This window comes from Ursus maritimus, unplaced genomic scaffold (assembly GCF_017311325.1).
Source record: "Ursus maritimus isolate PB19 unplaced genomic scaffold, ASM1731132v1 scaffold_15, whole genome shotgun sequence".
NCBI lineage: Eukaryota > Metazoa > Chordata > Mammalia > Carnivora > Ursidae > Ursus > Ursus maritimus.
Window position 1 is genome coordinate 23,671,263 of NW_024423897.1, and position 144,179 is coordinate 23,815,441.

General features: G+C 46.4%; 1 protein-coding gene, 1 long non-coding RNA gene and 2 pseudogenes across 2 annotated transcripts; 3 read left to right on the forward strand and 1 right to left on the reverse strand.

The window, feature by feature from the left end:
• The first annotated feature begins 3,217 nt into the window (after positions 1 to 3,217).
• Positions 3,218 to 9,330, forward strand: LOC103664612. The gene is made up of 2 exons (XR_569091.2): positions 3,218 to 3,454; positions 9,116 to 9,330. It is a non-coding gene; the product is annotated as an uncharacterized LOC103664612 (long non-coding RNA).
• Positions 9,331 to 22,847: 13,517 nt separating this feature from the next.
• LOC121102760 lies at positions 22,848 to 24,207 on the forward strand (annotated as a pseudogene).
• A 13,450-nt stretch (positions 24,208 to 37,657) lies between these two features.
• LOC121102800 lies at positions 37,658 to 37,758 on the reverse strand (annotated as a pseudogene).
• Positions 37,759 to 40,844: 3,086 nt separating this feature from the next.
• Positions 40,845 to 93,709, forward strand: SH3TC2 (SH3 domain and tetratricopeptide repeats 2). The gene is made up of 17 exons (XM_008692532.2): positions 40,845 to 40,896; positions 50,502 to 50,600; positions 54,272 to 54,399; positions 57,514 to 57,619; positions 59,076 to 59,219; positions 60,272 to 60,473; positions 61,243 to 61,316; positions 63,681 to 63,876; positions 71,515 to 71,648; positions 74,124 to 74,165; positions 74,290 to 75,987; positions 76,093 to 76,273; positions 85,277 to 85,427; positions 87,704 to 87,826; positions 89,000 to 89,150; positions 90,940 to 91,136; positions 92,786 to 93,709. The coding sequence occupies exons 1-17, from the start codon at positions 40,845 to 40,847 to the stop codon at positions 92,975 to 92,977; spliced, it is 3,870 nt and encodes a 1,289-aa protein (XP_008690754.1). The 3' UTR covers positions 92,978 to 93,709.
• Positions 93,710 to 144,179: the final 50,470 nt, after the last annotated feature.

The following is a 144,179-nucleotide window of genomic DNA, read 5'->3' on the forward strand; positions in this document are numbered from 1 at the left end:
TGCCCTGTGAGATAGGAATCGTTATTACCTCCATTTTTCAAATGGAGAAACTGAGGCTTAGAGAGGGTAAATCAACTGTCTAAGCTCATGTAGGGGAGCTAAGATTTATACCCAGGCCGTCTGATGCTAGAGCCCTCCGTCTTTCCTACTGCCAGTACTATACAGCACAGTTGTACATATCTTGAAGTGCCAGTCTGGCTCTGCCAGGACAAGGTGCAGCTAATAATAGTAATCCCTAACAGTCAAGTCTCTCAACAAGATTTAAAAACTAGCAGTCAACATCAGAGTTCTAAAAACAGATTGTTATAAGCAAGTCAGGTATCATTCGTTGCTTCAAGAAATGCACAGGTGCTTCCTATATGCAAGGAGAATGTATATACTTTGCTGTCCCAAATAGAGATCCCTCTAGAGACCCCTGCCCTCATCGGTCTTTTAGTCACTTCACATCTGGAGTTAAAGCTGAGAGATTTTGTATAACTTGTCCATTCCATTCAGCTTGTCTGTGGCAGAATTATAATGCAAGCCAACCACTGGACCCCTCAGGCACTCAACTTCCACGTGTAATGGAAAGCAAGACCTCAAAGGTCCAATATGAAAGGCTGCCTGTGATCTTTTTCTTTCCCCGAATCTGTGGCGGTATTCAAATAGTCATTCACTGAGTTACCAAAGATACAGATCAGTATGAGTGGATTGAAGAGGGCTGGGTTCCTTGGCCCTGGTGCCATTGACATTTCGGGCTGCATAAGTCTTGGTTGTGGGGGGCTGTCCTGTGCACTGGACGGTGTTTAACAGTGCCTCTGACCTCTGCCCACCAGAATGTCGTAGCCAGCTGCTACAACTGGAAATGGCTCCTGGTATTATCAAACGTTACCAGGAGGCAAATTGCCCCTGGTTGAGAACCATGGGAACTGAGTGACAATAAAACAAAAATTCTTTCTTTGCTTTAAGTCAATGACAGTGTTGCATTCATGGGACTCACATCATATCAGAGGATTGGACCTCAAAATCTCATAATGGTTAAAATAATCCTTGGGATGATGCGGAAGCCTGGAGCTATGATATGATCAGGTGAAGTTGAGGTTAATTGATGGGCTTGGTTTAAGAGTCATGTATGAGCAAAACGTGTCTTTAAACACTAGAATTAAGCAAAGCAAAACAAAAAACACTGGAATTACTCTCAGTGAGGAGAGATGCTCACACAGTGAAAGGTAAGGAACTGAGAGGTCGGCAACTCCGTTGCTCCCATCTCATGCTAACTGGAGGGAAAGGAATGGCAGTGGGTGACATGGGCTATGGCCTTACTGCTTAAAGCGTGGTCCGCAGACCTGCAGCCATCGATCACCTGGGAGCTTGCTAGAAAATGCAGACACTTGGGCCCTCCTTCAGTCCTACAGGATCAGAATCTACATTTTATTAAGATTCCCAAGTAGCTTGTTTGCACTTCCATGTTTGAGAAATAGTAGTCGATGGTATTAAGATATACTTTAAGAACTGAGAAGAACTAGCCTCTATATTTAAATGATTCTCTCTCTCTCTCTCACTTCTGCTGACTGTGCATGAAAGTGTGTGGATGGTAAGTTTGTTCTGCTTGTTTGCTTAGCTACAATAGGAAAGTGGTTCTGTGTAGATTAGAAGCATCTAGACTTCATTATTCGGCAGAATTGCTGAAGACTGATGCGAGGTTTGTGCTGTGGGCGTGTGTGTGTGTTTCTGGTTTATGCTCCCTTGTAAGTTTTAAGTGATGAAGCTCCGGTATGTATATTCCCTGTCACACACGCCCCCACCCCCACATGTGAGAACACGTGTCTCTGCCAACTATTAGAAATCAGACCTCAGAGAAGTCCGCTGACATATTCCTCACTCACACAAAGGGCTGTTTCACAGGCACGGTGCAAGGATGCAAGGAGTCGGTGAGTTTGGATGAGCTTTATAAACAGGGACCTCCCGTACGGTCCCAGGTTGTTATTTGCGATCACTGTACCTGCAAAGAATGAAAGAGGTCTCCGCGGATGGTCTCCGCAGCTCAGACGCTCTGTCTGTGCTGCCCCCTGCTGGTTAAGGCACCTCGGACACACCGCACTGAGCCTTGAATTTCTCTTCTCCCTACACCTTCTTCTTTTGTTTATTTATGTATTTTCTCATTTATAATCACAAATTCACAAGTGAATTATTGTTGTTAAAAGCTTCAGATGACAGAGTAATGGAAAAAGGGACACTGCGCTTTCCCTCCCCCACCCCCTCATTATTGGGCTGTGCAGGAGGGCGGGCTGGGGTCCGCTAGGCTCCCTCACCCGGCCCGGGGCCCGCTGCACAGAGAGGGCGCTCACACGCGCCTGTGCAGTGAATAAAGGGACTGCCATTGTCAGGCTGATGTGGTCCTTTTTCTGTACATTTAAAGTCAGATAGATAGCCTACTATCGTACATAAATGAGTTCATACTGTAGGCACGTTTCTTTAGTTTTTGCTTCGCGGTAGACCTTGGGGGTCATTCCTTGACTGGTATCTGGACCTACTTTATTTTTTTCATCACTGGCTAAATATACCGTCATTGTGTGACGGCTCCCATATGGGTGGTGTTGAACTTCCTTCTATTTCACGCTATTTCCAGCCATGCTGCTTGTCCAGGCCCCTTGTTGCCCAGATGCAGGTGTCCCCAGGAAAGGATCTGACATGGACTTTGGGTGGCAGGACTCCTCCCTCCCATGCCCTTCACTGGGTCTGATGACTGAAAACCTGAATCTCCCTGAAAGACAAGCTGGACAGAGAGAAATTCCTTTCCCTGGGAGTGGTGGGGAGTGTCAGTCCTGGGCTCACGCCCTGCATTTGGCCAACACGCTCACACACGTGTGCACACACACGTACACACACGTACACACACGGCACACACACACCATCCTATCCCAGCCTGCTTGCTAGGGAACCTAACTTTAAAACCTGAGCTGATTAGTGTTGGCATGTCCCGTGGAAGCACACTGAACTGAGAGTCCTGCGGTTTGAGTTCTAACATAGGCTTTGCCACAAAATTGCCTAAAAATGTTGAAGAAATGATTCTGTCTTTCTGGGCCTCAGTTTCTTTCTCTTGAAAGTGGTCTGGGAGGAGAACGAGTAGGAGTAGACACTTGCACTGCCAGCCTTCCAGGGTGAGGCTTCAGTTGACCGCCCTTGACCCCAGGTTGGCTGCAGGAGCCAAGAAATAGGAAACTGACACGTTGAAAGAACATCAGCTGTTCGCGGGCGAGCCGGTCAGCAGGTCAGAGGCCCCACCTCCCCTGGAGCTGCCTCAGCCAGTTCCTCCCCTGCCCCTTGGCAAGGGCACGATTCGCATCTGTGCAGAGGACAGCCTGGAGGACACCTCCCCCACTCGTGGCTTGGTAATCGGCTACCTTCTGAGGTCTCCCTGGCCGCAGACGCTGCTTGGCTCTTCCTGCCAGAGTGACAGGCACTGACCAGAGCGGTAAGGACAGAGCCTCGGAGTCCTACTGCCTGGGCTCGAACCCCGACCCTGCTGGGCCCTGGCAGCTGAGAGAGCTGGGGCCAATGACTCACACTCCCATTTCCTTGTCTTTAAACTGGGGATAATGTTAATACAGCTTTGCTGGAATGTTGTAAGGATTCAGTGAAAGTTCTTTTTTTTTTTTTCCCTTTGCTTTTTACTTTGTTGACAGAAAATTTATTCCATCGATCCAATTAACATAAAAAGAGTTCTCATCATGAAAATAAAAAACTTGAAATAAAGCCTTAGTTATAGGGGCGCCTGAGTGGCTCAGTCGTTAAGCGTCTGCCTTCGGCTCAGGGCGTGATCCCTGCATTCTAGGTTCGAGCCCCACATCAGGCTCCTCCGCTGGAAGCCAGTTTCTTCCTCTCCCACTCCCCCTGCTTGTGTTCCCTCTCTCTCTGGCTGTCTCTATCTCTGTCAAATAAATAAATAAAATCTTAAAAAAAAAAAGGCCTTAGTTATAAAAATCAAAGTGCTGGCATCTGGGAGACTTGATGTAGAGGGTGGAGTAGAAAGTGTTTGGGAGGTGAGAAGCTCTTGGACTTGGACGAGGGCTGTAGGTGAGGGACTCCAGGAGGGACTTACTGGCCAAGTGGGTCTTTGCTAAAGCTGGGCAAACTTTACTCTAAAATTTCCCCAGGAGCGCAGATCTTGGTCTATTTCATTCATTGCTCTATTCCTAATACCTTAAGGGTGTCTATAGTGCAAAGCAGGTGTTCTATAAATATATTTGTTCGTTTAAAAAGTTTTTATGGTTCTTATATTCTTCTATCTTTTGTTTATTGCTTTTGTTTCCATCTTTATTGAGATATAATTGGCATATAACATTGTATTAGTTCTAGGAGCACAACATAACGATTTGTTATATGTATATGTCGCAAAATGATTACCCTAATAAGCTTGGTTAACATCCATCGCCTCAGGTAGTTAAATACGTTTTTTTCTTGTGATGAGAAGTTTTAAGATCTATTCTCTTGCCAACTTTTGAATGTACAATACGGTATTGTTAATTATAATCACCATGCTGTGGGTCATATCCTTAGGACTTATTTATCTCGTAACTGGAAGTTCGTACTGTTTGATTACCTTCGCCCGCTTTGCCCACACCCCACCTCCTGCCTCTGGCAACCACCAATCTGTTCTCTGTTTCTATGAGTTTGATTTTTTTAGATTCCACATATAGGTGACATCATACAGTATTTGTCTTTCTTGGGGTGAGTTATTTCACTTAGCATAATGCCCTCAAGTTCCATCCATGTTGTTGCAAATGGCAAGATATCCTTCTTTTTTAATGGCTGAATATTATTCCATTAAAATAGATATTTAAATATTTACATTTGCTAGTATATATATTTATATGTATCTCACATATATGTATTTGTATCTCATATTTTCTTGATATATATTTATGTCTCACATTTTCTTTATCCATTCATGTGTCCATGGACACTGAAGTCGTTTCCATGTTTTTGCTCTTGTAAATAATGCTGCAATGAACATGGGGTGCAGATATCTCTCTAAGGAGTGATTTCATTTACTTCAGGTAAATATCCAGAAGCGGAATTGCTGGATCATATTGCTGGTAGTTCTATTTTTAATTTGTTGAGAAACTGTCATACTATTTTCCATAGTGGCTGCACCAATTTACATTCCCACCAGCCGTGCACAAGAGCTTCCTTTTCTATACTTCCTTGCTAACACGTGTTCTCTCTTGTCTTTTCGCTCACAGCCATTCTAACGGGTGTGAGGTGATATCTCATTGTGGTTTTGATTTGCATTAATCTGACGATCAGTGATGATGAGCACCTTTTCATGTGCCTATTGGCCAAATGTCTTTGGAAAAAATGTCTATTCTGTGCCTTTGGTGATTTTTTAATGGGAATGTTTGTTTTTTTGCTATTGAGTTGCATGAGGTTTTTAAAATATATATTTTGGATAATAACTCCTTATCAGATGTATGATTCACAAATATTTTCTCCCAATTCCATCGGTTGTCTTTTCATTTTATTGATGGTGACTTTTTTTCCTTCGAGTGCATAATTACTGCTCGATATGTGTTTTTATTATTAATATTCAGAACAGAGCATAGTACCTAGACCAAGGAGGTGGTCCAGAAATGTTGGATGAGTATATGACAACCGCATGAGTCAGCTGGAAATGAGGAGCCACGTTCTAGCTCCATTTCTCTGTTTGACTTCCTTTATCACCAAGCTTACAGCACCTCCTGACTCTACCAGCCTTCCCCAAGCCTGCCTCCAATTTCCTATCCTAGCATTTATCCGAGGAGCTTTTCCACTATCTGGAATGCTCTTCTCATTTACTTCTGCTGTCAAAATTCCACCCTTCAAGATGCAAGTGACACACCACCAACTCTGGGAAGCTTTCTCTGTTTCTCCATTTGGTAGGTAGTGCCTCTTCCTTCTCATATTTCCAATATATTTTGCCATAGATGATTCCCGAATTCATATTTTCAGTCCAAATCTTTCTTATGAGCTCCAAACTAGTGTCTTCAAGTGTCTACTCAGTATCTTCATTCGGATGTCTAATAGACTCAAATTTCATATGTCCACCACCCACCCTCCCACCCACGCAGCTGTGTTAGCTCTACCCGCAGGCTCTCCCATCTCAGTTAAAGGCAACTCGATCTTTCTAGGTGCCCAGGCCAAAACATTAGTCATCCTGATGCATGCCTTTCTCTTCCATCCTACTCTTAGTCCATCTGGAAATCTTTTTAGATCTTCTTGGAAATATCCAGAATTAGAACTCTTCTCACCACCTCCACTGTTACCACCACGGTCTAAGTCAGGGCCAGTGGACTCCACTCCTGCCCTTCCCTCACACACAGTCTATTTCTACAGAGCAGCCAGAGTGATTCTTTGTAAAATACAGATCAAACCATCAGTATCCCGCTAAAAATCCCACAGTGGCTCCTCATTTCACTGAGAGCAAAAGCCAATATTCTTGAAATAGCCTATCAGACTTTACAAAACCACACATCTCTCTGACCTCATCTCCCACTGCTCTCTCTGTCCTGGACATTCTCCTCTCATCCCCCCAGATTCACTCTCCAGCCTTTTCCATCCTGCTCTCTTCTCCAGGACACCGGTCCCAGGAATCTTTAAACTTTCTCCATAGTCTTTGGCTTGTAGTTGGATCAGTCAATGGCAGGTGCTGGTTTGGGATAGGGATATGGGAGCTGAGAGAGCTTGGGGTATTTATCTCTCTGTTTCCTTCCCTGCTAAGCCTGGTCCTGTCCATGACTCTGTTCCTCTACCAAAGACCCCATCTGTCAGCCTTCTCCTAGAGCCTGCCTTTTCCAGGCTCCAGGAATCCTGCTCTCTGCTGGCCCCTTCTGGCCTAGGAGTGCTTCAGGGCCTGACCTTGCTGGTTTACCTTACCTCTGTCCACAGCTTCATCAACAGTTTTTATACTTAACACTCTACGGTTACTCCTTTTAAGGTGCTCTCTGATCTCGATCAGTCCCTTACCCGGCCTCACGTTGTTCAGGCAACAATTTTGTGATATTATGGTTTATAAGAAAATATGTATTTGTCATTTGGATGATCAAAATGTATTTCTCATGTATATTTGGACTTCATCCGGGGCTCACAGCTCTCCAAACCCTTGAAACTTCTTAAGTGATGAAAGTGATAAAGGTGTCTCTTTTATGTTAATGAGGTGACTTTTGAAACTAACCTAAGAATGGGTTGTCAGGAGAACCAACCATGTGATTAGACTATTGGAACTTTTTTTTAAAGATTTTATTTATTTATTTGACACAGAGAGAGAGAGAGAGAGCACAAGCAGGGGAGCAGCAGGTAGAGGGAGAATCTTGCTCCCCAGGGAGCCGGTGCAGGACTTGATCCCAGGACCTTGGGATCATGACCTGAGCTGAAGGCAGATTCTTAACAGACTGAGCCACCCAGGTGCCCCTAGAGGATTGGAACTTTCAGTCCCACCTCTGACCTCTGGGGAGGGAAGAGGGCCTGGAGGTTGAATCAGTTGCCAATGGCCAATGATTTAATCAATCATGACTATGTAATGAAGCTTCCATACAAATACAAGAGAACAGGGTTTTGAGAGCTTCCAATTTGGTGGACACCTGGAGATTTGGGAGAATGGTGCACCTGGAGAAGTCATGGAAGCTCTGTGCCTTCCCCATACCTTGCCCTACGCATCTCTTCTGTCTGGCTGTCCCTAAGTTATATCCTTTTATGATAAACTAGCAATCTAGTAAGTAAAATTTTTTCTGAGTTCTACGAGCCATTCTAGCAAATTAGTCAAATGCAAGGAGGAAGTTTTGGGAACCTCTGATTTATAACCAGTTGGTCAAAGCACAGGTAATAACCTGGGTTTGCAACTGGCATCTGAAGTTGGTGTGTGTGGGGTGCAGTCTTGCAGAACTGAAACCTTAACCTATAGAATCTGATGCTGTTTCTGAGTAAACAGTATCTGAATTGAGTTGAATTCTTGGACACCCTGATGTGTCTGCGAATTGCTACCCCCCCCCCCCGACAGTGGAATTTAACTCCCCCCCCCGGTCTTCCTCAGGCATGGTAGGCACACTCCTTTCCCAGGGTCTTTGTATTGGCTTTTCCCTCTTCTTGGCATACTTTTCTCCTGGATGTCCATGGATCCCTTCCTCCTGTCTTTAAATCTTTGCTCAGTTGCCACCTTCTCAGTGATCATGTTTCTTTGTCCTACTAAAATTGTAGCTCTTCTACCCTGGCAATTAGTCTTTTTTAAAAATAGCGCTTATCATATAACTCATAATGTTATTTATTTATTTGTGATTTTCACTATCTTTATCCTCTCACTAGATTATAAGATCCTCGAGGGCAAGGATTTCATCTGTTTTCACTGATCAATCTCCACTGTTAGAATAATGCCTGGCATATAGTAGGTGATAAGTGAATGTTTGTTGAATGAGTAAATGTTTGAATATATCCCACTTTGTTTTCAATGGGTCCCACCATGAAATGTATAACCCAAGTGCTTATCTCATTACTCCAACTAAATAGTGAGTTCTCCAAGAGGAATAACTAGCATTTATACCTGAGGTTGCAAGACAGAAGACCATAGGCTGGATTTAGCCTACAGACAAGTTTGCTTAAAGTATTGACCCACACAATGTTTCAAATACTATTTTGATTTATCTTTCCAATATTAAGAAATGGGAGATATTTCACTTGAAGATGTGAATTTCTGGTTTCTATGTGAAAACAGAAGTTCTGGTCATATTTTACATCATGTTTCTCATTCTTTAATAGCTGAACAGAGCCTTTCCCCTTAGACTAGGCATATCCTTTCCTGTGCATCAAGGCTGTACCTCTTCCTGTTGTCTCCCTGACCCCCTCTAAAGCTGGGTGTCAGTCAGCCAACTCTACTTATTTACTCACCGCTTGGCTCTTACAAACAAAAAAGTCTGCAACCCCTAGTGGTCAAATATATGGGAGCAATAAATGTTTGATAATGATGTGCTAATGATGATGTAGAAATATGAGTCAAATTTCCATTTCTTCTACTCTTTTCTCTGGCAACTTTTCTTCATTTACTTTTCTATCAATTAGTGTTGATGCCTCCAAATATAATTATGGATATGTCTTTTTCTTTTTTTAGTTACATCATTTTGCTTTATGTATTCTCCAATTCTATTATTAAGTGCATACATATTTGTGATTGTGTGACTCCTGAAGAAGACCTGAAACATACCAGAGGAACTGAAGGACACGATCAACCAGCTTGTGGTTGATGACCTGAAAGACACTATCTGCCAACCTGACTTAAGTAACGTGTATAGAACCTGATGGCAAAATAAAACAATAGCAAAATAAGCATTCTTTTCAGAATACATGGGAACATTCGCCAAGGTAATTCATATTCTGTGCCACAAAACTAATCTCTATGAATTTATAAGAACTTAAATAATACAAAACATGTTTTTTGATGATAATAGGATTAAGCCAGAAGTGAATAAAAGAAAGAGCAAAAAGATCTAAATAATTAGAAATTAAAAAATACAATTCTAAATAACCCATGGATCAAAGAAGGAATCATGAAGGAAATTCTAATGTGTCTTAAGTTAAACAAATGGAAACACAACATATAAAAAAAAATGTGATGTAGTTAAAGAAGTGCTCAGAGAAAAATGTATAGAATTAGTTACTTATGAAGAAGGAAATTGTCACGACAATGATCTTAGCTACTACCTAAAGAAATTATAAAAGGAAAGCAGGTTAAACACAAAGGAAGCCAAAGGAAGGAAATAGAGAGCAGAAATCAATGAAGTAGAAAACAGAAAAACAATAGAGAAAAGTCAATGGAACCATAATTCATAAATTTCTAGTCAGTCTCATCAAAGAAAAAGAAGAGAGAAGATACCAATTATCAATATGAGAAATGAAAGAAAAGACTTTATTATAGAGCCTACAGAAATTAAAATGTTAGTGATGGAATATTATGAACAACTTTATATTAATAAACTTGAGAACTTACATGAAGTGGAAAAATTGCCTGAAAGACTGAAACGTCCAAAGATTACTCAAGAGAAAATAAATAGGGGTGCATGAGTGGTACAGTCAGTTAAGCGGCCAACTCTTGATTTCAGCTCGGGTCATGGTCTCAGGGTTCTGGGATCCAGCCCTGCATCAGACTCTGTGTTCAGCAGGGAGTCTGCTTGAGGATTCTGTCTCTCCCTCTGCCCCTCCCCTACTTGCATGCACACACAATGCTCTCTTTTTCCTCTTTTAAACAAACAAACAAACAAACAAACAAACAAATCTATCCTCAAAAAAAGAAGAAATATAGGCTGAGTAGTGCTATATGTTATTAAAAAAAACCTAAATCTGTAGCTACAAACTTTCCAAAAAAGAAAACTCTTAGCCCATGTAAGTTTGGTGGTGATTTTGCCAACACCAAAGGAAGAAATAATACCAGTTCTAGAGGAATTTTTCCAAAAAATGGAAAAGAGGGTAGAACATTTTCCAATTTATTTTATGAGGCCAATATTAACCTGATACCAAAATCAGACAAATATTACATGAAAAAAAAATCTAAAGCCCAAATATACCTCATGGGCAGAGATGCAAAATCCTTGGCAACATGTTAGCAAATCAAATCCAGCAATATATTAAAAGGCTAACACATAATGAACAAGTAGGGGAATGCAAGGTTGGTTCAACATCTGAAGATCAATCAATGTAATTTACCATATCAGCAGATAAGAAAAGAAAAATAATTATTTCAATGATGCAAATAATGTATTTTAACAAAATTCAACATCCATTCTAATAAAATCTCTAAAGAAACAAGAAGCTATGAAACTGAGAATTTTGTTCACAACGTCCCTTTGCCTAAAAATCCTATACCATTTCTATTGTTCGGGTCCCCTATAACTCTCGTACTCTGCCAGCTTCCTACACCAGCATTCGCTCATTCATTCAATATCTCTCAGTATCTACCGTGTGGAAGGCACACAGTTGTAGGTGCTGGGGGACACAGCTGTGAGCAAAATAATAAAAATTCTCTGCATTCATGGAGCTTACATTCTAGCTGGTGGCTCCTTGTACACTCTGCCAGTGTCCTTTCATTCCCTCACACTAGTCATTTCTCTCCTGGTACAGGACCTCTGAGGGACATGCTGATGGTCCCTCTGGAATTCTTTTCCCTTCCTCCCCCCCCCTTTTTAAAAAAAGATTTAAAATCTTTTAAAGAGATTTTATGTATTTATTTTGAGAGAGAGAGTGTGTGCACGAGTGAGGGGGATAGACAGAGGGACAGAGAGAAGCAGGCTAGCAGGCTCTCTGCTGAGCAGGGAGCACAGTGGACGTGGGGCTCGATCCCAGGACCCCAGGATCATGACCTGAGCTAAAGGCAGATGCTTAACCGACTGAGCCACCCAGATGCCCCTTCCTCCCATGTTTGTCTATGTAACTCTTACTTATTTTCCAGATGTTAGCTGGAGCCACTTCTGTAGGGAAATCTTTCTTGATTTCCCTGCCTAGATGCCTCCTCTTTTATATGCTCTTATTGTGCTTACCTTCCTCCTCGATATAGCCCTTATTGTATAATTATTTATGTGACACTTTGATTGACTTCTGAATCTCCAATGGATAATGGGCTCTCTGAAGGCAGGGGCTCTGTTAGCGCCCAGTACGGAGTAGATGCTCATTCAATATTGTTTAAAAGAGTGGATTCGTGCCTTCCTCCAAAACTTTATTTATTTATTTATTTTTTTAAAAGATTTTATTTATTTATTTGACAGAGATAGAGACAGCCAGTGAGAGAGGGAACACAGCAGGGGAGTGGGAGAGGAAGAAGCAGGCTCATAGCGGAGGAGCCCGATGTGGGACTCGATCCCGGTACACCGAGATCACGCCCTGAGCCGAAGGCAGACGCTTTAACGACTGCGCTACCCAGGCGCCCCTCCAAAACTTTATTAAATTTTGGGCTGGAATGGAATAAGAACTGGACTCAGAACCTGCTCAGAAAATAGCATCCAGGATGTGGAGAAAAGGGAATCCTCGTGCATGGTTGGTGGGAATGTAAATTGGTGCAGCCACTGTGGGAAACTGTGGAGGTGCCTCAAAATATTAAAACTAGAAACTGGTCTAGAAATTCCACTGCTGGGTATTTACCCCAAGAAAATGAAAACAAAACACTAATTTAAAAAGATATGCACCCCTATGTGTATGGCAGCATTATTTATAGCAGCCAAGATATGGGAGCAGCCTGTGTCCACTGTAGATAAATGGATAAAGAAGTGGCGTATATATGCATATATATGTATATGTGTATATGTACGTATGTATGTATATATACACACACACACAATGGAATATTACTCAGCATAAAAAGAATGAAATCTTGTCATTCCTGATGGATGAACTTAGGGAGTATCATGCTAAGGAAATAAGACAGAGAAAGACAAATGCCATATGATTTCATTGATATGTGGAATCTAAAAAATAAAACAAATGGACACATACATACACACACACAATAGAAACAGTCTTATAAACACAGAGCACAAACTGGTGGTTACGAGAGGGGGGCGTGGGGGATGGGCAAAATAGATGAAGTGGATTAAGAGGTATAAACTTACAGTTGCAAAATAAAGAAGTCACAAGGATGAAAAGTACAGCATAGGAAACATAGTCCGTAATATTGTGATAACCTTGTATGGTGACAGATGGTAACCACACTTACCCTGGTGAGCACTGCATAATGTATAAAATTGTTGAATCCCTACGTTGTATACCTGAAACAAACATAACATTGTATGTCAACTACACATCAGTTGAAAAAAAAAAAAAAGAAAACAGCATCCAAAGAAGCATTAAGTGATTTATTAGTGGTCTTTAAATTAGTCATCAACCTGTGTAACCTTATTTGGATTCAGCCTATAGTTTTTCCACTTCCTTTGTGAGATCTCACGGGAGGCTTTTGAAGTTCAGCTCACAACGTCAGCTGTATTCCTCTGCTCTGCTGACTTATCCACAAGGCAAATGAGGTTTGATTTGTGGAACTAGATTTTGTGTATACTCGTAGCCTTCCCAGACTTGGTCTCCATCCTCTCATCCCTAAGGTGCTGGGCTCCATCAGGCGAATTCCCACACTCCTTCTGACCAAAGCTTTAGGACCAGGGGCTGGGGCTCTGCACACTCAGCAGCGAGGACTTGGCTCGTGGTGCTGCTGGGGCCCAGGTGAGATGCTGCGTCCACAGCTCCAGCTTCAGCCCCAGAGCTGAGGGAGGGGTTGGCAGAGGGAGGCTGGGTGGGGTTGGCTTTGTCATTGGCAGGCAAGTCAGTGTGGGCCAAGTCAGTCCGGGGAAAACAAGAACAGCAGCCTTGGTTCCTGGGATGCTCTCTGCCTTCCTCCCCCACCCAGGCCTCCCCCACAGGAACCTAACTGTGTATCTCAGTCCTAGAATGTGAGGAACGTGCCACAGCCTGATAGGCCTGCAGCAATCTGCAGGCAGGCAGGGAGGAGCGCGCTCCCCAGGCAGAGGCCTGACAGTGAAAGGACTCTGGGTCCTGAGGGCTGGGCTGCCCCTCCCCTCCTCCCTGGGCCTCCTGCTGCAGCGGATCTCAAAGGCTTCCTTGTGCATTGAGCCAGCTTTCGGTCCCTCCCATGTCTGCTAGGAGGTTGGAGAAGGGACACTGTTAGAAAGGTGCCCCCACCAGCCTGTTCAGGCTCATGTCCCTTGGTAGCTCAGCCCTGGAAGGATGGTGCAGACATGGGCAGGTGTTTCTTCGTCCCAGGAAGCCGACTGTCCTCTGTCTGTTGGCTTTCACTTTTTTTTTTTCTCAAAGAAACAGCTGTTTAGTTTCATTGATATTCTCTGTTTCCCCAGCTGTATTGAGATATAAGTGACACATGGCACTGTCGAAGATCAAGGCACACACATAATGGTTTGTCTGATGGTCAAATCACAATAAATTTAAATTAAATGTCTCTGTGTTTGCGCAGTGTCTATTTATTCCTGCTCTTCCTTATCTTTACTATTGTCTTTCCTCCTTCGCCTTGCTTGTTTCGTTTGCTCTGCTTAGACAACTGATGGGAGACTGTCTTCTTTCCACGCATAAGCACGTAATGTGCTGAAGTTCCCTTTAAGCACTGCTTTTGCTGCATCCCCCAAATTTTGATAGGTTGACTTCACTGCAAACTATTTTTTAATTTCCCCTGTGATTTCTCCCTCATCCCTTGAGTTATTTAGGAGTGTTTTGTTTAATTTGCACATATCTGGGGATTTTCCAGATAGTTCTCTTTTATTGATTTCTAATTCAATTCCTTTGTGTTCAGAGAACATTCTTGGATGATTTCAATGTTTTGAATTTCTTGAGATTTGTTTTTTGTCTCGGAATATGTTCTTCTTGGTGAATGTTCCATATGCGCTTGAAAAGACTGTCTATTCTGATGTTTTTTTGGTGCATTGTTATATAAGTGTTAATTGGGTCAAGTTGATTGAAAGTGTTCAAGTCTTCTGTATCCTTACTGATTTTTTGGTGATGGTTGGTTATTTTTTGTTTTTTGGTTTTTTTGGTCTACATGTTCTATTAATTACTGAGAGAGAAATGTTGCAACATCCCGCTTAAATAGATTTTATTAAGTCTTTCAGTTTTGCTACTTATTGCTTCATGCACTTTAAGCTGTATTGTTAGGTACATACACTTTAAAAAAAAAGATTTTATTTTTAAGTAATCTCTACACCCAACATGGGGCTCAAACTCACAACCCAGAGATCAAGAGTCACATGCTTTACTGACCGAGCCAGCCGCGTGTCCCAGTACATGTACTTTTTCTTTTTTTTTTTTTAAAGCCCGCCTCATGCCCAGCATAGAACCCAGTGCAGGGCCTGAACTCACACCGCTGAGACCAAGGCCTGAGCTAAGACCAAGAGTCAGATGCTTAATCAACTGAGCCACCTAACCGCCCCAACTTTTAAGATTGTTATATCTTTTTAATACATTAGCCCATGTTTCTTGTTTTGAAATTCACTTTAATTGATTTAAGGCATTTGCTTTGATTGGTGTTTGAATGGCATTTCTATTTTTATCCTTTTACATTTAACCTAGTTGTGTCTCTATATTTATATTTATATATTTGGTTCCCTTTATCTAATCTGGCAATCTCTGAATTTTAAACGGAGAGTTTAGGCCATTTTCATTTAATGTAATTATTATTTGGTTGGCTCTAAGGTTGCCATCTTGTTGTTGTTGTTGTTATTATTATTATTATTTAGAGAGAGAGAGCACATGTACATGCGCACAAGAGCATGGGGGGAGGGGCAGAGGGAAAGAGAGACTCTTAAGCAGGCTCCACACTCAGTGCAGAGCCCAATGTGAAGTTTGATCTCAAGACCCTGAGATCATGACCTGAGCCGAAATCAAGAGTTGATGCTTACCTGACTGAGCCACCCAGGTGCCCCAATTATTATTATTACTTTTTTTGTTCCATTTGTTCCTTGCTCCTTTTTCCTCTCTTCCTGCCTTCTTTCAGTTTGACTATTTTTAAATGATTATGTATAATATTAAGTATGCTTTAAAAAATTTCAAGGCATACCTTAACAAATTTAAAAGAATAGAATCATACAATTTCTGCTATCACACTACCATGGAATCAAGCTAGAAGTCAATAATAGGAAGATAACTGGAAAATCCCAAAATATGTGGAGATTAAAGAACACATTTTAGATAACACATGTATTCTAGAAGAAATCTCAAGAGAAATTTAAAAAATATTTTGAACTCAATGAATTGAAATCATAACTTATCAAAGTTTGTGGGATGCAGTGAAAGCACTGCTTAGAGGGAAATTTATAACATTGAATGTATCAAAAAAAAGGAAAGTTCTAAAATTGATAATCTAAGTTTCTACCTTAGGAAACTAGAAAAAGAAGAGCAAATGAAATCCAAATTAAGTAGTAGAAAAGAAATAATAATAATTAAAGCAGAGACCAATTAAACTGAAAACAGGAAATCAATAGAGAAAAATCAATGAAACCAAAAACTGGTCTTTGAAAAGATCACTAAAACAGATAAAAAATAAAATAGATGAAAAAAGGAGGGAGGAGGATGCAAATTGCTAATATCAGAAATGAAAAGGGGAAATTATTACAGATCCCATGGAAATTAAAGAATAGTAAAGGAATACTATGAACATCTCTATGTCCACAAATCTGATAATGTAGACAAAATGGACTAATTCCTTGAAATGAACAATCTGTCCAAAGTCACACAAGAAGAAATAGATGATCTGAATAGGCCCGTATCTATTAAAGAAATTGAACCAATAATTTAAAACCTTCCAAAACAGAAAGAACCAGACTCAGATGGGTTCATGGGTGAATTCTACCAGATGTTTAAGTTAGAAATTATACCAAAGCTCTAAAATCTCTTTTAGGGGATAGAAGTAGAGGAAATACTTCCTAATTCATCCTACGAGGCCAGCATTATCTTAATACCCAAACCAGACAAAAACATTACAAGAATAGAAAACTGCACACCAATATCTTCCATGAGCGTAGATGCAAAAATTCTCAACAAAATGTTAGCAAATTGAATCCAGAAAAGTATAAAAAGACTTTTATATAGCATGGCTAACTGGGATTTATCCCAGATACGCAGGCAGTTTTAACATTCAAAATCAATTAATGTAATGCATCCCATAGAAAAATCACTGATCATGTGAATAGATGCAGAAAAAGCATTTAATAAAATCTAACACTCATTCATCATAAAAACTAGTAAGCTACGAATAGAGAGGAACTGTCTCAACTTGATAAAAACTATCTACAAAAACCCCACAGCTAGCATCATGCTTAATTGTGAGACGCTCACGACTTTCCCTCTAAGATCAGGTACAAGGCAAGCAAGTCCCTACTCACGACTCTGTTTCAACATTGTACAGGAAGTCCTTGCTAATGAGTAAGGCAAGAAAAGGAAACCAAGGATATACAGGTTGGGAAGGAAGACTTAAAACTGTCATTGTTCAGAGATGACATGATCATCTATACATAATAAGTAATTATAGCAAGGTTGCAAGATACAAGGTTAACATATAAAAGTCAATTGCTTTTCTAAATACTAACAGTAAACAAGTGGAATTTGAAATTAAAAACACAATACCATTACATTAGCACCCACCAACAGGAAATACTTGAGTATAAATTTAATATGTACAAGCTCTATATGAGGAAATCTACAAAACTTTGATAAATGAAATCAAAGAACTACATAAATGGAGATATATTCCATGTTCATGAATAGGAAGACTCAATATCGTTAAGCTGTTCTATTCTTCCTAGCCTGATGTATAGATTCCATGCAATCTCAACCAAAATCCCAGCAAGTTATTTTATAGATATTGACAAACTGATTCAAAGGGGCAAAGGCCAAAGGATGGAGCAAAGGTAGTCTTCTCAACAAATGGTGCTGGAATAACTGGACATCTAGACCTGGTCTAGACACAGACCTTACACCCTTCCCAATAATTAATCAAAATAGATCACAGACCTAAATGTAAAATATGAAACTATAAAACTCCTAGAAGATAACATAGGAGAAAACCTAGATGACCTTGGGTATAGTAGTGCCTTTTTAGATACAACACCAAAGACATGATCCATGGAAGAAATAATTGATAAACTGGACTTCATTAAAATTAAAAGCAAAATAAAACAACTGTTTCTGGGAAAGACAATGTCAAGAGAATGAGAAGACAAGCCACAGACTGGGAGAAAACATTTGCAAAGAACACATCTGATAAAGGACTGGTGTCCAATATGTAAAGAACTTTTAAAATTCAACAATAAGAAAACAGTCCAATTAAAGAACAGGCCAGAGACCTTAACAGACACCTCACTGAAGAAGACATGCAGAAGGAAATAAGCATATGAAAAGATGTTCCTCATCATTTGTCATTAGGGAAATGCGAACTAATACCACTACATACCTGTTAGAATGAACGAAATCTAGAACACTAACCACCAAATGCTGGTGAGGATGAGGAGCAACAGGAATTCTCATTCATTGTTAGTGGAAATGCAAATGGTACAGACACTTTGGAATACAGTTTGGTGGTTTCTTACAAAACTAAATATACTCTTATCATAAGATCCAGTGATGGCACTTCTTCGTGTTTACTCTAAGAAGTTGAAAATTTATGTTCACATAAAAAATTATAGACATGGATGTTTAGAACAGGTTTATTCATAATTACCAAAAGTTGGAAGCAACCAAGATGTCATTCAGTAGGTAAAAGGATAAACCGTGGCACATCTGGACAACAGAATATTATTCAAGGCTGAAAAGAAACAAGTTATCAAGCCGTAGGAAAACATGGCAGAAACTTAAATGCATAGGACTAAGTGAAAGAAGCCACTCTGAAAAAGCTATGTACTGTATGATTCTGGCTATATGACACTCTGGAAAAGGCAAACTATGGAGACAGTGAAAAGATCTGTGATTATGGGGGTTGTGATGAATAAGCAGAGCACAGAGGATTTTTAAAGCAGTGAAAATATTCTGTATGATATTATAATGATGGCTCTATGTCATTATGCATTGCCCAAAGCCATAGCATATCCAACACCAAGAATGAATCCTAAAAGGATAGTCTTAGGGTGATTATGCTATGTCAATGTGGGTTCATCCTTGGTAAATATTCTACCATTCTGGTGAGTCATGTTAATGGGGGAGGCCGTGCATATGGGGGTGGGTAGTGGGTATATAGGAAATCTCTGTATCATCTTCTCAATTTTGTTGTAAACCTAAAACTGTTCCAAAAAAGTTTAAAAAATTCAACAGAGCCTCAGGGATATGGGAGACAATATCAAAAGGTCTAATATTATAGACTCCCCACATAATTGGACTCCTCAAATAAGAGGGGAGATAGAATGGGACAGACATCTTCTCAAAGGTACAAATTCAAGAAGCTCCCTAAGATATATTAGAAGAAAACTATATCTAGTCACATCATAGTCAAAGTGTTGAAAACCAAAGGTAAAGAGAAAATATTGAAAGAGCTAGGGGAAAAGATCCATGACATACGGTGGAATATGACAGACTTTCTATTTTGACCAAACTTGAATCAAGTTCCTCTGTCTTCTTTCTGACTAGGTCCTAACCTTAGGCTCTGTCCTTGGTCCACCTAGTCTGGGGTTAGGAAGAATTCTGCTGATTCAGTTTAGCAAAATTTCCTTACTTAGTTTCTGATCACCCATGATGTCTGATCAAATTCATCATCTGCCCTCAATATCTTATCATCCTGGCTTGTCTTCAGCAAGAATTCTGTTGAGCAAGCTTAGCAAGAATCCTCCTATTCCTGATGTTTTGCCTTAGTAATTTTCCATTTACTTCCCCACCCTACTACGTGGCTATAAATTTTCACTTTTCTTTGTTGTGTTTGGAGTTGAGCCTGATCTCTGTCCCCTACTGCAAAACCCCATTGTGATAGGCCCTTCTCGAACAGACTCTTTCTTATCATCTCTAACAACTGTCATGAATACTTTTTCTTTACAAAATATCAATTCCAAAGACATCTGATTCCTCATCACAAACCATGGGGGACAGAAGACTGTAAAACAACACTCAAATTAATAGGGAGTGATTGTCAGAACTGACTAAAAAAAGGTGAGACCTAATGAATGCTATTCATAAGATACACATTTTAAACATAAAGACAGATTAAAAGCAAATGGATTGGAAAAGATATCATGTAAACTAAAGCACAGAAGGCTGCAGCGGCTGTAGTACACAAAAATATATACAGTCATTAATGTGAGGCCTCAATAATAGATCCTTAAATTATACAAAGAAGCAATTGAGAAAATTAAAGGGAGAAATAGAAATTCTACAATCACAGCTGGGGGTCTTCATGCCCTCAGTAATGAAAAGAACAAAAAAATCACACACAATTGAAAGAACACAAAAAGTCAGTAAAAGGAAAGGTCATCTGAAAACAATCATCTCGACATAATCAATATTTAGAGAACACTATATCCTATCACCATAGAATAGGTATATATATTTTTTTCTCATGCACATGGTACCTTTATTGAGACAGACCAAATTTGGGGAAGACTATGACCCATGCTCAAAGTCATACTTCATCTGCATATGGTCTAGACACCACAACCAAATACATCATTGAAAGGACATTAATTTTGGCTATGACATTTACTTGTTTATAAATCTTCCATCACTCCCGACTGCCTACAGGGTTAATTTAAATCTCTTTACGCTGACATACAAAATGCAGCACAATCTGCCTGCCATGTTTCACCCCCTATCATCGTGACTCATAATGCTCCATTCCGTAGAATTTTTTTCTTGGCCATAGTTCACACGGACTCTGTATTATCTGCCAAACATACATTGCACGTTTGACTGCCAAGTCTTCATCCATTTCTTTCCCACTACTTTTTACACCCACCCTCACATTTTCTCCTAGGATCACCTACATCCTCCAAGGTTCAGACTGCCTCAAAGGTATTTGGGGCCATGTGAGAACATCATGTGTCTCCATCAGTTCACCAGCTGTATGACTTAGGACACATTAATTTCTCTGCCTCTGCCTCAGTTTTCTCATCTGTAAAATGTGTATAATATTAGTACTTGCCCAATAGGATAGTGATAAATTTCAATGAGCTAATGCATGTGAGACACTTAGGATGGTGCCTGGCACAATGTGTGTATATGATCAATATGGGCTAGTTCTTATTTTGTGGTTATTATTGGTGGTAACTTTTGAAAGACCATTTTAATTGGATGGTGGGACAGGTGTCAGATTTTATAATTTTCTTATGGGTTTGTGCATCTCAGCCAGCCTCTCCTTAGCATAATCTCCAAGCTGGCTGTTGCTAGAGAATTTAGAAACATACCCACAGCTTTGTTTGCAGAAATGAGGTGAATCTAACCAGGTCTAATTTCATCAGGGCCTTTTTGTGATGAAATGCATTGTCTACGCTGGCACTCCGATATCTTATATCCTCTCCCTGAATTTCAGCAAGTCAGTACCACTAAATTAATTTATCACATTTTAGCCGACTAAGCTGTAGGGGATACACTCTCGCCATGAAGAACATCACCGCCTGTATCGCAGGGGTGGCCTGAGAACTTCTTATTTCCACAATGTCTTCTGTTGGCCTCTCCACCTGGTCACCTGCGGGACAGACACCATCACCAGAGCCTGCACATTGCGTAGGGAAGGGGAAAGTGAGCCAGGAGATGTTGGGAGAGGGGAATTGTTTCATTGCACCCCCCTAAAACACGGTCTAGATGACAGACCTCCCCAAAACACAGCAATGAGAGAAAAAGCCCGCAAACGACCTGGCCACAAAGCCATAGCCAGGGTGTGGAGTCCTGGGAATCATCCTGTGTGGTATGCAGGTGGTCTGGCCACTGGGTGTCACTCTTAGTCTGAGTTCCTTTGGTTTGGTATCGGGTTTTTGGCATTTGCTGGGCTCCTTCCTCTTCCCACAGGCTCCCTCCCTGTGGTGGTCTATTTCCCTTGGAAGCCTTTACTGACTGCATAGACAGTACACTGAGAGTGAAATGACCCCAGAAGTGGATTTCTGATCTGCACACGGGAAAGTAGCCTAGTTGTCACAGAAGCAAGCAGTAATAGTTCTACAGCAATAGCATCCAGGAAACGACTCTTAAAACACAGAAATATTTCATTACTTTTATCATTTACTACTGTTATTTACTCCTTTATAGATTATTTGTTTTTTATTTTGTCAATCTGAATTCTTATAATTTTATTTACTTCTTTCATTCTATAAAACTGAATATTTAGATGAAATGGAAATTAAACCCAGAAAGAAGGATTGGGAGGAAAGATCTGAACACATAAAATCTTTAAAGAAATAGAAATCCTATTTAACAAAACCTATTGGTTTTACTTACCCTCTTTAGAACTTGGTGTGCGTTTTCAATCTGAAGATTCATGTCTTCAATTCTGGAATATTCTCTATCATTTTCCTTGTGAGGACTGACTCTGTGAGTCTTTCCTGTGGAAGTTTTAATAGATTATGCTGGGCATCTCATTCTATCTTCCATCTTTCTTGGTTAATTATTCCATTTTCTTGTTTCTCCATGCTACATTCTGAGTGATTTCTGCAGATGTATGCTCAGGCGCATTAATTTTTTCCTCCACCGTGCTCAATCTTTTGTTTGACTTATCCACAGAGTCCTTAATTGCGGTGCCTTTTTTATTTTCAAGAGTTGAATTTTGTTATTTATCATATCTGTCTGTTCCTCTTCTCATAATAGTCTATTCTTTCATTATGGTTTCTAAGTTTAAAAATCTTTTTTTTTTTTTTTTAAGTAGGCCATGCCCAGAGTGGAGCCCAATGTGAGGCATGAACTCACAACTCTGAGATTGAGATCTGAGCCAAGATCAAGAGTCAGACATTTAACCAACTGAGTTACTTGGGTGCCCCAGTTTAAAAATCTTTTAAATTACTTTGACCTGCTTATTCTCTTATTTCCAGCTCTTATTTCCCCTTCTTGCAATGCTGATTTACAGGCTGGCTGCATCTGCTGGTTTTCTCTCTTAGTAGTTAATTTCCTCGTGTGATTTGTATCTCTCTATGATCTGCTAACCCTTGAACAATGCAGGGGTTAAGAATGCTGAGCCCCTGCACAGTTGAAAATCTGTGTGTAACTTTTGATTCCCCCCAAACTTAACTATTAATGCCTACTGTTGACCAGAACCTTTACTGATAACATACATAGTCGATTATAACATAATAAATAATTATTTTTAAAAAAAGACGTATTTTGTATGTTCTATGTATTATATATTGTATTCTTACAATAAAGTAAGCTACAGAAAAGAAAATGTCGTTAAGAAAATCATCAGGAAGGAGAAATGGTGATCCCAGGAAAGAGTGGGGCTCCGGCTGGCAGAGGGAGCCCTGAGGAAGCATTTATGACCTTCTACAATGGGGTGAAACAAATAAAGAAGAGAGATTCAGTTCTAACATCCAAAGATCATATTGAAAGATTGACCTGTCCTGGTTCCTCCGATTTCCCTTTGAACCAATTTGAGGTGCTTCAGATGGATCCTGAAGTGCCAGATGAAGGAATAAAAAGGAAGTTTCGACAGTGATCCATATTGGTGCATCCTGACCCAAATCAGGATGATGCTGACAGCACAAAAGACTTTTGAAGCTGTGGGCAAAGCTTACAAGTTGCTCCTAGATCAGGAACAAAAGAAGAGGGCTCTGGATATCATTCAAGAAGGAAAAGAATACATAGAACACACTGTGAGGGTGAAAAAAGCAATTAAGGAGGAAGGAAGACCTACAATGTGGGGGAGGATGATCCCGAGCCGTTCAAACCAGCAGTATAAAAGAACAGAGCAAGAGCGCCTGCCTTCAGCTCAGGTCATGATCTCAGAGTCCTGGGATCGAACCCCCATCACTTCCTGCTCAGCTGGGAGTCCGCTTCTCCCTCTCCCTCTGCCCCTCCCGCCTTTGTGCTCACGCTCTCTTTCTGTGTCTCAGATAAATGAATAAAATCTTTAAAAAAAAAACCAAAAAACAAAAAACAGACCATAAAACGCTTTGCTGACCTGGAAATTAAAAGGGAAGAGAGAGAAGTCAAAGAGATGCGTGAAAGGAAGCAACAAGGGAAGAAGAGATAGAAGCTGGAGAAAAATCCAAATGAGAAAGGGAGTGGCAGGAAAACTTTGAGGAAAGTCGAGAAGGTCACGTGGACACCTGGAGAACCTTCGAAGCATATCCAAAGGCGCAGAAAGAGAAGAAAAACCGGACCTTCTTGAGACCACAGAAAGTAAAAATGGAGCAGCGCGAACCACAGAACCTTCCCCCAGTTGTCTCCCTCCTGCTTTGAAGGACTCATTCTTTCCTCGAATTTCCACCACAACATAGAGTAGTATTTGCTTTTTAGGCCACTTTGTTTTCAATATAATTTAATAGCGGTCAGAGTAAGTCTTTTGCACGTTGAAATGACGGGTTAGGTTTAAAAAGAAACCTTCCCCCACTCCTACCCTTAGACCAGCCGAGATTGGCAGCCTCAACCCCTAGTGCTGCCTTCCCTTCCCACAGCCTGTAATGGATCATTTTGTACTTCACTGAATTGTGATGGTTAGAAACTTCATGTCGAGTTTGTGGAAATGAACCAATTAAATGTTTTGGGTTAAAAAAAGAGAAAATCGGGGCGCCTGGGTGGCTCAGTCATTAAGCGTCTGCCTTCGGCTCAGGGCGTGATCAGGGTCCTGGGATCAAGCCCCGCATCAGGCTCCCTCCTCCGCTGGGAGCCTGCTTCTTCCTCTCCCACTCCCCTGCTTGTGTTCCCTCCCTTGCTGGCTGTCTCTCTGTCAAGTAAATAAATAAAATCTTAAAAGAAAAAGAGAGAAAATCATAAAGAAGAGAAAATACATTTACAGTGCTGTATTTATCAAAAAAATACACGTAAGTGGACCCATGTAGTTCAAACCTGTGTTATTCAAGGGTCAACCATACTCTGAGCTGCCCTTTAACATTAAAAAATTGGGTTTCTCATGAACCCTACATTGTGGAAGAGTAGTTTTTGTGATTGTTTGTTGTCTCTCTAGAGAATTACCATCCAGGGGCTAGTTGTTGTCCCTTGAGTGGGGTACCTACAGCCTTTAGGGTAAATTCAGATCCTGTACCTTCCCAAGGAGCAGGACTGGGTGTTTGATTTTTCTACGCAAGTCCTCAGACAGACACATAGCTTCTCCAGGGTATCCTTGGAAGGTGGAAGGAAGTCTTCAAATCCCTTTTTGATGGAATAGCAACACCTCCAGACTTCAAGCTTCATGCAGGGAGCAACCTTCCAGCCGCCCTGCTTGACCTAAACCCAAAGTCATCTCTGGGAAGGAGGAAGGGGAGTTAGAAGGCCGGCCCCAGCTCTGACTCATCTTCTGGCTGAGAACCCCCAGGGTCCCCATGGCATCTGCTCCCATTTATTCATAGGGCTTTGATGTCTGTGCTTGTTTCTGGATCCTAAGGATTTCCCTTTCTTTCCTTAAAAGTAAGGATGTATTCAAATAGCTATCTTTGTCGTATTTTTATACTACCTTGACCTTTAGTGATTCAGTTTATCTTCTGGTTTTCTTTCCTTCTTCTTTTATTTTTTTTCCTTGGTGGGACAGTCTAGGTGATTTATTTTAGCCATGTCCTGCCATGAGCAAAGGGATGGAAAATCAGTATACTGGTCATCGTTTGATACAAGTAAGGAAGGTGAGCTTAAGGTCCCATAGACTTTTCTGGTCCATGTGCAGCGTGATGGTCCAAACCACTGCTGTGGTCCCCTCTGACTAGTGGCCTGGGTTCTCTTTATTCATCTCTTCATAGCCAGTTCGATTACCACCTCCCCAGGGGAAAGGGCTTGACCCTCATGCAGAGATGGGATAGGTGACACACTGGGGTCTCTCCTGCTCTCTAGGATGTGACTTCAGGGAGACATTCAGCATGCTCGCCCCCATGCTGGGGAGCGCTATCCACCTGCGAGCTGACCCCTCCTTGCCATGGGTGCTAGGTGACGCGGGTGGCCCCAGCTGTGTCCCGGACCAACCTAGCAGCCCAAAAACTCGGGACCTAGTTGCTGCTGCCACTTTCGACTTCCATCTTCTGGTTTTCTTTTCAGAGATCTTCAAACAGTGTCCTGTGAACTGTGGGGAGAGAAGGATGGACTGCAGGGATGCTGACAGCGTCCTCACTCTGAGCCCTGCCCTCTACCCTGCTTTCAACAGGGAAGCTCTTCTTGTGTCCTGCTCCACAGCAGCCTAGCTGTGTGATCCTGGCAAGTACTTCATCCTCGGGTACCTCTGTTTCTTCATCTGTAAAAAGGGAACAATAATAGTGCCGCCTCACTGGACTGTTAGGAGGACAAATGAGATATACACAAAGCACTGTTTTGAACCGGTCAGAGCCTGGTTCAAAATAAGCATGCAGTAAGTGACCTTTCTTGTTAATTATTGAGCTCCAAGTTATAGTTCTTCTAAAGAAATGATTCTAAACTAAAAAAAAAAAAAGTCTTTTCAGATGTAGATGAGGCTTTAAAAGCTATATAGATATGTTCTAGACTGGGTCTTTTCTAAAAGAACTTCTAGTTTGAAAACTCTTTATTTCTATGCTAATTCTACCAGCAGGAAAGTTCAGTGGAGCCAAGCTTGGCTGGCAAAGTTAGTTTTAGCCAAGCGTGGCTTGTGCCTAGCAGGGCAGGCATAAAGATCTCTATTGTTTATGATAATTTTCTTCCAGCCCCTGACATTCCTTCAACCCCACTTCCCATCCCATAGCAATTCTTTTCTTTCCTTAATGCTTCACAATGAACTTGTTGTAACAGTTGTACAAGCTTCATTCTGACTTGAGTCAGCCTTGCTTCATCGTTTGTCAATGTTGTGTCATCTGTCCCTAGATTTTTTGCTGAAATGGCCTAACTATAAAGAAATTGCATCTGATGGATACTCTCTAGGCTTTACATTTATGGTAACCTCTTCTACATTTCCTATGAAAGTGGGGACCATGTAGTCTCAAAAAGGTTAGGGTTAGGGACAGGGCTTTGCTCTGTTTTCTAAGAGAAAGTGCTATTGGGACAGGCATTTTCATTCTCACTTCAACCTATTCAGCAATTGTTCAGTCCAGGTCCACACTGATGAGCTGGGGACAGCGCTACTCACTTGCGAGCATGATTATGTTACGAATCAATGAGATGATGAGTCAGGATTCAGCCATGAAGAGTGAGGGTTGACAGTCTCCTACCACCTCCCAATGTCAAGTGCAAAAAATGGCAGGTCTGAGGCCTTGCACTGACTCCCCTTTCCTCCTCACCCTTCTTGGGCCTTAATTCATGTGTAAGAATGCTACCATTTTCAGTGATGAGGTGAGATGTTCTCTTTAGGGTTAGGAAAGTGACAGAAGATTGGAGTGGGCCTGCTTCTCCGTGGGTTGCTCATATTGATACACCATCTGCCTACCTGTTAATTGTGTGTTCCTAGTATCTTCTGAAGGCCCAAGCTCCTCAAGATCAATAGGGTCTTTTTAACTGTCAATAGGGTTGTTCCAGTCCTATCCATGAATTTGGAGCTATGGTCATAATTGAGTTGATGATGTGGATAATAGTTGATTGGTACAATTGGTGTAAAAAATCCAGGGTTACATAGAGCATGTTGTTTTACACTTAGTGGAAGCAGGGAGAATAGTAAGCTAGGCCTGTCCCACCTCGTAACTCTACTGAGGTTTGAGGATATAATGTGGTTGAGGGGTCCCTCGGTAAAGGAAGGCTTTGATTACTTTGACTCAGCCAGGGAGGTTAGTGACCACCTTAGCTTACCCTGGAGCTCACAGCACAGTCTCAGTGGCAAGGTTGGCATTCTAGTACTTGAGAGAAGGTGGTCAGAACTGGTTGTGGGATGTTATATATATCACGTTTAAGACAGGGTAGCAGGGGAAAGTGTCAGCTCTTTTTTCCCAGTCCTTTTGAGGGTCAAAATTTGACACTTTCTTCAGAGGCCAACAGCTGCCCCATTATCAAAATGAACCAAAGTCTCATTAGTTAAAGGCAATGTGATATTTCCATTACTGTGAGTTAATTTATATACATAGTGTGAGGTAAGGATCCAACTTCATTCTTTTGCATGTGGCCATGCAATTCTCCCAGCACCATTTGTTGAAAGACTGTTTTTTCCTTCATTGATTTGGTACCCTTGTGGAAAATCAGTTGACATGGGCTTATTTCTGGACTCTCAATTCTATTACAATGATCTATCCTTCTGTTAGTACCTCACTGTCTTGATTACCATTGTTTTACCGTAACTTTTGAAATTGAGAAGTGTAAAATTGAGAACTTTACCCTTTGTCTTCAAGACTGTTTTGGCTGTTCTGGGTTCCTAAGTCTCCAATGAATTTTAGTGTCGCCTTCTCAATTTCTAGAAAACCAAGCTGCTGGGATATTGATAGAGATTACTTTGACTCTGTAGGTTAATTTCCGGAGTCTTGCCATCTTAACAAAATTAAGTCTTCCAAATTCCTGAACATGAGATGTTTTTCTTTCATTGAGATCTTTAATTTCTTTCAATGTTTTTTGTAGCTCCCAGAGTACAAGTTTTGCACTTCTTTTGTTAAATAGATTTTTAAGTACCTTATTATTTTTGATGCTATTGCGAACTGAATTGTTCTCTTGATTTCATTTTTGGATTGTTCATTGCTAATGCAAGAAAAAAATTGATTTTTTGTTTTATTTTGTTTTGTTTTGTTTTAGTAGGCTCCATGCCCAATGGGGGCTCAAACTCATGACTGTACTCACCACCGTACTCACAATGGTGAGATCAGGACCTGAGCCAAGATCAAGAGTCAGACACTTAACTGACTGAAACACCTAGGCGCCCCCCAATTGATTTTTTTTTGTGTGTATTGTTCTCATATCTTACAACCTTGCTAAATTCCTCTATTAGTTCTAATGGTTTTAAAAAATTGGATTCCTTATGATTTTCTACATGTAAGATCCTATCAGCTGAGAGTAGAGATAGTTTTAATTCTTCTTTTCCAACCTGAATGCTTTTCATTTCATTTTTTTGCCCCAGTTGCCTTTAAATCTTCTGATCTTCCAACCTCACTCATCACTTGGGAGGTGAAAAGGCAGTCCTGTGCCAGTTCTGTATCCTCAGGTGCTCTCTCTCCCTCTGCTGTCCCCTCACAGTCTGGGCTGTAAACACTGGCCTTAAAGGCGAATGGACTAATAGGGGCAGGTGAGAGCAGGGAGGAAGAGGAGGTAGTGGGGAGGAGGGTGGGACATGGGTGCCCCAAATGTCTGGTAGAAGCAGGGCTGGTAGGGCCTGCTTGCACGTGCATCTCTGACTATGCCCAGGGCCCGGGAGCCTAAAGAGGGTTCGGACCACAGAGAAGGCAAGGTGCCAGGCTCCACAGGGTAGTGTGTCCTGGCCAGGCCAGTCTCAGGGAGCACTGACACGGCCCAGGATCCACCTTTTGGCCAGCATTAGGAGCCAAAAGCCCTGCCTGGGCCCCTGCGACTGGTTCATGAATCCTGGTCCTCGTCCACAGTCTTGAATTCCAGGATGAGCAAAACGAAATAGGAGAGTTTGACATGGTGATGGGTGATCACGGGGTAGTTAGGCGGGATGAGGGAGCCTGGTGGCATGGCCACTTGCTGCTGCCACATGCTGGACATGCCAGGGCTTGTCCAGGTTCTGCTGTGCCTGGGCTACTTCCTGATTCTTGGGGTGTGATGCAGGGATGGAAGGATCCTTTGTGTCTTGGGGCCAAGAAGGGGGTGCTTGAGCATTTGTTGCCCTTCCTTCAGTGCTGAGGTCTATGGGCTAACAATGATAGGGAAATAAACCCATCATTGGGAGGGGCTTGGTGTGGTCTCGTCCTGAGCAGTGTCTCTGCCTTCCTCAAATGTAAAAGATGGGGGCTGGACAAGTGGATGGAGATATTAGGGGTTAACCAAGCCTATTATCTTATGTGCTGGCATTTTCTATCACTTTACCTATTCCCCTTCCACTTCCATTGCTAATTAATTTGTTGTTTATTTGTTATCTTTCTCCTCCACTGGGATGTTAGATCCATGAAAGAAAATACCCTGTCTGTTGACTCTACCACTGTGCTATTCTCCCCATCCCAACCTAGATCCCAATCTCATGCTAGCCCATAGCTGGTGCTTAATCAAGATCTTTTGAATGAAATCCTCAGGTCATCTTCAGGATTTCTTCCACTTTCCATACTCTGGGATTCTATAAATGTAGATGGCATTATTCTTTTTTTTTTTTTTTTAAAGATTTTTTATTTATTTATTCGACAGAGAGAGAGACAGCCAGCGAGAGAGGGAACACAAGCAGGGGGAGTGGGAGAGGAAGAAGCAGTCTCTTAGTGGAGGAGCCTGATGTGGGGCTCGATCCCATAACGCCGGGATCACGCCCTGAGCCGAAGGCAGATGCTTAACCACTGTGCTACCCAGGCGCCCCTAGATTGCATTATTCTTTGCCAAATGAAAAATTAGGCTGGCTCAGGCGTGCCCCAGTCAAGAGCCCAGCTCTGGATCAAGTCTGCTGAGTTCTGAATCCCGACTCTCCCACTTGTCAGCTATGCGACCTTTGGAAATTTGCTAGGCTTCCCAGACCCCCAAATTCTTCATCTTTAGATGGAGATAATGACAGGACCTGTCTCTCTGGGTGGCTGTGTGTAAATCCGCTGAAGTGCTAGTTGGTACACCCGTAAGAAGCTGCCTGTGTATAACTGGCATCATCATTATTCACTTACGCCTGCCCATGTGATAAGCCCGTCATCTCTCCTCTCATGCAGGCCTGCTGGACCTTCCCACAGTTTGTTCCTGTCAGCCTTTCCTTGCCTGGGAATGTGCGGGGAGCTCCGTTGCTATGGGGATTGCGGGGTGTGGTCCTTCCTCTGGGTCAAATACAATGATACTAAATGAAGCTGGTCTGCTTCCCGGTTTCCATCTCCTTGCAGAGAAGTACTCAGGTAGGGACCTGGCCGAGGGCAGCAGGCCACCTTCTCAGTCTCCATCCCTTCTCTTGCAAATGCAATAAGCATTCCATCCTGCCTCTTCCTTTCACAGGCTGGTGAGGATCTGAAGAAAAGGCTTTCAAAGCAGCATAACTTCATAAAGGAAGGTGATTTGGTCCTGAATTCTTTCTCTTTATTCTAGGCTGAGATGAATTTCCCTCTCTTTGACCAAATATTTCCCCCAGTTGTGTGGTCTCAGTCTAAAGAAACACACGAGGTGCTTCCCAGCACTTTGAATTAACAAAATGCTGTCGGGGATCTTTCTACTTTTCTCTTCACAGCCACTTTGTAAAGCCCTTAAGTCAGGAGTTCCATTCCCATTTGGTAGCTGATGAACCCCACCCTCGATCCAGCAGCTCAGCCACTCAGCCTCATGCTGAGGCAGACACAGCCTCAGGCTTGAATGTGGGGCCCCTCACCTCGGTCTAGACTCTCACCCCTGCTCAGCTGGATGCTGGTGGATTAGGCTTTTAGGAGAGACCATCGAACCCGGACTATATAAAAGCACCAAATAATTCTGTTGGGAAAACAATCTTCTCCCTGCATCATTATGAGGATGTGAAGAAAGGGGTTAATATAAATAAAAGTCTACCCCCATGAGGATGTTCACAACAATTGGCCACCAGGAAGGGGCAGGAGGAAGGTGTGGGGCTCTGCTGGGAAAGTCGTCAGAAGAGGAGTATCTTGGCTCACTGCTCTCAGGAATGGAATCGAGATCTGGGGAAGCGGGAGATCCCTTTGTTTAGAAGTTTGTTTTGAACTTTGTTTAGATTCCAGGAAGGGAGACGAACAGCTCGCACCCAGAAACAGGAAAATGTTAGCCATCCACGTGGCTAACCCATCGGGACTCACTTGTTCTGACTTTGTCCAGGGGAAAGAGGAATCCTTTCTGGGCCAGCTTTACCCATGCCTGTTGCTGGGGCTGCCCTCACGAAGCCTCCCTTTCCCACAAGAGTTCCCATCTTTGTAACTTGAGGTTCCAGCCATGAGTCAAGTGAGACAGGCCAAGACAGAATTGTCATTCTCACAATGAGGGCTAAGTCCAGGACCGAGAGTGAGGCAGGGGGCCAATGAAGAGATATGCTAATACATATAATATGATCCTCTAGAGGAATACATATATTATATATAAAACCCATGTATATAGACTCTATGTATATGTAACCTTCCTTGCAGAAATGGGATCACACATGCGTGTGTCTAGAATGCAGAGCTGGAGTTCAGAAGGACACTGCAAATTGCCTGTGGTTGCCTTCAGGGAGGGGACTGGGCTTTGGTTAGGAGCCAAGTGGTTTGAGTGTGCACTCGCCTTTTTATTCAGTATGCAGCCTGAACTTTTGCACACATATGTGTCCGCAGCTGGGATGACACCGTTTGAAAACATAATTCCTGGCCTTCGTGCAGGACAGTCCTCCTCGCCACGCTCTGCACAGGCTCCTCCTCACCCTCCGCCACTACAGATGTGATCTCCGAAATTCCCCTTGCAGCCCCCACCTTTTGGCTCACCCACTCCCTGAAATCTCCCCAAGCTGCTGGACAGTCCTTAGGACCTTGTGACGTGGTCTGATCTCCTCTCTCTGTCCGTCCCCCTGGGCCTCCTCATTGAGCCCACTTCAGTCACAATATCACCAGCGCCCCCCCCCCCGATTCTCACACCCTTGTGCCCCCTGACACCCCTGCTTTGCCAGCTCTGGACTGCTGTGTGCTGTCTCTGCTCCATTTTGAGGCTCCTGGAAGGGAGACATAAACCCCCACGACTGGGCCCCTGCAAACTTTTAGTGGCCAGCCATGCCTGTCACTGGGACCAGCAACCTACCCATTCCTTTCCGATCAGCTTCTTTTTTTTTTTTTTTTAAAGATTTTATTTATTTATTTGACAGAGAGACAGTCAGCGAGAAAGGGAACACAAGCAGGGGGAGTGGGAGAGGAAGAAGCAGGCTCCCAGCGGAGGAGCCCGATGTGGGACTCGATCCCGGACCGCCGGGATCACGCCCTGAGCCGAAGGCAGACGCTTAACGACTGCGCCACCCAGGCGCCCCCTGATCAGCTTCTTATTATGCTACCCCCACGGACCCCCTTGTTCTCCTCCTCCCTGGTTATACTGTGGCCTTCACCCATGAGCTGCTCCAAACACACACCTCATTCCTCGTACTCTCGACGCCTTCACACGTCCCATCTCAGAGGAAGAAGCCTGTCTCCAAGACAGGCTCTGTGCTCACCCTCACGGCCATCCCAGTTCTCCTCCTTCTGGAGGAGTGTTCTTCTCTCTGCATCTTTAGTCTACTCCTGTCTAGTTCATGTTGGTGTGACACAGAGCTCTATTCTGGGCTTCGCTTGATTTAATAGTTTCTTTTCCCCCAGTGCCTGAGGAAACAGAAGGCATGAGTGAGTGTTGGGGAGTCTGCCTGGAGCCCCACCTATCACGACTGGCCCACTCCTTCCCCCAGTTGCTGGAAGGTTTCAAGGTCGACAGCTCTCAGTTGATCCCTCCCTGGGGCTTGCCTGGAACAGAAGAGTGCCATCTCCAGTCCGTGCTCCCTTCCAGGGCAGCCTGCCCTCCATGACTGGCCATTACAAGGATGTAGCCGGTCCAGGGACTGGTTGCTATCAGATGCCCTTGGCCCAGGATGACTCTGCGGGACCCTCCAACCTCTGAGCTCCCTGTGGGAACCAGCTGAGGACCTTCTTGAGTCCGAGCTGCAGGCCACCCCGTCCTCTGCCCGGTCCTGTTTTCCACACCCCCACCCCTAGGGATCCTGCGAGCACAACCCTATAAGCTTCCTGCCTGCCAGTCTTCCTTCTTCTTGGGAACTGACCGGCTGCAGCAGCCTTTCCAGAGTTGGGGAGGAATCTTGAACAGTGATGGGAAAGATCAGTTTCCAGGTTGATTTCATCTGCTTGGAACATAGAGGCCAGTCGGAGAAAATTAAGCTTCTTGGATCACTGTAAACTTTTGAATTAGGTAGTTTAAAACAAATTCATTTGTACAAATACAAGTTGTGAGAGATTTGGTCAGGCATCTATTTGAAAAAGAACTAAGAGCTTCCTTAATTTTTCAATTTGTTCGTTCCTTCCTTCCTTCCTTCCTTCCTTCCTTCCTTCCTTCCTTCCTTTCTTCACAAAACCCTGTCTATTCTATGTCAGGCACTGTGTTGCATGGTGGGAATGGGGCAGCAGAAATGTGAGGGGGGGGATGATAAATAAACACGCAGACTTAGGACTATAATCACTGAAGTAAATAAGTAGGGACAGAAATAATAAAAGGAAGTGCCTCTCAGGGTAGGTGATACTGAAAATAAGGCTGACCAGAGGTCCACACCGTGTGCAGTGGGACAGACGCTGGGACAGTCAGAGGTGAGAAACTGAGGACTCTGAGGGGTCATGCTCCCCTCCCGTGCTAACTGAAGGCTCCAGACACTGAAGGAACAGCTGCGGGGGAGTTCTGATGGCTTCGACTCTCAAAGCGGGGTCCAAGCACCAGTGCGCGGTCACCGCCTACAAGCTCCCAGTAGAACTTCTCACCCCCTCGGAGACCCGGGATTAGGATCTTCATTTTCCCCATTCCCAGGTCTATTCGTTTCCTGTGGCTACTGCAACAAATGCAAACTTAGTGGCTTCAAAGAACACAACTTTATCATCTCGTAGTTCCGGATGTCAGAAGTCCGAAGTGGGACTCACTGGGCTAACATCAAGGTGTTGGTGGGGCTGTGGTCCCCTTGGAAGTTCTAGAGGAGAATCCATTCTGTGCTTTTTCCAGCTGTTAGAGGCATCCCACGTTTCTTGCCTTGTGGCCCCCTTTTCCAACTAAAACCAGCATTTACAGCATCTTCAGGTTGCTTTCTCTGATCCTGACTTCTGGCTTCTAGTTTTCTTATCTTGTTTTCTTCTCACTCTGACCTTCCCAACTCCCTTGTGGTTACATCTTGATGATCCAAACAATGTCCCTTCTCAAATTCCTTCACTTGGTCCTACCAGCAAAGTCCCTTTAGCTGAATAAGGTAACATATTCCAGGCTCTGGGAGTACGGACATCTTTGGGGGGTGTTATTCTGCCTATCATGACAGATAACTCATAACCATATTAAAGTTTGAGAAGCACTGGCCCACTGTATTTAAATGGTTTTCTTTTCCTACTTTCCCTGGATGTTCACATATTGTTGAAACCTTTTAAATTAAGTGCATGTATGATAAACTTGTTTTACTCGTTTGCTTGACCTCTATACATATGTGTGGTTCTGTGGAGGTTGAGATAATTCTGATCTTTATTACTAGACAGATGTTGCTTGAGGGAGGGGTTGGGGGTTGGGATGCTGTGTATATGTGTCTGGTTTATATCCTCTTGGCTCTCTTAAGTGGTGAAGCCTACTGTATGCGCTGGCTGGAATGTTTGAGAAAGCTATTTCTGTCAATTACTAGCAGTAAGACCTTGGAGAAGTCACGTGATTGCTCTCACACAACCCTTTCATCGCTTACAAAATGGCGGGTCCAACTGCTATGTTACCAATAGAACTGTGAGGATATAGTAAGATGGAGGATTTCATCAATAGGGAACTCTTGATTAATTACATCATTTTTTGGTTATTTGTGGATGCTGAACCTTGAGGATGAGAGGGACCCTCTAACATTCTTTTCTTTTTTTCTTTTTTCTGTTTTTTAAAGATCTACTTATTCATCTGAGAGAGAGAGAGAGAGAGAACACAGCAGGGAGGGGCAGAGGGAGAGGGAGAGAGAGAATCTCAACCACACTCCACACTGAGGATGGAGCCCAACTTGGGGCTTGATCCCAGGACCCTGAGATCCTGACCTGAGCTGAAACCAAGAGTCCATGGCCCAACCAACTGGGCCATCTCACATTCTTTTCATTGAGAGAGCCAGAGTCCCTGATGTGGTCCCCCCCTTGTGGTTAAGGCTTTTAATGAACTTTGGTGTAGATCAGGGACACCTGGGTGGCTCAGTCGGTTAAGCCTCTGCCTTCAGCTCAGGTCATGATTCTAGGGTCTTGGGATCAACCGCCACATCAGGCTCTTTGCTCAGCAGGGAGCCTGCTTCTCCCTCTGCCTGCTGCTCACCCAGCTTGTGCATTCTCTCTCTCTCTGATAAATAAATAAATAAAATCTTAAAAAAAAAAAAACAAACTTTGGCATAGATCAAAAGATTAAGAAAAGGAGAGCTGAAATCTATACCTAGGCCTATCTCTCATCTCTGCAAAAGAAACCCCTGGGGCATTATTTGCTGAAATCTGGATGCATATCAGAATTACATGGAATGGGTCTCATCAGAGATTCTGTTTCCCTGGGGCTGGGTAAGATCTAGGCATCTGACTCTTGATAAATCTCTCCAGGTGGGTAGAATGTGAACTATGTCCTGACTCCTGTAGCCTGATGTAAGCTGGCAATCCATTAGCAGCAGAACACTGCATGAATCAGAGGAGGGGAGAGTGCCTCAGAGCTGTGTACAGAACACACAGCCCTGCTGGGCGGTTGGATGGAGATCTGGGGACCCCACTTCCAGAGGAATTTGGACAAAGTCATCACGGGAACAAGACCTGAATGGGTAGGGACACAAAATGACTTTACATAAGGAGAGCACCGAAGGGGAAATGGTTGACTTTCCCAAGGTCACCCAATGAAATTGATCAATGAAAACACCTAGAAAAGAAAAGAGACACACTCTTCCTTTTGCTTGAAACTGATTTGCTAAATCACAAAAGCCAAATACCATAGTGATGAAAATAGTTAAGCTTGAAATTTCATTTTTCTTTCTTAAGTAAACTGCTTGCAAAACTCATGTCTGTCGAAAACATTGGCCAGTCGAGAAGTAAGGAGAGAAATGCCGCCCGGGTGGCTAGGCTGGATGTCTTTGCCTGAGGTAATGAAAGGAATCTTCCTGATTATCTGAGGACAGGCAGACCTAGTTTTACTTGGATGCATTTCCTTGTAAGCTTTCTGATTGGAATGGAGATTTTGTCTCTGTCATGGTCGATAGTCACATTCTGCTCACCAGGGATGTCCCTTCTCCCTCAGCGTCTGGACACATGGACAATATGCCAAAGACTAGTATAACAGTGATCACACACACACACAACGTGCGAGATTTGCACAAGTAAAAAACCAACACCTATAAACACCTTTTAAATCCTCACAATCATTTTGTGAGGTAGAACTTTTTTTGTGATTTCGATGTGACTATTATTATCATTGTTATTTGCAAAGGAGACTATACCATAAACAGCATACAACTTGGAAATGGCAGAGCCAGGATTTGAACTTTGGTCTTTTGACCACAAATCTCATGCCCAAACTGACCTCTGAGAGGTAAAAACACAGCAGGGTGGAGTTTCCTGGGGCTGTCCTAACAAACTGCCCAAACTGGGGGGCTTCAAACAATAGAAATATATTGTCTCATAGTTCTGGGAGCTGGAAGTCCCAAATGAAGGTGTCTGCATGACTCCGCACCCTCTGGAACCTGCAGGGAGAAGCGTCCCTTGCCTCTTCCTGAGTTCTGGTGGTTTGCTGGCAATCCCGGGCAATTCTTGGCTTGTGGATGCATAACGCGACTCCCCTCATTGTTGCCGGGGCTTCTGCTTCTGTGTTTATGTCTTCATAGGGTGTTCTTTTTATAAGGACACCAGTCATTGGATTAGGGGCCCTCCCTACTCCAGTATGAACCCAACTTAAATAACTATATCTACAACAATCCTATTTTCAAATAAGGTCACATTCTGAGGTACTGGGGGTTAAGTCTTCAAAACATCATTTTTGGAGGGGACAGAATTCCACCCATGACATAGTCTTGCAGTTTTTCCCTTGAATTATCATTTCCCAACTAGATATCTCCAACTTGGGATATCTTATTATCCCAACTAGATTGTGAATTTCCCAAGACAAAAAATTCAGTTTCACATCTGAAGGGTCCAGCTGGTTGCTCTTGGGCTGGATTGGGCCTACAGGCACGTTGGTCTGCTCTGAAGTATTGGCCTACACAGTGCTTTGGAAGATTTTCTGAATTAGTCTGTCGAGCATTAATTTTTTAATTCTTATTTTTCTTATTGAAGTATAATTAACATACAGCATTATATTAGTTTTCAGTGAACAACATAACGATTCAGTTCTATACGATGCTCAAAATGGCGGATGCTTCACGAATTTGCACATCATCCTTGCGCAGAGGCTATGCTAATCTCTGTATCGTTCCAATTTTATTTTATTTTATTTTATTTTTTATTCTTTTCCTATTATTATGATATGTTAGTCACCATACAGTACATCATTAGCTTTTGACGTAGTGTTCCATGATTCATTGTTTGCATATAACAATTTTACAATATGTGCTGCTGAAGCGAGCCTAGTTTGTGACCATTAAAAAGTTTGGGAACTTGATGTGAAAATCTTGATGTGTGGTTTCCATGACAAACCAGGATATCTGGCTATTTACCACAGGAACATGGCTCCCTAGTCCTCGTTGCCTGAAGCCTAGCAGGGGCTTCTTAGGTGGGGCAGTGCCGTCCTTGTGGCACAGATATATTTATACCCTATTGATTCTGCTCCTCTGGAGAACCTTGATTAATATACTCTTCATTCAGAAATATTTCTAACACCTAAGCCCCTCTGACGACCTCCATTGCCGTCACCTTGTTGCAGGCCATCATTATCTTTTTTCTGGATATTACAGTTTCTGCATACCTGGAATCCCAGCTACAGCCTATTTTTCTTTCGTCTTTTTTTTTTTTTTAAGAATTATTTATCTTAGAGAGAGAGAGAGCATGCACGAGTGAGCAGCGGGGGGAGGGGCAGAGGGAAAGAGAGAGAGAGAGAATCTCCAGCAGATTCCCCGCTGAGCATGGAGCCCAGCACATGGTGGCTCGATCCCAGGACCCTGATATCACGACTGGAGCTGAAATCAAGAGTTGGCCACTCAATCACTGAGCCACCCAGTCGCCTCCAGCCTATTTTTCAAGGAGCAGCCAGGGTGACCCTTTAAAGTCCTAAGTCCATCATGAGACTCCTCTGTTTAGTATCCTCCGTTGTCTCCCATCCCACTCACAGTAGAAGCCGAAGTCCTTAGATGGCCTTCAAGGTCCTATGCAATCTTGCCTCCAGCAGCGTGCTCTAACCTCATCTCTATACGCTGCCCTGCCTCATGGACTCCAGCCACACATGCTTTTCCTTCCACTTGCCACTCATGGTCCAGCCTCAAGGCCTTTGCACCTTCTGCTCTCCTTGCCTGGAAAGCTCTTTGTTCAGGCTAATTCATCTGAGTTACCCATATGTAAGATAGATTCTTGCATCTCAAGAGAAGCAACGCCTTTATCCAGAATGGACTTGCCAAAATGTATGTCTCAGCCAACTGCTGAGACATCAGCAGGGTGTCATCTGGGACAGGCGGGCTTCCTTTGGTTGGTCTCAGTCATTTGCAGTTTCGGATCTCTGTCTCTGAACCTCTGTAAGAAGGGTGTGCGGGCTAGTCAAGGAGAAGGGGTAACTCTAAGCATTTGTCATCATGTGCAAGTTAAACATGGTTTTTCTTCACTGTCTGATTCTCACATATCTCCCAAAATTTTGAGTGACTACTTTCTAAAGAAACTCTTGCTCTTTTATCTTAAGTCCAAGAAAACATCCTAAAACAGAGGCGAGGCACACTTTGGTGAGGGAAAAGTCATGGGACATTATGGGAGTGGATTCTTTAGACAGATGTGCACAGAGGAAACATCCGCCATGGGATCGGAGAGACCCTATCCCGCCTGTCCCCCTACCCTGCCCTAGCCCTCCTCTCCTGGGCCTTCCAGAGTGGTCAGCAAGCTCTGAGGGTTCATATCAGATGATCTCATTGTTTTTCACTGTGGTCATGGAAAGAGCTCGTAGATCGGAAGCTGGAAGCTCCTGAGCTGTGGAATCAAGTAGACCCGGCCCTAGTCCTGAATCTGACATTCGTAGCTAGTGGGGCTTTGGACAAGTTATACGGCCCTCTTCACGCATTTTCTCACTTACACAGTAGAGCTGATAGGGCCTCCATCATGGGGCTGTTACGGGATTTAAAGGAAGTCGTGTATGGTGAGTGCCTGGCCCGTGGCAAACGCTTGGTGACTGAGAGTCAAGATGAGTCAGCATTGAAACTGAAGCCAGACTCTGTCACCTGAAGCTGAGCTGGTGTGTGCAGGGGACACTCGTGACCACTCCAGGGACACTGACCCCTGGGCTATCCTTCACATTGTCACCCCAGTGCTCCTCCCAGAATATATACATGGCCAGGCCACCTCCGTCCCTAAAATGCTTGTGAGCCTGACGTCCCGCCCAGCCTGCACGTAGCCTGCAAGACAGCGGTTAGGACTCTGCCTGCTCTCGGCTGCCCCTCCTCCCTCTTCGGTTCACTCACCACTGAACTTTGCTCTAGGCATTAAGAAAATCATAAGTAATTAGTGATCCTTAAGCTTGGTTGTTAAATCACAGTCCTGTCTCTGCCCAATCTTGTGGACATTAACCATATTTTCTCTGCCTCCTTTGGAAGATGTCACCGGGAGGCTTCCTCTACGGTGTCCACTGCATTCTCTGGCTCCGCTCCTTGTCCAAAACGGAAAAAGAAGGCTGGTCTGGGGAGACCAGGTTTTTGTGCATACTCGTAGCCTTCCCAGACTTGGTCTCCATCCTCTCATCCCTAAGGTGCTGGGCTCCATCAGGCGAATTCTCACACTCCTTCTGACCAAAGCTTTAGGACCAGGGGCTGGGGCTCTGCACACTCAGCAGCGAGGACTTGGCTCGCGGTGCTGCTGGGGCCCAGGTGAGATGCTGCGTCCACAGCTCCAGCTTCAGCCCCAGAGCTGAGGGAGGGGTTGGCAGAGGGAGGCTGGGTGGGGTTGGCTTTCTCATTGGCAGGCAAGTCAGTGTGGGCCAAGTCAGTCCGGGGAAAACAAGAACAGCAGCCTTGATTCCTGGGATGCTCTCTGCCCTCCTCCCCCACCCAGGCCTCCCCCACAGGAACCTAACTGTGTATCTCAGTCCTAGAATGTGAGGAATGTGCCACAGCCTGATAGGCCTGCAGCAATCTGCAGACAGGCAGGGAGGAGCGCTGCTCCCCAGGCAGGGCCTGACAGTGTAAGGACTCTGGGTCCTGAGGGCTGGGCTGCCCCTCCCCTCCTCCCTGGGCCTCCTGCTGCAGCGGATCTCAAAGGCTGCATTGTGCGTTGAGCTGGGTTTTGGTCCCTAGTGTGCCAGGGAGGAGGCGGGAGGAGGGACACCGTCAGAAGGCTGTACCCTCCCAGTGCTCTTCTGGCTGGTGTTCCTAGGGGCCTTGGCCTGGGGAGAATAATGCACACATGGGTGGCTGCTTCTGCATTCCTGGGGAGCCGAGTCTGTCCTGGGGCCCAGGTGAGTCTCCTGCGGGGCCTTGGCCTGTGGCTTCACTGAGGTAGTCGGTCCAGTGAAGACTCCGGGATCTGCTGGGTTGGGAATGCCGCTTTTCTAAAGACGGGGAGATGGCTGTACTTTCTGGCCCCCTCTCCTCCTTCCCTCATTCAGTATTTGTCATTCTGGCTTTGTGAAAAGGGAGTAGACCCTGGGAAACTTCTACTTTTCCAGAGGAGAGAGACTTTGAGCTCACTCTGTGAGGAGCCAGCGCTGCTCTTGGCTGCCACTCACAGGGTGTGACGGGCCCCTTCCGTCTTTTCTTCCCAGGATTCCCTAGGTCAGGAAAGAACCTCAGGCAGTGAGTGCCTCTGGGGCCCATGGGTGGTCATAAATTTGGCCTCAGTCACTCAACCCTATTTTTATCAGGGTTGCTGTCACTAGAGAAAAACAAACAATTTCCTGCCTCCTACCTATTACGGTGTGATTGTGTGTGTGTGTGTGTGTGTGTACGTCAACTTGAGGCCACGGAGAGTTGTTGCCCTTAGAAATTGTCAAGTCATCTGAGACTTGATATCAGGTGACCCATCATCCCAGTTTGCCCGGGCCCGAAGACTTTCTCAGGATACAGTCAGTGCTAAAACCAGAAGAGTCCCAGGCAACCAGGGTGGTTAGTCTCCCTAATGCAAGCTCCTTGCTTCTTTTCAGAGCAGGACCAAGGTGGGGCCCCACCATCTTGAGTAGGGCATTTATCAGGGTGTGTGGCAGCTTTGTGGGAAGGTGGCAGAGTCAGGGAGGACTTGCTTGGGAGATAGAGCACCATGCCAAGGAATCATTCCCAACCCTCGTTAGGATTCCATGCCTGGAGTTCCATGCGGTTCCTTGGAAGGGGAACCCAGGAGAACCCCTAGCCAAGGGAAACAGGTTCACAAATGATGCCCTTGGCACAAAAGGCACAACCTTTAGCCATGAAAACATTTTGCATCTCCAGATTTCTAAGATTTAGAAACTTTTCAGACCCTTTCCCTAAATTCTGTTGCCATTGTATGCCACGGGAGCAGCCACTGAATGGAGTGTGGGGGAACATGAGGGATCCCTGGTCTGCCAGCCAGGGACCTGGGTTCTAGGTCCAGCTCAGTCTACCCTCACTTGGGCAGGCATCATCCTGGTGAATTATCTGGTCTTTGAGGCCAAAGCGTCTGGTTTGATCTTGGTTCTCTGACTTGACTTGGGCAATTTACTTAACCTCTGTTTCAGTTCCGTCATCCGTAGATTTGTGATATAATTATGCATTCCTCATAGAGTTGTGGTAGGGATTAAGTTTAAGTGTGAAACACTTAAAACGACCTGGCACACAGTGAATTAAGCACGAGAAATGTCAGCCATATTAATTACATTTCTATGACCCTAGCATATCAAGCTCTCTCTTTAGGCCTTTGTTTGCTCATCTGTAAGATGAGGGACTGTAGGCTTGGCCTGCAGACGTGCCTTAGGGAGCTCTGCTCCTGCTCTTTGACCCCTAGCTTCAGCTGGAGCAGCTCGGCTTCTGTCTGAAATCCTGCCCTCAGCCCACGATTTCATGTACAAGAGTTCTGCGGCTCCAAACCAACCAGCCAACCAACCAACACTGAAGAAATCATCCTCAGAGTTCTTATGACATTATCATCCAATGATTTTATTGTTTCACCTCATTTGGGGCATCGATAAGTGGCTGGCATCCTGAATCCACTATTTCTCTGAGTCAACTTGCCATTTCCATTATAGAGGCTTTTCATTCCATTTCCCCAAACTGTTTTCTGTGCTTGTCGGGGGCCTTTCCCTAGGGAGGATGATACGGGTGTTGAAGGTCTGAGGATTGCTGATATAAACATCCCCTGTTAGGCTCCCCTATTTATCCTAGAGAAATGGAACAAAGTATGAGACATATCCTGGAGTGACTCCATAGTTCCGTGACTTTGGGCAAATCTCTTATATTCTTCGAACCTCAGTTTTCCTGCCTGTAAACTGCAGCCAGCGGTACTATCTATCACATGGCGTTTGGGAGAGGATGACATCAGATAACTCATCTCATGGATTTAGCACAGGGTCTGGCTTCTGCTAACCCCTCAGTAATTGCGGGCTGTTTTGTTGTTCACTAGTAAAGACTATTCCCACAACCCTTCTCCCTAATTCCTGGCTCCACTGTGCTCCTGTTTCTGGCTGCTTCTGCCATTACAACTGTTTCAGGGGGAGTCAACAGGGAGGACCAGCAGTCCTCAGGGGTAAGGGAGGCAGGAAAGGAGAAGGCTCTCGGTAGCACTGAGCCCTGGACAGATGCCTAGCTGGCTTGCCGCAGTGTCACACAATGATGAATGTTGGCTCTGGCCACCGCAGGTCACCTGCATTCTCACACACGGGCTCTGCCTGGAGCATCTGTCCCCTGAAATGTTTCTCATTTGCTCACATAAATCTCCCCATTGAGCATGGTGAGAGGTGCTGGTTCTGGTCAATTGCTGTCATGTCTGTCTTCCTAGACCCTTGGAGATTCTTGCCACTGTTTAATAAATTATAGTTGCTCTCGGAGGATTGGAGAGTAAGTCATGTCAACGGTCATCGACCTAAAAGCTTCTAGCACTGCCCTGTTATCATCAACACTTTCGTAAAGAAATTTGGCAGACTTACACTCTTAAATAGGGGATATGAGAAAGAACATTTGCCTATATTGATTGCTGGTGTTTTTAACTTTCAACATTTTTGGTAAATGTGAATCATGAGTATAATAATAGGAAATTGAGGGAGAATCCTGGCAATAGTGAGTGATGCCTCACATTTGAACTTTAGAAAGTTTGTGAGGCATTTTGAACTTACTGATAATAGAGAATTTCAGAACAATAAACCCACCATCCAGCTCTAGCATATTTCTACATTATACCATATTTGCTTCAGAATATCTTTATGTCATTCCCTTACTTAAAAAAAAAATAAAACATTGCAGATGCAAGGAGGGTCCCCTGGTCGTTCTCCCCAGTCTCATTTCTCTCCCTCCCTTCCTCCCCAGCATTAATCACTTTCATGGATTCAGTGATTTTGTACTTTTATGACATGTCCGTGTGCTCATAATCATTGCAAAGAATTTTTTCTGAAGATTTTGATACTGAAGCAAAATGGTATTGTTATGCAGCTTGCTTTTTTCCTTTCCTTCTACATGACGATCAGAGATACGTCCGAGCAGGTAGATGGAGCTGTGGCTGTGATTTAACATCTGTCCTAACAAGGACAGTGTATGTTCACATCTTAAAACCTGCTGGTGGTGTGACTATCAGGTCAAAGAAGGAGAAAAAACACGTAGACGGAGAAAAGAAGTACGCAGGGAAACACCTCTTCAAGTTTTCTTCTTAAAGTTGGGCTGGAAGGTAGGAGCAAGGAGAGACTGAGAGCAGAGAGCTCCCGTCCAGCAAGTTTCTGCAAGAGAGATGTTTCCAGATTAGAGACTTCAGACCTCAGAGTTCTGAGGTCGGGTTAATGTTGCGGTGGCAGCACGGTCTGCCCCCCGGGGATCTGGATGCCCTCTGACTCTGTTGCAAACTTGCTATGTGACCTTGGTAGAATCGCTACTCCTTTGTTTCTTCGCAGTAAAATGAGAGCAGAACGAAATGATCTCTTAAATCACTTCTATCTATTCATTTTCTATAATTATTGCCTCTTCCTTATTTTTATCCCTCATATTCAATACGTCAAGATGCTTTCTCTTTTCCAACTTTGAAATACCACGTCATTCACGATACTTCCTCACTTCTCATGTGCCAGAATCACAGTGCACAGTCTCACACTTACACTGCTGGATTACCATACAGCTTTTTAGCTGGCCGCCCTGCCTCTTGTCTTTTCTTCTCCCTTGTCCTTCTTGTCCCAGCCCAGGGAGAATTTCCATTTTATTATGCCATTCCCATGCTCGAGCATGCTTCATGGCTCCCTATTGCTTGCTGTATCTATTCTTAATTCCTCTGCTTGCCTTGAAATGCTGTCCTTATCCTGACTCTACCATATTTATCAATTTTAGCCCCATGATCACCGACCTCTCTGGTACATACACACTGGCTTCTGCCGTCTTATGTGTATGCAAAGTTCACTCCCCCTTATCTTGCTGATCTCTGCCAGTAATTTTGCTCCCCTCCCCCACCGCCCCATATACGTCTACCAAGAAAGTGAAGGAAGCCACAGACTCAGGGATAATACCTGAAAACCACATATCTGATACTTGTATCTAGAACATTAAAACTAACAAACAAACAACAAAAACATCCTGGGACACCTGGGTGGCTCAGTTGGTTAAACGTCTGCCTTCGGCTCAGATCATGATCCCAGAGTCCTGGGATCGAGTCCGGCATTGGGCTCCTTGCTCAGTGGGGAGCCTGCTTCTCCCTCTGCCTGCTGCTCCCCCTGCTTGTGCTCTCTGACAAATAACTAAATGAACAAAATCTTAGTATAACTCAATAATGAGAAGGTAAATAAGCTACTTAAACGGAGCAAAATGTTTGTAAAGACACTTTCATTCAGAAAATATACGTATGGCAAATAAGCACATGCAAAATATGCTGGACATCATTAGTTACTAAGGGAATGTCAGTTGACTCAAGGGGATGAAACTGCACACCTATAGAATGGCTAAAATTAGAAAGCCTGATACTGTCCAAGGTTGGTGAGGATGTGGAGCAAGCAGAGCTCTCTTACATTGCTGATGGGAATGCAAAACAGGATAGCCGCTTTGGAAAGTAGTTTGGCAGTTTTTAAATAAATCTCAATGTTTTTTTGATTAGTAGCTTTTTGTCACCCATAATAATAATAACAAAAATGAAACTTGCTTATACCAAAAGTAATTTATTGATTCATAAATGAAAAGTCCAGGGATTGTTTGCTTTCGCTATGGCTGGATCAAGATATTCAAATGATGTCATCAGAAAGTTGTCTTTCCTAAACCCCTGACCTTTTATTGGGTTGGCCTCACCCTCAGGCAAGCCTTCAGCCTGCGGTAGTCCCCACAGTTCCAGGCTCTCATAGTCACGGCTCCAAGTGCAATGGAAAGAAATCTCTTCCTGCGGAGTGCTGATGAGGGTCCTAAGACTGATTCTCATGGGCTTACCTTGGTTCTGTGGCCGTGGCATGACATAACAAGACTGGTTTATGCTTGAGTCAGTGCCCACTTTTGGAGCTAGGGATGGAGTCAGCCCCATCTGAACCACCTGGTTTATACGGCTCATCTGGCCAATGAAGCAGCTCAGGGTTGAGTCTGGGACTAACTACAGTCTTTGTTATTAGCCACTTCTCCGCCTGCCTTCAATGTTAGAAAACAAATGTATGTCTATTACAGAATATTTGGAAAGTAGACAAAAGTAGACAAGAAGATGATGGAAAATGACCCAGCACTTAGCTACTATGGCCCTTCTGGTCTATTTCCTTTCAGTCATTAAAAAAATCATACGTCTTTTTTTTAAAACATACTTCATCCTATATAATAGCTTTTCATTGCCTTGATTTGTCTCTCTGGTCCTTTTTTTTTTTTTTTTTAAGGCCCAGGTAAGTCTTCATATTCCTTCAGTCGAAATACAATCCATGTGCAAAAGAGTTCTGTAAACTATGAATCCCTGTGCAACCATTAACTGTCCTTCTGATTAGACGGCTCACCCAAATTTTCCAGATTCCTTATTGGGTCTCTAGTGGCTGCCCTCTGGCTCATGGTGCCCAGATAGCTGGTGCATTGGTTCTCTCTACGGCGGAGATTCTCACACTTTAGAGTACGAGAGAAAGCCTCAAGACGCTAACTGAAAATGCACATCTGCAGACTTAACCCCCAGATATTCAGAAGTGAAGTATGCAGAGAAAGTAGAGAATATGCGGAAATGCTGTAGGTACCGCTTGGTGAATTGTCACAGGGCGCATGGATCCATGTCTACAGCTTTCTGGGGGTGTCATTCATTTATTCTCATCGCTGTATTGTACCTAGTTATATATACTACCACTTACTTGTCCATTCTTGTGTAGATGGCCATTCGGGTTGTTGCCAGTTTTTGGGTGTTATATATACTGCTGCTGTGAATATTTTAGTAGATGTATTTTGGTGAACACATATATGTTTTCTTTTGAGTACATGCCTAGGGCTGGAATTGCAGAGTCTTACTGCAGGCATATATTCAGCTTGAACTGCTATGTCAAACAGTTTTTCCAAAGTAAAAATTTTCCAGGCTTATTCTCATACTCGTCGTATATATGATGGGAGTTCCAGTTGCATTGTAACATTAGGAACACTTGGCTTTATCTGTCTTTTTATTTTAGCCAGTCTGTGTAGTGGTGTTCCACGGTGGCTTTCATTTTCATGTCCCTGATAAGCTTAGAAACTTTTCATTAATTTATTGGCCATTTGGATATTGCCTTTGGTTAAGTGCTTATTCACACCTTTTGTCCATTTTTCTAGTGGTTGCCTACCTGTCCCTGAAAGACGCATGACATTCTTTATGTATTCCGGTTTGAATTCTTTGCATTCTGTACATGCTTTATATTCTAGTCCATCATTTACCTTTCAGTCTCTTAATTGCATCTTTTTTTTTTTTTAAAGATTTTATTTATTTATTCGACAGAGATAGAGACAGCCAGCGAGAGAGGGAACACAAGCAGGGGGAGTGGGAGAGGAAGAAGCAGGCTCATAGCGGAGGAGCCTGATGTGGGGCTCGACCCCATAACGCCGGGATCACGCCCTGAGCCGAAGGCAGACACTTAATCGCTGTGCCACCCAGGTGCCCCTCTTAATTGCATCTTTTGGTTAACAAAGGTTCCTAGTTTTATCGGTTATTTTTTTTTTTGTGGGTAGTACTTTCTCATCCTGTTTAGGAAATAACTGGCTACTTAAGTCATGCAGATATTCTTCTTAATTTTTCTTTTTTTTTTTTAAAGATTTTATTTATTTATTTGTCAGAGAGAGAGCGCGAGAGAGCGAGCACAAGCAGGCAGAGGGGCAGAGGCAGAGGGAGAAGCAGACTCCCCATTGAGTAGGGAACCCAGTGCGGGACTTGATCCCAGGACCCTGGGACCATGACCTGAGCTGAAGGCAGACGCTTCATGCACTGAGCCACCCAGGCACCCCTCTTCTCTATTTTTCTACACGTTGGTTTGGACAGACAACTTTATAAAAACCAGCACCTAGGTGACTCTGATGCAGACAGTCTACAAATTACATCCTGTAAAACATTACAATTTTCTGCTCTAAACCTCACACATCTTTTCAGAGCTTTGGGCCTTGCCTTCTCTCCCAAAGCAGGGTGGCCATGAACTGCCTTCTGCAAGCTGGGCTTACCTGGTGGGCACTCATCATCCTTAGGCTGTTGTATCTTTCCATGCAGTGTTGCGATAGGGACACACTCTCAAAGCTTGCGGGGGCTAGATGTGGATGAGTAAGTCTGACCGTGTGCAGACCGAACAAATGCCCGCAGAGGGGCAGCAAACGCTTGGCTCCAGCCGACTGTGGCCACATGAGAATGAGGACCCCGAACTACAGATCTTCCCATTTTCAAAGTGAAGCCAAGCATCTGGGTTATGTAAAATATCCCAATTTCTGAGTGATGTCAAGCAATTCAAATTCGAACTTTAAAAATTCACTGTGTGGGGAAAAGAAAAAAGAATAACAAAAAAGAACAAAAAGAAAAAAAGAAAAAGAAAAATGATGTTTGTGGGTTTGTGATGGCCTCTGGTCCCTAGCCTATACGTTTTCAAACGGTTGCAGAGTAGGAAAGCAGGCGGCCACTCCAAGTGTGATCCTGGGACCAGCAGGAGCATCCTCTAGGAGCACATAAGACACGCAGAACCCTAGGCTTTCAACCTATGGAGGCAGAATCTAAATTTTACCAATATCCTCCGCCCTTTTATACACACATGAAAGTTTGAGAAGCACCGTTCTAGATGGATGGTTCCCAACACTGGCTCAGATTAGAATCATTTAGGGAACTTAAAAGAATTTCTAAGGCTGGGTTCCACTATGAACCACGTAAATCAGCATTTCTGGAGATGTGGCCTAGGCACTGCTATTTTTAAAAAGCAATCTGAGTGATTCAAATAGGCATTCAGAGTTGAGAACCACTAACGTAGATCAATCTGCCATTTGTGAGTGGGAAGAGTGAAACCTCAGAAAACGGAGGGATGAAAGGTCTTACCCAAGGTCATTAACTAATGCATGGGAGAATCTGATTTGTGCTCAACCTCTTATCTCATGATTCCCAAGCCAGTGACTTTTTGCTACAGTTACCTTTGGCTCCTGGGGGCAGAACTACAAAACGATCCCATTCAACTATAGCTCATTACTGCCGGCTTTCCAGCTAAGCTGCTTTCAACACCGAACCCCTAACAAGACTGACTGGATGAGGAGCTGTGAGCTGATGGGCCCCCCTTCTGCCTTTTCAAACCCAAATCCATTTCATTCTCCCTATACATCACCCCGAAAAGTGCTAAGCACTCCTGCTCTGGAGAAATGGCAAGTCCTCCACGTGGATGTCAAAATCTCGCTGTGTAGGCATGGAGCAGGAAGTGGAGGCACGAACCCCTGGCAGCCATGTGAGGATTTGGGGTCCGCACTCATCAGCAATGAGTCGATGGCATGTGAGGGCTGGTCCCTTAGCCCTCTTGAGCTGTATCAGTAGAAGAACTGGTCCACGGTACAAAATGGTCTGCTTGACTCTGATCTAGCACAATTTTACAATCAAAGAAACTGGGAGACATGAGGGACTTGCACATAGTGTTTGAGCCAAGATTCCTAACCCCTCTTTCCAGGCCCAGGCAGTGCTTATAATATTCTGATCCCAGGCGTAGTCCTTGAACAGTCTCATGGTCAAAGCAACAGAGTAGCCAAAAGTAACGTGTTATGGACTTGAGTTCTCTTGTATTTTGGGGATACCACGAAGGAGGCCCACATTTCAGAGTGCTGCTTGTGAAATTTCCTTCTCTTCTTTTATATCCACTGCCTTGTGCTTTACAGCTGTACTCTCTTCTCTTTTCAACTCTCTGCCATCAAAATAACCTCCTCCCTCACCCTAGCCTGTGCCGTGATCCTCTTTCTTCTCCTTTTCATTATAATTCTACAGTGGCAAAGACAGGAACATTTTGGAGATCTGAGGAGACACTCCGTACAGGACTCTAGTGGGGAAACTGGGGACCATCGATATATTTCAAGTCCATTACAAGCATGCCCTGCCACCTCCCTAATGATGCCGCCCTCCCTGGCTCTGCTCCAGCGCTTCCGTCACCCACCATTGACCTTAAACCTTGTTGCAGTCAGATCTGTCATGACCTTGCAGGTTCAACATATACTGAGCCTTTTCAGTGTCCTCAGCCGTGGGACTCAATCTGACCTGTAGGTGGGAATCTGTTTTATTTATTTATTTTAAATAAAACAGGGACACTCGGGCTACTACAGGATTGAAATAGCAGGTATGATAGGTCTTTAATAACAGTTGAGCACTAAAAAATTATAAGGCAATGGTGATAGCAGGAGGCATTCTTCCATGCCACCTGCCCTGGAGAAAAGCTGTCACTTGACGAAGACTTGCAGCCCATGCTTATAACTTGCTTCCACTCACATAAAAAATGATCTTTCATTTGATCTCCTCCAGGTAAAGAAACTCCTTCCCAGGATCCAGCCATATCGAGTGAGTTTATAGCCTCATCTGAAGACAAGGAAAAATGTTTCCTGACGCAGAATATGATTCCAGGTATCTAAACCCCAAAGAGAAGCCCTATTCTTTAAAAAAATATTTTCCATGTGGAATAACACAGTAACCTCCTTATCTCTCCCATCTGCAGGATCCCTTCCTTTTATTCTTTCTAGGTGCCACCACCAAATGCATCTTTTTTTAAAAAAGATTTTATTTATTTATTTGACACGGTGTAGAGGGCGGGGAAGAGAGCGCACAAGCAGGGGGAGCAGCAAGCAGAGAGAGAAGCAGGGTCCCCGCTGAGCAAGGAGCCTGAGGTGGGGCTCGATCCCAGAGTCCTGGAATCACTACCCGAGCCGAAGGCAGCTGCTTAACCGACTGAGTCACCCAGGTGCCCCCCAAATGCATCTCTGTAGGCATGACCTTGACTGTGGTATTCACTTGCTCACAAATCTTACAAAGCTCTCCATTGCTTGCAAGAGTAAGTGAAGGCTTCTCAGAAAGATACTCAAAGCTCTTCACAAGCGGCACATATTAGGAGCTCCGCACATATTTGCTCTACTAAAGAAGGCATATCATCAATGAAATTTTAAGGTGCTGGAGGACAGGGGTAATTTATTGGAAGACTTATGTATTTATTCTACATGGTATCTAAAAGAGTTATTTACACATAGCTGGTGCTCAGAAAATGTTTGGTAAGTAAATACACAAATCGTTGAATAAATATGTGGAGGTCATGTTCGCGTTCTATATACAGTACCTTACACATGGCAGGTTCTCAGTACACACTTGTTAAATAAATGCCTAAGTGAATAAAGGGTTGAATATGTGGGGCGAGATGGCCTGAGCAGAAGAGTACCTGTGTGAATCTTCCAGAAGCAGAACAAGATTTTGAAATTAACGTGAAGGAAACGTTATTCTCAAGACGCATCTGTCCTAAGGGTCCCGGTAAGAGATCTCAGTGGAGCTGGCGGGGAGCTGGCCACAGAGGGGGCTATACCTGGACTGAACCTTGTGCCAGGAGCTCTGAGCATCAACCCGCACAAGACGCAACGTCTGTTGTGTAGTAACAGGGCCCATTTTGGGGGACAAATAGTGTGCCAAGCAGGTGCTAAGTGATCGCCTTTTGTTCTCATGTGCTCACCTCCAGGAGGTGCTACCAAACTCCCCATTTCAAGGGTGGCAGAGTCTCAGAGAGAAAGGCAACCTCCCCACTGCCACATAGCTAGTCTGTGATGAGACAGGGGTTCAAACCCCCGTCCTTGTTCACAGCCATGATGCTTCGTTGTCGCTCCAATCACGGACCTCTCTCGGGCAGACAGACGATAGACTTGTGAAAAAGATTTACCTAAAGAATGTTTCGAAGGACATAAACCAGGTAAATGGATGGTGTTTTCATGTCATACCAGGTTCTTCCTTTTTTTCCCATTTTCAAATTCGGTCACACTGCTGGGTTGGCCATGAGAAGAACCTTGCCCTTTCTTGTTCTTGAGTCAATCCACTTCTTTGTTAGCTTGGGCTGTCCTTGACAAAAGGTGACTCGCCACCGTTGTACGCGGAAGGCAGTGTAGTCAGCATTTTGCCTTATCAGAGCACAAAGGCCAGTGAACAAAGGAGGGGCTGAACTTGTCTGTTAGCGTGTTCCACCGTGATGCTGTTTCTAGGAAAGTCACTGAGTGAGAAGGGGACATTCCACCCCAGCCTCCAATCTCTCTCCTTTATGCGGAAGAGTTGCGGACAGAATCAATCAGATACATTAGCATGATTAAACAACCGGTTTTCAGAAGGACTTAAAAAAAAATGACAAAGTGTAGTTCGCACTAACGCTGGAGTGAACTTGATTTATTCCCCTGTCGGTCATGCTGAGGGCACCATAGGATCCCACGGTGGGCCGAGACAGGAGGCTCTCAGGGGCAGCTCTTACCTGCTGAGATCTCAAAGGCAGTTTGCTTTTTAAACCCAGATCTTTTGAGTGACAGATCCATGGATTCATATGCCGGGCAAGGAGATCCACACTGAAGGGGCTGTCATTCACTGGGGGCTATTGTGAGAGATTCCAGAAGGGAGTTTGGATCAGGCTTTGGAAGGACAGGAGAGATGGCTTTGGTGAAAAGGAGTCACAGCATCAGTCAGAGTCAAGGTTGATTACAGGTGTGACAAGATGAGGGTAGAGGGAGCAGTAATTGATGCAGCGTGGGGGTGGGGAGCTTGTGAGAGTCAACAGCTAATGCTTAATGTGTTAATTGAATATTTATTATGTAGGAGGCACTGAACAAAAAGCTTTATATGCATAATCTAATTTGTAAGCCTCTTCAAAGCCCTGTGAAATAGGTACTTGGCCAGTCTTTTTGCTAATGAGAAAAGTCAAGTGTAGAGAGGTAATTAACTGTTCAGCATGGCACAAGCGAGCGAGGGCAGAGCCAAGCCTTGAGCCCAGGTCCGTGTGACTCCGCCTCCCCGGGCTTCGCCTCCTCATAGAGGTCAGGGTGCTGATCGGTGAGGCTACCAGACAGAAGGCTGGATCGGACTGCTGAAGATGGAGGGCTTGGATGAGGTTAGATCACAGGCCAGGGAGGAACAGAGTGGAGCAAACATCCACCCGCAGCTCACACCCATGCCAGGTCAGTTGGGTATGTCCTGTTGGAGCTGGTCGGCAGCCACAGCATTTTCAGGACTTCTAGGTTAAAGATGGGCCTTTTAAATGTAGGAATCCAGGCTGCCTTGTGTTACCCGGGGCCAGCATGAGAGGGGTTGTCTTTAATGGGCTCAGGATTTGCAAAGTCCCTGGCAAGTTAGGGCTAGAAGAGAGACCTCCATGATTATCCAGTCCAATGCCTTTTTGGTTCATTGTGTTTGATAATTATTAACGAGGTTGCTACTTATTGTCTAAAGAAGATGTGGCAAAGTGCAGTTATAAGATGAACCTCCTCAAGGTGACCTTTTCTAACAACATTATCCAAAAGCATAGCCCTGCCCCTTGCAAGTGCTCCGTCACACTGGCTGTTAACCTGATTACATTGCTTTCCTAGCACTTTTCTCCATCCGAAATTATTATGTTCATAGAATTGGTTACTTGCAGAGAATACAAGCTCCATGAGAATAGAGACCAAGTCTATTTTGTTTCCTGCTGTATTCCAGCCACTGAAACAGCTTCTGCTCACAGTATTCGTTGAATAAATATGCATTTCAAAGAAATTAAAGATAGACTTTAATACATTAAGCAACTACCCTGGCAAACATTAATAAACCCATTATTAGAAACAGTTTAGAGAAAATGTATGGTGTATACATAATGCATACAGTATAGAATATCCATTACATATCATAAATTTGACATATAAATGATTTCCATATATATGGATGAATTAGAATTTGTTCAAAACTTTCACAAATCATCCACGGGAAGGATTATATGTCTAGCTGTTCTTGTTGGTACCATCACTTCAGTGCCAGGCAGCCTAGGACATACCTTGTTCAAAGCAGAAATAACAACAGCAACTGCTGGGATTCTGGAACACTCCCTGGCTTCAGCCTTTTCTTTCTTTCTTTTTTTTCCCTTGGGGGCATTTTAAAAGAAGTGCTCTGGGGATTACTTGTAATTCCTAGTTAATAAGGACACCAATTTAAGGTTTAGGTGTGGGAAACACTGGGGTTCATCTAGTTCTTTCTTCCCTTTTATTGCGTTTCCAGCCTGACCTGACTGCATTTCTCTCTCTGTTCTCTTTAAGATCTGACGCTCTCTTTCAGTGTGAAGAGCCGCTCCCGGAGGTGTGTAAATGGCCTCCTGCAGGAAGCAGCCAGGAGGCGGCTGTGGGCGCTGGAGAATTTGGACCAGGAGGTGCGTGCCCTGTTTCAGGTGAGCTGGGGTGGCCAGGTGCAATTCTGAGCCCACCTTGTGTATGGGCCGCTTCAAGGCTCGCCAGCACCTAGGACAGCGCCGGGAACAAAGTAGGCCCTCAAAAAAACAGCTGATCAAGGAAAGAATGAATGAAAACGTACACATTTGCTGCTCAGCAAAAATAGGCACAACTCAGAAGGGGGCAATCTCTGGGGTTGCAGAGTCAGAGACACCGGTTTCAAATCAGCTGTTTGACCTTCTACAAGTGACTCTCCTGGGTAGGATGGGAATTATTATGGTATCTACCTCATGAAATATACCTTTTAAAAAAATGTGGTAAATCAGAATTTTGTTGCTTTTTCATTGTGATAAAATACATGTAACATAAATTTTCAAGGTTAATTATTTTCAGTGTACAACTCAGTGGCATCAGTTGAACTCACATTGTTATGCACCCATCACCACTATCCGTTCCAGAACTTTTTCATCATCCCAAACTGAAACTCTGTATTGACTGAACCATAACCCCCCTCTTTCCCCTTCCCTCACCACTGGTAACCATTAAGTATACTTCTTTTTTTGAAGTACCAAAATTGCCAATCAAAAATTAATAACTATAAATTTTAGAATGAGAGGAGAAAAGGCAATAAAGTAAACATACCAGTTCCTTCTCTTTCGTGGTGGGTAGCTAGTATCTTTGGTTGTTAAACCATGGAAGAAGGGTATGACCAAATTATTTACAGTTTAGGAGGGACTTTAAAAAAAAATAACTCATCCACTTATTTGACAGAGAGAGAGAGAGAGCACAAGCAGGAGGAGTGGTAGGCAGAGGGAGCGGGAGAAGCAGGCTCCCTGCTGTTCCGGGAGCCTGCCGTGGGACTTGATCCCAGGACCCAGGCTGAAGGCAGATGCCTAACCTCCTGAGCCACCCAGGGGTCCCCTAGGAGGGACTTACAAAGAGAACCAAAGTTGGAAATGGTTAAAAGTTGTTGCAACTAGAGGCAGGAGAAAAAGAATATTACTTCATGTAACAAACTAGTATGTTCTAGTTATTTTTATGGTCTCTGAATTAATTCGATACAAATTAAAAAGGGAAACATGTTCTATTAATCTGTCATGTAAAAAAAAAAAAAAGACTGGTTTGTTGGGAGGGGCCCCTGAGTCAGTATCTGTAGAGAGCTTGGCACTTTGCTTGGGTGGTGGCATGAGCTCCCTAAATAGCAGATAAATTATAAATAGTAGGGTTTTTTTGTTTTTTTGTTTTTAATTTCCAGAATTCAGAAACTTGCAGGCATGAGCTGCTAACTGGCACCATAGTTTTTTAAAATTTGAGTCAATTTTGGCGTGGGCAAGAGCTGGGTTTGTTTGAGCCAGGTGGTCTGTTAGGCTGAGGTTGAGCCGGGCCAGCTTGTGTGCCCGAGCGGAGACCAGGAGTCGGCTGGATCTAGGCTCCAGTCAGGGGAGGCCACTGCCTACGCACAGGTGACCTGGGGCAAATTGTTTAACCCGTCCGTGCCTGGGCCTCCTTGGCTATAACACATGGATCATGTGATTTTCTATTAAAGCTGAGATGCCATTTGATTATAAAATGCAGCAATATTTTATAGACCTCGAAGAAAGAGAAGTAGATGCTGCCAGTTAAGTATGATGCCATGCCTCCTTATCTTTAATTTCAGAAATGATTGAATGTGATAAAAGTGCATCTTAGAATGGATTAAGTAGTGTAATTGTATTCTTTGCATAAGGTTCTTGTGAGTCAAATGAGGCCTTGTTCACAGATTGGTGAAGGGCCTGACAATTGATGAACCTCCTAGAAATCGGTTTTTATCTGAAACCCCTTCCCTGATCCACAGGATCTGGGGACTCCTGGGGCCTAGTAGGAGAGAAGCCCAGAGTTCTGGCTTTGCTCACCTGGGGGCTCTTCCTCTCTTCCTTCCTCTCTGTCTACCCTCTTCTTTCCACAGGCTTCCCCCAGAACAGCGTTCCAGGGGTTGGTCTTTGATGGCAGGACCTGGCCTGGGGGAGGAAGGATGTTTTGACCGTCACTCACTATAGTCAACTCTAGAAGCTTGGACAAGCAACAGAGAAAAATTTTAGGGGAAAACCAAGTCTGTACAGTAGGTCAGGCCTATTTTCTCAGGTATTAAAAAAAAGGGAGTGGGGGAGCGTGCAAATTGACAGAGCCCAACCTTTCTGGAGGGCAGCTTGGCTCCTGCATTTTAGGATTGAAAATGTGAATATCTGCATTCCCAGCTGCACTTCTCAGAATCACTTGGGTCAAAACAAAGATGTGTACGAAGATTTAGCTATAGGATGTTTATCACAGCACTGTTCAGGGTGGTAAAAAAAATGCAAACAACTTAATCATTTAACCATAAGGAAATGCTAAGAATTTTGTTAATGTAACAATGGCATATGTAACCATTAAAGATAATGTAAGTTGTTTAATGATGTGGGAGATGGTTCACAAAATATTGTTTTGTTTCAAAAGATTACAGTACAATTTGTGTAATGTGATTCTATTTATATAAAAATAGATACATCGAAACCCGTGATGGGAAAAAGGATTCAAAGTAAAGACATTGAAATGTTAACACGCATGAGCTCTAGGAGGAGGGATTGTGGATGATTTTTGTTTTTGAGTAATTTGCTTTTTCTGTTTGTCAGCTTTATAAAAATAATCATTAGACATAGATTCACAATCAAACTTGCTTCCAATGTGCCTTCTCTTTTTTATCCTTCACCTTCCCCCATACTCCTTTTTTTTTTTTTTAACACAAAAGGTAGCATTCTTTGCACACAGTCCTGCGTCCTGGCTCCTTTCTGTTGCGGCTGGTTCGCCGTCTAGCAGTATATATTCGGAGGCTGCATCAGTGCACAAAGAATTTCCTCATTCTGTTTTATGGCCGCATAATATCGTAATAGTCCCTCGCATGGATGAATCAGAATTCACTTTAACCAGCCTCCTATCGATGGACATTTAGGTTATTTCCTTTTTTTTCTTTTTCTTTTTTTGGGATGTAAAAAACACAGCTCCACAATCAAGAAATTCATACGAAGCATTTTGCACTTCTCCGAGGTTGTTAACGGGATGCGGTCATCCCAGACTGACTCCCTGTCCTCTTTACCCAGGACCTCTCAGCCAGGTTGGTGGGTATCCAGTCCCAGAAGGCTCAGTTCCTCATCACCTTCAAGACCATGGAGGAAATCTGGAAGTTTTCTACTTACTTGAACTTAGGTAGGACGTGAAGCAGGCGGGTAGAGGACAACTTACGTCTTGGTTCAGCCTATTTGTGGGGCTTGATATTAGGGAATTGGTCTGGGTCTGATAATTAAAAAGAGGTAGAGTCCTGACATGGATGGTTAACTTTTGAAATACCACAACCTGCCTGGAACTAAATCTAAAGCAAACATTTACTATTACTCTCAAATGCTATGCGCACCATTACTTTGTCTTCAGGGAGAGACTACTTTCTTAGATCATCAATCCGCTGGTAATGTTCTTGATGATCACTAAATTTGAAGGACTGGGAGAGATGCAGGTTGACGGTTAAAAAAGAAAAAGGAACCAGTCTTGAGTCAGACCAAAGTAGTTGCTCAAAATAGTAGAGTTGTGCATATTTTAGCCTATGTTTTTGGAAAAGAGTCAAAGAAAGAGAAGGGGGAGTTATCTGCTAAAAGGGACTCAGATTGCAGCGTTTTCTAGGAAGTGACCTTGTGTAGGGGTGGAGGGTCAAGATGGCTCTTGGCCAGAAGGTAGAACTTCTCGCGTGGTTATGTTGATTTTCTGCCCGCCACGCTGCCTCTCCTTCCACGATCAGTTAGAGACCCATCTTTAATTCTAAGTGTGCTCCATGGACCGGCAGCAGCGGCATCGGGTGGAGCTTGTTAGAAAAGTAGAATCCCAGGCCCCATCCCAGATCTACTGAACCAGCATCTGTATTTTAATAAGATCCCCAGGTGATTGTGTGCACCTTAAAGTGCAAGAAGCACGATGATAGAGAACACACAAGGCCTAAGTAGGCACAACAAAGCCAGAATGGAAAGAACCAGGTTTTTGCATCTTAGGAAAGAGAAAGTCTCAAAAGAAGCAAAATTTTAACACAAATAATTCACATTTGTAGGCACGTTTGAAATACTACCCATCACTGCAACTTGCTTAGTCTCTAGTCTGGTTTTAACAAGGGAGAGCATGCTGGGCATGAATGATGGAGAGAGTCCGAGAAGGGATGGTGAAGTAAATCCAGACTCCTTTGTGGGTCATGGACAACCCCCCAGCCACTGCATCATCAGGGGTATAGGAATTTGAACCTCAAGTCAGGAAAACTTTAAGGGGGGGACCAGGACCCCCCAGAGTCCAAATTAGAATCTTGGAAATTCCTCTATGGACGTATGAGAAAAAGGTAACTGGGTTTGGTCATTTCATTATGCATTTATGGAGACCCACAATGTGTTGAACATAGTAAATATCATTTACAAATGACTTGTATTTCCCAACGATGCTGAGAAGAATCAGTTCACTCTAGAAATTTTCTAGCTACCTCTCTATGCTCTTCTGATTCCAGTTAAATGGGGTCAGGTTGGGGATGAAGGTCTGGGAAGGAAGTTCAGAAAGAAGCTTTCTCACCCTTTTCTGTGCTCAGCTAATGGTGGAAATCATGTTGTTCAGGAATCATGTTGACTTGACCTCTTAGGCTATGTATCTGCATGTCTGGAACATCTCCTCTTTGACCACAAGTACTGGCTCAACTGCAGATTGGTGGAAGATACAGAGATCCAAGTGTCAGTGGATGAGAAACACCTGGAAACAATATACCTGGGACTCCTCATACAGGAAGGTGAGCGTGGAAGCAGGGTGGGATGGGTTTTTATCTGGATATTTATTATCAGAGTCCCTGAAATAATTAGGATACAAAGGGAGGCAAAAAAAATTTTTTTGAAGGTGAGAATATTCATAAATGAACCCACCTGTTACAATATTACTCCAAACATCTCTCTCAGTTCTACGCTGGTATCACATGAACAGCTATGCTTGTCAGTCTCACGGATTGTCTGATGCGAGAACCCTTGGGGAGTTTTTAGAAGATGCCCATTCCAGGGCTCCACCCGGGCCAATTAAATCTCCAGAGGTAGGGGCCACGTTTTGGTATTTTTTGAAAGTTGCCCAGGCAATTCTAACATGCATCCAAGAGTAAGAAGCACTTTTTAAAATATATGATATAATTTGATTGTGAAATAAAATTGCAAATCTTGCAAAACCTGCAAGATTTCCTGAGATGGAAGAAGATGGTGTTGGGGAACTTCTTGGAGCACAAGCCAATCTGTTTACAAGGAAGGGTCCGATCAGGGCTATAACCAAGGGGTAACAACCAATGACATCACAGGCACCTTGAAAGAGCCAGATTTGCACAGAATATTTAACAAAAGGATTCTGCTTATGATTGTGTTGCACAGATCACAATTGAAGGAAAGAATTTCCTACTGTGCTACTATAAAATCTAGTTGGAGAAATTATATTCACCCACATCAACTTAATTTAGTCTTTGTTTGGTTCTAAGATTAAGCAGAAGGTTCCAATTGTAACCGAAGTTCCGTTAAATAAATTTTTGTTTCATTTTTTTTTCAAGGTCAAGTCCCAATTAAACCTTATTCTCACAAACTATTCTGAGCTTATGGTGTCTAATTTAAGTGAATTCCCTCCCAGTGGCTTTTTTCTTCTGGTATAGTTTTTCTGGGATCACAAAGACTTTCTGTGGGCCCTCTCCCTTGGCCGTGTCCTTTCCTCCCAGGAAGAAAAGTAGCTGGGCTTCTGGTTAGAAATGTTACATTGTGTGATAATCCCTTTTCACTTACTGCTACTCCTTGGAGGGGCTTTTCTCATTCTCTACAGGCCACTTCTTCTGCAGAGCCCTGTGCTCCGTGGCTCAGCCAGCTGAGAAGGAAGGGGAATATTTGACGCTTTGTAAGAAGGAGTTAGTCTCCGTGAAGACAGTTGAAGGCGAATCCGAGTGGGAGGGCGTGTCCTTGGTGACGGGTCAGCGGGGCCTGGTGCCCCTGTCAGCTCTAGAACCTCTGCCACTCCCTTTCCACCAGTGAGTAGCCAACTGCATCTTGGGAGTGGGTCCCAGAGCAGACTGAGGTCTCTTCCAAACAGAGTAGACAGGCTTGCAATATGGGACAGCCCAGGGAAGGAACAAAATCTTGGTGTTTTTGTTTTTTGTTTTTGTCTTTGTTATTATTGTTTTAAAGTCAAAATTTGCACAATTTGGTGAAATCAGAGACAACTCCAAATTTCAGATGTACATTGTACCTAAGAGGAAAACTGCCTGGTCTTCAAATGCAGCGTTTCCCCATATGGGGACTGGGGACCATTTGTATCAGAATCACCCTGGGATTTACTACAAGTTCAGCCCGCCTGGCCATCCTCTGACTCTTTTGGGATTCAATTCAAGAACTGGCATTTTCTATAAGCTCCCCTTGAATATAAGGAGATGTATTCCATACTTAAGTTTGAGAACGTGGGCCTGAAGGTTTTGTCAACTGAAACTTCCAGAGTGACAATACACGTGATCCCAGGCTGTGGCTGGCTCTGGCAGAGAATCTGACAGCGAGAATGGAAAGTTAGTTATTTAACTGGCAAACTAATTTAGAGCCAGAAAACATCCTAGGCTTGTTGAACTCTCCTTTTCACAGCAGCTGATACTAATAAGTTCTCAATAAATGTTTGCCATCATTATAATAGGAGTCCTAACCATGATACTTAACGACCATTGCCACTGTTGTTATTTTAATGAACTCTTCTGCTGGCTGGTGTCATTTTTTTGAAATCTGTGTTTGCAAACGCTGTGTTTCCATTGGCAGATGGTTCCTAAAGAATTATCCAGGAAGCTGTGGCCTTTGCAGGAAGAGGGATTGGACAGGCTCCTATCAGATCGGTATGGCTGAGTTGAAGACAGTTTTGTCAGGAGGATAATACTGCCCTGCCTCCTAATTTTATCTGCAAGTTTGGAGTCAGTTGATGTGAATTCTTGCCTAACCTCTGTTGCTGGCTGGCCGTGGAGAAGCCAGTTGCTGTCTAGAACATGGGTTTCTTGCCTGTGAGATGAGAGGTCTCAATCCAGGGCTGTTGGTACAAATGCTCACAGTGACAGAACGCACAGATGCATGCGGGCCTGGGTGGAAGATGTTAGCAAATGGAAATGGTGGGGACCATGGGGATTTCATGATATATCAGGTGAATAAAAAACCCAGTGTGGGCCACATGTGGCCTGCAGGCTGCCTGTTTTCAATCTCGGGTCAAAACATTTTCAATTTCCCTTAAACTTTTGTGAAATTGGCTTTGAATTTAGGAAAAGTAAGAATGCCTGGCACATGGTGGATATACTCAGTAAATATTTGTTGAATAAATAAATGAAATATATATACATATAATAGAGTGTATTATATAACCATGCATGTATTTTAGAGAATCTGTGTACACACACACATACATATACGCATGTCTCTGTAAGTACATATGTATCTCCTGGAAATGACCTTTAATGTTTTCTAGTATCTAGAGCATATATTCCTTTCATCTTCATCCTTAGAGCCCCTCCCACCACCAACCCGCCTAGCCCAAGTGCAATTTTGTAAGCTGTGAGCCCAAATAACACTTTCTGAAAAAGAAATAGAGGGAGGGGCACCTCAGTGGTTCAGTCGGTTGAGCGTCTGACTCTTGATTTTGGCTTAGGTCATGGTCTCAGGGTCCTGAGATCGAGGCTTGTGTTGGGCTCTGCGCTCAGCCAGGAGCCTGCTTGAGATTCTCTCTCCCTCTGCCTCTGTCCCTCCCCCTGCTCACACCCTGTCTGTCTGTCTCTCTGTCTCACTAAAATAAATAAATAAATCTTAAAAAAAAAAAAAAGAAATGGAGGGAATTATGGAACCCAGACATTAGATCTAATCAGTTAACTGACCGTAAACAAGATTTTTGGCTATCCGAGGCAGTGTAAGCTTTCCTTGGACTAAAGACCACAGGGCTATGAAGTTTGTTCTTGGTTCGAATTCTGGCTCCACACCTTAAAACCAGCGTGACCTTGGCCAATTCGTGAGCTCTCACTGTGCTACAAGTTTCTCATGAGTAAAATGTTACCGTAAAACTGACTTCGAATGCCACGAAAAATCCATTAAATGACATCTGAAAATCACTCAGTACAGTTTTTTCACACTGCAAGTGTTTAACACACTATAGATCCTATTAGCCCACAAAGTGGTGGGAATTTCTACTCTTGAGGACACGATCAATAGAAACTTGATCAGAAATGTCAGGGGAAAGAAGAAAGCCAGTAGCTGTAGCAGAAAAGCTAAAGCGAACATGGAAACCAAGACACATAAAAGCCATTATCTCCAGCAAAGCAGCAGTAGTGGAGAGAAGGGTTAGCCAGCAGTTGGTTAACCCAGCTCCCTGGACAAATCACAGACCTTCTCTGTACTTCCGCCCTTTAACCTATAAGAAGGGCAGTGTGATGGTTGCTCTACCTACCCCTTAGGACTCTTGGAAAGATCTGAGAAAACAGGCTTACATGTACTTTGCGAACCGGACAGGGCAGAGCTCATAAATATGTCATTACTAGATCTTAGCTGGGCAACTCATCAAGCTGAGCCATGACCATAGGCAGAAGGGGAGTCTTCCAAGTCCCTCTGGGGCCTGAGCGGTTTTCTGTTTACCAGTAATAGGAGGCTAACGTTTATTGAAGGTTGATGAGGTCCCAGGCCTGGTGCACTTAATCTCTTTGACTTTTCCTAAAGTCTATGAGACAAGTATTCTTACTATGTCCCTTTTACAGTTGGGCAGACTGAGGGTCACAGTTAGCCAAAGGAGTTGGAGGGGAATGGAGAGATCCCACAATGTTTCTCACCCTGGTCTGTGGATTTGGGCTAGCCACGAGGAAGTGTTTACATAATAATGGCAATCAGACACAGTAAGGCAATACAGTAAGCTTTCCAGTTTTTCATGAGGGAACTTTATTCAGTTTTCGGGTATATCCAGCATTCTGAAGTGATCTTTCCTCCATTTATGAAAACATCCTTTCTTTTGTAAAGTGATGGTGAAAGTGGATGGTAGTTCCTTTCTTTGAATGTCTTAGTTCGGCAAAATTAAAAGCCAGTTACTCTGTGTCATTCCTGCCGATTTCTTTTTTTGGGGGTGGGGATGATGTTACCGGTCCTCGAAATTCTAAATTCTGGGGACTTTTCATTTCATATTAGACCAGGAGCAGTTTCTGCCTTATTTGGTTGACGTGGATGTTATTTCTCCACAGGCCGAGGAAAATGTAAGGCCTGGAAGGAATATGAGAGGGAAGAAAAGGATGAGCTGAGTTTTCGCCGGGGAGAAAGCATCGAGATCATCGGCTTTGTCATACCTGGGCTTCAGTGGTTCATTGGGAAGTCGACACGCTCAGGGGAAGTGGGCTTTGTTCCCACCAGGAACATAGATCCCGAGTCGTATTCCCCAATGTGAGTATGGCAGAGGGGGCCTCTGGGGTGTCCTGGAGCGGGCTGCCTTCCCCAGTGGCCCTGCCCCATGCCGAGCAGGGTTGCAGATGAGCTTCAGGGCTCCCTGGCAAGATGGAGTCAGACGAGCACATCCTGACAACCAAGCCTGCTGCAAAGGGTGATGGGAAGGAGAGGATGAGGGATCAAGGAATGAGCCAGTTCAGTTCTGTTCAGCAATGGTCACTGAGGCCTTCCTGTGTGTGAGGAGGGAGGCACACCCCCAAGCCGAAGGGCCTGCTGTTATCCCTGCAAGGGGGTATTGGAACTTGTATTCTGCCACTCACCCTGTGCAACCAAGGGGCCCCATTAAGGGAAGGGCACACACAGGGACCCGCGGATTGCAGCTTAGTGAAAGGAGAGACCCTCCCACTGGAGGTTTGCTGAAAGCTCAATGTGTGGTGACAGTGTGGGCCAGGATGGTAGAGGGCGTCTTTTCCTCTTTTCTGCCTCGGGTCCTGAAGGGCTGGTTCTGAGGACCAATGAGCAGCAGACAGCCAGCTTGTGCCTCCCACCCTTCAGGGAACAGCAGAGCTCGGGAATGTTGACCAGTCTGTCTGGGGTGGGCTTCCTGCATGGGGAGAGGAAACGGGAGGAAGCCTGGGCCCAGCAAGTACCAGAGGGAACAGAGTTGGCTGCTAGCATGGGGACTCTGGGAGAATGTGGCCCCAGGGTGTCCAAGGCCCTGCACACCCAGACCAGAATGTCTTCCCTTGTACGAAAGAGCCACCAAGGAGAGTGGACCAAGGGCAGTCTGCCCTTTGCAGAGGGAGGAGACAGAAGGTCATCTTCCCTACACAGAAATGTGGGAACTCAAGTACTCTAAGGGAGGAAGATCGCTCGACGAGCCCCTAGAGGATTACGGACTGAATGGGAGTTTATAAGCAGAAGGGTGTCAGGAGAACTTTCATGAAATAGGCAATATTTGAGTTCAACCTTGCAGGATGCAAGGTATTTCAACAGAGAGAAATGGCGAAAAGCGATCACAGGTAGGAAAGTGAGGGGCTGTGTAAGGAATGACTAGCGCTGGTTGAGAGGCAGGTTTTACCAGGAGGTCATCGGTGTGGCAAAGGTCGGGGGGGCGCAACATGGCAGAGATGCCCGTTCAGGGCCTGTGTCCTTCACCTGGCAGAGAATGGGGAGCCACTGAGTATCTCTGAGCAAGAGTGATGGATGATGAGACTGGAACCCTGGCTTTGAGTGAGGTGTGCCAGGGCAGGGGAGAACCTGGAAGCAGGAGACCGAGGCTGGCACTTGGGAAGGGGCGGGGGACCGGGGAGAGAGGACACAGCTGAGGACCAATCAACAGAAATTTAGAGATTCCAGGAGCTTCACGAATACAGATGTCCCTGTTCTACCCCTGAGGTTCTATCTCATTGGTGTGGGTGGGACCTGGTAGCCCCTCCCCAGGTGGGGCTAGTGGGCACCCAAGGTGGGAACCACTGCTCAAACAACCCACTCATCTACTGCAGGGCAAGTGAGGACCCCAGGAGTGAAAAGGCTAAACCCAAGGCCTTGGGTGTGAAACTCCAGATCCCTGACATTAAATCTAGGGTTCTTTTTCCGCCATACAGTTCTGCAGCTGAGGTCCTGCTCAGAGGGGGAAAGAATAAAGAGACAGAGATTTGGTGAGGAAGAACAGCTTACAGAGCAGAGGAAGAAAGAATGTAGCAAAGGAGACAAAAGAACAAAGGAGCTGCAGAAGAGGATGGAAGGGAGTGGAGGGGACAGTTAACACTGTTGCAGACTGCAGAGAGGTAAAGCAGGGCTTCCTGCTAAAAGGTCTTTGGGATTGGCCACTGGGAGGTCACCAGTCATTGAGAGGTCAGTGGCCATTGGGAGGTACCTGGGCATTGGGAGGCAGAGTAGCTTAGGAATCAGACTTCCAGAGCCAGACTCCCTGAAAGGCATTTATGGCCATGTAAGCACATTGTGTGTCTCCATTAGCTTACCAGCTCGGTTACTTTGGACGTGTTAATTAGTCTCTCTGTGCCTCAGGTTTCTCATCTGTACAACGCATACGATATTAGTATCTGCTCATAGGATTGTCAGGAGTTGACACGAGCTAACACGTGGAAAGCACTTAGAATGGCGTCTGGCACAGTGTGTGTGTGGTCAACATGCATTAACTCCTACTACGGCTGTTCCTGGTGTGGGCGGTGATCTTTGAGAGGCAGTTTTAATAGGTGTCAGATTTCATAAACTATATTTGGACTTCTGTACCTCATACCTTGGCCCAAATCACAATAACTTACACCACTAAATTAATTTGATGATCATATTTTAACTGGCTTAGCTGTAGGGAATACACTCGTGCCATGAAGAACATCACCGCCTGTATCGCAGGGGTGGCATGAGAACTTCTCCTTATTTCTACAGTGTCTTCTGTTGGCCTCTCCACCTGGTCACATGTGGGACCCCATCAACAGAGCCTGCACATTGCGTAGGGAAGGGGAAAGTGAGCCAGGAGACAGGGAGAGGTGGAAGGAGGAGGGGAGAGGGGAACGGGCTCATCGGCATCCCCCACAGCACTCTCTAGATCACAGACCTCCCCAAAACACAGCAATAAGAGAAAAAGCCCACAAACAAACTGGCTACAAGCAGCAGCCAGGGTGTGGAGTCCTGGGAATCATCCTGTGTGCTATGCAGGGGGTCTGGCCACTGGGTGTCACTGTTAGTCTGTGTTCACTTTGGTATAAGGTTTCTAAAGAAGGTCCTGCATTTATTTGCTGGTCTCCATCCTCTTCCCACAGGCTCCCTCCCTGTGCTAGTTAGTATATTTCTCCTTAAAGTGCATTCATTCATTCATTCATTCATTCATTCTTTCATTCTTTCATTCTTTCATTCTTTCATTCTTTCATTCATTCTTTCATCCATCCAGCTATCCTCCCTCCTGTTCATGCATGCATGCATCCATCCATCCATCTAACCATCCTTCCATCCATCCATCCATCCACCCACCCATGCATCCATGCATCCATCTGTATTTATTTAACCAAATCAGCAGTATATTGAGAGTGAAATGTCTCAGAAGTTGTTCTGTGAGTCAGATTTAGTCTGTGCCTCTGACACATGGGAAAGGGATCCTGCTTTTCCACAGCAGCCAAGTTGTGGGTTTCCTTTTATTTACAGCCCATATTTCAACACCAGCTACCTGGTTTCACAGCAAGAGCAGCTGGAAAACCAGTTCTTAAAACTTGGGGCAGGCAGTCTGTCTGAATAGACATGGTGTTTGTTTTGGCCAGAGCGCCTTTAGGGATTTAAGAGCTGCCGATAGTGACAGAATGCACCCCTTTCTTTTCCTTTGGCTTTATGCTTTTAAAAAGTATTTGATATGTGTGTATTTGTGTGTGTGTGTGTGTGTGTGTGTGTGTGTGTGTGTGTTGAGGGAAAAATGTCTTTAGGTTTAGCTGAAGACCCCTGTTACTCCTTCCTACTTCCATCCTGTGATCCTGATTCTTACCCCAGGGCAGACTCTATGTGAAGTTGGTATGTATCTTCCCAGTCATCACTCTGATACATTTTAGAAACGGATATTTGTAAAAAAGCATACTAGAGTTTTGTGTATTTAAAAATGGATATACATGTTTGTTTTTTTCTGTAACTGGCCCCTTTTTTCAGCCGATATGGTAAATTTAGGATTTAGTCACATTGTAGTAGATATAGTTCATTTTCATGAAGTGTTATTTAAAGGAAATTTGTATACTTAAATGTGTAAATTAAAAAATAAGCAAGGTTGAAAAATTAATGCATTCAATACGAGAAAAAAGAATACAGGAGATAAGCCAGTATTTCATAGTATTAGAAGTTTGAAAAATTCTATTTCTTATAGCCCCTCTTTTCTTCTTCACATTGTTTTCTCTTCTTGATAATTCCATTTCCTGTGGCATCTATTTTTGCTGATGAGAAGTTTGCTGTTAGTCTCATAGCCGTTTCTTTGCAGGTAGGCAGCTTTCTCTCTCTCTCTTTTTGTTTTAGGTTTTTCTTACTGATGTTTTGTACTATGACATATCTAGATGAGATCTATTCTGTTACATATTTATCACAAGGCATCTACCCTGTTATATTTTAGTAGTTATTTCAGTGGAGATCTGTGAGTTGTAACTACTCTCAGTCGTTAGTCCTTTTTTGTCTTAAATATACTTAAAATATAATTCTGAATGATAATTTAGCTAAGTGTAGAATGATCTTCCAAGTGGAGGGGAAAATAACTATTTGTATAAAATTTCAAATCTGTTTTGCCAGGGTTTTGTCCATTTCATTAATCCTTAGAGAAAAACAAAATTTCTTATGTTGACCATCTTTATTGTTTCTTTGTTTTCTGTGTCACTAATTTCATATTTATCTTTATTATTTTCTTCTACTTTGTTTTTATTCCATTGATTTATGCCCTATCCTTTCTATTTAACTCTTTCATCCTGCAAATGGAACTGTCAAGTGATAGATCATTAAACCCCGAAAGAAGGAAGGATCGGGAGAAATAGAAAACACAAAAAGAAGGATAACCCTAAAGAAATGGAAGTCATGTGAAAATGATATTATTTTTATTTATTTATCTTAGGACGTGGTGTACTTCTCCAGTGTGAAGACTCATGTCTTTCTTCAATTCTGGAAAATTCTCAGTCATTCTCCCTTTGAGTATTTGCCTCTCTCTCATTCTTTTTAGTCTGTCTTCTGGAATTCCTAACAGAGGTATGTTGGACTTGCCATTCTAGCCTCAGTCTTGCTTAATCAGTTCTTTTATATTTTTCATCTTTTTGTCCCTACAGGTGCATTCTGGGTGATTCCTTCCCATCTTGAGTTTCACTAATTCTCTCCTCTGCTGTGACTAAACGTGCTGCTGAACTCACTCCTGTAGTCCTAAGTGTGCATGCCTTTATCTTCATTTCTAGAATTTGTATTTTGCTGTTTTCCACGTATACTTATTTCTGCTCACCAGGTTCCATCTTTTCCCTGTAGCTTCTAGTCAGTCTTTCATTTCATCATTTTAACCATGCATATTATAAATTAATCTTTAGATTCTTGTTATTTCTGGTTTTTGTAGTGTGAATTTACCTATTTGTGCACTTGCTGGCATGCATTGTCAGGAGTTCCTTTTCTTGTGTTTGTATTTTTGGTTATGTGAATGAATTTTCAACATTTTATTTTATTTTATTTTAATTTTTAAAAAAAGACTTCTGTATTTATATGAGAAAGAGAGCGAGTGCACACGTGCAAGTGTGCGAGCTCGTTCTTAGGGGCAGGGCAGAGGGAGAGAAACTCAAGCAGATTCCCCACGGAGCATGAGCCCGATGCGGGGCTCAATCCCATGACCCATGAGATCAGGACCTGAGCTGAAATCACCAGTCAGACGCTTAACCAACTGAGCCACCCGGGCGCCCTGGATTTTCAACAAAGACGCCCTGAATTTCAAAGATGGTCTTTGCAGGAAGCCTCGACTGAAGAAAACATCCCAGTAGAGCAGTTTTGGCACTACTTTCCCTGAAAATTTAGGAGCTCAATGGTCCAGGGCTGGCTTTTTAATGTAAAGTTGTTTGATTGTACTTACACTGTACAATGTAATTCCGAGCCCACGTCTTCTAATGGTGTAAGTCCAGGTGTTTGACTTTTTTTCCCGGGGACTCAGACAGATGGAAGTGTGTCGTTGGCGGGTGAGTTTTCCCATCTCCTCGTCACAGAAGCTGCAGTTCTTGCTGAGGTCGGGCTGTAGGGAGCTCAGTTCAGCTTCCCTGCTTCACACGGACCCAAAGTCCCATGTCCTGTCCCTGGGTGGCATTACAGGGTGAGCCCCAGCTCTGAGAACCAGGGTCCCAGCGGAGAACCCCCCCAGGGCCTCTGGGCCATCTGCTGTCGTTTACCAACTTGGCTTTAGTTTCTCCTTTGTCTCTGGCTCTCAGGCATTTCCTTTTCTTTCTTTCTTTCAAGTCAAAGAATATATTAAAATATTTATCCTTATCACATTTTATCTCTGATTTGTCTGTGTGTGTGGGTGAGAGTAGCCCCCAGTGGAGCATGCCAGCCTGCCATAGTTCTAGAAGTCTTACCGTTCTAACCCCATTTCCATGGTAGGAACACCCTAATGTAATCTGTCAGGCTTCTTGGACTCTTTCTAAATACGTGGGACTCAGGACATTAGCTGATCAGCTGTGAGGCAATGGGCCACAGAGGCAGAAGATCACAGTTTCTGTCTCAGCTTTACACTTGCTAGCTGTGTCATTCTGACATGCTACTAAATGAAATAGTAAATTCAGGAATGCTTTATAAAGTTCAAGGTTCTATAGAAAATTGAAATCATATAATAATTTCTTTTGATGTCAGAGGAGTTTAGTTGTAGATTTCAACTAGATGTTGTTTTGAGGATGACTGCTCTCATGGTGTAGGAAGAATCTGGAAGTCAGGCCAGAGAGATGCGGGCTCAGTAAGTGTCCTGGGAAGAGTGCTGGGCCAGACATCAGGACACAGCTTTAGTGCTGTTTCTGTCCTAATTAGTGGTGTGACCTTGCAATTTATATTAGCTCCTGGTTTCCTCATCACTGGCTTTACCTGAGTTCTGAGAATAAAATGCAGGTGGCAGACCATGGCACTCCCATCCCCGCCCCTCCTTTTTTTTTTTTTTTTTTTTTTTTTTTTTACCACTTCCTAGCTACCGACTTTATTTTTCTGTGCCTCAATTACATCCTTTGTAGAGAGGAGTAAGAACAGTACCTGCCTCATCGGGCGACTGTGCAGATTACATGAGATAAGGGTGTCTAATTCATTATAGGCTCCCCCCACCCTTCCAAGTATTAGCTGTTACTACCTCTTAGGCTTCCGAGTTATTTTTGTTTAAAAAATGGATTCTGAGTTTAGACCCCCCCCCCCCCGAAAGAGATCTTAAAAATTCTGGATTGAATGTTTTCTGAGGCATGTCTACTTTTCACATTCTTTGATTCTATGACAAGTTTCTAGTAAGCAAATTAGTTTTAAAAGTGAGTTTATACAGTACAGTGAGTATAAGGATCTCTCTTATTTGCAGCCCCTGGCCTTCCTTCTACCCCCTTCCCATCCCCTCTCTGAATGCCACATAAGGCTCTCGTTCTGTGCCGTGGAATCAGATGCCAACAATTGTGAAAAGCTCTTCTGACCATAGTCAAACTCTCTTCATCACTTCTCTAGATTGTGCTGCCTGTCCCTAGTGTTTTTGAAATAACCTGACAGAGAAACATCTTTTCACGGTCCCTTTTCAACCCTTACCTTTGGGGCAGCCAATTTGTATTTCTCTATTAAAAGTGGGCACCAGCTGGTCTCAAAGAAAGGTAGGGGTCAAGAGAAGGGGCTTTGTTTTCTTCGGGAGATAGAGTTTTCACAGGAGGGGTCATTCCATCCCCACGTTGGCCTGCTCAGCAGCCGTGCAGCTCGTTTCTTCATGAATGGGGGCCTCAGAGCTCTTCTGGGTAGCAGGGATACAGACATTACACAACAGTGAGATGAGTCTGGCTGCAGCTGTGGCAAGCGGGTCAATGGCTTCTCTCTCTGTCCTTCACTGGATCCTGGGCTGGAGAGAGAATGGTTATGTCCGGAGACTTGCGCTCATCTGTACCCATGTCTTTTGTCTCAATGCAGGAACAAGAGCTCCGCCTTTTTCAGTGACGAGGAAAGATGCTCTCTGTGGGTCCTGGGAAGTGACAGGAAAGCTGAGTGTGCCAGCTTCCTCCACACGCTTGCTCATACCGACATAGCGTCTGTCTACCGGCTTAGTGAGTGTTTGCTCCTCGGACCCCTTTGGAAGCTCAGCTCAGTGAGAGCATGAAAGGCCAGCCCTATTGAGCCTTCCATTCTAATCTGGGAGAAGAAGACCTCCTGAACTGTGACTGAGGTCGCTTCTTCTAGGGCTGAAGGAGGTCTAGGTCCCTGATGATAAAGGCAGGACCATAGAATGTTACAGCTTCTAAGAAGTGATTTCTCCTCTCATTTTACAAACTGGGGAACTGAGGCTCTGGTGAATTAGTGCCTTCCCCGTTTTCTAGTCAGGACAGTCCCTACTCCACCACACTGCCCCCAACACAAACTGATGCTGGACTGTGGCGGGGCGCGGGGGGCGGGGCGCAGGAGTGTTGGCTTGGACTGTGGGAGGGGCCTCAGTGCTGCCAGTTCTCATCAGTGTCTGAATGACTGATTGAGGAAATGAATGCCTCTCCTTTCCCTCACTTTGGAAGGGCCCACTGCTCTGTGTCAGGAAGCACATTCACCTTGTGGTTTGAGGAAGGATTCGTGTTTCCCCCATCTCGTCAGCGATGGTGGTGTTGTGTCTACCCCCGTGGGGCCAGATTAGATGCGGCACAGTTGGTGGCAGAGAAGAGGGATTCTGCAGAAGGAGCTCTCGGGCCCGCTCCCTGGGGCAGAAGTGGGCCTCAGAGTCTCTCACCGTGCACAAGAGGTATTTGCAAGGAGCACCTAGCCACGAACTTTCTTGCCATGAACAGACCACACCACCCACCCACCAGGCTGAACCAGGAAGCTGAAGCTATGTGCACCACCCGGGAGGGGGTGTTGAGGTCTGAAAATCCAGGACGACTTTAGGCGCGCCCTGGGCAGGGGCGGGCCACAGGCTTGGACCTACGGGGTCCACCAGCTGTTGATGCAATGGTGGGGAGAGCTCTAGGGGCAGGTCCCAGGCAGCGCTTTGCCTCCTGTGTAAGCACCGGGAGTGCAGCGCTGCTGGATGCAGGGCAGAGCCCGATGATGGTGCAGGGGCCTCCCGGCACCACGGCAGCCAGCAGACAGGCGTCCTATTGGTGAATTCCAGCTCCTCCAAGGCTTCTGCCCTGGGGAAGGGGTGCTCTCTGCAATTGCTCCTCCCAGAGAGAGCATCTTTTTGTAACTCCTGCACCATTTGTGTTCTCGGTGGCCCTGCCTGGAGGGAGACTGGCACGTGCTCTCAGTGTCAGCGAGGGCCGGGACACCAGGGCAGCTCGCCAGAGCCTGGCTCCCTAGCTCTCCCACGTTCGGGGGCGGGGAGCCTTCTGCCTTTGCAGGTTACCGATCTCACGTAGCTACGACGACACTCACGGAGAATAGTAGGCAGAGGCTTGACTCCGTGCGGGGCCGCTGGCCACAAATTCCCCGGAGAGCCCAGAGTGAGGGCACAGGGTGCTATTGCTTCTCTGCCAGGAAGAGGTGGCATCTTATTTCCAGCAGCCCCTGTCCTGGGGGGCCATGAATCTGGCCTTCACCTCCACAGTTATACCCAAGAGGGTTCGGTTCTTTGCTGCCAAACCCAAGGTGTCTCCCTGGTTCTCACCTAGCCTTCTTCCACTTTTGTGACGTTAGGAGGCTGTCCCAGAGGCACCTTGGTCTCTGTGTCTCCTCTTTTCTCTCGCACGGTGCCATTCCAGTCCCCTTTGCTGCCTCCCACTTGCTGGGAAATGCTGGTGTTTCTCTGGCTCCTTCGTAAACTCCCCTCCCCCAGCTGCTCTGCGTTCTTGTCCGAAGGCTTCTCCTAGGACTGGGACCCATTCCTTGTGACCCACTGTGGGTCCTGAGTCTGTATTTGCAAGTCTTGGCTTTTTTGTTTGGCTACAGATCTACTTCCTGCTCAGCCTAGAGCTCCTGTGAGGCCCTCAGACGCAGACTGTCTGAAGCTCTGCTCCAGACTGGCCCTTCTTCCACCTCATCCCACGAAGTCACTGCAGGGAACAAAACCAGGACCCTCAGATGCCTCTTCACTCTTTCCTTCATTAGTCATCTTTGGTCACCTAGTCCTGTGTCGCATTGTACGGTTGAGTCAGTGACAGTTGAGAGGATGGATATGCGCGAATGGAGGAAGGAAGAGGGAAGGACGTACGCACAGAAATGGGAGGCGATGCCACATGCTTTGTTCATGGACCTGCTCTCAGCTAGTGGGGAGGTTTGGGCCTTCAGATTCTGTCTTCATCCCCGTCCCCACACCTCCTGGAAAAGAGCTCGTGTTTCTAGCTTCTCCACTTTTCTTTTCTGGCTCTGGGTCTTATTTCTACCTCAGTTCCCAACGCCAAGTGAGTGGCCCACACAACATTCTCTGCAGTCCGTGCAGCTCTTACGCTGATGACGAAGGACAGAATTGTGCCCAGTTTCTCAGAGAAATTTAAGCACAACGTGTGCTCAGGGACCATGGGTTTGGGGTGCTCCTGCAGGCATAGGCAATGGTGGCCCATTCTGACCTAACACCAGGTCTGTCCTTCATCTCTATCCAGGTGGGTTTGAATCCATCCAGAATCTTCCAAACGATCTAAGTGGTGAGTAGAGATCATGCTGAACCTGACCTCCAGTCCTTCAGAACAGCATCCTGTCCTCTTGCCGGGAGCTGGCCGCCACAGTGGCAGGTGCTCACGGTTGCTCAACTCTGCCTGTCCCTTACAGCGTCCCAGCCTGAAGGCTTCAAGGAGGCCAGGCCTGGCAGAGTCTGGGAGGAGCATCAGGCCACGGGCTCCAGACAGTCCAGCAGCTCTGAGGACTCCAGCCTGGAGGAGGAGCTCCTCTCAGCCGCCTCGGACAGCTATCACTTGCCAGAGCCCGATGACCTCGATGACCCGGAACTCCTCGTGGACTTAAACACTGGTCAGGAAGAGGAGGAGGCTGAGAACTTTGCCCCCATATTGTCTTTTCTGGATCATGAGGGTTACGCTGACCACTTTAAGAGCCTCTATGATTTCTCCTTCTCTTTCCTCACATCTTCCTTTTATAGCTTCTCTGAGGAGGATGAACTCGTGGCCTATCTGGAGGCCTCAAGGAAGTGGGCCAAGCGGAGCTGCAGGACCTGGGCCCACGCCAGGCTCTGCTTCCTCCTGGGCCGGCTGAGCGTCAGGAAGGTCAAACTCTCTCAGGCCAGGGTGTACTTTGAGGAGGCTATGTACATCCTCGATGGAACATTTGAAGACCTATCCTTGGTGGCTGCTCTGTATATCAATCTGGCTGCCATCTACCTGAGGCAGAGGCTAAGGCATAAAGGCTCGTCTCTGCTGGAAAAAGCAGGGGCGCTGTTGGCCTGCCTGCCTGACCATGAGTCTAGTACCAAGAACGAGCTCGACGTGGTGGCCTACATACTACGCCAGGGCATTGTGGCAGGCAGCTGTCCCTTGGAGGCCAGGGCCTGCTTCCTGGCCATCCGATTGCTCCTGAGCCTAGGCCGGCATGAGGAGGTCCTGCCCTTTGCCGAGCGCCTGCAGGTCCTCTCCGGACACCCTCCTGACTTGGAGGCTACAGCAACCATCTTGAGTTTTCTGTATGATAAGAAATATCTCCCACACCTTGTAGTGGCCTCTGTCCAGGAACGTGGTATCCAGAGTGGCCAAGGGATGTCCCTTCCGATTTGGCAGGTCTACCTGGTTCTCCAGAACACCACCAAACTCCTTGGAGTCCCCTCTTCAAGCTGGGGTGAAGTTTCTGCCCTTGCCTGCCCAGCACTCAGGCGGGCACTGGCTGCCTGTGAGGAACAGGCCAATCGGAGCGCCCAGAGGGCCCTGTGTCTCATCCTGTCCAAAGTGTACCTCCAACACAGGTCTCCCGATGGTGCCATCCACTACCTGAGCCAGGCCTTGGTGCTAGGGCAGCTGCTGAGTGAGCAGGAAGCCTTTGAGTCTTCTCTCTGCCTGGCGTGGGCGTATCTCTTAGCCAGCCAAGCAAAGAAGGCTTTGGACATCCTCGAGCCACTCCTATACTCCCAGAAGGAGACAGAGAGTATCACCCAAAAGGGGGTGGTCCATAACCTCCTGGGACTTGCACTTCAAGGTGAAGGCCGGGTGAACAGGGCAGCCAAGAGCTATCTCCGGGCCTTGAACAGAGCTCAGGAAATGGGGAATGTGCGTAATCAGGCGGTGACTTTGGCCAATCTTGGCCACCTGACCCTTAAGTCCTGGGCTCAGCAGCCAGCCAAGGACTATCTCCTGCAGGCTGTCCGACTCTATTCTGAGCTCCAGACCAGCATGGAGACAGACATGGAATTGGTACAGGTCCTTCTCTGGTTGGCCCCAGTGCTGGTGCAAGGACGCCAGCTGGCCAGCGGCCGCCTTTGTTATGAGATGGCATTGCTGTTCGGCTTAAGGCATCGACACCTAAAGAGTGAGTATGTCCTGTGCTACAGAAGCTTTAGAGCAAAGCATGAGAGCGTGTGTTGCCCTCGTCCTTTCTCAGGCGATCTCATTCATGTCCCCGCTTTATGTTCAGGTCAGCTTCAGGTCACCAAATCCCTCTGCCATTTCTACAGCTCTGTATCCCCAAGCCCCAAGGCATGCATCACCTACCACGAGCACTGGCTGAGCCTGGCTCAGCAACTCAGGGACCGAGAGATGGAGGGGAGGCTGCTGGAGTCCCTCGGGCAGCTCTACCGGAACCTGAACACGGCCAGGTGAGTCGGGGCTTGGGGATGGGCCTAGAAACAGCGTGTCTTCCTTCAAGAGGGACAGTATTCTTTTCCTCCAGATGTAAACTTCACGGGCTCGTGGTGTGTTTGTGGCGTCATGGAAAAAGCGTGGGCCCTGCGGCTGCCACACAGTGTCCTCTCTCACCTATTAGCTCTGTGACTTTGAGCAAGCTACTGAATTTCGCCCTACCTCAGCTTCCTCATCAAAGACAATAATGATGGCGTCTACACTATAGTATTCATGTGGGGAGTAAATGAGTCAACACCCATGGAACCCTTGGAACGGTGCCCGATCCGTAGAGGGGGCTCGGTGATGTTGGCCGGGTTACAGTTACTTGTACGTCCGTGACAAGCCTCCCGTGACCCTGGCTGAGGGTCCCTAATTCTGAGAGCTGGCGGTTGTACTCAGGCTGGTCCCTTCAGGAGGCCTTGGTTACCTGAGTGCGGGGGGGCATTAGAGAAATGGCACAAAGTAAATTGAGCCACGGGCAGGCAGGTAAAATTGCATCGTAAAGAAGTTTGATTTGGAACCTTCCCTTTAAAATGAAACCAGAAACGACAGAACTGTGTAGTGAAGAGACTTAGGCAAGAATTGCAGCTGTGAGGGAAGTCAGAGGGCCAACCACAGAAGAAGTGTTGACTTTTAGCTGAATTGCATTGACAGAATTGCGTAACAGCACCGTGAAAGATCCCTGTGTTGTGATCAGCTTTTCAGCCCTCTCTTCAAAAGGCTCCTTTGTGCCAAAATATACCAAAACGTACCTGTTTTACCCCAAAGCTTCTTTTAACTCCTTGGTCTTTAAATTATTCCCACGTGAAGTATCCCGCCACGTCCTGCAGCCTTTCTCTTCTCTCCTCTGCTCCCCTCGCTGGGTGGTATCTGCTTACCCCTCCTTCAGTTCTGCTTCCCAACAGGCCTGTAATTGATTCCATTACATTCTGCATGGTTTGCGAGATGTCTGATGTCGTTTTGCATCGGGGCATTGTGTTCATAATTATGAATGACTTCTAAAATAAAGCCAGGATCGTTGCTTGCGTTGAGCAGAGAGAGGTGGTTGAGGAGAAGCTAATTGAATGACAAGTGTTGCTTTTCTAGGCAACGTGGCAACCTTGAGCCCTCAGAAAACCAGATCACTAATAATCAGATAACAAATTCTCTCTCTGTCTCCCTCTCCCTCATGCTTTCCCTCTCTCGCAAGAATCAGGTGTCCTCCAAACGTTCCTCTAGCTCTGCCTTCCGTTCTAGGAAGGGAGTTTCGGATCCTTGCGGCATGGGAGGGACAGGACGTGTGGCCGCACAGCGACACTGCTTTCATTCCAGGACACTACGGATGTCCTCTTATGGGCGAGTGGGTTTTTGGCCGTCCTTATTCCATCGTCCCGGAAGTTAATACAGATGAGGATCTTCTAACCGTAATCTTCCATAAATCTAATCTCTGAGATTCCGACTTGTATAACTGGAAGGAAATAAACGTCCCCTGCTCCTGCTTTACCATCAAGGTGAGGGATACGAAGCAGTGGACCGAGAGGCGCCTCAGGTGTCAGAGGAAAGCCTGCAAACACAAGGAAGGTCATCATCCTTTGCAGAATGCTCGGTTCATCAAGGAGAACGTGCTATCATGCTGCATGTATTTAGCATGCCTACACCCCCCCCCCCCCCCCGAGCGCCCAGCAGACCGAGGTAAACAGGTACTTGCACGCACCTGCAGGTGGTTACTGTAACTTCACTCTAAGCTTCCTGGTAGCTGAGGGAAGAAGGGGAAAACCGCAAGAGTTCTCGTTGTCTGATTAACAACAACAACAACGTAAACAAATATGTCTGTTGGAGCAAATGTTTTTCTGGGACTGATTTCTAGGAGGTATTTATTAAGTGGGTCTTGATGTGTGGACAGATTTCTTCGACTAAACTCTCCCCACGAGATTTCCATCCTCACGGAGCTCAAAGGCAGGAAAGGCTCCTGGGCAAGATGGCAGGCAGCTGCAGGGGCGGGTGTGGAGGGAAAGAACAGGACACTCTCAGCTGAGGGTTGGGGATCTGTCACAGAAGGCTTCGTGGAGGCGGGAGCATTTGAGGAGGGCCTTCAGGGATGAGTAAGATTTTGGAAAGTGGAGGAGGGTAAGAGAATAAGCAGTTTGGGCTGAGGGACTGGCAGGAGCCATGGGAAGGTGTGGACACATTTGGAAGGCATTCTGTAAGTTTGAGGAAGGTGGGTGCTCAAATGGGTGTGGGGAGTAGAGGAGAGAGAGACCTCCAGCCTGTGCCCTAGGAGGGGTGTGGGGGTGGGGAGCAATGGGCCTCTGGACTGGCAGAGCGAGCAGCCCTAGTGAAAATGGTGGTCGTAATGGTAACTGACGGCATTCAGTGAGCACGTGGTGTTTCCCAAGCACGTGTAATCTCAGGATAAATGCGTGTGGCACAAAGAGCTGTAGAAACAGAATGAAAGAAGCCAAGTAATTTGGGCAAAGCTCACAGTGGGGATCGATAGCCAGGCTGAGCCTGGCATAGGGGTCTGCCAACTTTTTGGTAAAAGGTCAGATAGTAAATGTTTTAGGTTCTGTGGCCACGTGGTCTCTGTCACAAGTATACTGCAGGTGCGGTGTGCAAACAGCCATCGACTATGTAAATGAATGAGTGTGGCTGTGTGCCACTGAGACTTTGTTTACAAAAGCAGGAGGAAGGCTGTGTTGGTTCATGGGCCATGGTTCCACAACCCCTGGTCTAGAGTCCATATTCTTACCTACTCTGTAGGTCTTCTGCCTGGTCAGCCAGTACTTTTCACCCTCAATAAACCAGAAGTGTGGATGGTGATATGCTGGTTTCTGAGCCCGAATCCTCTGGGAGTTGTATGGATGAGAAGGGCCTCATTTTGCACCTGCTCTGACCCCTGCCTGCTCCAGAGCATCCAGACTGCTGACCCGCTTGGTCGCGCTGGGAGCAGATCCCTGCCTCCTCCATTTAAGAGGGTTTCACTACTCCACACCACCTTGCTACTCATGTTAATTCTTCGTCTTTGAAAGATTTTCTCTAGGGTTTAGAGGTGGAGGATGGTAGGGGAGGGCAAGCAGACGATGAAAGCTATGGCCCAGCCTTTGGGTTTTTGCCTTGGAACACTCTGCTGTCCCTTTGTCCAGTACCTTCAGAGTCTTGCTCTCTCTGCCTCCAGGGTGACAATGATAGGATTTGGTGTTTTCAATCTCTCAATGCATGGGGTCCTTGGATATCTTATTTTCTGTCTCCAGGTGACACAAAGCAAGGTACCTTGCTCTAGAGCTGAACCAGGCGGGATCCATGGGAATTTTAAGGCTCGATTGAATCCATGCAACAAATATTTACCGAGCGTTTACGATAGCCCGAACACCTGACAGAGGGATATGGTCCCTGAGCTCACAATGTTTATAGACTAGTTCAAGAAATTGACAATGTTTATACACATATTCACCAAAGGTGTCCTGTAAATTGTGGTAAGTGCCATGAAGGTCGTACATACTATCTTTGAAAAGAAGAAATGCCTTGTGTGCAATAAGTCCTCACAAAATAACAGTTCTTTGCGTATGGGCATAATAGTAGCCTAGAAGTCATTACTCCTGGCTTTTATTCTTATTCTCATGCTTCTTATTCCTGTGGAACATAAAAAGAAACGCCTCAGCATTCGGTGTTCAATATAACGAATGCGACCAATAGTGAATGTTTCTGTAATCCCGGACTAGGAAAGAACTGCTTCCACTCGCTGAGGTCACTAGGCTAACATGTACTTCACCACCCACTTCTGCAGGTGAGGAAATTTTGTTCAAGGTTTGAAGTCGCTTATGTTCTTCAAAACTTCTAGGTTGTTAGAGGGGTAAAAGAAGCGGAAACCTTCCCATATGCTGGTTTCTGAGCCCGAGACTGAGCGCTGCTTGAGGGTGTGTGGGGGTCCTGGAGTCAGATTCTCAGGGTTACACTTTGGTATAGACAGCGTTTATTACCTGGTCCCTGTCACTTAGCTTGTCTGAGCCTTATTTTCCCCACTCGTAGAATGGATGTAATAATGTTACTGCTTGCTTAGTGCTGTTGTGATGGTTATAGCGGGTAATGCCTGCCACGTGCTCAACAAATGTCAGGGAGCAATTACTCTCACGTATTACAAGACAAAACCACAGAGGGCTCCACATAAAACTTTAGACATGAACAGTGCAAACTTGGACAAGATAAAAAGGCCCCTGTTAGTTTTCTTTATTTGCATAATGGGCTAAGATCCCTGGTGGTTTAGTGTTTCTGAGGTTTAAATGGGAGAATGTATACTGGAAATTCATATCCCAACACCTGGCATGGGGTCAGCCCCTGGGGAGTAGCAGTTCTTATTATTGCAACGGGGCAGGACCAGTTAGTGGAGGCTGGGCTCATTCGTCAGGGCAGGGATCTGGAAAGCCCCGCTAGGGGAGGGAGAGAGGAAGTCTGGGAAAGCGGTGCATCAGAGTCCCTTGGCCGCAAGTTCACGGCTGAGGGCCAGGTGGGAAGGAAGGAATAAGGACTCAGCTGTAAAGACCAAACCTTAGAGGCAGGAAAATGGGAAACCGAGGACTCAGGGTTGGAGAAAAAGAGAGATACCCTGACAGGGCATAAGTGGCCCAGGAGTGCATGACCCTTGGGATGAAGGCTGTCCCCCCCCCCCCCAGGCTCCTCACTTCCTATGATTTGGGAGCTAAGCCACACCCAGAGCCTGCCTGCACGTGGGGCTGAAGGAACTGGGGTGTTGAGACAGGCCAGGCCAAGCCGGTAGCTCACCCGGGGGGGGGGGCGGGGGGAAGGAGACACAGCCCTGGCACTGGCATATGCAAACGAATGGGGGTGGTGATTGCTGACATGACAAGACCAAGGAGGCTGGAAACCACCTCCCAGGCTCAGACCTTCTTGCGCATGGTTTTACTGGACATAATGGATCAGGTGTACGTGCTGATGGGAGGCAGGGGTCTCTGGAAAACCCTGCACACACAAGGAGTCTTGATGGTGCCGTGTGAGTAGCTAGGCCTGCCTGCCCTTGTGGGGTGTTTCTTGGCAATACTGGTCTCTCCTCCGCAGGCATAGTGAGCTGGGAGAGAAAAGGTCTAAGCAACGAAGTTCCTCTCCTCTGTAATTGGCTTCTTTGTAATAACCCTAATCTTGTTCCCTGGGGGTCTGGAGAAAAAACCATAGCCTAAGGGTCTCCCAGGACAGCAAATGGTAATAAAGAAAAACAGAGCAGGAAATAGGAGGATGAAATGTGTGAGTCTTGTCTTCATCAACTGTTCTGGTGGGAGTGGGGAGAGCTGCGCTTGGGAACTGTGCTCGAGATGGGGGGGCGGTGCGAAGGGGGGGAGAGAAGGACAAGGCTTCTATGGTCAGAGAGGCCCGTGTTTATCCTAGCTCAACCAGGGAGGCTGGCGACCAGCCCAGCTTCGGGTGCAGCTTCTCAGCTCGCGGCACGGTCTCAGCAGCAAGTCTGCCATTCTAATACTTGCGAGATGGTGGCCTGTGCCCATCCTGGATGTCATATCAGGCGCTGAGCAGTGGGGAAAACCTCAGTTCTTTCTTCTCAAGGTTCCCAAGGGCCAAACGCCTGGCACTTTCTCTAGAAGGCCGATAGCTGCCTCATTGCCAAGATGAATCAGGGCGTCATTAGTGGAAGGCGGTGCTTGTTTCCATCACTGTGCACAAGGGGTCTGGGGCTGAGCTGCCCATCATGAGGTTTGATGAGGACCTCCTAAGTGCTCATACACTCGGTTGATGATGATCAGTGTTTCTAGAAGGATCTGTATAGTTTGGAATAGTGGTTCTCGGGCTTTGGTGTGTGTGAACAATAACCTCGGTGCATTAGAAATCCAGATTCAGGGCTTGCATCTATAATGATTTGGACTTAGTGAGTTTGGGATAGCTCTAGGAGTCTGTGTTTTTAATAAACTCCCAGACAATGCTGCTGCAGGAGTGCCACGAGTCTCAGAGGAAGGTAGGCACTGTGGCATGAGCTCGGGCTGGGACTCGGGAGAAGGGAGTTCTGGCCCCGGATCTTCCCCTGATGTGTTGTGCAAGCTTGTGCAAATTACTCCCACTCCTGGGCCTGTTTCCTCTATGACATAAGGGGTTGGGTTGGATCTGCAAGTCTCAACCCACGTTTGCAGTCAAGTTGCTACTGAGCTTTGGTAAAATGTTCCCAGAGTGCCCCAGGCTCCTGGCGTGTCAACACGTTGGGGTCACGAGAAAATGCTCCCAGAGTGCCCCAGGCTCCTGGCGTGCCAACACGTTGGGGTCACTTTGCCTGTGTGTGTGCTTAAAAAGCTTCTGGGCGATTCTAATTGCTGCTGGAACACAGAACTACTAGATAATGCCCGGTGTTCCTTCTTGTTCTAGAATTCCGAATCTGTGCCACACTACATTACCAATGCCTCATTTCTTCATTAATCCCTGTCACGGGGGAAGAGTTTTCTACATAAGACAATTTTCCAGATAATTTGAGCCCTCCATTAAGCAACAACCTTTTAAAACTTCTGCCCTTCTTTGATTTTTCTTCTTAAACAAAACATCACCATCTTTTTGATGATTTAAAGTCACTACCACGGTCATTCATTCGTGCATTTATTCAATAAATATGCATTTGGCATCCCCTGTGTGTTAAGTGCTTATGGGAAAAAAAATGTTATAATGATGAGGGAGTAGAAAGCTGGTTGAAGACAAAGCATAAGCTGACACCCTACAACCTCCCCCAGACCCCACTCTTGGGTGGGACCTGTGTGACATTCTTCCAAGAAGCCCTCAACCATCTTAATGTTAATGCCTTGCTAGAGGGAAAAACAACCTTAACTTGACAATGGCAAGGCCTCTGGTATCCTGTGAGTCTTCTTTAACATATGAAAGTACTATCTCAACCTCCCTTTTTCCTTACCTCCCCCAGCCCCATGGTAGATAATCAGCCACCCCTCACAACCGGGGCAGCAGCTCTTTCTGCCCACGGGTCCCTTCCCCGTGCTTTAGTAAACCACCATTTTGCACCAAAGATGTCTCAAGAATTCTTTCTTGGTCGTCGGCTCCGGACTCCACCCCACTGAACTTCACCTATATTCCAAAACCCCATTAATAGTGCAGTCGAAAGATGGATGGGCCAAGGGCCACAATAACGAAAGTGACCTCTAATGTGAGCCTTCATCATTGTTGGCGTGGATTTTTTAAGACCATCTTCTATTTTCATTTTTTCCTCTATTAACCCATCCTCCAATTCACTAACCCGTTCCTCTGCTTCTGCGACCCTGGCCGTCAGAGCCTCTAGTTTTGCCTGCATTTGGCTCATAGAATTTTTAATTTCTGTCAGATTCGCTCTCATTTCTGTCCTTAGGGATTCTATATTCTCAGTAACCTTTTCGTTAATAGTTTTTTCAATTCTACTCATCATTTTGACCATCGTTACTCTGAATTCCATTTCTGATAATTTGGTTACATCCATATCCATTATTTCTGTGGCAGAGGCCACAGACTCACTGTCTTTTCTTTGCTGGGGGGGGCTTCTCCTTCTTGTCATTCTGATGAGGAGAGGTTGCGGGGTTGTCCAGAGCCCAAATTATTGACTGGGTCCCAGGCCGTGCCCCTTGTTTTATAGGGATCTTAGGGATGTGGGCTTCTTCTTTAAAGATTTTATTTATTTACTTATGTGGCAGCCAACCAGCGAGAGAGGAAACAGAAGCAGGGGAGTGGGAGAGGAAGAAGCAGGCTCCCAGCGGAAGAGCCCGATGAGGGACTCCTTTCCAGAACGCCGGGATCACGCCCTAAGCCAAAGACAGGCGCTCAATGACTGCGCCACCCGGGCGCCTCGGGTTTGTGGGCTTCTTGATTTTCAGCCTGCCTTCTGTTTTCTGGGGAGGGAGCCTGCCGCGTCAGGCAACCCTGTTTGGGTGAGATCGTCCCCCTCTCTCACGGAAGGATGGGGATGCCAGGCACGCTGTGAGCGGTATTTCCAGGCTTTTGTTCTCTGGCGGCTTTCCCTGAGCGGTTTGCTGTGCCTCTTCTGCGAGTCAGAGCAGCAGCGGCAAATTTCAGCCTCTGTCACAGAACAGAGGGATTGCGGCCCGTTCTCTACTAATGTTCTGGCCGCTGCTCTGTTTCTGTTGGTGCTGCTCAACCCTACGCGTCCCGGGATGTGCGCCCCACACCCGAGGCGTCCCAGCCCTCACTTCCAGGGCCGTCTCTGTCCTTTTTGTGTGTTTCCTACGCCGCCAACCGCCCAGCCGCCCCTTTAGCTCGAACTCCGGTCTCAGTCTGGATCCCAGTGAGCGCACGAGGATTCGGGGTTCAGCGAGGTGTCCACAGGTGGCGCGCGCACCAGCTCACAGTCTCTGGTGCTGTTTTCGGTGCCGACCGACCACGCCAGCTCTCCCGTGCAAGTGGCTACGCTTCCCGGCCGCCCCGAGCAGCGGCGACTCCCTCCCCCTTCGTTTATCTTCCGATATCTGTGCACGGTTTCATGGCTCCCCGCTTCGTACCTCAATACTCAGCGCTGGAGATGTTCATTTGTAGAGATCCAGATGCGTCTTCCTGAGTCTCAGGCTGGTTCCGTGGTTGTTTAGGCTGGTCTGGTACCTATCCAGCTCGACTCGGAGGACCGGCTGAAAACGGTGTCTCCTACTCCTCCGCCATCTTAACTCCGAGCCTTCATCATTGTTATTTACTCTTTGGGGGACACTGTTCTGGGCACTCCAATTTCTCCATCTCATTCAATTCTTCCAACAACCCTCTGAGGCAGATACAATGATACCCCCATTCTACAGATGGGGAAACTAAGGCACAGAAAGGTTTTATACGTTCTCAAGGTCGCCCAGATGTTTGAGGCAGAGCCGGGATTCAAATCAGGCCCCAGCGTCTCTGTGTGACCGGGGTCAATGTCGCTCCCTCCCAGAGCCTCAATTTTGTCTGGTGCTGAGTGAGTCCGCGGCCCCTTGGAGGGGTCCCTTGACTCATACCTAACAGGCGTGTGTCTGTCCCCCCAGGTCTCTCAGGAAGTCTCTCACCTGCATCAAGGAGAGCCTGCGTATCTTCATCGACCTTGGGGAGAAGGACAAGGCTGCTGAGGCCTGGCTCGGAGCTGGGCGGCTTCACTACCTCATGCAGGAAGATGAGCTGGTGGAGCTGTACCTGCAGGTGAGCCTCCCGCGGTGCTCGTCTGCCTCCTCGGCCACCGGGGGGACAGCTGTAGCTAGAGTGGTGACATCCGTGCTGGGCCCACGGAGGGAGGGTCGACCCTGGGATGTTCCCCAGGCACAAGGTGGAACCCAGGGTGGGTCTGGTGACCAGCAGTCCCTGAGTCCCAGGTACACGTGGTAGGAGACTCGCTCATCTGTCATGTCAAGGAGATCTGGTTTTGCTAAGCTAACCACGCACCTTGACTTTGGGTCTCGCTGCAATGTGAGGCAAGGTTGATGTGTGCAGGACGTCAACATTGTTGTCCTCTTCTAGTCTTTTTGCTTGTGTCCCTTTAATAGCCGAGATATGGTAGAGTGTCGTGATTAAAGGCCTGGGTTTGGAGAGAGACGGGCCTGGAACCCAATCACAGGGCCATTGATTACGGACTGTGTGACCTTGGGCTTGCTGCATCAGCTGCTTCTGCTGTCATGGGGCCTCGTGTCGTCACGGGTAAACCCAGTCTCTTGGGGTAAGGGTCAGCTGTGTCACTTGCATAGTAAATGCATATGCAAACAAGAATTTACTAAATGCTTAGGACTTAGTAAATTCTTTTTTTTTTTTTAAAGGTTTTATTTATTTATTTGACAGAGATAGAGACAGCCAGCGAGAGAGGGAACACAAGCAGGGGGAGTGGAAGAGGAAGAAGCAGGCTCATAGCGGAGGAGCCTGATGTGGGACTCGATCCCATAACGCCGGGATCACGCCCTGAGCCGAAGGCAGGCGCTTAACCGCTATGCCACCCAGGCGCCCCAGGACTTAGTAAATTCTTAATGAATGGCATTTTTTTATTATTATTATTAAAAATCTATTATTATTAAAAATCCCTTGGATTTTTTCTTTTTAATCATCATTTCTGTTATCGGCACAATGCTGACGTTATGATGGTATATATCATTTGTTCCATTGAAAATATGCCAGTTATTTTTTCCTCCTTCCCATTCCTTATTTTCTCCCTTATTATTCCCCTTATTACTTAAACTCGCACGAACCTACTTCCCCTGAGACCTCATTAGCGCTGTGTGACACTGAGTGCGTGCTCACCAGGCTCGGGAGACTTTGCAAACACATCACATACCTGCTGTAGTTGAACCCTCTTCCAAACGCAGTGGGGGTTTCTGCTCAAACTCCCATTTTTTGGATGTGGCTCCACGGGCCTGAGTAACCTACACTAGGTGATATGGGCACACGGACGGTGTGACACAATGCCTTCGCTCTTAGCCTCTCCGCTCTTCTGCTGTGGGGTGTTAGAGCTGGAAGGGCTTTTGGAGAGCGGATACCTAGGTCTGGCCTTTCGCTCTGCAGGAGGTGAGGCCCAGGCGGAGCCGTGGGCTTGGGCATTGCATGCCTGCAGAACCTCCGGAGGACAGGAGCCCGGCTCCCCGCTGCGTCTCTGTGCAGCCGGGCAATTACAGTTACGGTGGGGTCCTGCCCCAGAGACTCACCGGCCAGCCCTGGTCCCAGGCCCACACAACCGCAGACTGCTGCTTGCTGTTCTGCAGGGCCATTCCCAGCCTCGGGCTCTCGGAGGTCCCGTAGCGGTGCTACAGATGCTGGGGGGCCCTTCCTCCTCTTCGGCTTCCTCTCCGGGTTCTGTTGAGATGCGATATGGAAGCTCGTACGAGAGATCAAGAGGTCCTGGGTGCCAGGAGAAGGGTATGGGGCTGGAAGGTGCGAGCATTTCTTTGAAACCAACTATTATATAAACGCAGAATTTCCTTCTCCTTTCTGAGCCTCAGTTTCTCCATCTTCGAAGTGCCGGTGTTGGTTGAGATCACTGTTTTCCAAACTGCAGTCGTTTATGGATGAAGTTCATGGTTTTGCCACGTTTGTGTATCTTCTGTACCATTACTATTTTCTTTGACTCAACTTCAAATCAACTTAGTTTTTTATACTAAATAACACTATTTGAAATCACAGGGGTGGATGTATTATTAATCTTTTTCTCTAAAACACATTAAAATAAGTACTGAACTATTAAAACATAAGATGTTTGTCTATGTGCTGCTCAAAATCGTCTCTAGGGCTACCGAAGTAATCTCTCGGACCATGATGGGGAAATGCCCGACTAGGGAGTCGCGAAGTCTTCCTACCGGCCCTGTGAGCGTGGAGGACAATTCCGTGTTCAGAGGATGTGAGGAGAGGGTTAAACCAGGTCGTTAGGGTCTCACTCCTGCTGCTTCTGTGGCTATTTGGAAGGCCTCTCTGCCTTCCACACCTGTCTCTGTCCCATCCAGGCAGCCATCCAGAAAGCCCTGAAGTCTGAGGAGCCCTCTCTGGCTCTCAAACTCTATGAAGAAGCAGGTGACGTGTTCTTCAACGGGACCCGCCACAGACACCGTGCGGTGGAGTATTACCGAGTAAGTCCCAGGCGGCACCGTGCGCCCGGCTGGGCCCTGGCACAAACGTGGGCAGGGCCATGTGGCCTGGGGGCCCCTTCCCCTCTCATGCTGGTATTCCTTTTTCTTTCCTTCCTCAGCCAGTGCCCACGGGCTCTCCCTTTTTTCAATCAACAGGCTCTCAAAGAAGGGGTCGATAACCTCTCTCATTCCGAGGCTTGATACATTATTCTTTCTGGGAAAACACACCAAAATAATTACACCTCTTGGGGGCATGGTACTTAACCGTTTCTAGCCTATGCTGTGTTTACCAGAATGTTCCCGTGTACCACTGGCGGCATGGTGGGAGATGAACACTTCGGTTTTCCTATGTTTTTATCAAGTGTGCATTCAAATATATTTTAGAAATTAAACATGTGTAACACCAGCTCATCAAACCCATGACTTCCCAGATATTACTGCAAAGGATGAGGCAAAGTAACAAAAGAGAGTGGATTTAAGAATAATAGTAATTAAATAATTGTGCAGATGTTAAGCAGATATGTCAAAATCGTAATTGTTCATCACTGACTGGAGGTTGGAAACCTCATTATCTTACTTGACCCTAAAATTTCATTTCTTCATTCATTTGCTTGTTCAGCTCTGTATCAGTCATCAGACATTTAGCAAGCACCCAGCACGTACCAGGCACTGAGCTGGGGGTGGGGGGAGCAAGAAGCATGTCCCTGACGATTGAGCTACTCATTATCATATGCACTCTATAGATGAGAAAATTAAGTCTAGAGAGATGAAATGAACCTGCCTAAAATTCTATCATAATAAAAAGCATAGAAATGACCACTCGTTGGGCGCTCTCCGGCACCATGGGCATAGTCCACAGATGGCGCTGTGGGTGCTAACGGATCCTGTGGCTGGGAGGGGAATGCGTTCCTATGTGGCCTCGAGAAATGTCACCTGCCTTTTCCTCATCTCCGTTTTTCCAGTCTTAGGAGGTCTGATGATCTTTAGTTCTCCTACCTCTAAAATCTTGGCAGACCAACCAAGAGCAAGGACGAGGAGAGCGAGCTGTGAAATGCCATGCATGGAAACACGGCCATCCCCCCAACCCCTACCAGCAGAATGCGAGCCTCCTAGAGTACGGTCTGTACCGAGCATTCTTAGCTGAACTAAGCTTCCATGTGCTTCTGTTGTCAGGCTGGGGCTGTTCCTTTAGCGAGGAGGATGAAGGCCATGAGAACGGAGCTCCGGGTTTTCAACAAGCTGACGGAGCTGCAGATCAGCCTGGAAGGCTATGAGAAGGCTTTGGAGTTTGCCACCCTGGCGGCCAGACTCAGCATGGTCATAGGTAGGTGGTCCTGATGGTTGGCCATATTGAATGGGGGGCTAACTGCTCTTCTAAGTGTGTGTGGGGGGAGACAACAAAGCAGTCACAGAGAGGCTCTGGAGTTGGGCTGTGTGGGTTCAAATCCCAGGTCCAACTGAGATCTTAGTTCTAAGCAAGCTGCTTACTGTCTATAAGCCAGAAGTGTGTCATTGGCAAATGGGGATTAAAAATAGCCCCCACCTCATGCAGTTGTTCTGAAGACCAGTGATGATCCGTGTAGAGCCCGCAGCTCAGCGCTTGGCGCACCAGTCCTTGCTGAGTGTTACCTGCAGCGCACTAATGATCATTCCACTGTTGGTACTGTGCCCCAGTGCAGGGGAAATGGTGTTTTATCCAGCGGCCTCTGCCCTAAAGTTTTAGTGGGTTGGTTGTTAGTCAAAAGCACATTTTCCATGCGGAATCGAAAAGTAAATGAAGATCAAATTCCCATGAACTTAACTCACTGTGTAGCTGAAAAAGCGGGCAATGACCACAGAAGCCAGCGGGGAACAATGTGTGCCATTAAAACCGGAAACAGGCAGAATTAAAAAAAAAAAAGACACACACAAAAAAACCACCCTCCTTTTGAATGTTGGTCTTGAGGAAAAGCAGGTTTGATTAGAGAAGGCTTGATTCGATGTCGGGACAAATGGAGTCTTCTGAGAGGATTCTAGAAGGGACTTCTGGGCATTCTCAAGGGCCTGAGATGTGGATGGCACTGGACTTTATTGTGTCTAATTGCACTTCAGAGCTCTCTCTATCCTTTTCCTACCTTTTTCTTTACTGCAGAAAATCTTATCTGAGTGCAGTCTGCTATCTCAGGAAAGGCTCTGAGCACTCCTTATCCTTCCCTGGACAGAAGCTGAAAGGAGGCTATATCCACCCTTTTATGCACTTGCCTGGTGACTGGATTTTTCCATATCAGAGAATTTTCTCTCCCTTGGATTTTTTTCTTTTATTTTTGGCTTTTGTCTCTTTGAAGCTTAAAAGTGATGTTTTTTAGATTGCATCAAACAGCCACCTTGCAAATATTCCAAAAACACAATGGGAAGCCTTTGTTCTCTTTAAAAGGCCGCTTTGTATTAAAGGAGTTGGTTATTAAAACAACAGACCCACCAAAAACCAAAACAACAAATCATGGACCCATTAGAAACCAAGGTTCTAAAGCATGAGTTAAAAGGGAGGGGGGTTCTCTGTAGTCATCTGAGACTTCGAGCTGGTGAAGGAGCCAGAGGGTGACTGCTACTGGGGGCAGCCCCAGGGGAGCTCTCTGAAGAGGGAGGCTTTCATGTGGAGAGGACGTTTGTACTACAGAGTTATTCATTACAAAGAATCCTTAGCTACCCCATCAAGCTAGTCTTGTCACCATGTCTCATTACGGGGATTTGGGAATAATTATTTCCCAGAATCGTGAGTTACAGAGACATCTGTAATAAAGAGAAAAGTTTTTTTTCAGGAAATCGTCCTAGGAAATCTTGAGGAACACACAGGCTCTAATCTAAGCAGTCAGTCCCAGAACCTGGCGTTTTCTTTTGCATCACTTATCACAGGTGTCCTTTGGCCTTTGTATGGGAGATTGTTTAAGGAAAGTCTGTGTCCGAGGAGACAATGAACCTCGCATGAGGGCAGGGACCTCTTCTGCTTTGTTCCGTGTATCCCAAGCACAGTCCCAATCCCTAGAAGACCCTCAAAAAATCTCAGAGAATGGGGGAGCGATCAGTGCCACGAGGCGGTGGGTGCGAGACCTCTCCCTCAGTCTTCCAATTCCTAGGAGATCCGAAGCAGGAGCTGGTGGCCTTCCACCGTCTGGCTACAGTCTACTATTCCCTACGCATGTACGAGATGGCTGAGGACTGCTACCTGAAGACTCTGTCCCTCTGTCCCCCCTGGCTGCAGAGTCCTAGGGAGGCCCTATACTATGCGAAGGTGTATTATCGCCTGGGCCGCCTCACCTTCTGCCAGCTGAAGGTAAGAGCCAGGCTTGCGAGGCTGCGTGAGAGCTGCGTCCCCACCCCATTCTTCCCTAACCCTCATCCTTCAGGGTACAGGTGAGTGGCCCGAGATGGGGAGCCACATCTCAAAGGGTGGGGAGTGCCTTCTCTGGGGACACGATGGCTCTTTTCACTCAGCCCTGTGGGAGACCTCAAAGATGCCCCTGTCTGCTGGGGAGAGGGACCCTAGCTCTCCTTTCTCCTCGCCCCGCTGTGATTTCCACAGCCACTTGATCTATCAGGTACTATGGGGACGTTGCCCAGGGCCCCTGAGCTCCTCGGGGGCCTATGGAAATATGGGAGAAGCAAAACGAAAGAACTGTAAGCTCCAACATTAAAATAAAATTAATCCTTAACTGTGCGTCTTCAAAATATTATAGGTTAACTAGTCAGTTGCGACGTACTTCTTCAAAGTTACATAAAACTCTGGGAGAAATCTGGGTCTGTGTGAGCATGTTTGAGAGAGCGAGGCGGGGCCTACGAATGCAGGCACGGCTCTGTCCTAACGAGGCCTTAGCCCTGACCCTCCTGTTGGCTCTGTGGGAGTCAGATTCAGAGCTTCTAATTTTTCCAGCCACTTCTAGAACTGTGTTGGTGGTCTGAAAGTCTCTGCTACAATTCTGGCCCTCGAACTCTGTCCCCGGCATTGGCTTCCCCTTTCCAGAGGTCCCTGTCTGCACCAGCCGGGCCCTTAATCTCTGAATATCCTTCTGAGTCACGCCTGTGTTTGGCCCCCAGGGGAACCTCAGGGCAACTCTGTTGTCCTTTTCTTATTTGCCAGACGTTTTTCTGGCCTGAATTAATTATTGACTTACGAGGGTTAATGGGAACCAGACATCCCTTTTTGAGTCTCACCCAAAGAAGCATCTGTTCCTCATTCCTACCATGTGGGGAGGGACGACGGGGTAGTGAAGGACTCCGCAGCCATCTTTCCTCTGTCGCCTCGCTCCCCAGAAGTGGTTCAGGGACAAAGGGATTTTGACTGGATTGACTCAACCAGGGGACCTAGGGAGTGGCAGGTGGAAGAATTCAACTCAAATTAGCTTAAGCAAAAAAGGCAATTTTTTGGCTCAAGTAACTGGGAAGTTCAAGTGTAGATTCGGGAGTTTTAGGTCACTCTGGATGCTGGTACTCAAATGTCATCACGGATTTCCTCACCTTTTCCTGTTTCTCTTCGCTCTGTATGTTTCTACTTCTCTCTGTTTCTTGGTGTCCTTTGCGTCCAGCTCTTGGCAGGCTCAAGCCCATGGTTAAAAGGTGAGGGACCATTTGCTCTGTGAGGTTACACTGAGAGGTCCCGGGGAGGGACTGGGCCAGGCTGGCCTGAGTCGTTTAGGGATCCCTGAAGCACTGGGCCCAGGACGATGCCGCTTCATGACTGGCTGAGCCCGGGTGAGGTGACACCACCCCGGTGCCTGAGGTAGAGGGCCACTGCTGGGAGTGACATCACCGGTCCGGGTCCACAGTAAAGTGGGGCAGGAGCTCCCCTAGGAGCCAGGAGGAGGGGGTGGGAAAGTGTGTGGGGCCGACCAAAGCTCGAGTTCTGAGCTCCCGGCACTGCCTCTTGGCCTCTCCCAGAAATGTTTGCTCACTGCTGTCTCTTCTCTGCCCCTGCCATGGGGTTAGGACGCCCACGATGCCACCGAGTACTTCCGGCTGGCCCTGGCAGCGGCGGTCCTGCTGGGTGACGAGGCGCTGCAGGACAGCATCAGGAGCAGGCTGGACAGCATCTGCCGGAGCCCCCTGTGGCACAGCAGCCCCTCCGGCCGCTCCTCAGAGAGGGCGCGGTGGCTGAGCGGAGGGGGGCTGGCCCTCTGAGGACAGCCGTCCCGTACCTGACCGGTGGCCGTGGCCAGAGCTGCCTCCCTGCCCCTGGCTCCTCCACACTGACCTGGAGGGTCTGTGTCATCCCCTGGCCCAGCCCCTCATCTTCGCAGGGGACAGCCCGGAGGGAGAGGGGCTCATTCCGGGTGGGCCACACAAGGAGCGGAGGATAGAGCAGGGATGGGAAGTTCTGGCTTTGTGTCTAGAGCGTTTCCAGTGGGCTCTAGACCCCACGTACGGCCTCTGAAATGCACTTTGTCAACACGCGTGTCTCCTGGAGCAAATGAGAAAGCTTGTCCCTGGGGGGAGCTGCTCTCCTGCCCACAGAGAGGAAATCAGGCACTGCCCTGGGGAGACTGGAAGCCGGCCGGACTTTGTTCCCCTCACTGCCTTCTCAGGGAAAGCCCCCCCACCTTGCCAGCAGAGAAACTGGTAGTTTCTGGCTTCTCTTCCTTCCGCCAAAGAAGGTGCCGCCCCTCTTGCTCGTGGGGACTGGCGGGTGGGACTTCACCGTGCTCTTAGCTCGAAAGATGGCCGGCTCAACGCCCAGGGCCTGGGGTTTGATGCAGACTCACCTCTCCATCCTCCCTGAGGCTCTGCTCCTCCATAACCTTCTGGAAACTCCGGGAGGCTCCCCAAGGGCTAAGGCTGAAACATTGAACGCTAAGAAAATTCTGACATAAATTACATGTAAAAGGTGTATATTATTAAATATTGCTTATCTCATTTATGCACATTTGTCTCCTTTATAATGGGGAGAGATGAGATGGGGGCGGCTTGAAGGTTGCGTCAAATACCGAGGTGCCATATGGATTTCAGGGCAGCTCCTCAACAAAGCATCTGTATGAGTTATCTGTCACTGCTTAACACACGTGGTGGCTTGAAACACCCTTTATCTCACGGTTTCTGTAGGAAGGCAGGAACCCGAGCGTTGCTGAGCTGGTCATCTGGCTCAGGGCGGCTCACAAGGCTACAGTCGAGGTGTCAGTTGTGGTCTTCTCAAGCTTAGCTAGGGGAAGGCTCTGCTTCCAAACTCACACCCACGGCTGTTGGCAGGAGTCAGTTCTTTGTTTGCTGTTGGCCAGAGGCTGCCCCCGGCTCCCCGCCATGTAGGCCTCTCCACAGGGCCGCTCACAACATGGCAGCCGGCTTCCTCAGAGAGCAAGTGGGTGAGAGAGAGCCGAGTGAGAGAACAGAGTCTTGGCATAACCTCATCTCAGAAGTGACATATAATTAGTTTTGCCTATTCTACTCTTCATAAGGGAGTCGCTAGGCCCAGGCCACAGGAGGCGGGAGGGGTACACCAAGCGTGTGAAGGCCAGGAGGAAGGGAATCACTGGGGGCCTTTCAGAAGCTGCCTACCTCAGTATCTGGGCGCTTTGGTAATGGAATCAAGAATTCCCTAAGGCAGTGAGCTCCAAGTACAGGTCCGTTGACTGGACCAGCAGCATCAGCCTTGCCTGTGAGATTGTTTGAAATGCGAATTCTGGAACCCACCTAAGACCTCTGAATCAGAATCTCTGGAGCCCTAGCTTTTGCCTTGCTCTCCAGATGATTCTAGTGCACACGAAAGCGTTAGAAACACCGCTTTGGAGCCATGGTTCTCAGATAATGTGCCAAAGAATCACCTGGGAGTGCTGAAAATGAACTTCCTGGTTCCTGCTCCAGTAATTCTGATTCAGTAGGTCGCATTTTAAATGAGCAACTCAGGTGATCCTGATGTGGGGGGGTTCACCCTTGTTCTGAAATGTGGGAACATACAAGAAGATCTAGCCATGGGGCTGGCCGCCTGATGCCCAGCAGCTTAGATTTTATTGTCAGACCCTCTGCCCTTAATTTCTAGCTTCTTGGGCCCACCAGATGGTTGGTAGTGTGTGTTGGGATTGGGGTGGTGAGTTAAGTCAACATGGCATCTTCCAGTCATCAAGGTCATCCACACATCAGTACATCTTATCTTCTTTCAGGAGTTTGGCTGCTTGCCAAAACGCTCTCTGTTCTAGAATATTCTTCCCCAGGAAGGAAATGAAGTGACCTAATCCATTACCATGTAAAAGAGATGTGATTTTGTTCCCACCACAAACCATAAAATCCCTGAGCAGGGAGGGGTGTTGTGGATGGGTCTAGCCTCCCAGGCATCATCCTTTCAACAACATTCCTGGGAGACAGACAGGGGCACATGCGTTCCAGAACAGTTACGCATCTTATTTTGAAGAGAGCTTGTTTGGCCCTGGAACCCATGCCATGAACCATTCCCCATTTGTCTCAGGTTACAGCCCCTCTCTCTTTTCCCACTGACCTGTTACTCTCCTCTGGCCAGATGCCAGTTTCAGCTCCTCTGAAAGTGTGCTTCCCACAATGCACCAGGCTTCGGGACTGGCTCGTGGGGAGAGTACAGAGCGACGTTACTGTACTTAGCGTAATTTAGTGTTGTAGTTCAACGTTGCATTAAGATTTTTCTTCTCTCCAGCAGTCACATCTTTCCTCTGGCTCACGTTCAGCTTATGATCAATCGAAGCCTCCTCCCGCGTGAGCTTCTGTTTCTCTAGATCTTTCTTAATTGCTACAAATCTATATATGTAAAATAAATATATATATCCTATATTTATTTATTTATTTTTAAAGTGAAGGGCATTTTATCTACCCATTTTATGTTTCATTGGGAATTTTGGCTAAAATTTTCTGATTCTACACACTTTGGTTCATCCGTAAACCTGGTACATTTGCCTCTACCCAGATCGGTTACAAAAATGTTTAACATATTTACAAAGACGAGGGTAGGATTCATTTTTAAATGAGAAAAACATTGCACTGTATCATTGCAATTACTACATCCTATATGAAATCGCTCTGCTAGAATAGTCTTTAAAAGTGTTTAAGAATCCCATTTAAGAAATATGGTTAACTATTCCCCTTAAAATCACGTTGGTGCTCCCCGCCACCCAATCCACAGAGCATGGAGTGGTGATTGGATCGGGTCTGCATTTAAGCAGGTTCACATCTATATAATATATGTACATTAGCCAAAGGTGAATGCATTAGTTACCCTCTTAATCCTAATCCTCCCCTAAAAGTTGTGAGAGCCACCCTGGCTCCCGGCTGCGTGTGCCTCACCTGGGTAAAGAACAAGAAGGGAATTATACTGTTGTGGAAACCCCCATAATGTGTTTTCTCAGCTTTCAAGTGCATTTCTTTCCTACCCAACAGTGTTAGCACTCTGAAATCCAATATTGCTTTGATCCTTTTCTTATTTGCCTCTTGGTTATTTTAAGATGTCTTCAGATTGTGTCTCTGTGTGCACGTGCGTGTCTGTGTGTGGGTGTTGGCTTGTGCTTTGTAAATAACACGTAACTCTTCTGACTGAAGTTTACCTGGGGAAGGGAGTATATAGGGGTGGAGAGTGTCAGAATTAGGGGGAGAAACAGATCACCAGGTTAGGTGAGACCTGTATTTTGGTCTTGAATTTGACACTAAATTGCATCGTGACCTTGGGCAAGTCATTGAGCCTCTATATCTGTCAGGTCTCTGATCTGTGATATAAAAAGGATAATCACCTCTGGGTTCCTTCTCCGCAATGTTGTTTCCATACCATACGCGAGCAGGAAAAGAGATTTGTATCTGGGAGATGAAATCATATATTTTTATGACCCCATTTTATTCTCTTTTTTCATAAGTGAGTAAACTGAGAAATAGAAGAGTAATTTTTCCCCCCAGGTGCAGAGGATGTTAGTGGCAAAGACAGCTGTACCCTGGATCTCATGACCCAAGGACTTCGTGGCACTAATGACAGTGCTTCTCTTCCTCAGGGTGACCTTCATGCAGGGATACGTGTGTGTGCATGTGTGTATGCGTGTGCGCACATGTGTGATGTGTGCGCACACACGTGTGTATATGTGCACACACGTGTGTGCTGTGTGCATACGTGTACATGTGTGTGCATGTGTATATGCACGTGTGCTTCTGTGTATGCATGTGTGCTGTATGTGCGTATGTGTGTTTGCATGCGTGTGCATGTGTGCTGTGTGTGCATGTGCCTGTGTGTGCTGTGTGTGTATCCATGTGTGTGCATGTGTGCTATATGTTCATGAGTGTGTACGTGTGTGTGCATGTGTGTGTATGTGTGTGTATAGGCACTTGGGCAGTTTTCACTATATGTGCCATCTGAGCAACCATTTAACAAACTTTTTCTTTTTTTTTTTTTTTTTTAAAGATTTTATTTATTTATTTGACAGAGATTGAGACAGCCAGCGAGAGAGGGAACACAAGCAGGGGGAGTGGGAGAGGAAGAAGCAGGCTCATAGCGGAGGAGCCTGATGTGGGGCTCGATCCCACAACGCCAGGATCACGCCCTGAGCCAAAGGCAGACGCTTAACAGCTGTGCCACCCAGGCGCCCCTTAACAAACTTTTTCTAAATTGATTTGTTTTCTTTACTCATATAAATTAATTTTCTAAAGGATGACTGGTCTGTGTAGAAGGAAAACACATGTTTTGCTTTCCAGAAATAGAATTTCATAAATGAAAACAAATACGGTGAAAACAAAACAAAGCACGACATTCAAGCTAGGTCCTGTTGCCCACGGCAAGTGCCTGGCCTCGGATCAAATGCTTGATCTGGCATTCTCTGACAAGAAAAAGGTGAACAAGTGGCAGGGAACATTGCAGACAGACTAACACAGTTCTCTTCGAGTAATCGAAGACCTGGAGAAAGCAGCGCAGAGGCCTGAAATCCTCACAATGACAGCGCTATTCAGTGCCATGCCGGACACGCACTTACCCCTTCAGGGAAGTGGGGGCTCAGTGTTGTAAGATGGAAGGGGAAAATATGAATGTGATCCAGGACGGGAAGTTCTGTGGTGGGAGTTAGTTACAGGGTGTTATGGGAACTCAGGGGAGAGCACTTAACCCAGCATGGGAGCCAGGGCATCAAGGAGGACTCCCTGGAGGAAGCGACATCTAAATTGAGTCAGAGAGAGAGAGAGAGGGAGAGAGAGAGAGCGATCTACTTAGTTCAAATTGCAGGCTGTGGGGTATGGAGTTGGCAGGGCATGTGTCAAGCAAAATTCCAGAAGGTGGAGGGGACTTGGTATTTTCTGAGAACAGCAGTGAATTTAGCAAAGTTGGAGCAGAATCAGGAGGGAGGTAGGGAAGGGGAAGTGGAAGGAACTGCTAGAGAGGGAGCTGAGGGGGAGGGGGAGCCATGGAAAGGTTATAAGCAGGAGAGAGAGACATGGTCAGATTTGTGCATTAGGAAGATGATTCTGGAAGCCACGGGAAGGCAGCTGGGAAGCCTACTAGGACCTGGCTAGACAACACCACACTCCTGGATTGCATTGGTTTCCCCACTGAAGTCCTTTTCTGTGATCCAGAATCCCAGGGTACCACGCTGCATTTCCCTGTCGTGTTCCCCCTGCCAAACCTGGGCTGCCACAGTTTCTGTCTTCCCTTGTTTTTCCTGACCTTGGCTGGCCATTGTGACCTCCTCGCTTTTTGGTAACTGCTCCCATTGAGATGTGTGGACGGGGGAGGAGAGGAAGAGAAATCCCAGGGAGAGGCCCGGCCCTCACCCAGGCAGGTGGCAGTGCCTGCAGGGGGCGAGGGAGGCAGGCATACCCCATCAGAAGAATCTGGAGCTTACTAGCTGCGCGACCTTCAGCACGTCATTAAGTTCTCTGAGCCCAGCGTGGCCAGAATTAGAGGAGATGCCACACCAAAGTCCCAGGCACGCAGTGCCCGGCACACGGTACAAATGCTGGATGACCTGACAGATTTGCCGACCTTCTTTATCTCATAGACGAAATGGCTGAAGCACATCTCTCTTTGGGGGCAGGCCTTTATCCAGGGAAGAAAGAAGTTTGAATTTAGACTCCAAACAAACGAGGCTATTTTAAGGGGGGTTAATACAAATGGCTTACGTTATAAAAAAGGCCTGACCCCATCCATCAGTTTTATGTTAAATCCAAGATTTAAACTTTCTTTCCCACTATGTCTTATTTGCCACTTCGCAATTCAATCCTGTGTTTCTTGATGTAAGCCTCGAGGTCTCCCCCGGGGGCAGAGCCGGGTGGCTCCACACGGGTGTGAGGGGTGATGGGGTAGGGGCAGGACCAAGGAGAACACGGGTGGCTGAGACTCAGCCCTGGGGCTGCTCGGCTTCCCTGCCCAAGAGAGACGGAGGAAGGTGGGCTGGAGGGAAGGACACTGTGCTTCCCCAATTACTTTAGAGGTCAGAACTCCAGCTCCCGCTTCTGGGGCTGCCTTTGGCTCATTGCTCAGGGCATCGGAATAGCTCCAGGGAAGAGTTCCCTCCCGGTGAGCTTCCAGACAGGGTACAGGGAGGGTGACGGAGGTCACATGGGCAAAGAGAAGCAAGGCTTTTGCTAATCTATGGTTGTCCCTCTTTGTGAGACATCAAAAGTCCCGGTAGGGGGCAGTAATGTCTTCTTAAATAGTATAGCATTACCAAAGAACATATATAACAGTTCTCCATGAGCCTCCTGCAGTGGCTTTCAGCCTTTTTTTTTTCTTTCTGTGACACACAGTGAGAAATGCATTTTACTTTGTATCGCAGTATGCATATTGCATAAACATATGTATAATACACATTTGACAGAACACCATTTAGTCCTTACAACATGAGATGCACTGACCTGTTCTATCCACTTTAAACTCTTCTATTCTAATTTAAAAATATCCAGCTTATGACCTGCTAAAATGGTTTCTCACGGACTCACTAACTTGCAGTTTGAAAAGCACTGACCTGGGGGGAAATCGCGAAGAGCACAAGAGAGCACTGGCCTTTGTTCTTTCTTATATATCATTTGATGGACAACTTTATTGAGACCAGAGAATGCGCATATACCAAAAGAAAAATAAAGGTTGGTGTTTTTGAATGAATATACACACTAGGGCCTATCTAAAACTTTTCTTGTGTAACCCAACAATATTTGGAGGAAGATACAATTGTTTTTAATCTTCACTGAGATTTAGAGAACGGAAGTGGCTTAAGTCTATAGTTAGTAAGCGGTGGAGGGGAGATTTGAACTCATGTCTCCCTGATACTGAAACAAGAGCATTAACTTATTACATTGTACGATGGGTGCATGTCAGGTGGCACATCTCTGAGACAGACACCATCACTATGTGATCACCAATAGGAGCAAGTTAAGACTTGTTCATCAGCCTGGAACACTGGTCTGAAATCACTACGGCGAGTCCCGTGGGTCAGAAAATCACTTGCTCCAGAACAGGATTGGAGGGAACGGATTTTCTAGGAGGTCTTAAGAAAATCTGGAGGTTATCGTTGACCAGCCAAGCAGCAGCCTAGAAGAGAGGATTAACCACCGTTCCCAAAAGGAAAATGGAAGGAGGAACAGAAAGTGTGCAATGGCGTCGTGGTAATAAGTCAAAACAAATTACAGATTAGATTTGAAGATTCCCGGTGAGGAGTGGGGTGAGTGAAGGGAATTTGCAGGATAGCTCAGAGCCCACAGCGGAAGTGTAAGGACACCTGAGCGAGGGAGACAGCCAGATGGAGCCTCGAGGGTCTCACTCATCATGGTACTGGTGGCTTGAATGGCAGAAATGAGATCACAGACATATGATTTTAAAAACATTTTTTTTTAATTTAAATTCAAGTTAGTTAACATATAGTGTATTGCTAGTTTCAGGGGTAGAATTTAGTGATTCATCAGTTGCATATAACACCCAGTGCTCATTACTTCCAGTGCCTTCCGTAAGGCCCATCACCCAATTACCCCATTTCCCCACCCACCTCCCCTCCAGCAACCCTCAATTTCTTTCCTATAGTTAAGAGTCTCTTATGGTTTATCTCCCTCTCTGTTTTTATCTGATTTTATTTTTCCTTCCTTTCTCCTATGTTCATCTGTTTTGTTTCCTAAATTCCACAGATGAGTGAAACCATATGGTATTTGTCTTTCTCTGACTGACTTCTTTGGCTTAACATAATACCCTCTAGTTCCATCGAGAATCACCTACCTTTGATACCATGAAACAGCTGGTGGGAATACCAGCAACCTCCAGAACCATCTCGTGAAACAAATGCCCTGGGGAAATCCGCCCTCCTGTGGGGATGCTTTAATTCTTACGGATAAAGAATGCTAGAACAGTGTTTCACGGACTCATGGTATTTAGAAATGCTTATCTATTCTCTTAAACTTCTATTTTATTTGGGATCACAAAATTTCACCAATGATGAATTATTTATCTATGGAAAGAATTTTTAAAATAGGTGATCTCTTCTGCCCTTGAGTCTAACCTTTCTGCCCTAGAGTATGATATTAAACATGATGGGTGTAACTCTCAACTATCTTCCGTACCTGCATGGGCCAACCGTCGTGTGTGAACATGAAATCTTTGCTTTTGAACTTTCTTGTAAATTGAGGACTTTTGCTGTTTGTTCATCTGGAGACAGATTGGACATTTGCTGCATAGAGATGCTCGCAGGAATGCTCCTGACTTCTCTGCACTTCGTACCAGACAGCAGCGACACCCGCTACATCTGCTTTCCTCCCGGGGGACCTGCCGTGGGAGAGGCTCAGTAACAGCTGCGTAGTAATCCTGGTGACCAAACAGCTACTTATTCATGAAACAAACAAAATGGACTTTTGTCTGTCCTTGAACACGTAGCTTTGGGACTCTGGTGGGTGGAGGGGAAGAGAGCCAAACAGACAGGTGACCTGGAGGATTTGCACTTTGGATTGTTTTAAAGTCCTAAGGGATTATATAGACTGATATTCTGGCACTCTTCCAAATCGTGTGACATTCCTTTCTCTTCTTTCCAGTTAGGTAAAGCCTGTGTCTCTTTCTCTCTTCTGGTATCTTTAGCTTATGTTCTCTCTTTTGCATGCAGTCAAGGATTCCTGTGTTTTTCCTTCAGGGAACTTACCACAGTTTATCATTGTACTATCTATGTGGTTTTTAAAAAAATAATCCCGCCTCAGTTGGAAGTTCCATGGGAGCAGGGACCTTGTGTGGGTCATTCAGCTCTGTGTTTTCAGAGTTGTGCCTGGTGTCGACACATTGTAGCATCTCAATAAAGGTTTGGTGAATGGGTTAATAAAAAAAATGAATGAATGAGACTTTGGATTCAGATTGTGACCCCTTCTTATGACTTAAGAGAGGGAGAAATTATTAAAGCCATAACCTACCTGCTTATTGCTCGTGAGTACTAGGGACTTGGGTGATCGGGCTGCTTACACTCAGAGCAGATGCTTAGTTGGAGTTTATGGAGAATAATAAGCATAATTTTCATTTGTTTAGGATGAGTTGCGATAGATGTGCTGGTGTCTTCCTAGTTTTCAAAGAGGTAGCAGTTACGACCAGAGATAAGCGTGGTCTGTTACCTGAGCACCTGCCCTGTAGAAGGCATTGTGCTAAGTAATTCACCTGCACTGTATGACCTCATCCCCCAAATGGCTCCACAGAGAAGGTGCTATTCTCTCCACTTTCCAGATGAAGGAATCAAGGCTCAAAGTCGTTAAGACATTTGCAGACATTCAAAACCAGTTTTTTTTCTGACCTGAAAATCAGTGCTTTTAGGAACTATGTAATTTTGGTTTCACATTTTCTTGTTTAGAACTTAGAATCTTCAAGAGAAGAATTTCTCTTATGAGCATGTGCTGGTTTCCCTTTGTCTTAAGGAGGAGCAGTGACCAGGAAACCCGGGGACAGGACCATTGGTTTATGTAAGCATTGCACCATCAAACGTCACAGGTGCTTCACTGCTGAAGGTCTATGGACTAAAGAGCCAGGTGACAGGTGACAGCATAGGGTATTTTCTGACCTAAGCGAGCAGAGTATTGTTTCAGAACCCCCAGGCTCCTTCCTTGGGAAATCAGAAATTGGAGATGTGGTGAGATGCTTGACGAAAAACCCAGTCCCTGATTTTTAATATCTGTTGGTCTGCTTGGAGGAGACTGGATACACATGTGAAAAGCTTTAGGAGGGAGAGTCATGGGATAGCTCCGATGGGGCAGGGGAGGCAGTGAGCCATGCTTACCTCCCTCCCTCCTTCCTTCCCTTCCTCCCTCCCTCCCTCCAACCAACCAACCAACCAACCAGCCAACCAAACCCAGTCCATGACCCTATGGAGCCTATGAGCTCCTGTGTGACCAGGGTCCTCTTATGAACTTCTCCAATATTCTTGCCTTCACAGCCGAGATTTGAACACTCACTCCAGACACTGTGCTAAGTGTGTACTCCCATTATATCATTGACTCCTCCTAACGGTCTCTCCCCACCAAGGAAGTAATTGCATGTGATAGTCGTTCATACAGTATATAGAAGGAAACAAGTTCAGAGAGGTCAAGTAAGAGGTGAACTCTTACTCAAAGTCCTATGGGTAGAAAGTGGCAAAGTTAGCAAAGGAACCCAAGTCTTGCTCATATTGCTATTGCCAAGACTGAAGCTAGGCTTTTGCTAAATTTCACGGGACTTCAGCCAGATTGATCTTGTTCACCTACACATTCTGCCCAGGATGAACGGTGGTGCCAATGAACAACTCCACTGCTTACCAAATGTGGGGCGTCGGACAAGTTTTTAGCTCTTGGCGCCTCACTGTCATCGTTGGTAAAGTGAGGGCGATAGTAGTACTTACCCCATGGGATTCTTGTGAGGGTTAAATGAGTTAACATAGGTGAAGTGCTCAGACTAGTGCTGGGCCCATGTCACGTACGTGATGGCTGTGATGGCTGTTGTCTACTGACAGACGTTTCAGAAGAAGACTGGTTTGCGTGAAGATCAGGATTTCAACTTGGAACATGTGGGACTTAGAGTTTGCATCCGACTGGATGTGAAACCAACTTAATGTCCATATTGTCCCCTTGACCTCCCACGTCGGAGGTCAGAGATCATCTGGGTCACAGATGCACCCGCAGTACGAGAACAGTGCCTGACCCATCGAAGGTGCTCAATATTGATTGGTTGGACAGACGAATGAATGGCCTGTAGACATTATTTACAGTATAAATTATACCTAGATAACATGATGAAATAAAGAAATATGCCCTCGGTAGGACATCAGCAGACCCGAAATAGAGAGGTACATGAGTGAGCAAGTATGGGCTTCCTGCAGAGACTCTGTAGAATGTGGGGCCTCCAGGAAGAATCGAGGTCATTCTCTTTCCGGTTCTAACATGAGCTGTCATTCCAGGGCTCTGGGAGGTCCTGGGCCAGGCCTTCACAGCATCCCGAAGTTCTCCCCCAGCCAAGCCATGTGGCCAATCCCCATGAAAGAAAAGGACCTTTCTTCCTGTCCTTTGACTTTAAGCTGGGGTCAAAGGCGTTAGGCTGGTTGGAAAATAAATAAAGCCCCTGGGCAGACAAAGGCCATTCTGAAGCCAGGCCTCACTGTAAACACTGGCCTTCCTTTTCTTTGGCCTGAAGCTTCCAGGTACTTCCCTGGGCCCACCATGACCTCACTTGGCCTAAAGGCCTCGTGGCTGCAGCAGATTCTGGTGGTCTTGTGGGAAGAGCTGGAGGGGCTCCTGAGGGAAATTAGAGGTAAGTGTCTAACCATTGGTTCTCTGAAAAAGAAAATGTGTGTGTGTGTGTGTGTGTGTGTGTCTGTATGCATACTCAAGTTTATCATAAATTTTCCTTTTGTAAAGGACGTACAGCAACAATTCACAAATAACAATAAATATGAATACTTTCATTGTAAATTTTCATATAGCAATTGATTCTCAGACAACGAACACGTTCATTGATTTATGTGGAACTCTTGTATCTAGAGTCAACCATAGTTGCCATTGGATAACAAGCATAGTTTTGATATGAATGTTGGTTGATATTTCCTTTACAAGTAAGATAAAGGAGGTCTGAAATCACTTGTTTGTCAATAGCATGACTGACTTTTTTTGCATTTGAATTTGAAAGAATATTGCCTCAATTTTTTTTGAGCTCGTCAAATGGCATGGCTACAAACTTGACAATGTTAAGAATAATCGGCATTATTAGCATCGTTTTCTTAAATCTAGACAATCATTGAAGCCGTCAGTTAAGTCCTGATTTATAGCATTTGCAAATTTCTGTGGTCTAAACACTCCCACCTTGGCTGACTCCAAGCTACTAATGCGATGTTACTGAGTACAGGCCGGGAAAGGTGTGCACAAAGCCGTGTCGTACGTGTACCCGCAGAGATGGCGGGTGTGCGCGCTCCAGAGCACATCTAACAGCAAAGCCTACCGTGCTAAGTAGGAAGCGATGAGTATGGAGTATTTATGACCTCTTTTTAATGTGATACATGAAATCATAAGGTTGTGTGCTTTGTACAATTTAGCTGTTGATAGTGGCTATGTTTGACAACCAGCTCACAAAATTCCTGAAATTTAACAAGGAGCTCTCAGGAGTAGGTTCAAGCAGCTGGAGCGCGCCTCTGACCCCAGCTCCATCAAAGATGATGAGGTCATGACAGTGAGTGGGCCCGAGGTCTGGTGGATGAGGCAGTGCCTAGTGCTGAAGATGACATGGGACAAGTAAACGGATGGGGCCACCCGAGGTGGAAGGCAAAGAAGGCAGACCCCCCTCTTGTTCAGGAAGTAAAGGAAATTCTCCAGGAACCCTCCAGCAGGCTCGGAAAGTTCTTCACTCACCCGCTCGTCACATATGTTCTTTGATGTTTCGCGTCGTCATTGACCGTGTAGGGTTAACGCATTCCTAGGGAGAACGTAGTCCGCGCTAGATGCTTGGCTCTTCAAGCGAGCTTTGCAAAGGCAGTGATGAGTTCGGTTTGCTGCCTCATCAGAGCATCGCCTGCGAATGACTGCCTCCTTACTTACCAAACACAGCTACGGGACGTTTTGTCCTCCTTAGAAAGTTGGAGATTTCGTGTGAGCCTTTTGTTTAATATGGCAGACATTTTAATTTTTTTTCTTTTTTAGAGAGGGAGAGAGAGCAGGAGGTGGGGGGCCGAGGGAGAGGGAGAGAGAGAGAGAGAGAGAGAGAATCTTAAGCAGGTTCCACACCCAAGACAGAGCCTGACACGGGGCTCCATCTCACAGCCCTGATATGACTTGAGCTGAAGTCAAGATTTGGACGCGTAACTGACTGAACTGCCCAGGAGCCCCTAATGCGGCAGACATTTTGGCCTCTGCGATTTGGCCCCGAGGATGCTTTGATTCCATGCTTGAACTACCAACACTTAAAGGACCAACGAGGCTGATTTTTTGTCAAGAACTTTCTTAATTAACTTTCATTAAACCATTTTAATTTCAAGATCAATGTTTGATATAGTGCAGTGAACCTGTTTCCACTTTTGGCCATTTTCCTTTCTATCTGATCAAAATCATTTTATGGAGATTGATTCTATTGCATGTGAGTTTTTATAAGAACGTCTTGACTTATTGAGTATGACTTATCTGTATTAAATTTAATCGTATTACGTTTTAGCTTCTGCCCAAGTGAATTTTGCATTGTGGCTTTATTTCTAGTAAGTTCAGCTCCCCCAGTTCACCATTGGTTGATCTGAACGTCGTCAGGACAATTTGATTCTTTCACCAATGTTTAGTCTTTAACACATTTTGCTTTGTGTGGTTTAGCTGTTACCAGTTTTATTTTGGACGGGTTATTTCAAGCAAAACACTGAGCCACAAGGGCCCAACTATCTTCAGCATCTGTGGAGAAATGGGGCAGGTACAGGCCGACTGATCAGGTCTGAGTGAAGTGCCATCCCCTAAGTTTCATCCAGAGCCGACAGGTGGATCAGTGAGTAAATATCAACAATAAGAGGGACAGTGAGATGCAGAGGCCCAAGACTGAGCTCAAAGATATACATGAAGTACAGTGATTTTCTAAACGATGCCCAAAGCCTGTGAGTTGCGCATGGGATCCCCACTAAGGCAGCTGGACCCCGGCAGGGTTTGGGTGTTCAGAGGGAACAGAGTAAGGTCAATGTGATGCAGCCGACAGCCTTGGGCTCCACGTTAGTTCTCTGGGGTCCGAACCCAGCAACGCTACTCCTTGCTGTGGTCCTCAGGCAAGTCCATTTTCCTCTCTAGGTCTCAGTTTTACCAATTGTCAAAGGATGGATTGGTCCCCAAAGTTCATAGATCCTTTTGAAAATCTAAGGAAATTTATGAGATCTGCTCTCAGAATTATGCACACACACTCACATTTTGTACACATCTTTAGAGAGCCCTGGATTCTTTAATGCACACCCCAGGATGATGACTTAGGAACACCCAGCCTAGGTGATCTGCTAGGACCCGTCCAGGGTTGACATGCCAGGACTGTGACATATGTGCATCTGCCAGTGATTCCTGAGAGCTGACACACACACTGTTTACAGATAAAAACGGAGAAATCCAGAAAAGAAGGATCTGGAATCCTTTGTATGCCTGGCTGGTTCATTAGTATTTTCATTAATACTGTAAATGGTGGAGAGCTTAGACCTTGGGATTATAGTGTTTGGGTTAAAGTCCTCATTCTGTGCATGATAGCAGGCAAGACACTTAACCATTCCGGACCTTAATGTCTGCATCTGTAAAATGGGAATATTATAATATCAACTTCAAAGGGCTCTTGTATGAACCAGCTAGATATTTGATTAAGTCACCTCCTATCACCTCTTATATGAACAAATACTCAGAGAATTTTCTGTCATACGAGTGGTAACTGTTACAGCCTGTGGGCTTAGGAGACCATCGAATTCAACTCTTTCATTTTAGGAAGAATCAGAAAAGGGAGGAGCCTCACCTGAGGTTACCTTACTCACCCATGTCAGCTCAGGGTTGCTCTCTGACGCTCGCCTTAGATACTGGAAAAATTTGGCAACTATCATGACATCATCGGCATACCATTTTTTGATGCAAGAGGAGGGCTATGTCTTCAGACCAAGTCCCATGTGACTATTTGCTGGATTTGTAGAGTTTTCCAATACCAGCTGTTTCTGTGTGTGAGCACAGAATGATTCAGGGCAGGTTGAACACCAGTGGGTCTGATTCTTACAAAAGGAATTTGTAGGAGCCTCTAATTCCATTGGAAATTAGTCACACTAATTCTAATTACTAGGCTTCTATGACCCTGGCTTCCATGACTGCCCCCCCCTCCCAGAGTAGGCCTTTCAACCACCCAACTGCAATATCTGGAGGCTGCTTACTGTCACCACTCCTAAAAGGACCAGAGCCTCTGGGGGAAGCCCTTCTGACACAATCACCTGCTTGAGAAATTTCTGAATTCAACCAGGCCCTGGGGCATACAGAATGATCCCATAAAGATGGGGTTAACTTTGCTTTTGAGAGAACTGTGGGTTATAGAACTGCACAAATGATGTGTGTGTGTGTGTGTGTGTGTGTGTGTGTGTGTGTGTGTGTGTTGACAAAGGCCACCCCACTTGTGAGAGGATATATGAACATTTACAGACAAGGAAACTGAGGCTCAGTGACATGCTTGCATTTCCAAAGAAGAACTGTTGATCATCTTAATGTGAGTATATTTTAAATGGCCAATGTTCTGGAGGAAGAGAAAGACTGCAGGTGTGACTAGACGCAGGAATCAGTCAGAAAAAAGGAACACACAGAGCAGCCCACCCCAGCCTGAGTTCCAGCATAAACTCTCACTTCAAGGCTATCAGGCTGTCTCAGCTTCCCCAGGACTGTTTGTCTATGAGAGAATGCAGAGCAAACTGGCTTAAGGGGGAGACTGCTTGAAATGACTCATGGAAGAAAGCAGCCCCCACCCCATCCGACACACACACACACGTGTACATACACACCCACGCCAAGAACCCTTTCTTTTCTGTTTTGTATCCCGTTCTTTCCCCGGTGGTCACGGATGACTTCCTAGTGACAGTTTCTAAATATTCTGGTCGTGACTTAGCTCTTCTGCTGCAGCCCATTCCGGCTGCTTCTGAGTTCCAGAGTGTTGAATCTTGTGGGTCTTTGTGTCTATCGTGCCCCTGTCCAACCCCCTGAATGGTAATCGCCAGCATCTGTGCACCTGTAAGATGGCACAAACTCTTATCAGGCAGAGAAACCACCAGGACAATCTGGACAATAGAGAATTGTGCCAACGACGGTTCTAATACAAGTAAGCGGTGGGAAAATGTCAACACTCTGCCATATCCCAAAGTCAGATTTAACTGCTTCCCTCAGGGGGATGCCCGAGGACACACAGTTCTGTTGGCCAAGCTATGGCTCCTGCCCAGGGATTCTATACCTCAGGGGTGATCTCCGGATGTGTGGGATTTCAGATGTATTTCGTTCTGCTTGAGAGGTGGACGTAAGTTCAGATCCCAGCTCAGGGTACCTGGCATCTGGGAAGTGTTAACGAACGGTGTCGCTGTCCCCGCCATGGTTCTTCCAACTATGAAGTGGGGTAACCAATGTACCTAAAGCACTTTGCATGGTGCCTGGAATGTAGGAGATATTTCCCCATGGCCATGTTTAAGCTTATATATTTATCTGCGAAAAAAAAAAGACTCATAAAGGGAAATCAACAACTCCAAAAGGAAGCCAGAGAAACAAAGAAAGTAAGTTACAAAACAACCTTGACCCAAGGTCTTCCATGACCCAAGACATTGTTTTATGTGTGTTTTGTGTGTTTATCTCAATGTGTGGTTGGGGGTTGTTTTTATTTCCCGCCTGCTTGGGCTCAGTAGGGCCCAACTAGACCAGATAAATCGGCATCCCAAATCCCAAGAAGAAAGCAAAGACACAACCCTGGAAAATTGGAGTTAGAGGGATTTTGTTCTTTGAATTATAAAAGGAAATACTTGACCTGACCTAGGGTTCTGTACAGTTCTTTGGTGTGAGAGGCAGCTTGCAAGATAACTTCCAAAAAATTCCTGTGATTTATGGGCAAGATTATTTGAAATCATGATAATTTTGAAAAACATAACTAGAAGAGCTATAGATACATAGTCATAGACGTGCATCTGTGGCCAAGTTTGTAAAGCTAGTTTTATTATATGTTTTTAAAAATTCAACTTCACTGTTTCATATCTAATGCAAACCTTTCCAAATGTAATAGGAAAGAAACCATAACTTCAAAATTTAATTTGAGGCACTTAAAACAAAACCAGCGCTTTGTGAACCTCTGCTAAGAAAGGGCAAAAGTCTTGCATAGTGAGTATAAGTGACTTGTGAGAGCAACTCCCGGTCCCAGAAACTTCCCCAAACCTGGGAATTTGAGGCGATGTTCCAGTTATTTATTGTTGCATAACAAGCCACTCCAAAATATGGTGACCTAAAACACTACCTATTTTCTCGTTTGGTCTGGTGGGCTAGCTGGCCTTACCTGGGCAGTTTTCACCTGGGTCTCTCTTGTATGGTTGGAGTCAGATGGTGGCTGGGGCTGAGTAATCCAAAGACTCGAGAGGGCCAGACCTCCAAGATGGCTCCCTGGTAGGCCTGGCGGTCAATGCTGGCTGTTAGCCGGAAGCCCAACTGGGGCCATGGTCAACTGGAGTGCTGAGACATGGCCTCTCCACATAGCTTGAGCTTCTTGCAGCACGTGACTGGGATCCAAGAGTGAGCATTCCAAGGGCTGACATTCCAAGAGACTAAAATGGGAGCTGCAAGATTTATTATGATCTAAGTTCAGCAGTCATACATTGTCAGTCCGGCTGCATTCTGTTGGTTACGTAGGTCTGGCCTCAATTTGATGTGGGAGGGCATGAAAATTGGGAGGTATGGTTCCATGGGGCCACCTTTGAAGACTAGATGTCAAAGGGCTTTTTGAGGTCAGATAGCACTGTTATCTAGGTGATATTTTTGAAAATTATTTTTGTTTCCATGGAAAAGGAGTAAAGATGTTTCACTGCCTGTTTTTCATGAAGTTCAGCTGGTTATCTTGAACCTTCCATCATGCAGCTTCTAGCATGCATGCATAAGTTTTTATTACCTAGTGAGGCCAAAAGAAACCAGCCTTGTCCCTAAGAGCTGCAAGAAATATATTAGACCAATCATCTTCTCTGTCCCCTAGTGAGCAAAGGCAGGTGCAAGAGTATTCCCAAACCTTTCTTATGGGCATCTAGAGGAGTATTGGAAGTGTAGATGGGCTCAGCTTTGGGTGCAGAGTATAGAAACTTACTCTAGGCCACAGAGTGGAGATTTTTGGACGAGAAAACCTAAGATCTAAAGAACCCCGTCAGTTTTTGAATGAGGTCTCAAGTGAGGACGTGACTTGGCAAGCTTCATCACTAGTTAAGTGGTGTGGGAGTGACCAGAACTGTGTTCTTATGAGTCTTAATCTGATGATCCTCACCGAGTCACTCAACCTCCCTCCTTGTAAGGTTTCCCTTTGTTTCTGTAGTGGTTCCTGGCATCTAGCTGTTTCAGAGCTTGTATGTAGTGAGGCTCTCAGAAAAGGACAATAAGGTAGCTTGAGTAGAAAGCCCAGCTAAACATATGGAATATGCCTGAGATCATTGATATGAAGGCCACACAGGTCACCTCTGGGACAGGCCTGGGAGCTGGAGGCCCAGTCTGATCTCTCCCTGAAGAAGCCATGGGAGGGTTTCAATGTGAGTAAATAACCCCAATTTTTTTTTTATGCACTCAGCCAACAGTTACAGATTTCTCCTATGAGCCTAGCACTGCCCCAGGCTCTGGAAATAGACCTGTGAACAGTCTATCGAACCCCTGACCTCCTGGAGCATAGAACCAATGATGGCAAATGGTACCAACCTTTGTTCAGAACAAAGCTGGTTGACAACTTGCAGTTTCTTCTCCACACAGACGGGTTAAAATGGCTGAAGTTTAAATTAGATTTAGAAGCATTTGCTTCACACTTTTTTTTTTTTCTAAAAAGTGAGACTGGAGCACTTAGGTGGCTTAGTCAATTAAGTGTCTGATTCTTGATCTCGGCTCAGATCTTGATCTTAGGGTCATGAGTTTGAGCCCTCCACGCCCAGCTAGGAGCCTATTCAAAAAAAAAAAAAAGTGAGACTAATAAAATGATTATGGAATGGATCTAAAATAAAGAATTTCAAGTTAGAGAATTAAGAACAATGAATTCCCATGAAAGAGATTAGTTGATTGAGTTAATTCTTCGTTTTCCAAAAATCATTTCCTAAACAATAGCTCCCTGGCATGGAACGGGAGTCTTTGAAAACCCTGCCTCTCCTCAGAATTCTTGATATGACCTCATCTTATTGCATTGTTAAATAATCTCAATCCTTTTGGGTGTAACTGATTTAACAAGTTAACACTTGATGCTGTTTAGACAACGTGTCCCTCAAAGGAGCAAGACGGAGCAGGACTGGGTGATTACGTCATGGGAATGGGATTTGGGCCCCTTGCGTCTGGTTGTCTGAGCTGTTCTTATGCTTTGATTTGGCCAGTGACACCCACAGGGCACCCAAACTAAAGGCTTCAAAATTTGTCAACGAAGATATGTGTTATTTAGCTTGACTTATTTATGAGTAAATGAGTAATTCGATTAAAGTCGATGTTCCTAATCATCATTCAAGAAACGTTTGTCGAGGAACTATTATGTACCGGCCACATGGCTGCTGGAGGTGCGTAAGCTGGCAGAGCTTAACTTCTGACCCCGCGAGGCGAAGAGCGAGTGAAGATGAGAATCGGTGCTGTGCGGTGGGACAGGGATCTGTGATAGCGAGGGGCTGGGGCTTATTTTAAGCTGGGTGGTAATTTCATCGTGGTGGGGACTGGCCTAAAAACGTGGTGAGTGATTACTGGGCAAACCAGCCTTTAGAAGAAGGTTGTGCGGAATAATGCGAAGCATGGGCATAGGATCAGGAGTTTTAAATTCTTTGGCTAGCTTTGCATTAGTAATTTTGTGTGACTTTGGCCTTGCACGGCCCCTGCTCTCTCACTAAGACTGTCATTAAGAGCTAAGACTTGGTGGAAGATCGTCAACGTTCTTTTAGTTCTAACATTTACAAATCACTGATCTTAAGGTTTTAAGAACATTTGGGCTTGGTAAGGTGACCCATAGAGAGCTAGACTCACTAGCAAGGCCTGGGTTTTTTAATACTTGATGCTTAATTGCTTTCTGATTCCAGACCTCTTTCCCACACATTTTTCTCCTGGTGCTCACAAAAGCACGGTGGAGATGGAGAACCTGAGGTTTAAAGCAGCTGAGTAACGTGCCCAGTTTCACACGGGCAGTAAACGTAGGGTCTGTGGAGCGGGGTCTTACTGAGTAACAGTTGATTACGACCAGATCAAAACAGCCCTACTCAAATCACAGCATTTCCTTCTTTTTAAAGGCTGAAGACAGGTGTGTACCCAATTATATCTATGTCACATTTTCTTTATCCACGCAGGTGTCGGCAGACACTCCGGCTGTTTCCGTATCTTAGGCCATGTGAATAACACTGCAGTGAACACAAAGAAACCTGCCAGTCTCGACAACGTGGACGAACATGGAGGACATATCATGCCAAGTGAAATAAGCCAAGCACAAAAAAGCAAATACTACACGATGCCACTTACATGTGGAACCTGAAAGAACTTGAACTCTTAGAAGCAGAGAGAATGGTGGTTAGCAAGGCTGAGGGAGTGGGGAACGGGCACACGTTGGTCAAAGGGCACAAAGTTCCAGATTTTCAAGATGAGGACGTATAGGAGATCTAATGTACAGCTTGGTGACTACAGTTGTCAGTACTGTATTGTATATTTTAAATTTGCTAAGAGAGTGGATTTTAATCATGGTTTTAAAAAAAAAGCTAATTATGTGAAGTGATGGTATGTTAATTAACTTGATTGTGGTAAACATTTCTTTTTTAAAAAAATATTTATTTATTTGACAGAGAAAGAGAGAGAGAGAACAAGCAGGGGGAACAGCAGAGGGAGAGGGAGAAGCAGGCTCTCCGTTTGTGCAGGGAGCCCGATGCAGGGCTCGATCCCAGAACCCTGGGATCATGACCCGAGCTGAAGGCAGACGCGCAACGGACTGAGCCAGCCAGGTGCCCCTGTGGTAAACATTTCACAATGCATACATACGTTAAAACATCACCTCGTACACCTTAAATATATACAATTTTAATTTGTCAATTATACCTCAATGAAGTGGGGGGAAAAAAGCCCCCCCCAACTCAGCCCTACTCAAAGATGTTGAACCAACGACTTCTGATAGCCTTCCAACACCAAAGTTCTACATTTGTGTCTTTAAAAAAAATAAAAAAACACTCAGAAGCTAAGATGCCATAGATACGATTGAGTGAGTGAGTGCTATCTGTCGGCTACTTTGCCCCCACCACAGACAGGAAGTTCCTTAAGCCTTGACGGCGACATGACAATGTAGCGAAACATAAAATGACATTCAACCATTGGAAAATGAAGGTGGGCATGTTGCTGCTGGGAAGGTAAAATGGAATATCCGCTTTGGAAAAGGTTTGCCTTTTTTTTTTTTTTTAGTTTAAATTCAATTAGCCAGCATATCATTAGTTTTTGATGTAGTGTTCAATGATTCATCAGTTGCGTATAACACCCAGTGCTCATCACATCACGTGCCCTCTTTAATGTTCATCACCCAGCTTTGCCAGTTTCTTATAAATAAACATACACTTACCGAATGACCCAGCATTTCCACTCCGAGGTATGTATATGAGAGAAATGAAAACTTGTGTCCACAAAAACCTGTACCCAAATGTTTATAGTGACTTTATTCATAGTTGCCCCCAACAGGAGCACCCGATATCCTTCAACTGCTGAATGGGTAAACGAAGTGTGGTGTGCCCAAGGCCATGGGATACAGATTCTCCGTAATCAAAAGGGATGGATTGCCAACACGTGTAATAACCTGCATGAATCGCCAGTACATTATGCTAATTGAAGCAAGTGAGATACAAAAGGCTACATACTGTATGATTCCATTGATGTGATAGTTTGGAACACAGATGTGTGGCTGCCAGGTGTTCGGAGTTGGGGGAGGGGTTGATTATCAGGGGATACAGGGAATCGTTTGAAGTGATGGGACTGTTTTTTTTTTTTTAATTGTAATTTTTTTTCGTTTTAGAGGGAGAGAGAGACAGCGTGTGAAAACAAAAAAGTAGTAATGTATCCTAGTGTGTGTTTTGATTTTAAAATGTTTTGAGTTCATAGTCAATAGTTAATGTCAGAAAAGCACCCCATTTTTATGCAGTGTCTATTTTCTGAGGTTGTCAGATGGGGTCAGAATTAATAAAAGTCCTGTCAGGAAGAATCTCAGTTAACCAGATCAGGTTGCCCAAGTTGGGGGAACCATGAAAGCTAGTTTAGAAATAATCAGCCAGGAATCTATATTGCTTCGGCCCCTAGGACTTACATCCTGTCCTCTGTCTTGTAAACTTATAAAATGCAACTTCTATAATCCATTACGGTTTGAGCATCCTCACTCACTCTAACCATATAGAGTCGGCAAGCTTCTTGAGGTCGGGGAAGTGAGTGGAGCACAAAACCGGCAGCAGAAGCGGATTCTCCCTTCCCAGTATACATTCTTTGAGGACAGCTACTCGAAACTAATGGACTTACAGCACCAAGCACAGTTCTTTGAGGGCAAGATCACACCATCAACCTGAAAGCCAATGTGGACATACATCCCTCCGGGGCGCATCCTGACAAATTCCTTCCCGTATCCCCGCCTGAAAGACCACGCCTTGGGAAACTATGAACCACTGCCCAGTCCAGAGTGAGGCAGAGGGCTGAGTCAGGGCTTCCATCTTAGGCGAAGGGATGTACCACCTTATACATCTTCTCCTATTCTGTCTCCTGGCATACCTTTCTGCTGAGTCGGGAGCCTCGAGACGGCCTCCAGGTTTTTTTCAATATTGTTCTTCCTGCGGTTACCCTCAGACTGCTGGAGCTGCCATTGGTCTGCGGATCCTTCTGATTGCAAGAAACGGAAGGTGAAACCTATGTAATTACAAAGGAAGGCAGGAAGGAAGGGTGGAAGGAGGGAAGGAACTGGTTCACGTGACTTAAAAAGCCAAGCCAGTAACGCCAAGCTGGGCTAATGGTACCCAAGATGTCACCATCTCTTGTCTCGGCCTCCCTCCATTCCCCAGCTTCACGCAGTGTGAGCAATTGCAGCAATTCCACTTTGCACATCCCCTCCCCCAGGTTTGGCCACAACAGCAAAGAGAGCATCTTGTTTCCAATGCTTTGCGCAAAAGCTCCGGGTTTGACGATCTCTGTGGCAGGGAGGGAGAATTCCAGAGTTGTGCCAGCCTGGGACACCTGGATCCAACGATGGAACACATGGCCCGGGGACAGCGGGGGTGGGTAGGAAACCTCCCCAGTAGAAAACTAGAATGTTGTTACTGGAAGTGGAAGCGTTCACTTCGGTGAGATGAAGCCCATGGGTCTGACCTCATCTCAAATCTGAGTACTCAGAGCAGTTGGGCTCCCTGGTATGCGGAAGTGGGAAAAAGGGAGCTGCATTTGGTTTCTTGGAACATTCGGCTGGGAAAACAGAGGCCAGGTGTTCAGCATGCCATCTGAGAGGCTGCTCCCGACCTAGTGAATTTGTTTCTTGGTGCTCCTGGCTCTCTGTCTCCTTTTGGGTCATCTTACACTCAGCCTCTGGCCTGTCTTCTCCACCACAGTCTGGGCCATCGTCACCTTCATGGCCCAGGTGACCTTCAGCAGAGACAAGGTGAGTGTTTCTCCAAAGAAACCCTTACTAAATAGGTTAATGGCAATTTTTAAAAAAGGAAACAAGTGAAGCAGAGTGAAACAAAATGCAGAGATGATAATGCCTGAACAGGACCTATTTTACAGAATATGTGGTTTAATTCAAATTAAGTTAAAGTGTAGTCATAGATTAGATCCCAGAATGTCAGAATAGTAAGGGACCTTTAAAAAGTCCGCTAGCAGGGGCGCCTGGGTGGCTCGGTCAGTTAAGCATCTGCCTTTGGCTCAGGGTGTGATCTCAGGGTCCTGGGACACGGGCTCCATGTTCAGTGGAGAATCTGCTTCTCCCTCTCCCTCTGCCCCTCTCGCCCTCTTTCTCGCACTCTCTCTCTCTCAAGTGGATAAATAAAATCTTTTAAAAATTTTGTAAAAATTAAAAAAAATAAGAAGTCCCCTAGTCCACCCTCATTACCCTACAAATGGGGGCACCGAGGACCCGGGAAGGGAGTGACTTCTCCAAAGTTCACGTCAGCATCAATGTCTCCGTCAATGTCAGGGTTAGAGTTGACCTGGGACCAACATCTTTTCCCGGCCCAGTTCTGTTTTCAGACACAATGCTTCTGCGGCTCCAACCTCCTGAAATGATGTTCCATAGGGTCCATGCAGGTGGAAAGAGCTCATTTTTATTTTAAAAAAATATTCTTTTGGTAATATATATGAACAGATAAGACATTTTATGGTTCCCAAATCAAAAATTAAATAGGGAATGGTAGGCATATAAAGCTTCTCTTCCTCCCTGCCTCCATTTCCCTTATCCACAGACAACACATTTTATTAGTTTCTTGTGTATTCTTCCAGGAATATTTTGTGCATATACAAACCATTCAATGACATCCTTACTCCCCATTTAAAAAAAATACGTATAGCATTCTATATAATCTGCATTGTATTTTGCTTTTTTCACTTAGGTGCTTATCTTGGAAAACTTCCCCTAGGAGTATCCTCATTCAATTCTACAGCTGCAAAGTTTTCCGTCGCGAGATGGGGTCATAGTTTATGAAGCTGGTCCTGTAATGGTGACAATTTTGATGACGTTCAACGTTTTGCTCTTCCCAACACTGATGCTACAAATAACTTTATAAACATGTCATTTCATTACATATCATTTCATGACACATGTAAGATAATTTCTCCCAAAATGAAATAGCAAAATCCTAGGGTTAGGTGCACTGGCTATTTTCATGGATGTTGTTGAACTTGCCTCTGTGACAGTCCGGTCAGTGTGGGCCCCTGTAACATTTGAGGGGGCCTCTTTCTTCAGGTAACAGCTTGTTACCAAATTTAATATCTTTGTGTATTTGACTGCTTTTCAATTCAACCTATAGAAATAGTGTCCCTTCCTCATTTCTTCTGAATCCCATTCCCAGGATAAATTTCTTTTATCGCTCTGATGATAGGAGCCTCAGGGGTATTTGCAACTTTTCTTCACTCAAAATCCACCATTGTCCTTATCCAGAACATACAGATCTGCCTCATTCATTCATACGATGGGCGTTTCCTGAGCACGTGTCGGTGTCAGACCCTGGAGAGAAAGCCCCAAAGAAGACACACGTTCCCTGGCGTGCGGAGCTCATACTCCAGTAGTGAGGACATTCCAAAATGGGCGAAGAACGAGTCTATCATTCAGCAGGAAATCAAGTGCCCTGAGGAAGAGCACCGGACGATGTGGTAGAGGGAGCGGAAGTGGGGGCAGAATCACCTGCCCCCCCCATACCATTAGGAGCAAAAAAGTAAAAGTGAGAAAAGTGCTCTCACCGACCTACTGTTAATAATAGTAATTCTTTATTTATTAGTTTTGGCCTGAACTGACCTGTTGCTTTGGTGTTATGTAAACAGAACTTGCAGATTGCCATTAAGACTGCCCCAGGGGTGCTGAGCTAGGGACGGAAAAAGCCATTCCGGTGCCCCCAAGTGGGCTGGTGCTAATTCCGGAGATCACGAGTGAGACGCCAGTTAGGAAAACATTACCGCCTCCCTTTCACCAAGCGCTCGGGAAACAACACATTGTGTCTTGCTGGTTTAGAAAATCCTGTCTGGATTTGGGATCTAGTTCAGCTTGCCTCACACGGATCAGGTGGTGCGAAGAGCACTGCACAGAGACGGTCTGGTGAAGGGAGCTGTGTTTCTGATGTCACCCTTGCTGCCCACGTGACTGCGGACAAGCCTCAGCGGGAGATGCAAAGACTTCTGGACAGTAGCTTGATTAAGTCAGTTTGTTGCAGTTGCGACTCTGGCTTCTGTGTGGGTCCCGGTTCTCTTCTCGGAAACCAACCGGATCTCCACCTTGGACTGCAGTTCTGGTCTAAGTCTTGTCTCTCAGAATTACTGGAAAATTCGCTGGCCACTGCCAGCTCTCAGATATACAGTTCTGCATGCCCAGGACATGGGGAGGGCCTGTCCCTACCTCATTTTGCTGGGTCTCCATTAAGCTGCCGTCTCTCTCCGGCTAGCCCCCCACGACTGCCTTTCCTCAGACACCACTTCTCTTTCCCAGAGGGGCCTTTGCCACCTACAGCCGGCCTGCTTCTTCTGTCCCCAACTCAGAGGCATGTTTAGTTTCTACCTTCTTCCACTCTGGCCCATACCGTGGCCAAAAGCAGTGTCTTCCAACCATCTTTTTCTTCCACACATAAGCTTTTAAGTGGAACCCCAAACAGAAAACAGTAAAAAAGGAAAGAAAAAAAAAAAAACCTTGCTTAGGCTAATTAAATCTTCCTTAAGAGAAACATATCATGGTTTGCTGAGCCAAGAGGCACCACAGACCCCTAGAACCCTCAAAATTTAGCTTCAAACTCTGAACCAGGTGATTTAGTCTATTCCTTTCTACTTGGTAGGCGGCCCAGAAATTTAAGGAGCTTGCTCAGATCACACAGTGAGACTGGCTGAATCCAGTCTCTAGATTATATTACTTTCAAATAAAATCCTGCCTCTGGGAGGGTAGAGACCTTCGCTGCCACGTGTCACTCCTGCGGCCTCAGTGTGTCGTGCAACACCTGGCACCTTACAGGTGCTCGATCAATCGTGGTGAACGAAGGACGAGTCCCGTTGAAGAACTTTCACGTGCCAGGCTCCCTGCCCTTAGGTCCGGGAATAGACCACGGATGAGGCTGACCAGCAGAACCGTGGCTCCTTCTCGTACAGAGCTTAGGGGTGAACTGGAACTTGGACCTGAAACAGATTACCACGGAGTTCGTGCAATAATCACAGCTACGTGACTCTTGACAGACAAGAGGACAGGAGCCGGGCAGGCGTCTGTGAGGAAAGGAGGGAAGGAGGGGGCCTGACCCTCAAGCCCACCTGTCCCCTACTAATGCCTCGTCTTACTTCGGAGAGTGGGGCTGCGTCATGTTGGCTAAGGGCGTGGAGAGGCCTGCCTGGGGGAAGGCAGTGACCTCAGCTATTCAGCGGTGGGAGCCCTGCCAGACTCTGTCACACCTACAGAGAGGGCTGCCTCTGCCTGAAGCCCTGGGCTGGGCAGGGACAGGGCAGGTACTGGTCTCCACCCAGCAGCTGTGTGCTGTGTTCCCTCAGCCCTCCCACTCGGTCAGCATCTGCCCAAGCTGTTCTTTCTGCCTGGGGTGGCGGCTGCACTTCTCACCACCCAGAAAAGTTCTTCCCATGTTTCGAGGTGAAGTTTAAACACCACCTCTTTCAGGGAGGCTGCCCTGATTACTACACGTACTTCCTCATCCAGGAGGAAGTGATTGTTCCTCTTCCGGCCTCACACAGTGCTCGATCTCTCCTTCTCCTGTTGCAACCAGGGGGGCAAATTATGGGTTCCTTGGGGTGTGTTAGATCACCCATCTATTCATTCCATAGCTATTTATCGAGTACCTACTATCAGCTGAGGGCTGTCAACAATGTCCCAGTTTTCATAAAGTTTCCTTTTTGATAGGAGAATCCGGAAAAAAAAAAGCAAATAAAAAAAAGAAAATATTTTCAGATTGATAAGGGCTAAGAAAAAAAAGTGTGACAAACAGTTTTGGGGTGGGGTGTGCGTTCACCAGGTTAGACAGGTCGGTCACGGATGGCCTTGCTGAGAAGGTGAAATTTGAGGTGAGGTATGAATGATGAGAAACAGCCAGCTATGGAAAGAGCTGGAGGAAGGGCATTCCAGGTAAAGGGGAGAGCAGTTGCCAAGACCCTGAGGCAGGAAAAAGCCTGGTGTGTTTGAGAAACAAGAAAAGGCTAGTGTTATGGAAATGAGTTGGGGAGAAGGAGGAAGGGTTCAGGGTAGGGGACAAGACCCAGGTCTGGTCAGGCCTTGTGGGCCACAATGAGTCTCCTGGGATTTCGTAAATCTGGGTTACCACAGGACAGGATTAAACAGGGGACAGGTGAGAACTGACTGGTGTCCATTCGTTCATTCACTGATGACACACGCCTCCTTTGTGACAGACGCGGAACGAGGTGCTGGCCATGCAAGGAAGACAGAGATGTCGCCGGCGCTCTGGGAATGTGTGTGGAGTGGCTGCCTCCCCGAGTCACATCGTCCCGGCAAAGTGTGGCTTTCTGCTTTGCTGACTCGGGGGTTTGATTTGTTGGGCTCCTTGTTACTGGGAGTGGGGCCCGCGATCCCCACTGCCGTACCCGAGGGCGTGTGAGAAACGCGGACTCTGGGGCCCCCCCCGGACGGACGGAGGCAGAATCCGTATTCCCATCTGATTCACGACACTGACGTTTGAGAAGGACTGACCTAGAAGTCATCAAAGCCTGGAGGCGCAGACTCTCACGAGCCACACTGAGAGGACCGTCAGGACTCTCCCGGACCCTCCACGATTTAGAGCGGCGGCTGGCGACCTCGCACGTCCGCCTGTCTCAAAACCCCCCAGTGTGTACACATCGCCTGGGAATCCGGTTACGGTGCAGATTCTGACTCCACAGGCTTGGACGGGAACCCCGACTTCGGCATTTCCACCCAGCTTGAAGGGGAGGTGGCTGGTCCTGGTCCAAGCAGCACGGAGCCTTGCACGACCCCTGCGGGAGCCCACTTGAATTTCAAGACCACCCTGTCGTGAGACGTGCGCTCGCATTATGTGGATCGGGAAACACAGAGCTTCCGATGAAGCTGTGGGACCCTGGGCGGGCGGCGAGGCTTGTCTTCCTCGCGTGTAGAGTGGGGCTGCCGGCTCTACTGCTTTACACGGTCTCTAGCAAGAGTAAATGAACCAAAGCCCACCGTGCGTTAGCACGGTGCTCGGCTCGCGGCAAGACTTCAACACTCGGCAGCTGTTTTTGTTTCCCGGGACTTGAGTCCAGGTTTTCTGAGTCCAAAACTGGGTTCTCTCCACCAGGTTCGTAGAAACCAGGGTTTGGCTCAGCTGGCAGATGAAGTTAAGGCTGAAAATATTTAGCGATCATTGAAGATGGATGGAGTTGGTCGGCTACATTTCCCAGGGAAGTGGGGCAAGTTCACTTCTCCACTTGGGATATTTGCGTCCTCGGAGCTGGTTAGCTATCAGGACTTCCCCTTCCCCCACCTGCGCAGGAGACACACGGACCCATCTTCTTTATTCTCCATTTCCCTTCTGCACCACACACTCACAGCCTGTCTGTTCTGACAACAATCATGCCCGTAGTCGAATCGCCGAGATCTACCCTGTTCTGAGTGTGGCATCTCAAAGAGAAGCCCTGATTCCTGGCCAGCTTCAAGCCCGTCTCTGTGGCCACCTCCATTTCAGCAAGGAGGGCCACCTCTGAGACAAGGTCCCGGCTCCATTCGCGAGTGGTTCGGCTTCAGCTTTAGATACTGACATTTCTGGAAGTGCTCCACATCCTGGGGATATACTCTGTCCGTAGTTCCTTAATAAAAATAATCTATAGAGCCCTCAATGTCTTATAATGCACTTAGTTTTATTTCACCGCTTTGGAAGAGATACAGCACGGATATAATCCATTCTGTAAGTGAGACAATGAAAGAGGTGAAATAATTCACCCACTCCCACTTGTGCGATAACTGCCTTCCGATTCTGAGTTCATTAGTTCAGCTAATATTTACTGAGCAGTCAGCGTGAGTGGGCCCTGCACTGGAACAGGAGATTTTGATACGGAGAAAAATAGACAGGTCCTTGCCCTCATGGAGATCACATTCTATGGAGCAAGACAGCCACTGTGCTAAGAGCTATGAAGGAGAGACACATGTCCCCAGGAGCACCTAACAGAGGGGGACCTGACATAAAACAGAGGCTGATGTGGCCGCTGAGCTGACCTTTGCAGATGAGCAGACAGGGCCCTGACAAGGACCTTTGACCTTACGCCCACAGTACTGTGCAGCCAGTGACAGGGCTGAGGACGGCTAGGTCAGCATGAGTGTTTCACAGAAACTCCTTAGCACCAATCTTATCGCACCTTTTTCAACCGTGGCTTATTGTCCTGCTTCCCTGAGACATCTTTGAAGATAGAGAGCAGGTCTTTAGTGGCATGAGATCCCGTGGGATTACATGTGAGCGGGGTGGCTCAGTCAAGGCCATGGCCATGCACGGCATCCTCGGGGAAGGCCTCAGAAGGTAGGCAGCAAAAGCCAACATCCTCGAGAGGCAGGACAGTGGATGATATTCCCTCACCTGAGCCTATGCTTGAAAATGGGGAGAGAGAAGACTCCGGAACACCCTGTCTGGCCCATCCTTTCATGGTAAGTCAGGAAGCCCTCTCCTGTCCCAGGGAGTGGAAGGCAGTCAGGCACGGGCTTGGGCAGATTCCTGGGTTTAAATCCCAGCTCTGCCACCTAGCAGGTGCTGGGCCAACCCCTTCTCTTTTCATCTCCATTTCTTCAAGTGGGGAACATCAGGTCTTTCCTCAGGGTGCTGTGAGGCTTGAACAAGATGGTGGCTGGAAGCTCTAACTCAGTGCCTAGCACACAGTGAGACTTTAAAAGTATCTCACTGCCTGCCCACCATTCCGCTCATGCTTTATGGCTCGGGTTGGGAACTGCTCACCTACATAACTGTTCAGCTGGCAATCTCCCAAAGTCACATCCTCCCGAAGCCTTTCCTGATTTCTCCATGTAGAATACTCATTCATTCAATGATCAAGCATTTACTGTGGGCCTATCTAATCTGTGCCAAGTCTGTTCTAGACATTGAGGACATAGTGATGAACGCAAGACTCAGAGTTGTGCTCTGGTGGAGATTGCATTTTATTTGGGGGAAATAGACAATATGCAATATACAGATCAATAAACAAAGTAATGTCAGATAGAGAAAAATGCATCCGGGGGTAAAGGGAATGTGGTAGGTCTTTGAGGAGGTTGTATAATCGAGGCTGATTGATGCTAAGGAGCTGGCCAAGTGAAGAGATGGGGAAAGATCATTCCAGGCAAGAGAAGAGAAGGATCACAAAGGCACACAATCAAGAACAGGGAGGCCAATGCAGAGTGAGGACAAGGGCACTACGATCCGAGCTGGAGAGGTGGGGGGTGCCAGATCATGCTGCCTCTCTCTGCGACCCCCACTGTGCTAAGATAAGAACTCTGAGAAGTCCTTTCCCTGTTGGACTGCAACGGTGGCACCGGCGACCAGGCCCGTCCATGTCTGCAGCCCCCGCACAGCGTCTGGTTCGCAGTCAGGACTCACTAAATGTTGACTGAATGAGATGCAACTGGAGACAGGGATGGAGAGTCTGGTATGGATTCTGGATGGTACAGGATGTCTGAGGCCATCTTTGCTGAATGGCCCTCAATACACTTTTCTCCAATTGTTTCTGGTCGTCACTGGGCATATGCCCCAAATTTGAAAAATGGTTCCAGAAGAAAGTCCTGCATCTGGTCGAGATAAACGTAAATCTCCGTCTCTCCCAGATGGAGGCAGAGCCGGACAGGAAGTGTTCTGGAAATGAACCCAGGTGGCTGATCAAGACCTAATCAATTTCAAAATAGAAACTGGAACTGAGTGTAAATGACATAAGAGTAAGGACAGAGGCGTGGCCTCCCCAGGAAATCCAATACACTGGCAGGACCTTGAGCATTGGCAAAGAGGGAGTCCAACGGCTGAGGATGATAACTGGAAAAAGGTCAGACCCAAGCAGGATGAGTGAGTGCCCAGGAGCGCGAGTCTGAGTCACCGCGAATGAAACATGGAGCCACACTCAGCTTTTCCTGCCCGCCTAGTGAAAACCGTTTGCTCCGATCCTGTTCTATTTCAGGAAACGCCAGCTGCATCATAGGAAGTCCTGCTCTTTCCACATTAGGAAGGAGAGTCACTACTCTCTGCTTTTGGGTGCTCTCACAGCACCAGCCCTGAGGCCACGGGGTTACGCTGCTCAAACACTTTAGCTAGGTCCAGTCTGTGCTGGGGGATGAAGCAGGATCCTTCCCTCAGGGAAGGCAGGGGAAAGCTGAACTTAAGAGTTGTTACCATAAAACATGGATTTCAGCCCGCCCGAGGAGCCTTCCCATGCTCTTGCACCAGCTTTAGAAGAAAGAGGAAAAAGTGGTTGGATTTCATGAACTGTCACATCTCCCTTTCCATCCCTCCTCTTCTGCAAGAGGAATGTTGAAGCCCTGGCTTCATCTTCCCAGGGAAGCAGCATGAGCAAGGATGCTGGAATGCAACCTCCTTGATAGGCCGACGGCTTCTGTGTAGTTTGATAGCCAATTATTTCCCAGGGACTGTTGCTGAAAGCTGCTCTTGGATGTGGACTGAGGGCAGGCAAATTGCAGGTGACCTTCTTAGTGGGCAGAGAGGAGTTTTTCTCGCTTTATCTCCTACGCCTGATTTAAAATGTTATAATCAATACGTGGTGACGGCCTGAGTACAGGACGTGCACAAGAGGGCTGTAGAGGACGAAGAGTCCTTAGGGGGCGGGGCTGGCTAGTCTCTCCCCACTGAATTCTTTTTCAAAGCAGGTTAACTAGGGACCCTGCTTGAACACTGGGATGTTCAGAAGTCTCTACACACTCTCTAGATTTTACTTGGGATCTTAGTGGATATTTCTGTTACAAGGACCCCCAGAACACAGGGAAAATGAGTGGTTGCGGAAAACAGAAAAAAAGAAAACTTTCCATCTTTGCCAAAGAGAGGGATTGCCATGACTGCCAGTTTGAGATGAATTTTGGTTTCTTGCAGTCCAAAAATCAGGGGGCTCAAGCCTGGTCTTCCATCACGGTGAATTGCAAATATAGGAATTTGTTTAGATGTGAGTTTGGTGAGCTCCAGTCCCTTGTAGCGGAACATACTGGTCTGGGCAGAAGACAGGGACTTGGGGTTTGGTATCCACCCTACCACTCAGTTGCTGTTTGCCTTTGGTCAAGTTGCCACCCGTCTCTGGGCCCCACCTCCCTTTGGAAAATTAGAAGCCTGAATTAGATCACGATTTCCTAAACACCGTGACTAATTATCACAACATTATAAACCATTAAGTCACAGAGTAGAAACCTGTGCATAAGTTAATCCTCCTGATTAGGGAAAGGAGAATGTCTCGGGAGTGTTCATGTATCTTGAACACCTTTCAACACCTCCTGATTTTCCTTTTGTTACAAAGTGAGAGCAGACTTTGGGCTCAGAGTCTTCCTTGGATGGCACGTAACTATCTGGATGAGAGTTTAGTCATGCTGTTTTGTTTTCATTTTATTTATTTTTATGGTTACCTTTTCTTTCTTTCTTTCTTTGTTCGTTAATGACAAGTGATCCTGGTTTTCCATTTATGGCAGTGATGTGGAGTGTTCCCTTAAAATAAAAGGGTTTATGTAGATGAGAACATTTAGAGAACTACATCAAGGTGGTATTGGCATCATGGCAAAAGCCATGAGGTTGGTGGATGAAAGACTGCCCTTTGGAAAACTCTGGTCGAGATGACCTCCCAGTGCCTTTCCAGCTCTGAGGGTCCGGGGATGTGAACGCCCCAGCTTCAGCTCGGAGCACACACTGCTGGGCTCCCGTGTCTTACATGGAAGCATTGTGTGTGCAGGGACTGTATGTGGCTTTTTGGCTAGGTGGCACATGGTTGGATTTCAATAAATGACTTTGAAAGAACGAACGTATGATTCAGGTGGATAATACAGGGTTGTGACATCTTAACATGTTTGGGTACAGAAGAGGAGGAAACACATGCATTTCCCGCCCTGCGGAGCAGTGACCCGCACAGGTGGGCACGTGTGCACACACGTGCACAAACACGTTCTGTTTTGAACGTCAGCCCAAGCTGAATTTTTGTGATATCATTGAAATTTGTGGAACACGTGTAATACTGTTAAAAAAAATGTAATTTGTCTCTTGACATCTTAGATCCTCTCCGGAAAAAAACGAAGTTTGAATAATGAATGAATGAACAAATAAGTACATGCATTTACCTTTTATTTTCCGTTTTCTTTGTTTTCAAGTTTCATTGGTTCTCTGCTTGGAGTACTTTTAAATTGACTGGCTGTTTGGTTCAAATTATGTTTTTAAGTTTTGGCGCGGGCTGCAGACCTGGTGTGTCTGCTGAGTTGGAGTTTGGGCGTGTCACCAAGTTGCTTTGGCTGGGTGACAGCTTAAACACAGCCAAACAGCTGGTCCGGCAGGGAGAGTCATCAGTGGGAAGATTCCACAGAAACAGTGCCCTGGCCTGGGCATCTCTGCCCCTGGGGGAGAAGGGGATCTACGTGGCCAGGTGATCTTTCAAGTCCAAGGGAGAGCACTGGATTCAGGGGAGCCTTGTGGACCCTGCCCATCTCTGTTTTCTCTTTCCTTCTTCACCTGGAGCTGTCATTGGCTCTGACTTCCAGTCGTCATTGGGAACTGCTGCCTCTGGAGCAGTTGGTGGAACCAAGAGCCGGAGACTGGACTGTCTCAGATAGGACCATCCTGCCCCCTCTGCCCAGCTCCAGCCATCTGGTTTCCTTTGAAAGCCTTTGCTGAGGGCAAAGGAACATCAAGGGCATGGAGGATGGAAGCAGAATTATTTCAATGCACTGACAAGCGGTCTAGTTGCTCAAGCAGCATAAATAGTTATTACAAAAAGAGTAGAGTGTGCTACGCTCCCCAGGGCTGTCGTGGTGATGAATTGGGACAATGCGGATAAAGCATTCTGCCCATCAGAGGCACTCCAGAAATAATAGCCAGGATTTTTTCACTCTTCACACAGTAAATGGCTCCTAGTGGGTCTCAGTATACGACTGTGGAATGAGAAAATGATGAGCTGGCTGCCTTGGAGGGAGGAAGCCAGAGGTGTCCCTGCTGAAGATGCGTGCTCCTGGGTCTTGGTGCTCCCCTCAAGCGTCAGAGCAGAATGAAGTGAGCTCAGAGACAAGCTTCAGATCTGCTACCCGTCAGCTATAGTGATGCTGATGTCCTTCAGGGCGGGATGGCTTCGACTGGCCAGACAACTGCAGAACGAATTTCCATTTACCCTCCCCTTTCTGCATAATTGGTTTCGAAGTCAAAATATGCCTCAAGTGAGGCCGCCTTGTCTTCAGAAGCCAGAGTCTCGCAGCCGCCCTTTAACACGGCATCGTCGGGAGCAGTGAAGCAGGTGGGCGGGCGTCCCCTATCTGGCACATGCCTTCAGAGTTTTCGAGGTCTGGCTGGAGGGTCCAAGGAGCCTGCTCTGAACTCAATGGAATACTAAGAGGAGATAAGGTCTCTAAGGCTGTGTCTTCTGAAAGTGTTTCTGGATCTCCTTTCCTGACCTCAGGGTGTGGTGAAGCTAAACTTTCAGCACCAAACACTTGACTAGACTGATTGGATTAGTGCGGGCAGCATTTAGAGCGTTGCTGGAATGATGATGAGAATCAAGTCCACGTGAAATCCTCTTTCTGAGCCATGGTCTGTCCCATCCAGATAGCACTGGGCGCTCAATGGCATGGGCTATACATATTGTGGTCAGTAAAATCTCTGAAAGTTCCCAGCCAAATGGCCTGTACATTCAAGGAGGCTGGAACCACGATTCCCAAGGGGAAGGGGTCTCAGTGGTCAGGCATGCCACAGAGGGGGTCTAGCTCCACGCAGGAGGACAAGAGACAACGGAAGGCACTAAGGTTAATAAAAGGCTCACTCTGGGCCAGGTGCACAGTTGTAGATGTCCTTGTTTATGGTCCCAGGCAGCTTTCCCACATGCCAAGAGCCCCTGGTTTCCCTTTGGGAGTTCTGTCACATTCAGTGTTTATGGTCTTGTTGCGGGTAAATTAGATGTCTTCCCTGTCACTACGGTACCCGAGGTTGTCTCACCCACTGGTGAGACAAGGGAAAGTCCAATGGGAAGTTCTGTCCTCCAGGACTTGGAATCCTGAGCTTATCATCTGAGAGCAGAAGAAATCTGCAAGACTTGTTGATTGCAGCTCATTTTCAGATCAGATTGTCATATAACGTCTGCTGCCCTCTGAGTTTGTCCTAAACCTTCCCTTGTTTTCCCTCTATGATCTGCCCCATTCCCTCCAGGAAATTTCTGTTTAGCCAAAGTCTTTGGGTGGTCCTGAGTTCAGGTCTGTTTGCCTCCAGAGCCCATGAACCTAACCATTATGTAATATTGGTGCCTCTCTGTTTCCTCCTGGCTTGAGGTTCTAAGCTCCTGAAAAATCTGAGAATACAGGATTCTAATATGATATGATTAATTCCTTTTCTGTTCTTTCAGAGCTGGTCAGTGTTCACACCTGCAAACCCCCTCCCAAATTCGCTCAACTTGAGCTGGCAGTTGAGTCAGCAGCAGGGCGTGGAGGACTGGTGGACTTGGGCTCAGCAGATGGAACACAACCCTTTACTCACGCCGGCCTCTCCCCAGGGCTCCACGTCACCCAGCCCTGCCAGCGGAGGTCCCTGGCTTGTCCATGAGAGCTGGGGTTTCCAATTCCCTGGAAGAAATCTGCAGACTACACAGAAGAAATCTGAACGTGAGCAACAAGGTGAAGATCCCAGGAGCTGGGACACAGCAAGAGATTTTGCTCCGCACAGTCCCTGGTGTGGCCCCGGGATGGTCCACCTCTCTGCAGCGATGAGCCGGCCCTCGCGTGGCTTCAAGAAACCCTTGACGTGGGGCGCCTGGGTGGCTCAGCCGTTAAGCATGTGCCTTTGGCTCAGGTCATGATCCCAGGCTCCTGGGATCGAGCCCCACATCACGCTCCCTGCTCAGCGGGGAATCTGCTTCTTCCTCTCCCACTCCCCCTGCTTGTGCTCCCTCTCTTGCTGTGTCTCTCTGTTAAATAAATAAAAATCTTTAAAAAGAAAAAGAAACTTTTGAGGATCTACTTGCAGATGCAAGATTAGAAATGGTCCACTGTACTGCCACTAGGCAAATAGAAACAGATATTCGTATCTAAGTGGCCACAAAGTCGTACTCATTTCCTCACTGTTATTCTTCATTATCAACTAAGTAGATAATTTGAATTGTGTGAACTTTTTTCCCATATGAGACACAACAAAGCTATTTTTATTTTGAGCAAAAATTTGGCCCAAGTTCTCCTGAACTGCCCTTTGCCAGAAGCTGTGGCTCCCCGCAGGCTCTCCTACCAGCTGCTTTGGGGAGAGGGCTGGTCTGTTTCAGACACCGTAGAGAGCAGAGTTCCCAAACTTCTTCCTTTTTTTTTTTTTTTTTAAACAACGGAATCGGTTTTTGGATCACAGTTTTAGGAGGGCCTATAATATACCAAAGGGCTAAGATGGAGCTGTTTGAAGTCACCCCCAACCTGTGGCATCTCCTAGAATTAATTCTCCTATCTGGGTCCCCGAGGCGTCTCTGAAGAATCACAGCTGTTGAAAAGCATTGGAGGAGGAAACATTGGACACCTGCTGGCCCAGCACCTGTCCCATTGGAACTGAATTGGATTCGGTGGTCATAGGTCTGAACAACATCTGAGCTAAGAAGTTTGCATTTTTTCCCTCTGTCTCTGGCTCGCCCTCCCCTCTATGCCCCCAGGTGCGGCTGAAGGAATCGGGAGGGTAGTTTACAGAGAGAGGAGCAAAGGCAGTGTGTCCTTTGAAGCTGAGGCTCCGGGCAACAAGGGCAGGAGGCCGGATGACGGAGAGGTGAGGAGGCGGGAGAGGAACTCAGGGAGCCTCGGATTCACAGGAACTGACGGGAAGAACAAAGAAGTCAGTGACTAGGTGAGGACAGTAGCTCGAAGACAGCCAAGGACAGGGTGTCACACGCTGAGCCGTCTGCAGCCTGGGGCTTTTGGGTGGTGTCTGGGCTTCCTCAGAGGCCAGTCGGACACAGATTAAGGGCCTTCGTACCAGTAAGAAATCTTGCCGAGTCCTTCTGCTTTTCGTCTGTCCTGCTGCTGGGCTATTTTGACATCTCTCTAAAAAATAGACTCCTTATCAGAACCTTTGAGTCAGTATTTGGGCCTATGGAAGCCAGAAACCGGTCAAGGTGACATGTATGTATTTTTATGGTTTGCAAAGTACCTTTTACACGTGACCTCATTGCTCCTCTGAGGAACGTGAGGGAGGTCTGGATGAGGAATGTTCCACAGCACCTGAGGTCACAGAGCACCGGTGGTGCCCCCAGCGCACATGGAAAGGAAAACATTAGCGAGGTAGGAAGAGAAATACAGAGCAGGCAGGCTGATCGCTGTCTTTTCTGTGTGAGGCCTCTGACACACGCCGGCCGCCCAGGCAGGACGGTAGCCGGGATGCATTCCATTCGCAGTAGGTCAGACTGGCTTTGTGCTAAGTTTCCTGGATTGTGTCACTCCCATGTGTCATGTGTACTTGGTTGTCACAGCACGTTGCTCAAGAAGGAGGATCTTCTAGGCCAGAGGTCACAAACCGGTTGCCCCCAAGCAGTGCCGGTCCCCAGATGGGTTTGGTTTGGTCTGCGTCAGATTTAAAATTTGAATTGATTACCAACACTTACAATGAGAAGCTAGAAATAGCTGCATTTCTGCATTGCTTGAAAAGTGGGAGGATCTGACAATATTGGTTTTTGCAACTGCTCCCTTTGCATGAGTCACGTGTTCTCCACGTTGCCACAGACACCACCCGGCCTGCTTCACTTCTACACCTGTGTAGACTCCCCTGCGGGGGAGTTTAAGACCTTCAGCCAAGGATGTTGTCTTATGGAACTTGCCACGTAGAGCAGGGGTTGGCAAACTGTGACCTATGGGCCAAATCTGGCCCTCCTCCTGCTTGTACAAATAAAGTTTTATTGGAACACAGCCATACTTATTTGTTGACATACTGCCCATGGCTGCCTTCACACGACTCCGAGTACAGCATTGCAAAAATGTTATCTAGTCTACAAAGCCTAAAATATTCATTCTCTGGCCCTTTATAGAAAAAGTTAGTGCATCCCTGATCTAGACCATGGCTGGAGGCTGACTTTTCACTACAAAATGGCCCACCAGAGTGTTTTCTAAACAAAAGTTTTCTCCTCTCAGAGGGATTCTACCACTGTTCCTTAAACTAACTTTATTTTTTTCCCGCCTCCAGGCTTTACTTATAATCTACAAACTGAGAGGGGAAGTTGGTGACCAGTCGTTCCCCGGGTCTGGGTTATTGGGAGGTCATATAATGTCAGTGTTAGTGGTCAGGGTCATGGGGCAGGTGGCTTCCTTTCCTTTTTCCCTTGCCGGCCACGTCCACAGGGAAAGAACAGGACTACCTAGAATGATTGGCATCCTGCATTTCTGGAGACTCTACCTCCAAGCCATAGGGGTTCGTACTGCTCTTATTATTTATGCGAATAGGTTCATTTTGTGTAGGTGTGTTTCACACCATTTGTGTACCTTTTCTCTGGTTTCCTTCTCAAGACTATTCTGCAAGACAGGTTGGCTTCTCATTCAACAGCTCTCCCCCCTCCTGTCCTCTCTGCCATGGAGCCCAGTTGTAGGTAGTGACTGAAAAGAGCAGAATCATGCTTTTCTAGCCTTCTACAGGGACTAAGGCAATCACACAATCCTGTTCTAGCTAATGTCAGGTAAGGGAAGTCTTCTGGAAGGTTTCTAGAAAATATTTCCTTTCTTCATAAGAAAGCAATAGGTTCAAGAGAGATCCCCATGTTCCTTCCTTTCTGTTTCTGGGTGTGAGTTTGTGAGGATGTGATGCTTGGAGCTGCTGCAGCCATCTTGGGACAGGAGGGGAAGCATCTGTGATATGCAGAGGATATGGGGAGGAAGGATGAGAAGATCTTGAGTTCCTGGAGACATCCTTGAGCTGGGAACTATTGCCCTTCAAAGGGTCCTTGTTATGGAAGTCACTAACAAAACCTTCTTGTTAAAGCCACTTGTCAGGCATTCTGTTATCTTATAGCAGGTATCTTCGTTCAAACAATCAGGTACTATTAATTCAAGTTTGAATAGTTTTTTTTTTAATTTAGCAAAAATGTATATAGTTCTTATCCTGTGTCAGGTACTGTTCTGGGTGCTTTTCCAAGTAGTGACTCATTTAGTCCTCACAAAGACATGATAAAATAGGTATTATTATCTCGATTTTTACAGATTAGGCCAGTGACACTCAGTAAGTGCTAATCCTGCAATGTAGTCATGCATTGGGGGAGAGCAGAGCTAGGATTTAACTCTGAGATGTCTGGCTCCAGAGGCTCTGGGTTTCATTGCTCTCTGGTGTCCCCTCTGTAGAGGACAGGAAATGGTTCACTCCATGTCACAAGACACAAGTTATGTCATAGCATCTGGTGCCACACTGAGCCTGGGACAGGCACTGGAACAGTCCATACAGCCGTCCACCCAGCTCCTCACCAGACAGTGAGCACTCCATCCCTCCCTCTTTATCACCCCGAGACCCGCAGTCCTGGGTCTTAGTGGGCGCTCAATGCTAGGGCCAGATTTCAGGCCTCCCTACTGCTCACCCACTCCTCTTTCTTCCTCTCTCTCAGAGGCAGACACCAAACCATCAAACAGCCTGAATGAGCTCAGAAGGGGGTAGCACAGGGCTTGTCACTGCACCCTGTGTCCTGCCGAGGGACATGGCATGGTGGTCCTGGGGCCTGGGTTTGGAGCCAGACAGAGTTAAATTCAATTATGGTTTTGTGACTTCTGTCTGTGTTACCATGTGAAAATCCTCTCTGAGCCTCAGTGTCCTGTCCGTACAATGGCAGAATAATGACCATCCCGATGAGGTGGTTTTGAGGAGTAAAGGATAGGCATATAAAATGCTTCACAAACTACCTGGCACTGAATGGTCACCTGGGAAATGGTACATAGCGTTGTTAGTGAGGTTGCTTTTTCATTCTTACTGTCAACGTCTGGGGTGATTTGTGGGCTAAATTGTCTCAAGAACTCACTGTTCTGCGTGAGGTGGACCTGACAACTTGCGGGATCTGGGTGTAAGGGAGCAGGCTCATGGTGAAAGGAGCTGCCCCAGGAGTCAGGAGAGCAGGGGTTTATCGCAGCTTTGTGATCTCAGGGGCTCTCGTTCCCCTTCCTTCTGCCTCCGCATCTGTCAAGTGCGTGTGTTGGCTGAGACGACCCCCAAGGGCCCGTTCCGGCTCAGACGGGCCACGCCGGCCGACGCCTGCTTTCCTTCAAGACTCCACACAGTCTGGGAACAGCTACCCTCCCCAAGGGCTCTGATCCAGTCTTCTCTCAAATCAGCCAAGCCTCCCACGGGTTTCTGTCCCCTCGGCGGCCAGCGCGCCGAGCGCCCAGTGGCTGGCAGCAGGTGCACGGCCAACAGTTCGAGCTGGGTGAGTGAATGAACTCCATTGAGCCAGTGAGTGGCACCGGTGGCCCCTGACGGTTGGGCAGGTTTGGTTTCTTGCAGGATAAATATTTAGAATATGACCACGATTACGGTTTCTGGCAAGAGTGAATTACTTACTCATGGTCATGGCCTTGAACCTAACAAAACTGTGAGCTAGCACCAGAATAAACTGCACTNAACCGCTTGGCCTCGGAGCCGGAGGAAAACTCACTTTCCATTGACCCATGAGTCAGGTCTGGTTTAGAAAAAAAATTTCACAAACCGATTTCTAGCAAACCTGGTCAAACCAGATGCTTCCTTGCATTTTCTTCTAAAACCCTAAACTGGAACAAAATTAGACCCCAAATAATCCCGATTTCTCATATTACACAAAAGAGGTAAATAATAATAGGAGCTACCATTTGCAGGACAGTCCGTTTCAGGGCAGGGCATTATCTCATTTATTGCTCAAACACACCTATGAAGTAGGTACTATTTTTATTCCTGTTTTACGAGCGAGGAAAGTTGGGCAGGAAAGTAGCTCTTGCCGAGGTGACACGGCCATGAGAAGGCAGAAGTGGACATTTGCACCCAGGTCCGTTGGATTCTCGGCATCAGCGACAGCTGCGGTTTGCTGCGCAGGCGCCATGGCGTCAGTGGGCAGCGAATTCAGCACGCGTGAGCCGCTCATCCCTGCGACAGTGCTGTCTGGAGAGTGCCCTGCTCCAGCTCCACTTTAGAGATGAGGAAACAGCTTCGGAGAGCTGATGTAACCTGCCCGCGGCGTGTGGTGGAATGGCAGAGCTCGGGAAACGCCCGAGAGCCACGAAGGACGGGGGACTTTACCAAGGTCACAGGGCGACTCCGCGGTGGAACTGGGGCAGGGCTTCACTGAAGACTTTTCCGACTCTCTGCGGGGAGGGTGTCCTTGCAGAAACAGTGCAGGCGGGGGGGGGGGGGGGGGGGGGGGAACTGCCGCATGGGCCTCCACGGTTGCCCTTGCCTTCGAGACAGGAAAGGGAGCTCGGTGAATTGGAGTGCATGCTTTGAAGTCAGGCGGACCTGTGTTCCAATCACAGCTCCAGAACTAACTTGCTGGGTGACCTTGGGAAAGACCCTTCGTCTTCCTGAGCCTCTGTTTCCTCTTCTGCAAAATGGGGCAGCAGCCATGCCCGCCTCCTGGCGCTGCTGGAGTAGATGAGAGAACACACGGGAAGTGCCTTGCACCAAGGCTGCACACAACTAACGTGGACCAGCTGTTGTTGCCATTATTGGTGTGATCTGCGAGCCAAAAATGCTCGGAGAGCCACTGTTCCGGGCAGAGAAGCCCTGAAATGTGCTTCCCCAAGACAACCTAGTATGGCGGGAGGGAGGCCACACGGCATATGTGGTGTGTGTGCTCACACGCATGTGTAAGCACACGCACGCATGCTACACCAATGGCTATACACACTCATACGTGTTTGCGTGCACCCACATGTATGTGCAAGCACACACATCACACATGCACACACACCCCTTTTTGGCCTAACGAACACCTACTCATCCTTTAGCTCTCAGCCGGAAGGTTCCAGCCTCCCAGGTGAGCCTGGGCCGCTCAGGTTGTGTTCTCCTGGCACCTTGCCCATTTCCTCCCTGGTCCGCATCTCACCGGTCCTCGAATAATGTAACAAGTTGCTTAATTCTGCATGTCCTGCTGGAGAGGTAGCTCTGCAGAGAGCAGGGACGAAGACTATCTTCCGCTGATTGAAAGCACCTGCCACAGCCAGGTGCGTAGTAGGCCTTCGACAGACAGGTGCCCTTGACTCAACAGAGCCACCAGGACCCCTTTTGCGTGCAAGCTGGGGGATAAGCTGCTTCATTGTGGGGCCACCTTGTACAGGTTTTTTGGCCCTGAGGCCCATTCTGGTTTGCAGGCTCACCCAGAGAGAGCCATACCTCAGAGTGCTTGGAAGTGCTAAGAAAGAAAATCCAACTTTCAAGTGCTTTCCCCAGGATAACAAGTGTTGGAGGCGGATAGGAAGACTGAGAAGTCTGAAATGCAGACACTCCTTACTGCTTCTCGCTCCGCTTTCCCCGGGGAGACTGGGGGCCACGAGCAGCTGCCACTAGTAATAACGTTGACGAGTTGCTGCCTGGGCTGGGACAGAATGGTTTCTCTCTCTCAGACTAGATGGTAACAGTGAGCAGGCCCCTTTAGACATCAGAGGGCAGAGGCTGCTGGGCTGATGGGGAGGAGAAAGGCAGCGTGGGGCGGTGAACAGCAGGCGGCTCGGGTTAGCGTAACCTACTTGCCTTCCTTTATTTATTTAAGACATAGCTCTGGGCACCTTCTAAGTGCCAGGCACTGAGCTAGCTGCCAGGGACGCAGAAGAAAATGAGATGTACGTGGCCCTGACCTCTGGGTGCTGAGGTCTGCCGAGAGGGCGGTGAGATCGGGGCTCTGCTGGGGGAGTGCAGCTGAGGGCCCCTGAGAAGACGGTGTCCAAGCTAAGACCCAGGGAGTGAATAACCATCAGCCAGGCTGTGAGAAAGGAAAAGAGCGGTCTGAGGGAGAAGGGTGTACGGGCGGGCCCCAAAGGGAGGGGGGGTACAGCATGCCGAGGGACGGCAGCAGCCGGTGGGGCCGGGCTTGGGGAGCTTGTCCATGCGGACTGGAAGCCCCCGGCCGCTGAACTGGTAGCCGATGGGTCCTAGGGCTGAAGTACTCGAGAGGCCGAGACGGGAGCATTCTGAGGAGACATGGAATCCCTCCGAAGAACTGGAGCTTGTCTGAGGCTGGGCCGCCTGGTGGGAGCATCTGGGCAGCAGTGAGTTCTCCAGGCCTGAGTGCATGTGACGCGGGAGCCGGTGCTTTGCCATTCCCCGCTACACGAGCCCCCATTCTCTGGTGTTTTCTCTCCTGTGACCTTGCAAGTACCTTCCAGCCACTGTCACCGGAGTACGTGTTGGCCTGGATGAGCTGTGCGCTCCCCTCTCTCCTTCTCAGGCCACGCAGCGCCTCAGCCCCTTGGCTGACCCCACAGCTCCTTCTGCCCTGTGGTGTCCACCCCGGGCCACCCTCATGGTCTCCATCACTACCCGGAAGCCGTGTCACCAACAAGCCACTCATGTCTCATCTCTGGGCCTCAGTTTCCACATTAACGGGAAAGTCACGGAGTACTAATACCAAACTACTTCTTCAGCCTCATCCTGTGCCCTTCTCCCCCCCGGCCACCTGGCCTTCTCTACCTCAAGCTCACAGAACTCTTTCTTGCCTAGGATTCTTTGCCTTTTCCTTCCCTCCCACCCACTCCTCACTCTCGCCTTGCTAATTCTTTCTCCCTTTTCTCATCTAAGCTTAAGCACGATTTCTTCAGAGAGGCCTTCCTGAAGAGGGCCCGTCGCTTCTTATAGCTTATATTCACACTCTGTCTATCTTCTCGCCAACACTTGTGACGGGGCTTCACCCAGTTTTGTGTGATGACCGAATGCCCCTCTAAGACAGAAGCACGCAGGGAACACATCCAACATGTCCCTTGCTCCATCCTTTTACCTGGCACTGTCTTGGACATGTATTAGGCAGGGCGATTCATTGTTGAATGGGTCCATAACTATCTCAATGGATTTAGTATATTTCCTCTATATGTAGATGATTACTTACACTCAGGCCAAGCCTACCTATAAATCTATTGAAGCTGTTTTTCAAGGAGCATCCCATACTATGAGGACATATCCTGGCCACTAGAGGGCGATGTGAAACCATAAAGCTGGGTGGCCTCAGGGCCCCCAGCCCCTTTTGGAGAAGAGGAAGGGGGATATTCCCTCATTTTCTCTTCTGTCCATCCCCTAGACTCATCAAATAAAATTAAAAAAAATATAGGCTGTTATGACTTGGAAGGCTTGCCAGAGCCTGTTTGGTCCATTCCTGGATACTGAAGCCTGAGGGAGAGTGTCTCCTCTGCCCCCATCGGCCCATGGCATGGACTTGTTCACAGCTGTGGGCAAATGCCTCTCCTTTTCAATATTCCTATTTTCCGCTATGTAGGAGAGACAATTACAACTTCTGTCTATCTGTCCAATTAATATTTATTGACTTTGTACTCTGTGCTAACCACTATGTAAGGTGCTAGAAATTCCAGTGTATAAGATAGGCCCCTGTCTCATGGAGTCCACTGTCTAGCTGGGAAGAACATTGAGAAATAATACATAGTCACTAACTCTGATTAGTGCAGAGAAGAAAGGTGGAGACTGGGGGCAGGACGGGACAAGGGCTCCTGATTGTTTCTTGAGCTCACTCTCGAAGGAAGGGCCATTTAGCGGAGACCCACAAACGACAAGGCCTTCTGCCCACCTGCCCATCGGGGCTGCCGCATGCTCTTGGGCAAGTCCTTTCCCCTTTTTGTCTTCTGCTCCCCCATCTCTATAATTGCAGAGCGTTTTAACCCTGAGCGTTTGCCTCTAGGAACTTGTACCTTAGAGATCTGGGGTGCTCGTGTATGAGGTTCTCAGTCACAGGAGCTTGGGGTCCGACTGTCGAGTGAAACAGGGCATCTGGATTGATGGCGTCTGAGTGAGCGTGTGCTGGGGCTGAACCTCCAATCTTACAAGCTCTGGGGAAACTTGGTTCAGGCGTAGGAGGACGGCTCCTTTAAGACCCAGCCCAGGGCCTCTGACTGGTGCGGCTCAGATTGCTTTGCATCACTGCGGAGCTGGGGAAGTACGCAGACTCATGGGCCTCGTCCTCCCCAGTGAGGAACAGGCAGAGCTGGAGAAAGTGCCCCAGCCCTGCACGCTAATGAGCTCCCCGGGTGACTTGGACGCACGTGAGGGTCTGGGAATCACTACTCTGCCGTCTTTCCGTAGAGAGGATTTATGACACTCAGCCTTCCAATTGCCCTGGGTTTATGTTCGCTTACGTGTATTCCAGAAAAGTGGCTAAACTGAATTTTTGTCATTCAAATTATATTCCCCACAGGAATAGGGATCTCGCTTTCAAGAGTCAACCATTTGTGATGTGAATTTTCACCCCAGGGGAATTCTTTTTCATGTGTGTTAATTTTCCTAAACGCGGGTCACATTTATTTATGCCTCACGAACCAATTAATTAATTAACGAATTTAAAATACCTAGAATTCAGCTTTGCGGAAGATTGGCAGTCATAGTTTCCAGCAACGGGGAGACGGGGGTCATCTGCGGCGGAAGGCACAAGGAATTAAATTTCAAAGCCTAGAGTTAAGCTCCTCCAGGTTAAGGCATTTATTTATTCATCATCAGTAACCACCTGGGACAGGTGAGCCCTGGCCCGGTGTCCCCTGAGTGAAGCTGAGAACCCGATGCCCTTGAGGCTGCTATTGCTGCCTACGCTCCTGCCCAGGATAACCATCTGTGGGGTTAGCGAATGGTCTGGTCCCCCTCATTCTGGGCTAAAAAAAAAGGGGGGAGCTTTCATCATGCCAATGTCTTGGCTTTTGACAAGGAATATTTCCATCAGAACCCTTATCTCCTTGACCTGTCCCTCCAGTCACTGGCCTCTCCATCCTCTCCCTTTCATGAGACCATGGCAGCACGTGGCTAGGCTGGCCCAGAGCAGGACTGCAGTCCTCAGAGCCGTGGTCACCCTCATGTGGCTGTCTCATCAGCCGCTTGTGAGCAGAGAGGTCTAACAATGGAGATGTGGACCCATTCAGCCTTTGCCTGTTGAGGGATGGCCAGAGATCTCTGGGGAAGAGACAGGGAGATGATGAGGACCCAGACCACATAAACGAGCATAGAAGCGGCCGGTGTGTCTATGCTGGTGGCCACTCCAGGTCGTGCCAAATCGACAGCTGGGCTGTTGCATCAGAGAGGACAATTTAGGGCCCGAAGATCTTCTATAATTTGCATTGATGGGGAGGGAGGAGATGGCATCTGGAGGGGTGAGGAAGACGAAACAGGCCTGAATGGGAGATCAGCAATGATGGAAGCCAGGACATGTGGACGGAAGGAAGGAAGGAAGGAAGGAAGGAAGGAAGGAAGGAAGGGAGGAAATGAAACCATCAAATGCTAGAGAGAGGTGATGCTCTTAATGTTAGTTCTCCGTGGGTGTGTTGCCATGTCCACTTCCTATATACTTTGCTTGTATACGCCAGTCTTGCCCACACTGTCTGCTCGGATCCCCCCAGTGCTGCAAGACAGGCTGGTCATTTCCATAGTCCCAATGGGGAGACTGAGGCCCAGAGACACTGCTTCATGGCATGGCCAGGAGCAAGCCTGGGGCTCTGAAATCTATACCCAAAGCCCTTCTGTCAGTAGGTTCCCGAGCTGGGTATTTGGGCAGGGAACACTTGCATAGTAAAGGGGAAGCTGGCCTGCCCTCTTGGGCTGCTCTCTTCGTGAGGCCCCACAGTGGAACTCCCTTTAGAAGTCACCAAGTTCTCTGGTGCTTTGTGCCGTAGGTCACCTAGAGCCACTGGCACTCCTTGGCAGGGGGCGGGGTGCTGGCTTCCATGATGAAGGCCGAGCTCAGGCACTTTAATCTGGCGATGCACGCAGGAAGGATCGGAAAGGAAAAGATAGGAAAGGGGTCGGCTCAAAAGGAAGTTGACAGTTGCAAGAGATAAGGCACGTGTTGCAAGGTCTTATCAGGAATCATTTTCAATTATTGTAGGACGAGCAAGAGAGCCTGTGGAAGGGAGTGGGTGGTCAGCTCTGAGCCTGGAGGAGTAGTGACCACAGTGCCTAGTTCGGGAACCCCCTGCCACCGGGGTTGGGGTCCTGGAGTTAGACAGACTCTCCATCAGTCCCTGCTTTGTCACGTCCTAGCTGGTTCTTTGGACTAGACACATCAGCTCACTGAACCTTAATTTCTTCATCTGTGAAGTGGGAATAGTAGTGCTTGTGAAGATTAATTGAAATCATGCTTCAAGAACACTTAACACAATAGTAACCGTTCAATAAGTATCAGTTATGACCATCGTAATTATATTGAACAACATGACTTACACTGAATAATGTGAATTATTGCATAATGTAAGCATGCTCCTATCTCTTCCTATGAACACATTTTTTCCCCTTGATTTCAATGCTTCCAGGCTGCCATCCTCTGCCTTGCTCACCCAAACTAGTTTTAACATTTCTTTTTTTCAGATTCCATTCACTGAAAAAAAAATTAACCGCATTTTGTGGATAAAGAAACTGATCTTGGCGATGGGCAGTAACACTAAGGAAGGGGACCGAGCACCGCCACTGGATCCCAGGCTGCCTGGCACTGTGCACGCTCAGCCACTGCGTGCTGGCAGGGAAAAGCACCGTGAACGGCTCGCTGGGGTGTGCAGAGGGAACTAGCCTCAGGCAGGGGATCAGGGAGGCTTCCCTGGGCGTTAGCGATGCCGCAAAGGATCAAGGTCTTTCACTGGCCGGACGCCAGAGGGGAAGGCCAGTGATTCCTGAAGATAGGATGGGCGTGCTTTCAGGAGTCTGGCCTGTGAGATTTATAAAAATTATAATAATTACGTATTCATTACGCATTTTAACACAAGAGGCTATATATTGATATTTATGGGGTGATAGAGAATTTCCTTTTTAAATATATAAAGAGCGACGTTGGGTAAACAATAGTCACTGTGATGCTTGCGTATGGCAAAAACCATGATCGCAGAAGTCTGATGCCTGGAGTCTGGCAAACTGAATTTGTTCCACTTTGTTTCTCTCTGGAAGGGAAAACTGAGACTCGGGAGCTAAATGACTTGCTTAATGGCACAAAGTGAGGTGGTGACTGAGTTTGGTTACATGAAAATGCGTTTCCTTTCTCCCCCATTCTAAGATAACGGGGCAAATGGTGCATCAAGTTGCAGGAGACACATGACAGGTGATTCTCAGTTCTACTGGCGGCCTGATTCTCTGATTAGAATCCTGTTGATGCTTTCCCTGTGTTTTTCAAATTAATTTCTCTTTCCGGTTGTTATCTGTCTCCCAGATCCTTCGCTGTAGCGAGAGGGCCTCAGCTTTGGGAGGATCTGTGACTAAGTCCCTTGGTTCTCCTGGCCCTTGAATCATTAGTTTAAGTTGACTGTCAGTTGCCCTTGCCTGGTGATGGAGAGGGACAGACACTGGAGTTCAAGTCCAGATGAAGCTGGAGCCCAGCTGGCCTCTCCCTTGGAGTGTTGCCATGAGTTTAACCCCTTCCTCCCTGGCCACCTGCCTTCTGGGGCTGTTAGACCAGATTATTGCCCCCCCCCCCCCCCACCGTCAGCTACAGGGAAGCACATGCCTGGTGATCCTCAACCATCCAGGCCAACTCCAGAGCACTACCCAGGGCTGACCCTACTCTGAAGTTGAGCCCGGAAACTGCTTACATTCACTTAACCGCTGGACTGTTCTTTCAGAGGGTGAAAAACTGCCACTCATAAAATAATATCACATAATGGCATTTCATGTGGATTTTGCGGTAACCCTCGGAGTAATTATTATTATCACTGTTTTGGTAAGGAAGATAAAGGTGGGACCTTTGAAAGAAATCTGCTCCAGGTCACCTGGCTGGTGAATGGGGACCTTGGGACCAGCCCATGGGCTTTCTGGCTGCAGGATGGGGCTCTTTCCTCAGCACCTCCACGGCCATCACCCATCTTGCACTGAGCCACGTGGGTGGCAAAGAGAAGACGCTGACTGTCAGTGGACTTGCCAGCTCATTCCTGCATGGAAGTGTCATGTGATCTGAGAGAGAGAGAAATTCATTTTAAGGAATTGGCTCATGTGATTGTGGAGTTTGCCAAATCCAAAATCCGCAGGGAAGGCCAGCAGGATGAAGACCCAGGGAAGAGTTAATGTGCAGCTTGAGTCTGAAGGCAGTCTGGAGGCAGAATTCTCTCTTCCTTGGGGGAGGTCAGTCTTTTTCTATTAAGACCTTCAACTGATTGGATGAGACCCACCCACGTTATGGAGAGTAATCTGCTTTACTCAAAGTCTGGATTTAAATGTTAATCTAATCTAAAAAATACCTTCATAGCAATATCCAGATGTGTCTGACTAAATATCTGTGGCCTAGCCAAGTTGATACATAAAATTAACCATCCCAATATATAAACAAATAATACATGGAATAATATACACTAATATCTGCTGACCATTTATTATGGGCCAGGCAATGTTATGTCATTGACTAATTCCCAATACAGATTATAGCATAGTCCCTGACATCTAGAAATAAATGGTGGTTTCAGGTTAAAAGGCAGTTCAGAGTAGAGGTAAAGAAGATTTTGACATCAGGCAGACCTGAGTTCACGTTCTAATATTGCCAGTATCTAACTTGGGCCCATGACTTCACCTTTCCAAGTCTCATTTTCCTCATCTGTAAAACAGAAGTCAAAATAGTACTTAACTCATCAGTATTGCAGGAACTTGATAAATATTTATCTGCTAAATGAGCATGGCAGGAATCTCCTGGGGGTTTGAGAAAGAGAGGGAACAGCTGTTCCGAAGCCCCGCCCACGGTACCCGGCCCGTGCCGCCAAGGCGTGAATTTAGCTATGTCTTCTGCTGGGCTTACTTTTCCTCTGGACGCGGGCAAACAGAGGCACGGCTGGCTGCTGTTGGGATCGACCTCACGGGACTTGACAAGGGGTGGCTTTGAGGAAGGGCTTGCCTTTCAAGGTCAGGACAGAACAGACATCTGCCTCACCTAACTCAGAGGCCGCTTTCTCTTCCTTCCTTGGCATCGTCCTCGGGGCGGCCAGGTCTCCCTTGTGCCCACAATGCCCTTCTCAGAGCTCTGGCCCTGACTGGCAGGGAGGGCTTGGCAAGGAGCTTTGTCCCAAGCACCAGCTCATGTAGTCTGGGGCTGGGTGAGCTTCCCACCTCGTGGCCAGCACACCGTGCCCTAGGTATGCGGTTCTGCCTTCTCCCCTGTTCCAAGAAGCTTGATTTACTGCCTTGCAGGGGAGAATAGCGGCCCCCTCCTCCTCCTAAGGGCCATGCCTTCCCACAGACATGCTACCGATCAGGCTAGTCATTCTCCTTTATTCGAACACAAATTGCACTTTCTGTGCAAACTGGCATTATGTGAATTAATTCATCATTTAATAGAATATTGTGGTGTG

Excerpts from the sequence above, each read along its gene's own strand:
- SH3TC2 (XM_008692532.2), top strand. The coding sequence starts at position 40,845 with ATGGGTGGCTGCTTCTGCATTCCTGGGGAGCCGAGTCTGTCCTGGGGC. Across the intron at positions 54,400-57,513 it reads AGGTGCGTGCCCTGTTTCAG|GACCTCTCAGCCAGGTTGGT; the intron begins GTGAGCTGGGGT and ends CTCTTTACCCAG. Across the intron at positions 75,988-76,092 it reads AAGGCATCGACACCTAAAGA|GTCAGCTTCAGGTCACCAAA; the intron begins GTGAGTATGTCC and ends CTTTATGTTCAG.